Below are 121,896 nucleotides of genomic sequence, written 5' to 3'. Positions count from 1 at the left end.
TATTTATATGTATTAGTTGGGAAACCAAAAATGGATTACAAAAGGACAACAAAATTTAACCCTCAAAATATAGCTATGGATGAAGAAACATAAATGAGGATTAAACATAGAGATAAGAAACTTTAGAAACTAAAGAAATCTGAATCTTTATAAGAATTACAATTTCTTTTTATATAATTGTTGTGTGTCTTACACGAATCCAGATGGTTATAAGCTCCTACTGATATTTCTCTATGTCAGAATGAGGGTAGGTTTCATCTTCCTATCACATTTTTACTTTTCAAGAAAAACTTATCAACACTTTTATTTTTATATTATCTAATAATAAATTAAGAAGATCAAATATTATCTTATCTATAATCATATTCGTATTCAATTAATACGTAAATTATTTTTTGATATAGAATGTTAATTGTTAGTATTAAGTGGAAGGAGTTAATTAAATCTACAACTTTTTCTTATAAACTTTTCAAAACTATCTCCAAATTATTAGTAGGAGAATTCAACCAACAACCTTCTTTCACCCCATTTTAATTATTTAATACACTTAGAGTTAGAGTTAAATAGTAGCTTCAAATATGTAATATATCATAGATACTTTATGTTATGCTTATATTTTGTAAAAAAAAAACAATAGCATTTTAGTATAATGTGGGATATTAAATATTAATAACACGGGGACCATAAATTGACAGGTACATATGCAATCAAATACTACAAATAGTGTCCTATGTTAATACTACCAAAAACAAGCAAAACAAGTGGCTAATATTCATGATTGCATATTGTCTTGATGATACCCATAACAAAAACGTGGCACCCTCTTTTATGTAATCGATTGAACCCTTTGAAATGCAACACAAACACTTTTTAAAGCACAATATTGCTACATTTTCTTTATCGTGTGTATATATATATATATATATATATATATATATATATATATATATATATATATATATATATATATATATATATATATATATATATATATATATATATATATATATATATATATATATATATATCAGTACAAATATAACCATTACCTTTTCTTTTTTAATTAATTTGCTTAAGTTTATATGTTAAAATGTCTGTTACTAAATAATATGAATAAACAAGTTTATCATATTACTAATCATTTGATCAAGCCTTTTAGTTGAAGGATAATAATATGAAAGAGATTCATATTAGGGATTTATCTTTTAAGAAGAGATTGTAGTAGTTAAATTTAAGTTGAAATTTCATCTTAAATAGAAATGGATAAGAAAATAAATATATAGAAATAAAAGAAAAATAAATATATTATTTTAAAGTTTTTTTTTGTTAAAGGTGGTATTTTAAATCTACTATATCAATTTGTTTATATCTCATTATCAGCTTTAAATCTTGTCATGTGTCGTCTCCTTTCAGAATAAAAAAACTAAGAAAATGCTTTGTAGTTAAATTATGAATATTTTTGTAAAGGCTTATGCTAATCCAGATTAAACTAATAAAACAAACTGTAGGCTTAATTTAAAGTATATGCAGCAGCATCAATTTGAAATATTATTCGGTGTAAATTAAATGAAATACAAATTGCTATTTTGGAAGGTTTTATGAAATGTAAGTTGGAAAGGAGATTTTAAATTTAACTTAATTTTACAATAAACAATAAATATTCTAATAACGAGTACGAATAAATAAAAATTTCAATACAATAAATTTTAACTCATAAGTTAGAAAGTAAATTTTAAACTTAATTTAACTTTATAAAATTGATTACATTTATTTATATATTTTAAATTAAATTTATTTATATCAATATATAAAATTATAATAAAATAAAAATATAAAAATCGATTTATATATAATTTTGTTTTATATATATATATATATATATATATATATATTGGAGACCATGCAGGACCACTTACAAGTGGCGTTTAGGATTTTGGCTTCACTTGCACATTATTCTTCCTTAGCTGGCAACTCCTTTGTTTTCAATTAATTTTTCCGTAAAGTTTGTTTAGAACAATAATGTAAACTCATTATTTATATCTTCACATTATTTTCTCAATTTCACAAAAAAATGAGTTATAAAATGTAGCAATCTCTATTTGCATAAAATAAATCAGTTTTGAAATATCTTTTTTATATATGTAAATTTCATTTATAAGACTATTTTTAATTCTATTTTAAACATATTTTAATTAAATTGAACTTTTTAAGAAATAATCATACTTAAAATATCATTGAATATTGCCTATAAATATCTCTCTCAACTTTAATCAACGACTCCTTCCATACTAATGGCATATGGAAACTAAAACTGCATAAATTGACCAATGTCTTCGAGAGGAGTCCCACGCACTATAAACCATTTGTAAAAGCAATTTTTTTTCATAATGTTTTGCAATAATTATTTTTATGTGGTCCAATTATTCTATGCATAAAATCTCATTTTCAATGTGTGTATACGATAAAGTATATATAGGGACTTAAGGCTAATATCTTGTTATTTTTTAATATTTATAATTAATATTTAATATTTTTTTAAAAATATGAATATCCAAAATTTGGCACCCACACTCCTTTAATTCCTCATCCATCTTTTTTAATGTTGAATTACGATAGATTGACAATTTATTATTCAATATAAGTACTTTACTACTATTTTTTTTAATGTTGATTAATTAATTTTTATATAATTATTATATTATCTTTATATTTTGATATTTTATTACTAAGTAGTTATGTGAATATATAAAAATTAATGGTTTTCAAAAATGATTTTGCTTGTGGTGTCAAGTGCCACATATACTTTTGAGCATGGTTATTACTTTATGTCTATTTCTTGGTTGTTTTAATTTTTTTTATTTCAGAATTTGAAGTGCCATGTCCTACCATTACCACGACAAAGACTGTATAGCAAAGGAAAGTAACTAACCTTGAACATATGGCTACCTTTTTCTTATAGACATAATTTTTTTGAGTTTTGAGATGTTTTGTCAGCCTGTCAATTATAAATATTATATTGAAGAAGACGTTAAAACTAAAAAGAAAAAACTCTAAGTTATAATTCATTCGTTAGATTTGGGATGATACCGGGTCGGATCAGACACAGATAGTGTCTATTTACTGTTCAATCTAAAACAAAAAAATTTATCTGCTATCCGTCTATTATCTGTGTACATATTCATTTAAAAATTACCTTACAACCCACGAATACATATGAATATTTAAAAAAAATATATTTTATACACTTTTAAAACAAAATTAGAAAAAAATATATAAAATAAAATAAATTTTAATTTTAATTAAATTTAATATGATAAAATATAAATAATTTTAATTTTAATTAATTTAATAAAATATAAATTAAAGTTTTATTTTTATTTTTTGCGGGTAGCAAATACCACAGGTACAGGTAGTATAATATTCTTACTCGACCCATTTATAAATCGTTACCTATTACCTACATATAATAAATACTTGCAGATCTATTGTGAATTTTATCTGAAAATACTCATGGACATAAGTATTTTTGTTATCTAGCTAGGATTCATGTATAATGTATATTTCGAGTTTGTATAATAAAAAGAGTACTTAAGTTAATTATTATAAACATCATATTTTTTTTATTAGCAATAATTAATATATAAATAAAAGAATGAGACATTAGGATGTTTCCACTCATGTACAATACAAATAAAAAAGAAAGATGAGAAATTGAAACCTATGAATATTAAATCTTTTCAACATATGAAATTCACAAACAACACCAAACTCCCATAAGATAAAACACAAATGAGATAATTTTATGATTTTTACAAACTCAATATTATAAAAAAAATTCTACGTTCTATATTTAACATATAATAAATTTGTAAAAATATAAGGTCCAACAAACTTCCGTAAATTATAATTATCTTCTTTACAGTAAGTTTACTAGAAAACCTTAATAATAAAACAACATATAATATAAATAATGGTAATAAAAGATTAGAATGAAGGATAATAACATATGAAATCTTTGTTTTTATCTCTCTCTGAAATTAATGTAAAACAAATTATACATATATTTTTGGATATAGATACTAATTAATATGAAAAATTTACCTTTCATATTTTGTTTCTTAATCTTATCCTAGCTTTTATATCTCAATCAGTTGTGTTATCTGATAGTGACATATTTTACTATGAATTCAGTATTGAATTAGAGAAAATATCAATTCTTTCTCATCCTTTTTACCTTGTAAATCCTAGTTTTCATTTAGTTTAAGAAATGGTTTCATCTTAAGCTTTAATTAGATAAATTGATCATTAACCCCTTTATTTATACAAGTTAATTAGTTGGAAGAAGTCTCTGCATCAAATGAAGAGTGCTGGAACCAGAGAAAACAAGAAAACAACAAAAATAGCAAAAATATGAAGAACCAGAATCTGGAAAAAAGTTAGCTGGAGCGCCCTTTTTCCATGGGCGCTGGAGCGGGCTCTGCACCAGGACTGGAGCTAGCTGGAGCGCCCCCTACAAAAGGGCGCTGGAGCGCCCTTTTTCCTGTTTTCGCGCGCTGGAGCGCGGTCTCAAGCGCGCCTGCTGCTGATTTGGCAGATTGGGTTTATTTAACCCCAAATTAGAAGGGCTTTGATATCTTTGGCATCCCAGACACAAATTCTCTCAATTGGAGCGTCCAGAGGCGAGCTAGGAGCTGTGGGAACAGCCCTTCTTCATCCTTGGGTCCTCCTCCTTCTTCCATTTCCACCATTGTTGTAAGCTCAAGCTCTCCATTCATGGAGAGCTAGTTTCATTCTTGTTGGGGATTGATGTAACCACGGATCTTTTATGTAATTACAGTTGTTTTGAATGATTATATGCCTCTTTCATTGATTGTTAGTGTTTAATTCCTCTACTTAAAGCTTGTATGAGTAATTCAACCATATCATGATTTTAGGGTTTGCTTGATATTGGGAAATATTGGGTGAATCTAGAACTGGATTAAATACCTAAAGGAAATTGTATCTAGGGATAGAACTAGGACCTTTGGTTGTCTTGAATCTCAATTCTTAAAGCGGATGAACTTGTTAGGTTTTCCAAGGGATTGGAGTTTAAGAAGTAAGTCTAGGCTCTCTCTACCAAGGGATTGGGTTTGAGTAAATTAGAAGATTGACATTGGCTAATTAATGAAGAGGAAGTGATTTTCTATACATAAGAGTGAAGTAGGTGAAATCAACCCCCAACAATATCATTCCATATCATTTCTAATCTTTCCATTTCTAAGTGTTTGCGTTATCAAAGATCACTTTTACCATTTACTTTTTATCTTTACTTTAATTGCATGAAAACCACAAAAACATGAAATCATTCTTTAGTCTAAATTAGTTAGATATTATACGATTGTCTAGGACACGAGTCTCTTGGGAAACGATATCTGGTCTTACCGGTTTTATTACTTGAACGATTTGGTACACTTGCCAAAGTCTCAACAAGTTTTTGGCGCCGTTGCCGGGGACCCGTGTTAAACTAGACTTTTGTGTGATTTTTAACCGATTTAGGCTTTATCTTTTTGTGTATAATTTTCTATTTTGTTGTAATTATTATCTTTATTTTTGGGCTGACTTGTGGCACGAGTTTGGTTGTTTTCTAGCGTATGCAGGGAAACATCCGTACAAGGAGGACTGTATCATCTGAACCACTCCTTGTGGATCCTGAGATCGAGAAAACAGCTCGTAGAAACAATAGTGACACCAGGAGACAACAAGCTCTAAGTCAACAAGGTGCCCCTCAATCCTCATTTCCTTTCAACAATCAAGAAATAGAATCTTTTGATTCTTCTTCTGTGAACGGGATGGCTGGCGCAGGACCACCTCCAAGGAGAACCATAGGGGACTCAATAACCTACACAAGCCCGAGGAATTTCTCAAGCATTGTGAGGCCCACTATGAGTGACAAGCTGGCAGAAATGAAGCCTGCTCTACTCCAGCTCATCAGTTCAAACCAATTCTCTGGCCTGGACAATGAAGACCCTCATGCGCACTTGGTCACCTTTTATGAGTTGTGTGGCACTATGGGTGTACAAGGGGAGGATGAAGAAGCATTGTACATGAGACTCTTCCCATTCTCACTGAATGGCAAAACAAAGGCTTGGCTCCAGTCACAGCCTAATCAAAGTCTTACGAGCTGGGAGGATGTAGAATACAAATTTCTAGCACGCTTCTTTCCACCATCAAAGAGCACAGAGGTGAAGGCTACCATTGCTACCTTCGTACAAGGTGTAGATGAACCACTTTGTGAAACCTGGGAAAGATTTAAATCCTTACTGAGAAAGTGTCCCAGCCATGGATTCAGTCTAGAAATGCAAGTGCAAACTTTCTGTAATGGTTTGCAACCTCATACTAAGATGATACTAGACGCATCTTTTGGTGGTTCAGTACTATTTAAAACTGCTGATGAAGCCATTGCGGTGATTGAAAATATGGCTTCCACTGACATGCGGAGCCAACATGGGAGAAATCCAGCACAGAGGAGAGGAGTGTATGAATTGAGTGCCCAGGATGCTTTACTTGCACAAAATAAGATTCTGGCCCAACAGATGGAACTCCTAACTCAACATATGGCCAAACTACCTCAGCAGTTGCAAGCAATGCAAGCTCAACCTCAACCACATCATCAAGTAATGAGATGTGATTTCTGTGGAGATAACCACCCCAACGGCCATTGTCAAAGTCCTAGTACATCCCAACCTGAAGAAGTCAATTATATGGGAAATCAAGGACGGCAACACTTCTTCAACAATCATTTCCCTAATCCTTCCAATCAAGGGTGGAGACAATATCAAGAAGCTTCTAGCAGTAAAAATCCGTATCAACCTGCTCAGCATTATCAACCTCAAAATGATCGGACTTCAAAGCTAGAAGATACTTTGCAAATGTTTATGCAGCAGTCCATCCAAAACCAGAAAAACACTGATGCATCCATAAAGAACCTGGAAGTGCAAGTTGGTCAATTGGCTAAGCAATTAGCAAACCAACAGGGTGGACATTTTACTGCAAATACTCAAGCCAACCCGAAGGAGGAGTGTAATGTAATATTCACAAGAAGTGGGAAAGAGGTTGGAAGAAAAGAAGAAGAAGAAGAAAAGCCAGAAGAAGAAGATCAGAAAGAAAATGAAGAAGAAGAAGACATGGTTGGAAGAGAAGAAGAGAATAAAAAGAAAGAAAAAGAGAAAAATCAAAAAGAGAAAGAAATAGTGAAACACCTCCCTTACCCAAAAATCCCATCTACTAAAGGGAAGGAGAAACAGTTGGCTCGGTTCAAGCAAATATTCGATCAACTTGAGATCACCATGCCATTGACCGAAGCACTGCAACAAATTCCTGCTTATGCGAAATACATGAAGCAAATCCTCAGCAAGAAGAAATATTTAGATGAGGAAACAATTGAAGTACAGGGAAATTGTAGTGCCATCATGCAGAAGACTCTTCCTCCAAAATTTAAAGATCTAGGGAGTTTCACCATTCCATGCACTATTGGAAACCACGAGATAGGTAGAGCTCTCGTTGACTTAGGGGCTAGTATCAATCTGATACCCCTATCTATGCTTAAGAAGATTGGTGGTCTTGAAGTCAAGCCTACGAGAATGATGTTGCAGTTGGCGGATAGATCCATCAAGTATCCGTATGGTGTCGTGGAAGATGTGGTGGTCAAAATAGATAAACTCCAATTCCCGGTGGATTTTGTAGTTATGGACATAGAAGAAGATGTCGAGATACCACTCATACTTGGAAGACCTTTCATGAAGACAGCTAAGGTTGTCATTCATGTAGAAGAAGGAACAGTGAAATTGAAAAACCAAGATGAGGAAGTAACTTTCAACGTCTTTGGAGTTGAGCAGCAAAATCATGAAAAAGAGACTAGTATTGAAGCCACTGATGAAATTTTATCAATTACTAGTCTAACAGAGCAAGCTGCCAAGTTGGTCAAGAGGAGCTTCAGCTGTTTATCCCCAAGAGTAAAGGGAGAGGAAGAAGAAAAAGAAGAAGAACTAGTCCACCAAAATTCTGTGATAGCAAGCGATGAGCCCAAACCTGGAAAACTAGTGAGATTCAAGAATAAGTTATGGGTCATCAAGAACATAAAGATAAATGGAGTGCTTGAGATAGAGGCTCCATATTCTAGGAGAGTCAAGTTGGTGACTAGGAAATTGCGGAGAGGATGTTGGTGTCATGACAAGAAGAAGCATTCCAACATCAAAAATCAAACTTGAGCTTAATGGTGTCAAGCTAATGACGTTAAACAAGCGCTTACTGGGAGGCAACCCAGCTTTCTAACCCTTTCTCTTTGTGTGATTTTGTTATTTGAGTGTATTTTTATTGTTTGAATTTGCTTTTGAATGTTTTGATTTGATTTGGTTATTTTGGAGCATGTTAATTTCAATCGTAGTTTTTGTGTTGTTAATGGTTAACTTGTGTAATGTTGAGTTTTATTGTGTATTGTTGTGTTTTAGAATTGTTCAATCTGTTTTTATGTGTTCTAGTGTGATTGAGTATGTTCTGAATGGTTATGTTGAGTTTAGGTATGTTTAAAGTGTTAAATTTGAAGCCTTGAGTTGTAGAATTAGAAAGCTTTGGAAGTGTGCACCTAAATTGGCATTCTTGCACTCAATTTCAATCCTTATGGATTTGATCAAGTTTGTATAGTGAAAACATGTTAATCTGGGCTGAATTGAGCTTCAAGAAGTGCCAAATTCCAAAAATCGTAGGTGTAGTTGTGAAATTCTGCAAATCTGCAATCTGGTATGGCGCTCCAGCGCCCTCTGCTCAGGGGCGCTCCAGCGCGCTCAGCACGAATCCAGTTTTCTGGCATTCTGACCCATAGCTAGCTCCAGCGCCCTCTGTTTAGGGGCGCTCCAGCTAGCTCCAACCAGACCAGATTTTTCAGCAACTCTATTTTTCTCTTCTGCTTCAAATTTTTCATGCTCCAGGCTGTGTTTTGTGATTTTTCTTGCATATTTAGTGTGCGTTTGACCTTGTGAACTCATGATCATGTGATCTAATGATTGTTTGTTCCAAATACATACATTGTGAGCTCACATTTGCAAACTTTATTTTCAATCTTTTGTGCAGAAATGACTTCTTCATCCATCTCCAAGAGAATAAAAACAAACGCCGCCACAAAGTAGAGATGTCAACAGAGGAATATGCGACCCAAGTAGCATGGCTTGGGGACCAACCCAATTTATTGGGGGAGGTGGTGCAGAAAATGAAGGAGTCTGACAATGAGCTACAAATCATGAGTCACAGGACCTTTTATTTTGCTTTCTTTTACTTTGGTTGCTAGTTAGCTTTTGTTTTTCAATTTTAGTTAAGTTGTTTTAGTTATCTGGCTTGTTAGACTTATGCTGATTCATAATGCTTATGGTTTGATATGAAATGATGCTTGAGATGGGTCAATTTAGTTCAAATTGTATTGCTTCCTTCATGAAAAAGTCTGAGAATGCTGTATGCTTAACTGAGATCATTATTCATGGCAGTTGCTTGATGTTATTGTGGAACCTCGAGTTGACCTTGTGAGATGTTGTGCCTTAGAATTTTCTTGTGAATGCTATCATATTTGATCACAATTGACTTTGCCTGAGTTTTTCTGATATGAACCATTTTCTTGTTAGTTGCACATGATCAAGGTCATCTTGCTCTCCTACTTCTTCCACATTTTGCCAAAAGAAACCAATTCAAAACCTTTCGACCTTGATTGATAAATGACTCTTTTTGAACCTTAAAGCCCAAATGAAATTTCCCTATTTTCCTTACCTTGAGCTAAATGGAGAAATCATCTGTACTGTAGGAGAATGGTTTAAGTTTGGGGGAGTTGTTATGAAAGGATGAATTGAGAAAAATTTAAAAGATACAAGTAACAAAAAGGAAGAAAGAAAAAGAGAGAAGGAAAAGTACTGAATGAAAAACAGTTGGGTGTAAGTTCGACATTGGTGGTAATCTAAGTGAAGCAAAAGAGAACTTTTATTCATGATTGTAATTGTTTGATCTCTTAGCTCAAGGTGCTTTGTTATCCAGAAAAACCATGTTCCTTCTTAGCCCAGCCACAATACAAGCCAATGAAAGTCCTTGTGATGTTGACTTACTTGTGAATGTGTTTAATTTGGTTGAAACAAATGGCAAAGTTGATTTGTGTGACAATTTGATAGTAGAGTGATAGACACACATCCTTATACACCAGTGCATTAGAGTGAAACACCATCTTAAGTGAGGATTGGTTCTACATAATTTAGTAAAGCATCCTGCCATGACTGTTGATCTCTTATAAACTATGGCATTTGATTGATTGATTGTGTTGTGAGCATCATAGTGGAAAACTAACATGATACACATTTCTAGTTGTTTCAAGTTAAGCAATGTATTATGAATCCAACTGTAATCTTTGAAATATGTTTTGTTTGACAGTCAGATACCTTTTGCTTGAGGACAAGCAAGGTTCTAAGTTTGGGGGAGTTGATAGTGGCATATTTTACTATGAATTCAGTATTGAATTAGAGAAAATATCAACTCTTTCTCATCCTTTTTACCTTGTAAATCCTAGTTTTCATTTAGTTTAAGAAGTGGTTTCATCTTAAGCTTTAATTAGATAAATTGATCATTAACCCCTTTATTTATACAAGTTAATTAGTTGGAAGAAGTCTCTGCATCAAATGAAGAGTGCTGGAACCAGAGAAAACAAGAAAACAGCAAAAATAGCAAAAATATGAAGAACCAGAATCTAGAAAAAAGTTAGCTGGAGCGCCCTTTTTCCATGGGCGCTGGAGCGGGCTCTGCACCAGGACTGGAGCTAGCTGGAGCGCCCCCTACAAAAGGGCGCTGGAGCGCCCTTTTTCCTGTTTTCGCGCGCTGGAGCGCGGTCTCAAGCGCGCCTGCTGCTGATTTGGCAGATTGGGTTTATTTAACCCCAAATTAGAAGGGCTTTGATATCTTTGGCATCCCAGACACAAATTCTCTCAATTGGAGCGTCCAGAGGCGAGCTAGGAGTTGTGGGAACAACCCTTCTTCATCCTTGGGTCCTCCTCCTTCTTCCATTTCCACCATTGTTGTAAGCTCAAGCTCTCCATTCATGGAGAGCTAGTTTCATTCTTGTTGGGGATTGATGTAACCACGGATCTTTTATGTAATTACAGTTGTTTTGAATGATTATATGCCTCTTTCATTGATTGTTAGTGTTTAATTCCTCTACTTAAAGCTTGTATGAGTAATTCAACCATATCATGATTTTAGGGTTTGCTTGATATTGGGAAATATTGGGTGAATCTAGAACTGGATTAAATACCTAAAGGAAATTGTATCTAGGGATAGAACTAGGACCTTTGGTTGTCTTGAATCTCAATTCTTAAAGCGGATGAACTTGTTAGGTTTTCCAAGGGATTGGAGTTTAAGAAGTAAGTCTAGGCTCTCTCTACCAAGGGATTGGGTTTGAGTAAATTAGAAGATTGACATTGGCTAATTAATGAAGAGGAAGTGATTTTCTATACATAAGAGTGAAGTAGGTGAAATCAACCCCCAACAATATCATTCCATATCATTTCTAATCTTTCCATTTCTAAGTGTTTGCGTTATCAAAGATAACTTTTACCATTTACTTTTTATCTTTACTTTAATTGCATGAAAACCACAAAAACATGAAATCATTCTTTAGTCTAAATTAGTTAGATATTATACGATTGTCTAGGACACGAATCTCTTGGGAAACGATATCCGGTCTTACCGATTTTATTACTTGAACGATTTGGTACACTTGCCAAAGTCTCAACATTATCCCATCAACCTAGTAAATGTAGTAAATGTTGAGATAACAGTTTCAATCATCAACCAATTTACATCTTCATCTCGTATACAATACGAAACATGCTTATGTGTGGATTTTTGAACTTTTTCTCCTTTTAAAAATACACTATGACACACATGACAAATGAGTAAAAAAGTACCACAATTTTATATGGTATCTCTCCATATTAAGAGGTGTCCCATTTCGTGACTCTCCCTCTTTTTTTCTTCTATGTTTAGTCTTATTAGTAAGATAAAGATAAAATAGTATGGACTGGCCCCAGCAGAAAAATTAAATAACAGTATATTATTTAAAGTGTAATAATAAAGAATTAGCGTCCGATGCTAATTAAAGTATTATCGGCCAATTCACACAAAATTACTAACATATACATTTGTATTGATTTTAATATAATAATATTGATTTTGCATACTTTGGAATGCCTTAAAAAAAAGAACAAGATTTATTTATTTATAGGGTTTAGCCTTACGTGTAATGATCACTCTAGCCAAAAACAATGACTTATCGTAAAATACATAATATGAATATTCCAAGCCACTATAGGTGCTGGTTCAATTGAATTTTCTTTACCTTTACTCTAACCACACATCAAAATACAAGATATATGTACGTATATATAAACCATCTCAGGAAAGCTTCTGAAGCAGATTTGATCTAAGACATGAAACTTCTCAATGGAAATGGGAAGCATGCACCAGGAAAACTTCTCAAGAGTGTTGTTATCCTTCTTCCCTTCACCCTATTCATCCTCATGATACCGTTTCCTCTTAGGAAAAACTCTAGCTTTTTATCTCCTAATGACTCTAGCTTTTTACCTTCTAATAACTCTAGCTTTTCCTCTCCTAAAAACTCTAGCTTTTCCTCGCCTAATAAGGTGTATGTTAATAGAAGCAGCTATGATTTGAACGTGACAGAGATGAAACGATGCAACGTGTTTTCTGGGGAGTGGGTTCCGTACAGTAAAGGACCTTATTATGATAACGAGACCTGTAATTTGATACTGGATCAGCAAAACTGCATGAAGTTTGGGAGACCTGATAGAGAGTTTCTCAAATGGAGGTGGAAACCTGATGAATGTGAGCTTCCACTCTTCGATGCAACCCTTTTCTTAGAGATTGTCAGAGGAAAGTCCATGGCCTTTGTCGGAGACTCCGTCGGAAGAAATCAAATGAATTCTTTGTTGTGCCTCCTAAGTCCTGTAAGTAAGAACACTCATCAATCAATGCCACAGTGTAACTTTCTACTTGAAGAAGCTGAATTTTTCTATCCTTAAATTATACTTTTTTACTGTGTGACCATGCATGAAAGCTATTTCCTAACAAACAAGAAAAGTACTGGTTGCTTTTGGGAACAAACACCGAAGAAAGAGGCTTTGTGTCTCCTTTGGGCAAAGTACTATTTTACTCTCTTTCACTTGTTGTATAACGCACGTATAGCAAATGTGTTGATGAGTTCCGTACATATTTTCATTACTCAAAAACATGCATATCTGAAAGAAAGTCCTCGTCCTGGTCGGAAAATATGATTTCATGACTTTCTTTCAGGTGGCTCGTCCTGAGGATATTTCCAGTAGATATGATACAAATCCCATGTATTTCAGAAGGTGGTTCTACGCAGATTACAATTTTACAGTTGTAACACTCTGGTCCCCGTTTTTGGTGAGAACCAACGATGTCCACAGCAGCCTCATCACGAATCTGTATCTAGATAGGGCAGACGAATCGTGGAATGAAGTGAAAAACTTCGATTTTGTCATTATCTCAGCTGGGCAATGGTTCTTTCGGCCAGCATTGTTCTATGAAAAAGGACAGCTTGTAGGGTGCCACAAGTGTGAGCAAAGCAACATCACAGACCTGAGTCACTACTACGGATACAGAAAAGCGTTCCGAACAGCACTCAGAAGTATACTGAACCTTGAAGGGTTCAAGGGGGTGACATTTTTGAGAACATTCTCGCCTGCACACTTCGAGAATGCTGAGTGGAACAAAGGAGGGAGTTGTGAGAGGACAAAGCCTTATGGGAAGGAGGAAATGAAGTTTGATGGTTACATTTTTGAGACATACAAGGTTCAGGTGGAGGAGTTTAGAGCAGCGAAAAAGCTAGGAAGGAAGAGGGGTTTGAAGTTTTTGATGCTGAACACGACTGAAATCATGTTGCGTAGGCCTGATGGACATCCCAACATCCATGTCTGGGGACATGAAATGAAGAACACGCACAGTGATTGTGTTCACTGGTGCTTGCCTGGCCCTATTGACACATGGAATGAGCTTTTATTCTATAAGTTGAAAACTCTGAAATCTTTTATTTCTTCGTTACACGGATTTGTCAAGGATACATCACATTAGTTCATTCTAAATCTAACTCAATTTTATAGAACACAATTTAAGTAATATTTGTAGGTATTATGAAATCATATTATCTCTTTAGTCAATCGGTAACTTTCAATTCTTAATACAAAGTGTGATTTTTTTTTTTCTGGAATAACACTGTTTCACTTTTTTATTATATAAGATAGCATTATAATTATCCCGATGACACATTCTATGACGCAATTTAGTTTCTGGAGATCCGAATTCAAATCATGTTTATATTTATGGTTGGATTTTGTATAATTAAATGGTTGGAATGCATTCTTTTTTTGAATTATTAAAGGGTAGGAGATGGAAAATAAATTATTTGAGAAATGGAAAATGTACAAGTGTAATGTAATTTATTATGATGATAATTTATTGAATCTATAGTTATTAAAATTATAGTTTAAAAATAAATGAAAAAATAATAGGGAGAAAAATTATTGTTTAATAAAAAAAAACTCATTAGTTTGAAATGATTTAAGATTATTTATTTGAATTAAAGTTGACAAATATATATTTATATAATTAAAGTATAACTAACAATTAATTTCTAAAATAACCAATACTTTTTTTTACCTACACATCTATTAATAATTTTTACTAACAATTCTAAAAAAACAAAAATAAAAGTAAAATAATTTTTACTTTTCTGAATATTATAAAGTCAATTTATTTCAAAGAATAATTTAACTTTTTTAAAATATACATTTACTTTGTTGAACTTCATTATTATTAACTTGATTTTTTTCAACAAAAATTTACTAAATTAACATTCTTATTTTCTTTTTCTTTTTACCTCATTGTATTTTAATAAAAAATATTTTTTGGTTTTATTGTTCACTATTTTCTAATTCTGTTAAGTATGTGTTGTTATTGTTTTGATATTTTTTTAAGATGCAATGCCATTTACTTGCTGCTCAGTTTTAATTCAGCATTTAAAACTGAGCAGGCCGAAATCAAGTTTCGCAAAAGTGCTCCAACACCAAAGCTCATTGGTCCCTTACAAGTTCGTAGGTTAACAAATACTTCAATTAGAGCATAGATATAACTTAAATTAATTATAGCATTTTATCTATTTTAAATAAACATAGAATTTTTATATTTTTTACGTAAAACTTAAATTTATCTTATTAAATTTAATAATAGCATATTATTATATTTTATCTCATTTAATTTAATGATAGTATATAGCTTACCATTTTCTAGAACATAGAATTTTCTGTATTTCTATTAATTTCACCTTCTTTATGTTGTTTTTGCACCGCTATATAATTGGGCTGAAGGCCCATACAAAAACAATAACCTACCGCTGTCCCGGCACGCTTATAAGTCCTCTCCTTTCAGAGAAATTAGGGTTTCTGCTCTGCTGCTACAATGGTATCGTTTTCTTTCTTTATTATCTGTAGACCTGTTACGAAATTGATTCTGATTGTGTTTGGATTTTGTATCATTGTAGGGTAAGGGAACAGGGAGTTTCGGTAAAAGGAGGAACAAGACCCACACCCTTTGTGTTAGATGCGGTCGTCGCAGCTTCCACCTCCAGAAGAGTCGGTGTGCTGCGTGTGCTTTCCCAGCAGCGCGCACTAGAAAATGTAACTCTTTTACTTTTATCAAATTAGGGTTTGTTTAAGGATTCGGTTTTCGCTGATCGATGGTTTCAGATAACTGGAGCGTGAAGGCTATTAGGAGAAAGACCACTGGAACTGGAAGGATGAGGTACCTGCGTCACGTGCCTCGCAGATTCAAGAGCGGCTTCAGAGAGGGTATAATCGGTTGATTATTTGAGTGTATAAATTTGGGCATTGGTTTAGGGTTTTGGCTAACGTGGTGATTTTGAATCAGGTACCGAGGCTGCACCCAGGAAGAGAGGAGCGGCTACCACTGCCTAAGCTTTCCAAGGTAGCATTTTTTCTGGATCATTGAATTGTAGGAGTTAATGGTTCTGTGTTGTGCAAAACCCTGTGGGACATTTATTTTTCTTTCTGTCGATTTGATCTCATTTGATTTATATGGATTTTGTATTTCGACTTGAGCATGATAAGGAATTTTGGTTTGATGGTTTTTTACTTTACGTCTTTATTTTAGTTTTCAACTCGGGCCCTTATTTTTGGTGTTGTGGTTGTTGGCAATGAATTATAACCAACTAGTTTACCTTAATCATATTATTAAGGTAGTTTGGATTGCTGCCTTGGCTTAGATTTTTCTACCATAGGAGAATTTGAGTTTGGAATGTGCTACTACTTGATGATTTATCAAAAGAAGATAGGAGAATATGCTACTCTGCGGTAGATAACATGTAATGTTAGGAGATAGTCAAGATGTTTCTCCTATAAAATTGTATCAGTGGTACATAATTTCTTGAAATTAGATGATAGAAGTTTAAGAAGGGATCACTTCGTGTCTTTTCTGTTTTCCGTCTCAAATATCTGACAATACAATGTATAGGGCCAAACTAGGTTTAGGTATAAGGGATTTTACTACCATTGCCGAATAAGTTTTTTATTCTAATGTTGTGATGATGTTTTCAATTTCGTTTTCCCATTTTACATATTCACTTTGATCTCATTTAAAAAACAACAACATAGGGTTATTTCGTCAAATGAATGGATGCATCTTATTCTGAAGGGTGCTCTAAATCTACCTATTGAGACGATATTTAGTCTCACAATATGGCCCTAAAAACACTAAAATTATTGGATTAATACAATTAGGTCATATCTGGTCCTGATTGTAAAACCGCCGCCACGAGAAAACACTTGCCTAAAATGGTTTAGATATTATTTTCAACATATATTATATATTGGAATTTCAAATTCATTTTTACTGTATTGTAATAGCCCAGAATATCTTGCCAACTAACATTACTCATGTTACAAATAAATAAATATGAAATTTGAATGTATCCCCTTCTTGAGTGCGTAACAGTTCCGTATATTTTCCCCTACACCCCTTATTAAAAAGAATTCCCATTTTGCCTTTTCGAAGTTGTAGAATCTGGAAGTAAAAAATCACTTCCGATTTTGTAAAATTCAGATGCCATTAAAGTCATGTTTTGAGAGCTTTCAATTAAAAAAAATTACAACTCACATGACACTAAAATTGAGAGCTAATTAAATGTGAAAAAAAAGACTGAATAAACTGACCTGAAAATAAAGACCAAAATATATGTAAGTCAATTAAAATAATATTGATAGATCATACAAAATATTGTGAAGTTTTAAAGTGAAAGCTGTATATTTAAATTCTAAAAAGTAAGTATAATGGTTAACTGAGTTATCGATTCTCACCCTTCAAAAGAAGATGAAATATTTAGAGTAATAAATTAGATGAAGGGACGAATGCAAAATATCCCATGGATAGCTCAATAAGCAACGGCTCATATGTGTTCAAAATACTCAATTATATCAATATCATTTTTTCAATTATAAATAATTTATATCAATATTATATTAAGAAAATTCTAATAATAAAAGGGACACTTACAATCAACCACTTAATTTTATCATTACTCAAACTTAAAATCACTACTTAAACTGGAACAGCTCCAATCAAGTTTTAACACGCGGCTTAAACAAATAAGATATTTTTGTATTATGCTGAATAATAGATATAGATAATGATAGATAGCTATCAATTCCATTTTAAAAAAGTACCCAACTTATCGTTACAGAATATTTAAATCTTCATTCCAGTCAGTAATCTTTTAGTAAAGTCGTTTTTTATGATACTTTATAAAGTAAATATTAAATTTATAATGAAAAAGTTTAGAATCGATTCTTTGAATATGTGAACTTATTCTTTTAAACAATGTAAAGTAAATGAGACAAGATGTACAATGCGAATAGGAAATGTCAAATTATAAGAATAAAACAACCTGCAAGCAGGCCGACACATGTAGCCGACAATAATAAGTTTATTACATCAAATTATTATTTTACTCACAATTTAGCAACTGCTCTAATATTTATTTGAGATATTACAATATTGTTAAAGTTAAATTGTGGTTAGTTGGAATATTTTGATGTTTGAATGAAAAACATTTGTTGAGTGAAGTCAACTTTGCATGAAGAAATTACTAGGTGTTTAAGATATATGTAGTTTTGATTATCGACTAATTTAACATGTAACTAAATATTATTAACTTTTAATAACTTTAAAATATTAATTTATTATATCAAAATTGGTGACAACATGTAGTGAGATTACCTAAATACTTTTGTTTAAATAAATTTCATAGAAATCATGATCAGCTCTCAAGATATAAAAAAATTATAGATAATTTTATCTCTTAGGAACTAATTTGTATTACTATCACCTGTATAATGATTTTAGTTGACATGACCTTAATGAATAAAAAATAATGTAGTATTTAATGTTAAAATTTTAAGTGTATCACATTGAATATAAAGGAAAAAATAAAATATTATATAAGATTAAAGATTTATTAATTTATTGTCTTAAGGTTTTTGATAGAAAATTGTGTTAATTCTTTATACGATTGAGTTCATGTTTCATTGATGTTCTATTTTCTTAATAAATTTCTTTTTCAGTAGACCTACTATTTTAAATATTGATGATTTGTCCTGAACTAAAAACAAAATAACTATATTTTTCTTTAACTAAACTTCATAATAACTATAGTGTTATCTGGATGTTGATAATCCAAGTGGAAGAGTTTTTATTCTTCTATGAATTTAAGGTTAATACATTATAATGATGTGATTATTTTTTCATAAGTAAAAAAAAATATTTGTTTAATAGTGTAACATCATCTTGGAAGTGTCAAATACTTTTTGAGGATAAATATCATCTCAAACACTCTTTCAAGAGTGAAGGTTTGACACTATTTGACAATTTTTATAGAGATAAAACGGTCTTGATTATAATTAACTTTTATATTTTTAAAATAGAAAGTAAATAATGAGAAAAGGATAGTGAGAATAGTATTAAATAGATGTAAAATAAAAAAAATTTAGTGTCACAGTATCATTCTCTTTTTTGTTATAAATAGAGAATATATATTCCATACAAAGAATATTAATCTCACACATAATTTTTGACTGTATTCAATAAAACTCAACCAAAAACAATAATAACCAATTAAATAATAAAAAACAAATCTTTTGTAAATAAAAAAATTTACACAACAAAACAAGGATTTTACAAACTACACTTTAATGAACTAGAAGTCAAACATTTTAATAGCTATCAACTAATTTAAGCACGTAGGAATGTCTTTTCCATGTGCAACATTTTACTCTATATTTCGTTGTTCATGCAAACTTTATTTCTTTCTTAAATGAATATTTTCATACTTCTCAATATTTTCACTGTCCATTTAATTGTTTCAAAGAAAACAACTCCATGCACATTCACCAGGGACAATTAATTATTACTCACATTATATTAAAAATTCTGCGATTAAAATGAAATTAGCACAATTTATTTATATAAGGCATAAATCGTTGAAATCTTATGAATAAAGCAAAAAAGAACAATAACAAACTTTACCACAGAATATAAATAAGTTTTTTTAAGTAATAATAGTTTTATTTCCTTTATTTTCTCTTTAGACATTTTGAAAAGTTGGCAAAAGAGCTTCTAAGTCTAATTAGCCATCTTTTTACAATATTTTAGCTCAACAAACGGTAAACTTAGCTTTGAAGAATTTTGTGCTTTGTTAAGAGTATTTCCCTTCTTGCAGTTTTATTTATTTATTAATTAATTTATTTTTCATAGAAATGATGACCTTGTGATCCAACCAACAACCACCACACAATATAATAGAGGAAAAATATATTTTAACACAGATTTTTTTATAATATTTTGCTTTGCTTCTTCACTTATTATAGTTTATATTTAATATTTAAGAACAACCATAACTCAATAACAGCCAATAACTGCAACATTCCATGCCACTACTCTCCAACTATATATAATAAATTCATTTTTCTAATCATCATTCTTTTACAGGAAACAACTGCTCATTGTAATTAATTTTAATTATTTTTCGATGAGAAATCTTAATGAAAAAGCTACAATAGTACTGAAAGGGGAAATTTATAATTACTAATAAATTTATGGTTTAATCATTCACTAAGTCTCTATTTTCGCATGGAATCTCAATTTGGTCCCTTTCTTTCTGGAAATATCAATTGGATCCCAAATTTATGAAAATTGTAACAATTGGATCCTTTCCGTTAAATTCTCTTCAACGGTGTTAGTGTTTGTCTGATGTGGCACGCTGTAGTCAGTTTCTTAACTGACGTGGCTGAGTGAAGTCACTTGACGGAGAGCTTAAAACCCTTTCACTGCGCCTCAACCCAATCCTAAAACCTTATCTCTTTCTCTTCTTCTTCTTCATCCTTTTCTTATTCATCTCATTCTCTCAATTTCAATGGATTCTTCTGAGTCTTCTTTTCCCCAAACCTCTGTTTTTCTTTCTGACCAATCGCCGTCTCTTGACACCGCATCAGACTCCGACAACGACGGCTTTGTTAGTGGTGAGGAGGGGGATTTCGAGCCGGAGTCCACCAGGCCCGTTCTTGTTAAAACTTCTGCGCCGGTTGAGGAGCCTCAGCTTGATGGGCCTCTCCATGAGGCCCACAGGCCCATTGCTAAGGTCACTGAGGACGATGATGGTTCGGTTGAGGACGCGGACGACGTTGCTGAGGGTGATGCGGACGGTGTCGTTTGGCAGAATAGCGGTGAGAGGGAGGAATCGAGGGAGGAATCGAGGGAGGATGTGAAGGACGGGGATTTTAGCGATAGTAACGAGGTGTTTGTGGAGGCTAATACAGTTTGAGCTGCTTCTTACAGCTGCTACATTGGTAGCTGCAGTATTTACTGCTATAGCAGGTGTATTTGGAATGAACTTTGAAACCACAGTTTTTGACTATCCATCTGGATTCAATTTGGTTTTGGTAATTACTGGTATTGCTTGTATAGCATTGTATTTCGCTCTCCTATTTTATTTTAGGTACAAGAAAGTGCTTGCAGCTTAAACTTAAATACCAATAAATTTTATTCATTCCCCTTTATTCATTTTTTAACTGTTATTACAAAACAAAATGAAAATGTCATTATTTCTTCAAAATTTTAATTCCAGAACGTAATGATTTTTTCAGAAGTCTGATTCTATGAGTGATTTGTAAGCTCTAACAACATTTTTTTCCCTGAATCACTTCGCAGTTCAAATTCTGGAAGAGAGTTTTAATATTTCTTGGGATTAACTTTTAAAAAGTGATTTGTAAACCCTTTCTGGTTAAATGAGGATAGTTTTTGAATAATAGTTAAAAAAAAGGGGTAGCATCATTAAGAAAAATGAGGTAACGAAGGAGGGTGACGTGGAAGGGGAGATTGAGAACCATGTAGAGGAGAAGGGTGATGATGAGGTGGAGCGTGGTCATCATGGTGACAGGGAGATTGATGATTTGGTTTCGGATGAGAAAATTGGGAGCTCTGGCGAGAAGGTTGAGACAGCGTGCCACATCAGACAAACACTAACGCTGTTAGAGAGAATTTAACGGAAAGGATCTAATTGTTACAATTTTCATAAATTTGGAACCCAATTGATATTTCCAGAAAGAAAGGGACCAAATTGAGATTCCATGCGAAAATATGGACTTAGTGAATCTACTGATTAGTTTATGATTATAGATAAAAACTTTTTGAGACACTTTGAAATTTTTAAGCCATCAAAAGGGACATGGTGTTTTGTGGTGATGACAAGAGGTATTATTCCTCAGAACCAACATAGTGAAAAAATCTAAGCACAAGAGGGATTAAATGTCTTCACCAAAATAGTAAAGAATCTTACAAAATACTGAAAACAAAAACTTACAACTGTTAAATGAAACTTTATAATATATGGTAATAAGAGAAGAGGTTACAAGTTCTAACATAATCTAAAGTTGATTAAAAGTCACAAAATTTGCTAGTTTTATCTTTTATTTGTATCAAATTATTTTATACTTTCTGATGAATTTTGCTAATGACAGAATGCTTATACTTCTTGAAACGATAAAACTAATGATTGAATAAAGGAAAAAAAAATGCTATTAGCACTTTCTAACATATTTTATTATTGTTTAAAGTTTATTAAAATGTAAATCATAAAAAGAAACTTATTAAAATAAAAAGGGAATGTCAAATTTTGTCATAGGTCTAAGAAATTTGACCATTTCAATGTGTTAGTGGTGGTGGGATTTCCCTTCAAAAAATAAAGTGACAGCATACAACATCAGAAGCACTTTGGTCCCTCGAATTCAAAAAAGTAATACAAAATAAAATCATATGGTTTAATTATTGCTTTTTCTGAATTTTCAATTGGGACACGACCTTTTCCCATTAGCAGTGCATGTGAGGTCAGTGAAGGAGTGACATAGAGAGTGTGTGAAATGGAGCCTATTCTGAAAGTCGTCTCCACGTTCTCCTTTGCACTAATTGTGGGGTGTGCTGTGTCTGTTTCTGTGTTCCACTATTCTCATATTCCACAAAATCAGCTTTTTCGTATGAAGTTCTGAACCTTCCGTTTCTTGCCCATGGCCAACTGTACATGAAATTTTCGAACACCCTCTCTTCAGATATCGCTGAAGGTTGCATTTTTAGGTCATTGGTGATTTTTGGAGATCTGGGTATGCTGTATTTTGCTCTCTCAAGTGGGTTAGACCAGTGACCAACCTGGGTCATAATGTTGGAAGATGCTCCTTGATTTGCGAAAAGGTTTTGTTTCTCGAGCTGGACTTCTTTTTCCCCACTGTGAATTTGCTTTTTGTCAGCTGTTGTACCTCACTAAAGTATTAGCTTTCTTGAAAGTTGTTTGTGGGTATTGACTTTTTGCTCTTTGCCAAAGTTAAGTGTTTTTTTTAAGGGATTGGGTCATGGTGGTTGTGTTTTTTTTTTCTCTGAAGAAATTCGAGCATTGCTTGTAGAAGGGTTGATCTGAAAATTGAAATTTTTTGTTGATGCTTGATCTAGGGTGCTGTGTCGAGTTTGTTTCTGGAAAGCATAGGAATTTGGAGTGATGGTGGTTTGAGAAAGTATCAGAGGAATGGTGATGGAAGTGTTTAACTAGTACATTTTGCTTTTGAGGCAAGATTTGTGCAGTGATGGCTTCAACCAACCCTTCTCCAAATGCTTCCCCTGTTGCAGTGCCTCCTGTTCTTGGTGGTATTTTATCACCACCACCTTCTTCATCTTCTCCAACCAATTCCTCCAACCCCCCATCATCTCTCAATTCTTCCCAGCCCAATCAAACACCCAATTCCCCTGCTCCTTCATCTCCCTCTGACCCTTCAGCTCCACCTCCTTCACCTCCTCAGGCAGTGCCTGTAACCCCTCCTCCTTCCATTTCACTCTCTCCTCCACCATCTTCTCCACCACCACCAACTCTGCCCCCTCCTTCACCACCAGATTCTCCACCGCCATTACCACCAGCATCTCCAACGCCACCAGTTGTAACATCTCCCCCCTCACCACCAGCCACCACCACTGCCCCTCCTCCAGCTGAGCTTCCACCTTCCCCTCCAGTTTTGTCTCCACCATCTTCACCAACTGTTTCCCCTCCTCCCCAATCTCCTCCCGCTACAATTCCCCCTCCTTCTCAACCAATTTCACCATCTCCTCCTCCTCCTGCCAATGTTCCAAGGCCACCATCCACTGGTACTCCTCCACAGAAAGAAAGTCCTCCCAAAACTACTCCTTCACATGCACCTCCTCCATCAGTTTCTCAATCTCCTCCTAAGCCTCCTTCTTCTGATGTTCCCCCTCCATCCACATTGCCATCAACTCCTTCAGTCCCTTCAGGATCTTCACCTCCAGCTTCTTTGCCTGACCCCCCAACCAATGAAACCGCCGTTGGGGGTCCACCGGTACCACTGCCGTCTCTTCCAACTGAGAAACCCACTGCTAGACCAACTAATGATGGTTCTAACGATATAGCTACAAACAACACGCCTTCACATTCAGGTGGGTTAAGTGCTGGAGGATCCGTCGCCATTGGAATTGTAGTTGGTTTTATTGTCCTCAGTTTTCTTGTTATGGCCGTGTGGTTTGTACAGAAGAAGAAGAAGAAGAGGGAAAAAGGATCAAGAGGTGGTTATGCTGCTCCTTCTCCATTTACCTCATCCCACAATTCAGGTATTGCATTATGTATTGCCAACTATTAGGGCTTAGGGAATATAATCTTGTTGGTTCTTGCATGTTGTTTGTTGTTAACGTTGATAATTTTTTATTAAGATAAATACGAAAGGATTTATCGATATTTCCTAGAGCCTTATACTCGAATTAGATGATCCAGATATAATGGATTCTGGTTCCTGGATACTTCATTTATGAATTAGAGAAGTCCTACAATTCTGGTTCTTAAAATATTCATCATAGACTCAAACCCAGAAGTTCGATGTCAATGTATCAATCTTCATTACCACTTAATACCAATTTCTCTTAATTTAATATTGAGTTCATTTACGTATTACACTATGGCTTGCCATCTTCGGGAAATGCGACAAATTGATACTTGAAAATGGGTGGTTTTAGTTTATAAAGGTGTAAATGCATCTTTAGCTATATGACCAAGAACTGGTATTCAAATCAATGACATTAACAATGTCTTTATTTTTCATTAATTGAACCCTAAACTCAGTTGCAAGATGCTAGAATTGGTTTGTGACTACAGACTGACAGTTTCGGAAGTTTGAAGCCTTTTATTGGTTCAAACTTCCTTGCTGGCGGTGCAACTTTGGTTTCTACATTATTTCTTTTAACTGATCAAGATAAATTAAGCAGGATGTTTGTTGTTGGACTTTGTTCTGAAAATTTTTGGAATCGTAGTTGCATTATGTTTAAATGGCATGACACCATAGAGTTGTATTTGTTTGTAGTAACATCTTAATTGGGCTACAATGTTATGTATTAAATCATTGGTATTCTCTTCTAGGTACCTTATTCTTGAGGCCACAGTCTCCAGCCAACTTTGTAGCAGGTAGTGGATCTGGTAGTGATTTTGTGTATTCTCCATCAGAAGCAGGTGGAGTAAGTAGCTCGAGATCATGGTTCACGTATGAAGAACTTATCCAAGCTACAGATGGATTTTCGGCACAAAATTTGCTGGGAGAAGGTGGATTTGGTTGTGTCTATAAAGGTTTACTCGTAGATGGAAGAGAAGTAGCTGTGAAACAGCTCAAAATAGGTGGTGGGCAAGGGGAACGTGAATTCAGGGCAGAAGTTGAGATAATCAGCCGTGTGCATCATCGTCATCTGGTTTCCTTGGTTGGTTACTGTATATCTGAACATCAGAGATTGCTTGTATATGACTATGTTCCCAACAATACTCTTCATTACCATCTCCATGGTAAGATAAATACATATTGATTGCACGGTTAGATGAGAGTTTGACACCCATTTTTAGAGACGGGTGTAGAAAATAAGGTGTGAAAAATTAGAGTTGTTTCTTAAATTTGTATGACATAGACAGCACACACATAGTTCACTATTTAAGGAAAAAAGGTTCTTTGATTATAATATTATAAATGAATTTCAATATTAGCAATATCTAGATATATGTCATATGTACAATATCGGCTATTTTGTAAGCCCCTTCCATAAAACATGGAACATCATTTCTGTTGACATGTTTCAAAATATTACCTAAATGAACTCATCCAAATAGACCATGTTCAATTACTTGCTCAATCAAAATGATTTACTACATTGACCTTAGTTAGCACCCCTACCTTACGTATGTTTTTTATTTTTGAAATTTGTTGAAATATTTAAAACAGATCAATGCTACTTTTTTTTTTTTTTTTTAAATTTCCATGTCATATCTATGCTGCATCCCTCCATGACAAAAACATATGGATACAGCCCACTTCTGTAGGATATGTAGTTAAGGTCAAACACAGGTTGTCTCATACAGGTGTCACCATGTCGGTCCTGTTGCACAAGTATGTGGCAATGATACAGTGTTTCCATGCCTTGTGGAGTGTATTTGTTTGTTATCCCTTTTGATGGGCTATGAAATAAGTATCATTTATTTATGTAATGACAAACTATTTAAATCCTTTTTTTTATATTATTTTTTATTTGTTTAGTAGCGAACTTAAAAATATTGAAAAATATTGGATAATACATCTATCTATTTACTGTGGTAGTAGAAACACGTAATATGTTGTTCTTCCTTGAATTTATTATTATCATCATTGTGGTTGCACCTGAATTTATAATCCAATTAGGTTGTTGAGTAAGTTCCCATCATCATGTTGTCTGTAGTTCACCTAAAATTTGATCTAAAACTTGACCAGTAAATTTATTCATTTTTTCAGGCGAAAATAGACCAGTTCTGGATTGGCCTACCAGAATCAAGGTTGCTGCTGGTGCAGCTCGAGGAATAGCTTACCTGCATGAAGACTGTAAGTTTCTTCTTTTTTTCAGTATTCCCATGTATACAGTTATCATCCGTTGAAGACAAGGTGTTTCCATGGTACTACATGCTCCTTAGATGCTTGGAGTATTTATTTTAAAATAAGGACATTGAGTTCTTTAGAAATTTTGCAACCACTTAAGATGCTAGCATCAGACATGGTTGCATTATTGTTGATTGCACATTCATAATTACTTATGTGCTTTCCCCTTTATCTTTCTGATTTTCGTAGCATAATAAATTGTTTAACCTCCTTAATTCAATTTAATTACTTTATCAGGTCATCCACGCATTATTCATCGAGATATTAAGTCATCAAACATCCTTCTTGATCTCAACTATGAAGCTCGAGTAAGCTTTTTTAACCTGTACATCTGATGGGAGAGTACATTTTGAAATTTTTTGATGAAGTCATTGAAGTAAATTGATTCACACTTAAATGTCAGCTTGTGCTGCTGCATCAGCATCTCAGACTATTTTCTTTATTGGGACATTTTGATCATCAGGTTTCGGACTTTGGGCTTGCAAAACTGGCATTAGATTCAAATACACATGTGACAACACGAGTAATGGGAACCTTTGGGTAGGTTATATTGTTGCTCAAGTCACATAATTTAGCGTTTATTATTGGAATCCTTTCTTATTATTAGCCATTAAATTTTACTATGTAGTTTGACTATCTGCATTTCTTATCTGACGAAATTTAAATTCCAATGGAAACGTTTTCATAGTATTTTTTTTTCTCTCTCGGACTGTATTTTGTGTGGATATTATTTATTGATCTTTGATCTATTATACCTTTGTTTTAAGGCTGTTTATGGCATATAAATCTTTTAGAGTGTTTTGGATATTGGTGAAGTATGAAGTGTTCCTATCGTGAGTTTACATACCTGAGAGGAATAATGGTCTGAATTGACAGGTACATGGCACCAGAATATGCAACAAGTGGGAAACTAACGGAAAAGTCTGATGTATATTCCTACGGTGTTGTGCTTTTGGAGTTAATTACGGGTAGGAAGCCTGTAGATGCATCTCAACCAATCGGTGATGAGAGTCTGGTTGAATGGGTGAGTCACATTATTCTTTTGATTATTATTATGCATAGCTTTTTTAAAATTTCTGGTTCCATCGTTTGAAATTTCTGAAAACCAGAAGTAAAACGAAACCATAGTAAAAATTTTACAATTATCAATGAAAACATAAACCTGAAAATGTGAACAGAGCAAACCAAGCAAGCTCAATTTTTCCTTGCTTTCTTTGCGCAGTGATGAATTATTAGAGGAACTTGTGCTTACCTTATTTTAAATCACATGCATTTTGTAAAGATTATAAAAGAAAACAGGACAAGGGAATGGATTACCTATAAACTGTTCATTTTAATAATTAAGAAACTTGTTTCTAGGCTCGGCCTTTGTTGAGTGAAGCACTTGAGAAGGAGGACTTTGAAATCTTGGTGGATCCAAGACTGGGAAAGAACTACGACAGAAATGAAATGTTCAGGATGATCGAGGCTGCTGCAGCCTGCGTACGCCACTCGTCGGTGAAGAGGCCACGGATGAGTCAGGTAAGTTTATCGTGTGTATAGAGCATGCAATGCAGGTGAGCATGAAGATGTATATTTGTTGTGAAGATGCTAAGTGTGCATTGGTGGTTGGCAGGTGGTGAGAGCTTTAGATTCCTTAGACGAGTTTACGGATCTGAATAATGGAATGAAACCGGGGCAGAGTTCGGTGTTTGATTCTGCACAGCAATCTGCACAGATCAGAATGTTTAGAAGGATGGCTTTTGGGAGCCAAGATAGTTCAAGTTTCTTCAATGAGTCTCAGAGTAGCTGGAGGAGTAGAGATCAGCACTCAGCAACCATGTTTTCCCAAAACAAAACTGGGTCTTGTAATGTTTGAGTCTCATGACTCACTCACTGTTAAGGGATTGCACAAATTTTGATTGATGCACATGACACAACACAGTTTTACTGGTGGGACATCATGTATAATGGTGTAAATCTCGTTTTTACTATTTTTGTTCTCATTTTCCTAACATCATGTTGCTTTCTAAGGCCCTTTCCATTCTTTGTAAATTAGGTTATTTGTTGCGTAAAGCAATGTATTTATTTATGTAAAATACTGTGTATGAGTTCTAACACTTCCCAATCTAACACCGCATGAAATCACACTTTGCGCAGCTCTTTTTGTACTTTATACTTTTCCGTTGAATTGAACATCAACGTTCAAGAAGTGAACAGACACATACAAGATTTGTTACCAAACACCAGGGAAAAATCACGTTCATAGAAAAGATTACATACCACACTCTATTTAAAATTTTAAAACATTGGATTTGGAAGTTTTTCTATTTTTATGTATTTTTTTTTAATTTTTTTTATCTCTATTGAGACTTGGATTTTAAACTCGGGGAGATGGATCCAATAAACATTGTCTTTCATTATAGTTTTCACAAAGTTGTCTGTCACCCTTTATTTTACCATTCTGCATGTTGAAATGCCAAATATCCCCAACTCACTGAGCTTGCGTAATAATTTATTTTTGAAAAATAGTATGTATAGCATTGTTAAGCTGCGTTTGTTTTTAATTTGAGAGGAAAGAATGGTGGAAGTGAGATTATTTGGATTAGGAGAAAGATGATAAGTAATGAAAGAGCTTTTGTTTTTAATTTGAGTAGATTTGAGAGGAAAGAAGGGTAGAAGTGAGATTATTTGGATTAGGAAAAAGATGATAAGTAATGAAAAAATTTGAGAATAAAATTTATGATTTTTTTTTTAACAATATGATGAGTTAGATAGATTAAAAAAATGTTTTAATTGTTAAAATTAAAAGATTACATTTTACCCAACAATGACGTCACTAACATGTGAACTTATATGGGTGAAACAATTCCTTCAAGAGCTTAACTTCTGTGACATCCAGAGTATGAAGATGTATTGTGATAACCAAGCTGCTATTCACATTGCATCAAATCCAGTGTTTCACGAGAGGACTAAGCATATAGAAATTGATTGTCATTTTGTTCGGGAAAAGTTATTGTCAAAAGAAATATGTACCGAATTTGTTGGATCAAATGACCAACTCGCAGATGTGTTGACTAAGTCATTAAGGGAACCTCAGATCGAGTTTATTTGTTCCAAGCTTGGTACATACAATCTGTATGCTCCAGCTTGAGGGGGAGTGTTAGAATAATTACTGAGTCTACTTGTTAGTGTAGTCAGTAGGACTAAAATAGGGGATAGTGTATTGGGTTATCTCTAATCATTATACCTAGGAGTCTAGGACAGTGACTTGACCTTCTATCTCTCTATTGTATCAACTCTTTATCTATATAAATAACAAAACATGAGAAATGTCTTTCAAGCCCTCAAGAACATATTTTTATCTGAAGTGCAATTATTATAAAAACATGTACTCTCATGTGCTTTCTTGCCTGTCAAATAAAAATCAAATTCTAAAATCTTTTGGTTTAGTTATGCAAAATTGGCATCAGCCGAACGTGATTTGGCTTTTACTTTTAAAGATTTCTCTTCAACACTAGCCAATAAAACATTTTGCTTCAGCCAACTTTGACTCACTATAAATTTAATTTTGGCATTTTCTGATAGCATCTCTCGCAGAACCTTCTCAAGTTGTTTGAATCACAAATTTCTAGACACCTGTTAGATTTCTTGAAACAAGAAATGAGAAAACACACTAGGCCGCACCAAACACACAGAAACACTGAAACAGCCTTGTATTATTATTCTTGTAAGTAAAGAATACAATTCGAACTCTTCCAACAGAACTGTCTCCCTTCACACAGGAATACTATTGTCCTGTCACTGAGATACAATCAACACAACATATCTCCCCTAGACATCCCTTTCCCTACTTAAAGACACCTCCAATTCTGAACAGAACACCCCACCAGGACAGTTATCCAACCACCTGCTTCCTAATTGTCCTAACAGACCACCAACCGTTATGTTTTATTTTTAACTCTTTTCCTCCTATCATAAACCCTCCAAATCCTATCAACACCAACGAGACGTAATAGAAGAATACAGATACAGACTATCCACTAATAAAGATCATACAGGAGTCATGCATTTTTATTTAAGGGAGAAGGTGATTCAAATTAAACTCACGTTGAAAAACTTACATCAAGAACACGCTCTTTCTCAACACCCAAGTCCTTTCTCAGATTCTCTTCTAGCTTCTCTGCCTTACATAGAGCAATTAAATGAGCAGCTTTTTCTTGTTAGCAAAATGATGAAGATGAAGTTTTGATGATGTCCAAATCAAGTCAAGAAGAAATCAAGATTCAAGATGTTATGAAGACTTGTATTGCTATGGAAAGCTTTTGTAATACTCTTAGAAATATGTATAGGACTTAGATTAGAAAAAGAAAGTGTTTTGTAAAATTACTGTAGCAAAATACTGTAGCACATTACTGTACCAATGTACTGTAGCAATGTACTGTAGCAAAACACTGTAGCTAATCGATTAATAGAGGGTGTTAATCGATTAACGCTAATCAATTAACAGAGGGTGTTAATCGATTAACACAGTGACCGTTTGAAAAACTAGCCGTTTTTAGAGCCGTTGGACTATCCGTTGGAGTGTTAATCGATTAACCACTGTAGCTAATCGATTAACACAGTAAGAAAGGCTGAAAAACGAAAAATGGAAGAGTCTTTGGATGAGTCTATAAATAGACTCTCATTTCCTCTCAAGAAGAAATCCAAAAAGACACAGAAACTCTTCCCTTGTGCTCAAATACTCAGAAATTCTTGAGACTTGTGTGTTCTTGTTCGGCTTGTGAAACTCGTGTCTGTGGAGCTGGTGAAGTGCTGCTACGGTGACAGAGGAAATAGCCGGTTCATCCTTGGTGTGTCTAAGGAGGTGTTCGGAAGAGATTCATCCTTCGTGAAGTATTCGGAGGAGGTGTTCATCCTTTGTGAAGACTCAAAGGAGGTGTAGTTTCATCTCTTGTGGTATCAAGAGAGGTGGTTTCTAAACTCTTACAAATTGTTTCTTTGTGATTGTAATTTGTAATTGTTTTGTGATTAGTGAATTGTTTATCTTGCTTTGAGATAAACGACTGGACGTAGGATTGGTAAGATCCGAACCAGGATAAAATCATCTGTGCAATTTTCTCTCAACCTTACTCTTGCTTTATTTGTCTTTGTTAATTGCGTAGTAAGTTTAATTGAGTAGAAATTAAAAGGCACACGTTAGTATTAAAAACCCTCTTGGTTTGTTATTCCACGCTAACCATTCCGCTGCAGCCGCTCCTGACAATTGGTATCAGAACTTGCTTTGATAGTCATTCAAATGGCGGGATCACATCAAACCTTTGTAGAGGGTGCTTCTATCAATAGACCACCACTATTCACAGGTGAAAATTACGCATTCTGGAAGGTAAGAATGCAAATTTTTATGGAATCTATTGATATAGATATTTGGGATGCTGTTGTATCTGGTCCTTTTGTTCCAATTAACAATATGCAGGAACCAAAGCCCCGTGACCAATGGACTGCTCAAGATAAGAAAAAATTTGGTAATGATGTAAAAGCTCGTAATATTATTTCATCTGCTCTAACTGTTGACGAGTTTTACAGGATTTCTATTTGTAAAACTGCACAAGATATGTGGGAAGTACTTAGAGTAACCCATGAAGGTACAGATGATGTAAAGAGAGCCAGAAAGAATATCTTAATTCAGGAATACGAGATGTTCAGAATGAAGCAAGGGGAAACAATAGTTGATGTTCAAAAACGCTTCACCAACATTGTTAATCATCTCATTGGACTGGGTAAGTCATTTGATACTGATGAACTTAACATTAAAATCTTGAAATCTTTAGACAGGTCTTGGCAACCAAAAGTGACTGCAATTTCTGAGTCACAAAATCTGAACACCATGACTATGGCGGCACTTTTTGGAAAGTTGAGGGAACATGAACTTGACCTCGGAAGACTAGATGAAGAAGAAGCAAAAGCAAAAACTAAGAAAAAGAGTCTAGCCTTGAAATCTGAGGTTGAAAGAAGCAAAGGTAAATCGGAAGATGAAGACTCAGACGAAGAAGAAGAATTGAGACTCATGATAAAAAGGCTCAACAGGTTCATGAAGTCTAAAGGCAAAGGAAAATTTAGATACGAAAAGAAAGATAATCCAGTATCTTCCTCAAATTACCGATGCTATGGTTGCGGAGAAAAGGGGCATCTAAAAGCAGACTGCCCAAATCAAAAGAAAGGTGAAGAAAAGAAATTCTTCAAGAAAAAGAGAGCGTACATCGCATGGGAAGACGACAATGAGACCATTTCAGATTCAAGCTACTCAGATGAAGAAGCAAACATCTGTTTAGTGGTAAATGACGACGCTGGAAGCCAAGTAAGTACATCTAGCGATTCTGATAATTCTAGTCAAATTAGTGAAGATGAATTGCATGAAATTTATGCTGCTTTAATAGTAGAATCTGAAAAACTAGATAAAGCCCATCAAAAATTGAAAAAGGATTTCAAAAATTTAAAGTTAAACTTTGAAAATATTCTTGAAGAAAATAAGAATTTAAAATTAAATTTTGAAAATATTTTTGAAGAAAATAAAGATTTGAAAAATAAAGTTTTATTTTTTGAAAAGGGTAAATTTACTAGTAGTGATAAATGTGCATCTTGTGTTAATCATAAGAAACTACTAGATGAAACAACCTTAGGAGAATGTAGTAAAAATAATGAAAATAAGGTTGTTAAAAATAAGTATGTTCCTAGAATTAAAAATAAACACAATCATAGAACCCATAGAACTTGGGTAGAAAAAGGAACAACGTATAGGAACACAAACTTTGTATCATGCTTTTATTGTATGAAAAAGGGTCATACATCTAACAAATGTAAAATTAAGCATTATGGTGTTCCAAGTGGTAGATATATTTGGGTTGTAAAATGATTTCAAATTTTCAAACTAACCCAAAGGACCCATACAAAATAGTTGGGTACCTATTGTTTAAAATTTAGAATTTCTTTAAAACAATATTTAAGAAAATTTTTAAAAATTGTTTTTGTTTTAAATATTTGAAAAAGAAGAATTAAGAAATTTTTATTTCAAAGAATATGAAACAATTTTTTAATATAAAGCATATATAGTTTTCAAACGGAAAACAATTGAAATAAAAGAATGTGTGCATGTTGTCTTTGATGAAATTGTAGACCTTGAGGCAAAACCTCTTGAGTCATTTGAATTACATGCAGACAATGATGAAGATTTGTAGAAGACAACAAATGAAGTGAAGAATGATGACAATCCTCAAGATGAAGATCTAAACAAAATGTGGAAATAACCTAGAGGATTCTCATTACGAAATTGAAGGCATATCTAAAGGGGTACTTTATGATTCTATGCTTTTTGTAGTGTGTGTGCTATATATTTAACTTCTTTGTATGCTTGCCTCTTTAAATTCAATAAAATGTATGTTGTTTTGCCTTAATATCTCTATGCATACATACTTTTATTAAGGAGGAGTATATTTTCTAACAAATTTAGGGGGAGCAATTATACATCACTTTTTAATAATGATCAAAAAGGAGGAGAAATATTTAAAGCCTTAAACTTATTTCTAAGTACACTAACAATTGTTTCTTCCTTAAGTTGTGTTTTAAATACAGATTATTACCAAAAGCTTTAAATCAAGAAAGTTTTGATCATCATCAAAAAGGGAGAGATTGTTAGCAAAATGATGAAGATGAAGTTTTGATGATGTCCAAATCAAGTCAAGAAGAAATCAAGATTCAAGATGTTATGAAGACTTGTATTGCTATGGAAAGCTTTTGTAATACTCTTAGAAATATGTATAGGACTTAGATTAGAAAAAGAAAGTGTTTTGTAAAATTACTGTAGCAAAATACTGTAGCACATTACTGTACCAATGTACTGTAGCAAAACACTGTAGCTAATCGATTAACAGAGGGTGTTAATCGATTAACGCTAATCGATTAACAGAGGGTGTTAATCGATTAACACAGTGACCGTTTGAAAAACTAGCCGTTTTTAGAGCCGTTGGACTATCCGTTGGAGTGTTAATCGATTAACCACTGTAGCTAATCGATTAACACAGTAAGAAAGGCTGAAAACGAAAAATGGAAGAGTCTTTGGATGAGTCTATAAATAGACTCTCATTTCCTCTCAAGAAGAAATCCAAAAAGACACAGAAACTCTTCCCTTGTGCTCAAATACTCAGAAATTCTTGAGACTTGTGTGTTCTTGTTCGGCTTGTGAAACTCGTGTCTGTGGAGCTGGTGAAGTGCTGCTACGGTGACAGAGGAAATAGCCGGTTCATCCTTGGTGTGTCTAAGGAGGTGTTCGGAAGAGAATCATCCTTCGTGAAGTATTCGGAGGAGGTGTTCATCCTTTGTGAAGACTCAAAGGAGGTGTAGTTTCATCTCTTGTGGTATCAAGAGAGGTGGTTTCTAAACTCTTACAAATTGTTTCTTTGTGATTGTAATTTGTAATTGTTTTGTGATTAGTGAATTGTTTATCTTGCTTTGAGATAAACGACTGGACGTAGGATTGGTAAGATCCGAACCAGGATAAAATCATCTGTGCAATTTTCTCTCAACCTTACTCTTGCTTTATTTGTCTTTGTTAATTGCGTAGTAAGTTTAATTGAGTAGAAATTAAAAGGCACACGTTAGTATTAAAAACCCTCTTGGTTTGTTATTCCACGCTAACCATTCCGCTGCAGCCGCTCCTGACATTTCTCATTCTAGAGCATCCTTAACTTCTACTAAATCTTGACATTTGTTCAGTATACTTAGCAGTCCACTCTTATTTCTCAATCAAAGGAAGTCCCATATTGAATTGGTACTCATAAAGCTGGCCCAGAAAAACTTCTAATCAGGTCAAACCACAAAAATATAATTGGTAACAAATAATAAAACAGTTAGATAGCACAGCTACACAAACTTAAGTAGCTTATGATTGCCCCTATTCACTTAAGCTCCCCTTTTAATTATTTTATTTTCATTTTAACATCGCCCTAAATATCTTGTAGTGATCCTAAAGCCAAACACTGTCTATCATAGTATAACAACATCTAGAGATTGGACAACCCAGGGTCAATGAAAATAAAAGAATAACACCTGAAGCCACCAAAATAGAGAGATAATTTATTTTGAAATAAAAGTGCACAGATTCAAACAACATATAAGCTAAAACTTAAGAGTTATACCAAATATAGAAGGCTGACCCTAGTTTTAGTGACAAGACATCTTAGCAATGCATATAAAATAACTGCCCAGTGCCAAACTTCAGTAAAATAGAACTAAAGGATTGAAATGCTTCTCTTTTCTAGTTACTTTCACAGCCACATTCACTCAACCAAAACATTACATCTCAATGAGAATCTCCAAATACTCCATACCAATAATAAATTAATTATAATAACGCTAAATATCCCAATGTTATAACAAAGAATTGATAAATAAGGACATAAATATAAAGCAAAGCCAAGAACACTTGAAAAAAACAATAAAACCAAATTGAAATCCCCAAACTCTCAAAGGTCAAGGCAAATAAACGCCTCAAGAGTCTAGGGTGGGTCATGCACTCGAGAGAAGCCAAATGAGACATTTCCTTGTTACTCCAAATAATGTGAATTTGAAATTTAATTTTGAAAATTCAGCATTCCTCCCAATCTAAAAATCACCTCGGTTCAAGGACAAAATATAATAATTACCTTTATCGCCAATAGAAATATTTTAATTATTTAGCAACGTTTCTTTAAGAAAAATTGGAGTACACAGTGGAAGGTGTAATTTCCATATTGAAATTGTTATCCAAGAAATAGGCAGAGTAGGCTGCAGAACCAAATGGAGCACAGTCTGTTACTTTCTACTCGTCACCCGCACAGTGCTAATTCCACTAAGTGTATGAGACACACCCTTTCCTCACCTACTATTTTAAAGAACATTTCATTTCAACATTTATATATATATATATATATATATATATATATAATATTGCTCAGGATGCATCATATATTGCTTAGAATGCTCCTGTATGCCGTTTTTGTCTGATCTAAAATTATTCATTACCACATGAAATTAATGTAGATCAACTCCCAAAATGGTTAAGCAAATATTCCACAGATTTAGCTAAAATGGGTCACCAATGACAACTTGTTACACAAATATTATCATTTTTTAACGTATAATTTTAATAATTGAATTCAAAATGTTATTGCACAAAGGACATAGTTTCACGATTTAAAAGGCATTTATATTGAAGTTAACATATATTCATATCATATTTGTACATGGAGCTATAACCGAACCAGGCTCCCACAAAAATTGCTTCAGAGTTCAATAACTAAAGTGTACAAAATGGCTACACATGGAGTTCAAAATATAATTAAAGACACTTACATGCAACAGACTGAAATGGACCAGAAATCGAAAGAGAAACCATAACACAAAGTTGCAAGAGTCCAAACGGGTAATCCAACTCCAATAAGTCTGAATGGGTTTACACTGCAAAATATTATAATTATATAATGACTAAACATTTGTCTAAGTCAATGATAGAAATTATAAACCACACAAACAATAGTCAGTTTGCACAATAGAGATCAGAAATTTTCATCATTAGATGATTACGTCTAACAAAATTAGGAATCCTGAATTTAGTGAAAAATAGGTGTAAAGCATGGGTAGCTTAACTAAACGAGTGTTATTAAATATATGCTGCAAAACATTATAGCCATACTAACTAATTTAAAAGGATAAAAAGTCAAACTAAAGACACATTTTGAGCTTCCTAAATGGAACATGTATACGTTGGTGAAACATGTCTTTCAACACGGCTTTGTCCTCCGAAATAAATAAAGTAAATTAAAAACGCAATGGCAAGAATAAATAACAAGGAGTATTATATATTAACACGGGAAGTATGTAAGGCCAAGCTGTATATGACTTCAACACCCAAACTGAGACAATATCTCTGAGGCCGGAACTCGTGACAAGAATCACAATCCCAACCTGCGAAAATCTCGAAACCAATAGCGGTCCAGTGAGAAACAGCCTATCATAAACATCTCGTTAACATTAGTGTTTTCGATTTCAGAGTTTCTAAACAAAAAATAAAAACCCTAACTCAGATTTTTTTTAATAAAAATACCTTGAAGCAGCGAAGAAACAATGAGAGCCAACCAATATGGAAGTTAGGACACGAAAGGGAACGAAAACGGAAGTGGAATAAAACTGAATATTTTGAAAGCAAGAGATGAAAACGAACAAATGGAAATGATAGGCAACAAATGTGAACATACGAGAGAGAATCAGAAGCAAACAAATGGAGTAAATGCAAAATTACAGAGAGAAAGAAAATAAACAATGCCTATGGAAAGAGCAATCTTACCTTGAAACATTGAAGTAGCGAAGATCGCAGCGAAAAACGAAGGATGCAGCAGTGGACAAAATAACAAAAAGATGCCACAGTATCAAAACATACTCCAAATATTATATAATTTCTATTTTTTTAATATAGTGTCATTTTATTAAAACTGCCATTTACCAATTTTATTAAAATTGGCATTAATCAATTGATAGTAAAATCAAACGTCAGAAAGAAAAGAAATTCACGCACGTATTGTATAGTGGAATTCACGTGTCAAGAGGGAGACTCGACACTCAGATGACGAACGTCAGGTGTCAAGCGACGAGAATTTGAAAATCAGTTAGTGGAAAACAGGTGTCGACGGAAGGGGATGTTCGTTTTGACGTGTGAAGCAAAACTTGGGTTTCAGAAAATCTACTCCATTTTCTGCATGCACCCTCTTTTCAAATTTCTGAAGAATCTCATTCTATCCTCCTTCTCTCTACATCCTCTTCATCTTCTCTCTGAGAAAACACTCACTTTCTCTCCTCCGATCACTATTCCGGCACCGTAGAAGCACTTCCGGCGTCAAGAGCTTCCAGATAAACCTTTCGGTTTGTGAAGCTGGGCTGGTAAGTATTTCTCTTCGATCTGTCGTTCGTTCTCTTAAAACATGCAAACCCAGTTCTGGGTTCGTGTGTTGATCTCCATTCTTAAAATGAGTGGTTCTGACAGTGTCGGGTTGTCACTTGGTGTAGTTTGAATTGTTGAGCATTGACGGTAGAAGAACCTGTAGTAGTGAAATTGTATTTCTGCGTCTGGGAACGTATGGTCACGCTTAGAGGTAAGTGAAGCTTATTTAATTTAATTTGTATGTTGTTGTACTGTATGAATATTCGTTAGTTGACTCAATGTTTTGATGCATGATGATTGATATGATTGGATTGTATGAACGTTCGTTTATTTAATGAGTGGAAATGAAATATGACTGAGTTATGTTATAATATATGAATTATATGAAACTTATATGATATGAATTGTATGAAGTATGAAAGTTGATTTTGATATGAGTGTATAAAGTTATGAAACTATATGTTAAGAAATGAGTTTGAAAAGAAATGATTCTGGTATGAAATTTCTCATATAAAAAAGTGTACGTTCGTTACTGAACAGTCATTGACCGTTCGGTTTTCCTGGTGAACCTAGTTGAAACGGGATTCTTTCATTTGGAGAGAATCATAGTTGAGGACGAGCGTCCTCGGGTGGTAATACTATGCTTGAGCGTTCGGTCAAGCATAGTTGTATCTGGGTATCCTGGGATAAACTCAATTTATATACATATAATGGTATATTTTCCGTTGTTCGTAAACACTACTTCGATAGTATCTTATTATATTTATCAAGCCTTTTATTATAAGTTTAGTAGTACTCGGTCTTACACCTAGCGCTCGTACTGAGTAGTGCTCGGTTTTACACCAATCGCTCGTACTGAGTAGTGCTCGGTCTTACACCAAGCGCTTGTACTGAGTAGTGCTCGGTCTTACACCAAGTGCTCGTACCCGTTTCTTGTATAATCTATCTTGAGGAAAATAATGTCTGTCTAACTTCAATAGAATTTTCTTCTCTACCGTGCTCGGTCATTTACTGGCATTCGGATTTCTTGATGTAAAATCAAATAAGTTAAATATTCATAAGCGTTCGGTTTCTTCATGAGAATTCTTCTAAGTATTATTATTGGAATATTTTGAAGTGTCAGTATCGATTGGTTCCAGCATAGAGTCGTAGCCTTTGGCGAGGTCTTTTCAGCGTTCGGTCAGAGTTATCAAGAGTTCATCCTGATGTTCCGTGAGTACTCATCCTCAAGTAGAGGGGAGTAGGTCATGTGTGGGAATGACAGGAGGTCCTAGTCCTTAGGGGTACTTTGGACAGATAGGATTAACCTCGGGTGGCAGCTGATGAGTATTCCAGTTACTACATTATCCAGGTGCACGAACATCGTAGCTACACGGATTCATACAGTCCGGACAGTCAGTCTAGTAATAGGTTTTGTGTGATATGCATGATGAAGTGTATCTTGTGCGTTGGATTGATTGAAATATATGTTTAAGTATGAATTAAATTATATAAGCTTATCTTGTGTTTTCTTGTGTTGTCTGGTTTTGTACGTCCGTCCTTGTCGTTGCAATGATCATCCGTGTGGGTGTGAGCAGGAGGAGACGAGTTGCTAGAAGGGGCGCTGGGAGAAGAAAATTTGATAGAAGTAGAAGTGAAAGCCGAACCGTAGGAACGTTCGGTTAGTAGTTTAGTTTTATGGTGAGGTGATCGTTCGGTCACCTCCTCTTTTGTTTTTATCTGACCGTGCGGTATTTCCTTTTGTAAACCGTTCGGTCTTGTTTCCACTTATCCTGTTCAGTTTTAATTAAAGCCTTTATGTAAGGCCGTTCGGCCTTGAACGTTCGTCTTCTTAATGTAAAACCTGAACTGAAATACTATTAAATGTAATGATTCTATGATATAGTTAAATGTTGTATTTTTGGGATGTTACAATTGACATTAAAAATTAATTTTCTGATAGTGACCTATGTAGCATTTGCCAACGAAATAACAAACTATTATAAAAATAAGTTGAGAAATAAGTTCTTCAAATTTTTAATATTCAGGAATTTCGATGAAACTGTTACCGAGTCTAACCCTTGAACAGGTAAAACCATTTACAGTCAATTCAATACTTAATTTAGGCATTTTTTTTCTCTTGATTTCGCAAATCACTCCTCAATTTTAGAAACTCAATTGATACTTTAAAGAGAGTACTTTGCTGCATTCAGCCATCAACCACATGGAAGAAGGATTTTATTCGGTAACTCATTTTTTCTTTCTGATTTTCTAATGAAAATGATTGCATCATGTGCTGTCTATGGTTTCTTACCTCTTTGAATGAAAGAAATTTCACTCTTTAGAAATAGATATCCCTTCAACCCTACCACACAAGAAACGATTCATGTGCAGGATCACCCTGTCCCTAGCCACTGGTTTGTTATTGTGTTTTGAATTCGTCAGAGGAAAATAACTTTTCTTTATTGATGTTAGTTGGAAGTATGATGTGGCTTGACCAATTAGGATTTTAGATTTCTAACTCAGGATTATGCATTCATCTTGAGAGACCCTTTTCCTTTCAAAAGCATTAGATTAATTTTGTACTAACTAAACTTCATGTATGGCAATATCCCTCGCAAGATATGTGAATTGAAATGTTCTTATGACCAAAGCCGAATGCATTACTCATTTTGCAATTGACGACACTTTGACTAAACCCTCCATCAATAACCTTAAAACTGTTTGAGGTGGTGAACATGAAATTTGATTAAGAAACGTGATATTAATTAGATTTCATTTTGGGTACAGGAAATATGTAATAATGGATATAGGCCAAAGAGGACCATTACTGAATCAAATTGATAGAGAAGAAGATGGTGGGTTGAAGTGTAAACAGGACTGAAATTCAAAGAGGGTTTTCAAGAATTAAAGTTCATATTGATGGAAGGAAAAGGCATTCCTCCTAACGATATCAGATCTTCCCATCATTCCCACCAACATGTCGATGTCATCAGAACGACGCAAGGTACAACTAATTTTTATTTCTTCTCGCACTCACATTTCCTTTTATCTATCTAAATGCTCAATTTATTAATTTTTTACACAGTTATTAATGTTTTTACTTAATTAATCATGGAATAAACTTTAAGATCAAACCGTCTAAATCTTGCACGAATATAAAAAATCTCAATGAATCGGGGTCCTATAAAATTTTTAGTGGCGCACTATACAGTGATATTTTTTTTGTGAATAGTTTTATATTACTATTTTATATAACACTCTCATCCTTATCACTATTAAATAATTTATTAGTACAAATTAAAAATACAATTTTCTTATATAAAAGCGTTTAATATAATTTAGACTTTTCTAAATGACAACCATAGCATCATCTTTTAGAAAAAATAAGTTATAATTAAGAAAATAAAAACAATTGAGTTTGTATATAACATGTATAGTAAATACTTTAAACGAGTAATAACTAATTTAATATGATTTATAAATAGGTTGGAGTGATTATAAATAAATTACAATATCTGTACCCACATGTCTAATGTTTTTAAAAAATTAAAATAAAATTTAATTTACATTATATTTTTTATTTTCTTATAATTTAATTTATTTTTTATTTTTTAAATATATAATTTTTTTAAGTATCTCCCGTATGTATGAATATATGTGGATTTTAAAACATTCATAGATATGTTTTCAATAAATCTTTCGTAGGCACCTTTAGATCTTTCAGTGTATTCGATCCAAATGTTGTCATCCTAATTGTATACATATAATATATCATTTAATATTTTTAATCATCGGAAAGGGACGGGGAAATGGTAACAGGGTTGGTGGTTCAATTAACGATAAAGAAAAACTATAGGATCAATATTATTAGAAGGTATGCAGCTTTGTTATGATTTAATTTTCTTTAGTGGTGATAAAGCATACCAACTCGGCCCGTTTCAACCTCGAGCTGACCTTGGTCCTGCAAAAACAGGTTGAGTATCGACCAATGAAGACCAGGTGGCTTAGCTGCTGGGTTGTTTTTGGGTTTGTCCGACCTGTTTTTGAGTTCGATCGAACTGTTTTTGAGTTCGATCGAGTTCTTTTCGAGCTCGACCAAATTTTTTTCGAACTCGATCGAGCGGTTACTGAGCTCAGTAGTGATGTTTTAGAACTTGACAGTGATATTTCAGATCTCGGTTGAAATGTTTCAAAACTTTGTCGAACTGTTTCAAAGCTCAATCAAAATGTATCAAAGTTCAGTCGAGCTATGGTTAGGATGTCAGGTTGGTTTGTTGACTGTTGGGCTGTCAAGTTAAAGACTTTGGCCCAATTTGCGCTTTTTTCTTTTTTGTCGAACTGTCAGACTAACGAGGATTTGTCATCCCTAATTTTCTTATATAAAAGTATATAAAATTGTTTAGTATAATTTAGATTTTTCTAAATGATAACCTTTAGGAAAACAAAAATACACACTCAAGTTTAGATATGGCATATATACATATAAGATGACATTTATTATTGGTGGTTTAATTAACCATAAAAAGGTTTTGAGATCAACAATATTAAGAGGAATGTAACTTTGTTATAGATTTATTGTGTTTATTTTGTTTATCATCTTCTCGTGACGTAGAATAAAAAGTAAAAATAAAAATCTACTGAACAAAACCAAAAGCATAAAATTTAAAAAGTTTAATTAAATATTTTCGCTCAGAAAATATATATATATATATATATATATATATATATATATATAATATTTTAATAAAGTAATATATATTTCAACGATTATTTTGACATAATGTATTATAGATCGATTAAAAAAATGAATTATTCTTTAAAAACTCTTTATTTAAAAATACTTAAAGACCCGTGTCATATCACTTTTAATATATTATTTTCGTATTTATTATTTAATAAAAAGAATTTTCGACAAACATTTAGAGTTTGTACTTAAAAGATGTATTTTGTATTTTTTTTTCCTTTATTTAAATATATAAGCACTCTTAAATGAACTAACATTCACCAAAACAATGAACTAGGTAATGAAGCAGAGTTTGGTAATACTGTCATGACTACTCCGCAAAGAAATTTAGATGAGTTTATATCCAACTTAACAAGGGAAGAAGACGACCTTAAGCAACAACTACAATATTTGAAGTCAAAAGGCAAGAAGCGCAAGCGAATTGTTGATGAGTGGTTTGACAAACTACAGAATATGAAACAAAGATGTATATATATGAAAAACTCACTGAATGAGTCTGGTCGGCCTAATTTCAATGTGCAAGGAGAAATAAGAGATTTGATTAAAGGAATGCAAAATCATAAGAAATGCAAGCCTATGGTGCTGTCAAATGAATTTGTTGGTAAGAAATTCGAAGGGAATGTGAAGAAGATGTGGAAGCTTTTGCGAGATGATCAAGTTTTCATTATTGGCATATATGGAATGGGAGGGGTCGGAAAAACATTCCTAGCAACTTATATCCAATGTGAGATAATAAGAAGCAAAATTTTTGAGGATGTCTTAAGGGTAACGGTCTCTCATGATTTCAACATCTTCAAATTGCAACAACAAATTGCAGAAAAAATAAAGGTAAACCTCTGCAAAAGTGATAATGAGACTAGTAGAGCAATAATTTTAGAATCAGAGTTGGAGAAAAGAAAAAACACAGTAATTATTTTGGATGATATTTGGGAATATGTTGATCTAGAAAAAGTGGGAATTCCACTTGGAGTTGGAGTAAAGGGTATTAAAGTAATCATGACAAGTCGCTTGAGACATGTGTGTCAACAAATGAAGTGCTTATCAGATAATAGGATAGAAGTGGGGGCTTTCAATGCTGATGATGAATATGGAGAAGCTTGGGAGTTGTTTTGGCTAGGACTTCAAAACTTTGGGACACGTCCCAAACTTTCTCCTGAAGTGCGAAATATTGCAAAATGTGTTGTAAGTAAATGCGATGGTTTACCACTTGCAATAAGTGTGATGGCTCGAATCATGATAGGGAATACTAGCATCCATGAGTGGAAATATGTCCTGGATGAATTTGATGAATGGTTAATGAAAGCGGAGATGAAGAAAGAAGTGATAACTGTACTAAGACGTAGCTATGACAATTTAGCTGAAAAGAAGGTGAAAAAATGTTTCTTATACAGTGCATTGCTACCTAAGTCTTTTGTTAGGGAAGATTTGATTATGATGCTGGTGGATATGGGACTCTTAAATGGAAGGAGGAGTTTGAAGAAAATATTTAACAAGGGAAATAACATAGTGAAGAAACTCATAAATCATTCATTATTGTTGGAGCATAATTCAACTTTAAGAATGCAAGGTCTGGTGAAGAAAATGGCCTGGAATATCTTGAAGGAGAGTGATGCTAACACGATGCTAAAATGTAATGAATATATGAAAAGCATATCTGAACTGGAATGGCCAACTGATTTGGAAACCGTTTCTCTTGCTAACAATACTATAGAAGAGATTCCATATGGCACATCTTTTAATTGTCCACGCTTATCCACTTTGCTTTTATTTGACAATTCAATTGGACATATTCCGGAGGATTTTTTCACATACATGAATGCTCTAAAAACACTTGGTTTATCAGAAAAGCATAACCTAACAAGTTTGCCTCGTTCTTTATCGAACGTGAGGTCTCTCACTTCTTTGATGCTCTATGAATGTTCAGAATTAAATGATATACCTCCATTGGGAGAGCTACAATCATTGTTGAGGTTGCAGATTTCAGGTTGTTCTATAGAAGCATTACCGGAAGGTTTGGAAAATTTAATAAACTTGAAATGGCTAGATTTGTCCAATAATGTCAATTTGGAATTGGTACCAGGAAGTTTTCTCTCTAGTTTGACCAACATTCAATACCTGAATCTCTGGCTTTGTTCAGGAGGTATAGAAGTAGAAGATGTAGAGGGGATGACTATGCTGGAATGTTTTGCAGGAACATTTGTCGATCAGGATAATCTCAACCGTTATGTGCGAGAAATCCTGGATAGTGCTAATGGACCTCAAACTTATTTAATCCATTATCTGGATTGGAAGCAAAATGGGCGTAAGAGGCCTCTTTGGGGTTGTGAATCTCTACTTTCCACTTTTATGTGTCGAATTATGTCCTTCAGAGATTGCAACGAATTGTCACATGTCCTTCCCAGAAACCTTCTAAAATTATTACTGGACTGCAATGATCATTGGGTATGCGTATGTGATGCTCTGTCATCAAATGATAGTTTTTCTTTGGAGGAAATTTGCATTCGGGATTGGACAAAACTGACAAGCATGTTTTGTTCATCTTGTTCCTTATGCACCCGTATCCGAAACCTTCAATCTTTAAAGCTTTATTATTTGGAAAGTTTAACCACCATTTTCAAGGAGTTGCCTCCGAGAGGCATGTTCTCTCATCTCAAAACCTTGGATGTCTACGAATGTCATAGAATAAAGATTTTGTTGCCATCAAGGTTAGTGCGACACGTTCAAAATCTGGAATCTGTAACTGTATCACACTGCGATTCAATGGAACAAATATTTGCACTGCCTTATGATGATACCGCTGAAGATGGAGATGAAGATGAAGATGAAGATGAAGATGATGAAGGTGAACATGATGATAATAACAAAATTAGACTCCGTAAGTTGAACTGTTTGAAAGTAATAGGTTTACCACAACTAAAGACTGTGTGCGAGGGGGTTTTAATTTGTAAATCTGGATTAGAACCAATCATCATTGATTGTCCCAAATTATGTGAGCCCAGGATAGAATAGATGGCTTCATGATTGTCCCAAATTATGTGAACTCGAAATACGCATTATGAATTTGTTTTGATGCATTTAAATAGAATAGTTGAAGTGATAAGTTTTTCCAAATCATTCCTCATCTCAGAAGTTCCATTTAAATAGGAAAATGACAACTGTAATATGTTTTCCTTTTTTTCTGTTATGTTTGGTGAGATTGTTGTCATCAAGGTTGTATCAAAGAAATATCTCCAAAAAGTTAGGAAACAAAACCAGACAACATGCTCCAGAAATTCAGTTTATATAAAATGCAGTTTTAGATTATTTATACACCAAAAAAAGAGACTGTTTCTTATTAAAAGCTGAAACTATAGCAGCAAAACATCAATAGAAAAAAGTGAAAGATGAGATTTTAATACCATTCTAGAGCACATTAAAAAAAGTTGTCTCCTTATGGTTTTAGAGGCCAAGAATAAGAAAAGGGTGTGGGGAAAGGTGTGAACGCAGGTAGATAGCATGCAAGAAGGAAGAGAGTTGTTATGAGCATGACACATCGGTGAAGGGTTGTATATCCTGTACTCTTTAGATGGGGGAAAAAGACATCAATATTTCTCTAATCTGTTTGTGATTGTGCTAGTGTTTATTAAACTGGTGTATCATGTTTAACAAGAGGAGGTAAATTTTCAATTAAAAAAGGTCATTCAAAGTTAGCAACAAATGTGATTATGCATAGTCAAACGGCATTTAGATTAGTTTCATAGTATATCTAATAGCAAACTATATTTTAAAAGTATGAGCATTTTGTAGGAAATCACTTTTCAAGGGTAACCTTTATTTTTCTAAATCTTAGCCTTATGGGAAATTGTGAGGGTTGGATGCCTGAATATTATATGGATCCTATTTATTTAGAATTTAAGCTTCAACGTGTTTGGTTTGGAGATAGTGAGGAACTCCCTGTTTGTTTCCAAGAGACCTTGGGCATTGTTTTTAACTCACACTGTCTTGGAATGGCCCTCCTTCTTTGCTGAAGATACAATAGAAATTACAAAAATTGAAGAATTTGTTATGTTTGTCAAATTCTTGTTTCTTATGTAGTAATATCCAAAACCTCAGATCTTTTATTCTTAACGGTTTAAACAGTTTAACGGTTAGGAAGATGTTGATTTAGCCCATTATTTGTCATCGGAGTGTGTTCTTTCATCTCATGAAATTTTGTATCATCAAATGCTATAAAATAGAAACGTCCCTAGCACCAGGGTTAGTGCCACTATTACGTTGCTGACGTTGATCAAACACATTTGCCGTCCATAACTACGGTGACTACAAAGAGATTGTTTTTTAGTGCAGTTTTTTTCCTTTTTTTCATTTGAGAGTTATTTTCTCTACAAAGAGTTTTTTAAACCTTTAGCGTTAGAGTTGCCACAACTAATTTGTAAAAAAAAATGTAAAAAGTTTTAATATTTTATTAGTGATTATTATTTTGTGAAAGTTTTAAATATTTTTTTATTTATAATTACTCACCTACTTTGATAATTTGTTAATTTAATTAATTTTTTTTATAATAATATATATATAATTGTAAATTATACAAAAATTAATCAAAAATTTATTTTATTAATGATTTAAGATAATGTATATTCAATAATAATTACAATGTAAAAATAAAAACAAAAGTACATAATGTTTAAAAAGTATTGTAAAATTGACTAAAAAATCTAATATGACTTTCAAACTAATATACGTCGAACTCGTTGAGTTTATTGAGGTTTCTAATACTTGTACTATTTGGTACGCACTTCCAACTGTGTTGTTTCTGTGAACTCCACTAATTTTTTTTTTTAGCATCAACTAATGCAAGCCTGCAATAAAGCCAGGAAACAAGTAATCAAAAGCCACAATATTTACAGAATGCTTAGGAAAATATGTTATTTATAACTGAGATAATAATTAGTATGATATGAAAGGTGAATGAAACAAACAAAGAAAGTTAACACCAACACAAGCAAATGTAATGGAGTGCCGCATGTGGCATCATTCATCTAAACTTTTGCACATAAGTTCAATACTCTCACAAGCAAAAGGGCTTCTATTCAATTATCATTCATCATTGGTGTTTGAGTTTGAGCAAAAGGTCTAGACTTCTTTGGCTCTCGGTAATATTGACCAAGAACTGGTTTAGCTGCCTCAGTCTATAATAGAGCAAAGACAAATTCCAAAGAGTGTGCGGTTAGTATAAATTTACCATTCCTTTAATTCATCAAAAGAAGTGCAGTAGAGGGACACTCACTCCTCCTATTAAGTGATAGTGTGGTATTTGAGGGAAAAGGTAATGAATGACATGGTTCCAATGTCATGGTGAATGTTATTGATCCATCCATAGTCACGATCAATAGTTGTAAGGCCACCCCTAAGGTAGCTCCATTCCTGTTCAGCTGACCCTGAAATACCACACTAGGTTGAAATGGTTTTTAATTTAACTTATAAGTAAGAAAAAGAAAGTCATAGACAAAATGAGTTTGATAACAGGGTAAAGCAAAATTAAGACATGCGTAATGTTCAATGAAAACAGGATAATACTCGGGTCAGGAATGGAGACTCCATTAGTTTCACACCACTTTAATATTAGGTCCTCGAAGACAATATTTGGAGTCAATGCCATATGATACAGTTTCTTTTTGGTTTTTGGGCATATAGTATTACCCTCATCAAACCAACCTTGTATCCACATCCTTTCATATGTTTCTCCTGAAGCAATGACAACAGGGTCATACATCAATCTTAAAGATATTGGGCATGCATATTCCTCAACAGGTGTAAGTTTATCCAACTCATTGGCATGAGTTCTATGCTCATCAAGGTTTGTTGGGAAACAGCGGTATTTGTTCCCTCCTCTGCTAACCCAAAATGGGCACTATGCGGAAACATAAAAATAAAAGTGTATGCGTAAGAAAAAATAACACCGAAAATTTTAACGTGGAAAATCCTCTCTGAAAAACCACGGGACCTTGTCCAGAAAATTATTTCCACTATGAAAGTAGGATTACAGTATTTCTCTCACTCTCTGAGGATCTCTCAATAAATCTCACCCTCTCGGATGGTATACAAAAAAACTCTCTTTTGCACACTCATAGTTTCTACTACACAGTGTCTTTCACCTCTCGGTGATGTTTCTCTCTTCACGGTAGTACCCGTGGCTTTCTCTCTTTCTCCTCTTGAATTCTTTCTTCACCGTTTGATTCTTGGTGAGTTGTGTTTTGCTGCACATTTTGCATTTATTTTATAATGAATGAAGTAAGAAAGGACAAGAAACATGGTTGGTGCATTGAAGCAATTTATGGAGCTTTAGGGAAGGTGGAAGACATTCTTCCTCAATATATGGTATATGAAAACATTGACCCTTCTTTTCAGCATGTGGATGAGTCCCATTTTTGTTTTTATCCAACAAAACTCCCCCATAAAACTCAAAATGGGTATTCCATCCTTCATTCCATCATTGCATCATGTCTTTAGTTGGAAGGTACCACGACACCAGCACCTTGACAACAATCTTCAACCTTCTTGGTTGGTATTGACTTAGTCATCATGTCAGACCAATTTAAGTCTGTATGGATTTTCTCTATCTTCAATTTCTTCTCATCCAACGCTTCTCGTATCCAATGATATCGGACATCGATATGCTTCGAGCGTGAATGGAACATGGGGTTCTTGGTTAGATGAATGGTACTTTGATTATCACAATTCACCACATAATCATCTTGATCATGTCCTAATTCACTTAGGAAATTCTTCATCCATAGCATCTCTTTAGAGGCTTCAGTCACCGCTACATACTCTGCTTCAGCAGTAGACAATGTCACACATTTTTGTAGCTTTGACTGCCAAGAAACAGCTCCCCCTGCAAAAGTAATCAGGTAACCTGATGTTGACTTCCTTGAATCAACATCTCCAGCCATGTCTGAGTGTGAATATCCGATTAGCTTTAGATCTCCATTGCCAAAACACAAGCTTCTTTTGACAGATCCTCTTAGATACCTTAGTATCCACTTAACAGCTTCCCAATGCTCCTTTCCTGGATTTGACATGAATCTGCTCACAACTCCTACATCATAGCCAATATCTGGCCTTGTACAAACCATTGCATATATAAGGCTACCCACGACAGAAGAGTGCTTTTTGTACATTGCATTACTACCTAATTTCATGTTTAAAGATAATGTGATAAAGAAGCTTCTTGATATAGGACTATTAAATGGAAAGAAGAGTTTTGAGGAAATATTTGACGAAGGAAATGTCATGGTAGATAAGCTTGTAAACCATTCTTTATTGATGAGGAATAATTTGGTACTATCAATGCATGATTTAGTGAGAAAAATGGCGTTGAATATATTGAAGGAGAGTGTCAGTAACATGATAAAATGTAATGGAAATATGAAAAAAATACATGATACATGGGAGTGGACAATTGATTTGGAAGTAGTTTCTCTTGCTAAAAACATGATAGAAAAAATTCCAAAGGGCACATTTCCAATTTGTCAAATTCCATAGGCTACATCTCCAATTTGTCCACGCCTGTCAACCTTGTTTTTATTTGAAAATTGCATTAATATAGTTTGAAATATCAATTTATCTAGATGTCATGTCTAACATAAGTTTAAAATGAAAAAATTCTAGGAATATTGAGATCACGTACTTATCATCAAAACCAATGAAAGTCATGCACATGTTAGAAAATTTTACATGAAACTCCCTAAACCGTTAGGTTTTCGAAGCGTAAGGTGTCATGATGTTATGAAAAGGATTTGCTTTAACTTGTACTAATATTCAGACACCACATACGTGGAGCAGAAATACAATGGCTGAGAGACATTTAGTTTGATGAATATTTGCAGTGTAAGCTACTCCAAGGAAAACTCTGACATGGTGCTTCTTCGGCAATACCAACTTTCAATAGTTTATATTTACCCAAATCAACACAAGTTAAATGTCGAAAATGAAAATACATCGTAACAATGAAGGGACTGCCATCATCGTTTTCCCAAAAACACCCGAATATCATCAACTTACAAATTGCTTGGATCCAATGTTGTTCCTTTCTGCAATTGTTTCAATCATGTACCAAGCATCGTTATCAGGAAGTCCCAGTCCAGCCTTCATCACGCAGGAAAAAGAGGGTCGGTATTAAAAGCACCAAAAGACTTTAATGAAATTACAAAAGGTAACAAGGAAATTCGAGCACATGAATAGCCAAAACAATACCATGTGGATGTCAACACAACAAGCTGAGCTGTCACCAAAGATGCATAGTTGGCAGACCTGACAAAAAATGCAAATCCATAAACACCTACTTTAACAACACTTCTACAAGTTAATATATCATATAAATCTTAAATTTAGATAATTTATTTATTAAGTCCTTTTAAAACCTGTCAAATAATAATAATATCATAAATATAAGGAGAGTTAGTACATTATAAAAGAAGACTTATGAGCCATGTTACAGGGGTCCAACGAATTAATGTTTTGTCTATGACATGGATACTTTAAGACTTATGAGCCATGCTAATAGGGTCCAACGAATTATTGTTTTGTTTATCATCACATGGATACTTTACGACTTCCAAACGCGTATCAGGAAATTTCCACGAAACTTTCTCTCCCTGAACCGCGTCCAACCCTTGAACAGTCTATAAATTCTATACCTAACGTTAGATGGATCTTTCACTTTTTTTCTATGTTTTTTAAATTACTACTAAATTTTGAAACAGAATTTGATACAATATAATAGAGAGTAATTGCATTCAGTAATCAACCAGCTGGAAGAAGGGCTTTATTCGGTAATTCCTTTCTTTCTCTCTGAATTTTCAATGAAAATTATTGCTTCATGTTCTTTTATTGTAATAGTTTTGCTTTGCCTTATTTATCTAATTTTGCATTTCATGATAGTTGGATACTGACTTAGTTGTAAATCAAAGTTAACGGGTGCTGTAAATGATTACTTAAACGCTTCTTACCTTTTTGAATGAAATTTAAACTAATTTAACTCCTTAGAAAGAGATATCCCTTCTACCCTACAGCACAAGAAACGATTCATCATGTGCAGGAAATTGTTTTAATGTTTTGAACTTCGAAAGCATGCTTGAAATCTGAATTGAAATATCATGGCTGATTTTGCAGTTGAGTTTTCTTTGACACTTTCATCAACCCTTTGAGGTGGTGAGCATGAAATTTGATTAAGAAACGATGAAATGAATATTAATTAGATTTCGTTTTATGGATCCAGGAAATATAGTAATAATGGGTAGGCCGAAAGATGAGTACTACTGGAATCAAGTTGATAGAGAAGAAGATGGTAGGCTGAAGTGTAAGCGCTGTGAATTCAAATTCAAAGGAGGAGTTTCAAGAATTAAAGCACATATTGATCGATTAGAAGGAAAAGGCATTCGTATATGCTCCACATCTCCCAAAGATATCACATCTTCAGATCATTCCCATCAAGATATCAATGTCATCACTGCATCTCCCAAAGATATCACATCTTCAGATCATTCCCATCAAGATATCAATGTCATCACTGCATCACAAGGTACAACTATTTTTTATTTCTCACTCACACCTATATCCTATTTAAATGTTCGATGTTTTTTTATAATTTTTGCAAAGCTTATTAATCTTTTTACTTAATTAATCCAAGGTATAAACTTTAAGATGAAGAAGTCTAAATCCTGCAGCAATATAAAAAATCTCAAAGAGGAGAAAAACGTAAATAAAAAAAAAACAAATAAATCTCTAAACATTACAACATATTAAAACTGGGTCTCATAAAATTTTTAGTGTCTCATTATACCGTCATATTTTTTGTAAATACTGATTAACTAAAACAAGATTATATTATTTTTACTACTTTTATATAACACTATTTTTTCTTTATCTTATATTAGCTATTTCATCCCATTTTTTTTATCCTGTTCAATATTAAAATTTTATTATTAAAAATTAAAATACTTTTTTTCTTATATAGAAGAGTTTAATATAATTTAGACTTTTCTAAAATATAACCATATCAAACATCTTTTAAGAAAAAAAATGCACTCAAGTTTTTATATAGTTTAAATATAGTTTAAGTGGATGAAAGGTTGAGAAAATAGCTCATTGTTAATGATTCAATTAACGATGAAAGAACTATAGGATCAGCGTCACTAAAAAGGTATATGCATTTTTATTACAGATTTATCATGTTGAGTTCCTTCTCTGCACTCTTGTGTTTGTAATTTTTAAGGTGATACAACATATTTTGCTTTATATTTTTCATTATTGACTTTGTTACTAATAGTGTATATCCCTAACTTTTTTTACGGATATCTATTTAAAAGATTTTATGGATATTTTAAAATTCGCAAATACAAATATTAAAAAGTATATTTTTATATATTTTAAAATAAAATTATAAAAAAATATATAAATTTTAATTTTAATTAAATTAAATTAAATTAAATATAAATTAATTTTATTTTAAATAAAATAAAATAAAATAAAATATAAATTAATTATTATTTTTATTTTTTATGGTAACAAGTACATGGAATCATTCTTTTAATTCTTCGTTTTTTTCATATAATTTTTTTAATTATTTTATTTTCAATTTACAATTAGCTAAAATGTAAGGACTTTATTTTTCTATGCTGTAGAAATGGATAATAATAACAACGCCTTTTTAGATGAAAAAGATTGTCATTTCATATATATATATATGGTTAGTTAATAAAAAATTAGTTGATCTATAATATCATATCACATATACATAGGTTTCTGTAAACTAATTTTCTTTTTATTTTAGATTCAATCGAAAATGAAATTATTTGAAAACTTAAAAAATAATCTCAGATTAGATAATGTAATATTTACATTTAATTCATTTATAAACGGATATTAAAATATTTGTTAACAAATATTAAAATATTTATTATTTGTAACTCGTTGGTATCAATTATTTTTGTCGCAAATTTTATCTATGAATAGCTGGAAGGATTTTTTGTATTGTAGATATATCTTGTGAAACTTTCCTTAATATTAAATATATTGTACTTTTATTCTTGAGTTTAGTTGAAGTTTAAAAAAAATGATAGATTTTCTTTTTGTCTACATTGAAGTGGTTGAAAGTGGTTTAGAAATGGTTGGGGGTGCAACTACATTATCAGCTGCTTTATTTGAAGGTACACATTCTAGTTACCATTCCATTTTGTTATTTTTCTTATTTTTCACATAGCTGTTTTTATCTTTTATTTAGGTGATGCCAACATAAATGTATTTTGTATTTTAATTCTCAATTGTTAATTTTATTTTTACCCAATGAAGATTTTACGTTTCATCATTATTATGTATTTTAAATTAACCACATTTTTTTTTATTTTTTACTGTGAGCATGATATATCTATGAGGGCTAATTAAGTTTTCAATTACTTAAAAAGTTTAAATTTCTATTTTAGTTCCTGTAATTATTTTTACCATTTCTATACTCTCGTTTATATTTTCTTTTTCATCAATATTAGTCTTTCTCATGGACTACTTTTGTTTATTTTAAAAAACAATTGTCTAAAATTAATTAGTAAAGAAAAATCTGTTGACTAAAAGAATTAAATATAATAATTTGAACTAAATATTTTAGCTTAAAATATATATATTATTTTGATAAAGTGATATATATTTCAACAATTATTTTGATGTAATATATTATAAATCGAAGAATTTCTTTTAAAGACTCCTTATTTAAATAGATTTCACTTCTAATATATTATTTTCTTAATTAATACTAACTAAAAGGAAAAGTCAACAAAGTATTGTTTAATGAGATTTTGTAATATGTATTCTTTCTCCTTTGTTTGAATATATCAACACTCTTAAATGAACTAAGATTCACCAGAACAATTAAACAGGTAACGAAGAGGAATATAGTAATGGTGTTTTAACTACTTTGCAAAGTAAATTAGATGAGTTGAGGTCCGATCTAATATGTGAAGAAGAGGACATTCAGGGACAATTACAATTGCTGGAGTTACGTGGCCAGAAGCGCAAAAAAAAGGTTGATCATTGGTTGGAAGAAATACAAAACATGAAACAAAGAGCTATTGATATGAAAGACTCACTGAATGAGTTTGGGTGCTCTAACTTTCATGTACCACAAGGAGAAATGTATTCGGCTGAAGAATCACAAAAGAAAATACAACATTTGACTGAAGATATTCAATATCATAAGAAATGGAAGCCTCTGGTGTTGACTCATGAATATTTTGGTAGGAAATTTGAGAAAAATGTTGAGAAGTTGTGGAAGCTTACGAGAGATGATCGAGTTTTCATCATTGGCATATATGGAATGGGTGGAGTGGGAAAAACTTTCCTAGCCGCTTACATGCAGAATGAGATAAAAAGAAACAAAATTTTCGAGGATGTCTTATGGGTTACTGTTTCCCATGATTTTACCATTGTCAAATTGCAACAGCGTATTGCAGAAATAATAAAGGTAAGGCTTTGCAGTGACGATGAAACGGAAAGATCAATGATTCTGGCGTCAGAGTTGGAAAAAAGAAAAAACATATTATTTATTTTAGATGATGTTTGGAAGTATATTGATCTAGAAAAGGTAGGAATTCCTCGAGTAAATGGTATTAAATTGATCATCACAAGTCGGTTGAGACATGTCTGTCAACAAATGGATTGTCTCTCTGTTAATATAATAGAAGTGAGTCCTAGTGATTATAATGATTATTATCTTGATGATGATTATCTTGATGATGATTATCTTGATGATGATGATCTTGATGATGATCTTGATGAAATTGATTCAGATTGGAAGTTATTTTTGCTGAAACTTGGACACTATGAGACACCTTTAACACTTTCCCCTCAAGTGCGGAATATCGCAAAATCTGTTGTACGGAAGTGTGGTGGTCTACCGCTCGGAATCAGTGTGATGGCTCGAACTATGAAAGGGATAACTAGCATCCATTGGTGGAGACATGTGCTAAATAAACTTGACAATTTGGAAATGGGAGTGATGCAGGAAGAAGTTTTAACTGTATTAAAACGTAGTTATGATAATTTAAGTGAAGAGGATGTGCAAAAATCTTTTTTGTACATTGCATTGCTACCTAATTTCATGTATAAAGATGATGTGATAAAGAAGCTTTTTGACATAGGACTATTAAAAGTAAATAAGAGTTTGGAGGAAATATTTGATGAAGGAAATGTCACGGTGGATAAGCTCTTAAACCATTCTTTATTGATGGAGAATGATTTGGCCCTATCAATGCATGATTTAGTGAGAAAAATGGCTTTGAATATCTTGAAGGAGAGTGGCAGTAAGATGATGATAAAATGTAATGGAGATATGAAAAAAATACCTGATACATGGGAATGGACAATTGATTTGGAAGTAGTTTCTCTAGCTACAAACAAGATAAACGAAATTCCACAGGACACATCTCCAATTTGTCCAGGCCTGTCGACCTTGTTTTCATTTGAAAATTTCATTACACATATTCCAGAGTGTTTTTTCACTCACATGAATACTCTAACCATTCTTGATTTATCAGGAAATTCTTTCTTAAGACCTTTGCCTCGCTCGCTATCTAATTTGAGGTCTCTCACTTCTTTAATGATCAATAAATGTTCAGGATTGACAGATATACCTCCATTAGGAGAGTTACAATCATTGTTAAGGTTAGAGATTTCAAATTGTTTAATCGAAGTACTACCAGAAGGTTTGGAAAATCTAGTAAACTTGAGATGGTTAGATCTATCCAATAATGCTTATTTGGAATTGGTACCAAGAAGTTTTCCGTCTAATTTGACCAATATTCAATACCTGAACCTCTGGCATTGTTCAGGAGGTATAGAAGTAGAAGATGTAAAGGAGATGACTATGCTTGAATGTTTTAAAGGAACATTTGCCAATGAGAATATTCTTAACCGTTATGTACGAGAAATCTTGAATAGTGCTAATGGACCTCAAACTTATTTAATCGATCATCTGGTGGATTGGAAGCATAATTGGCGTGAGAGGCCTCCTTGGAGTTGGGAATCTTATTTTCTCACATTTGACTATCGAACTATGTCCTTTAAGGATTGCAAAAAAATGCCACATTTCCTTCCGGAAAACCTTATAAAATTATTACTGGAGTACAATGATCATTGGGTATACTTATGTGATATTCTATTATCAAATGATATTTCTCATTTGGAGGAAATTTGCATTCATGATTCGACAAATCTAACGAGTTTGTTTTGTTCATCTTCATCTTGTTGTTTGTGCATCAATATCAGAAACCTTCGAACTTTGAAGCTTTCTTGTTTGCAAAGTTTAACTACCATTTTCAAGGAGTTGCCTCCGAGAGGCATGTTCTCTCATCTCAAAACCTTGGATGTCTACAAATGCCATAGAATAAAGATTTTGTTGCCATCAAGGTTAGTGCGACACCTTCAAAATCTGGAATCTGTAACTTTATCACACTGCGATTCAATGGAACAAATATTTGCACTGGCTTATGATGATAGTGATAAAAATGATGAAAATGATGATGATGGAGATAGGGATGGAGATGAAGATGAAGATAATGAAGGTGAACATGATGATAATAACAAAATTAGACTTCCTAAGTTGAACTGTTTGGAAGTAAAATATTTACCACAACTAAAAACTGTGTGCGAAGGGGTTTTAATTTGTAACTCTGGTTTAAAACCATTCATCATTGATTGTCCCAAATTATGTGAGCCCAGGATAGAATAGATGGCTTCATGATTGTCCCAAATTATGTGAACTCGAAATTTGCACTATGAATTTGTTTTTATGCATTTAAATAGAAGGTTGAAGTGATAAGTTTTTCCAAATCATTCCTCATTTCAGAGGTTCCATTTATATAGGAAAATGACAACTGCAATATGTTTTCCTTTTCTTCTGTTATGTTTGGTGAGATTGTTATCATCAAGGTTGTATCAAAGAAACATCTCCAAAAAGTTAGGAAACAAAACCAGACAACATGCTCCAGAAATTCAGTTGATATAAAATGCAGTTTTAGATTATTTATACATCAAAAAAATAGACTTTTTCTTATTAAAAGCTGAAACTATAGCAGCAAAATATCAATAGAAAAAAGTGAAAGATGAGATTTTAATACCATTCTAGAGCACATTAAAAAAGTTGTCTCCTTATGGTTTTAGAGGCCAAGAATAAGAAAAGGGTGTGGGGAAAGGTGTGAACGCAGGTAGATAGCATGCAAGAAGCAAGAGAGTTGTTATGAGCATGACACATTGGTTAAGGGTTGTATATCCTGTACTCTTTAGATGGGGAAAAAGACATCAATATTCCTCTAATCTGTTTTTGTGATTGTGCAAGTGTTCATTAAACTGGTGTATCATGTTTAACAAGAGGAGGTAAATTTTCAATTAAAAAAAGTCATTCAAAGTTACCTCACTTAGCTTTTGCTCACTATTCACTTTTGATTATGCATAGTCAAACGATATTTAGATTAGTTTCACAAAATATCTAACAGCAAACTATATTTTGAAAGTCTGAGTATTTTGTAGGAAACCACTTTTGACGGCTAACATTTTGTTTTTCTGGATCTTAGCCTTATGGGAAATTGTGAGGTTTGGATGCCTGAATATTATATGGATCCTATTTATTTAGAATTTAACCTTCAACGTGTTTGGTTTGGAGATAGTGAGGAACTCCCCAATTTGTTTCCATGAGACCTTTAGGCATTGTTTGTAACTCACAAGGAGAATACTTATGAGATAAACTGTGATGGAATGGCCCTCCTTCTCTGCTGAATATACAAACCAAATTACAAAAATTAAAGAGTTTGTTATGTTTGTCAAATTCTTGTTTCTTATGTAATAATATCCAAAACCTCCGATATTTTATTCTTAACCGTTTAAAAAGTTTAACGGTAAGGAAGATGTTGATTTAGTACATTATTTGTCATCAGAGTGTGTTTTTTCATCTCATGAAATTTTGTATCATCAAATGCTATAAAATAGAAACGTCCCTAGCACCAGGGTTAGTGCCACTATTACGTTGCTGACGTTGATCAAACACATTTGCCGTCCATAACTACGGTGACTACAAAGAGATTGTTTTTTAGTGCAGTTTTTTTCCTTTTTTTCATTTGAGAGTTATTTTCTCTACAAAGAGTTTTTTAAACCTTTAGCGTTAGAGTTGCCACAACTAATTTGTAAAAAAAAATGTAAAAAGTTTTAATATTTTATTAGTGATTATTATTTTGTGAAAGTTTTAAATATTTTTTTATTTATAATTACTCACCTACTTTGATAATTTGTTAATTTAATTAATTTTTTTTATAATAATATATATATAATTGTAAAGTATACAAAAATTAATCAAAAATTTATTTTATTAATGATTTAAGATAATGTATATTCAATAATAATTACAATGTAAAAATAAAAACAAAAATACATAATAATGTTTAAAAAGTATTGTAAAATTGACTAAAAAATCTAATATGACTTTCAAACTAATATACGTTGAACTCGTTGAGTTTATTGAGGTTTCTAATACTTGTCCTATTTGGTACGCACTTCCAACTGTGTTGTGTCTGTGAACTCCACTAATTTTTTTTTTTAGCATCAACTAATGCAAGCCTGCAATAAAGCCAGGAAACAAGTAATCAAAAGCCACAATATTTACAGAATGCTTAGGAAAATATGTTATTTATAACTGAGATAATAATTAGTATGATATGAAAGGTGAATGAAACAAACAAAGAAAGTTAACACCAACACAAGCAAATGTAATGGAGTGCCACATGTGGCATCATTCATCTAAACTTTTGCACATAAGTTCAATACTCTCACAAGCAAAAGGGCTTCTATTCAATTATCATTCATCATTGGTGTTTGAGTTTGAGCAAAAGGTCTAGACTTCTTTGGCTCTCGGTAATATTGACCAAGAACTGGTTTAGCTGCCTCAGTCTATAATAGAGCAAAGACAAATTCCAAAGAGTGTGCGGTTAGTATTAATTTACCATTCCTTTAATTCATCAAAAGAAGTGCAGTAGAGGGACACTCACTCCTCCTATTAAGTGATAGTGTGGTATTTGAGGGAAAAGGTAATGAATGACATGGTTCCAATGTCATGGTGAATGTTATTGATCCATCCATAGTCACGATCAATAGTTGTAAGGCCACCCCTAAGGTAGCTCCATTCCTGTTCAGCTGACCCTGAAATACCACACTAGGTTGAAATGGTTTTTAATTTAACTTATGAGTAAGAAAAAGAAAGTCATAGACAAAATGAGTTTGATAACAGGGTAAAGCAAAATTAAGACATGCGTAATGTTCAATGAAAACAGGATAATACTCGGGTCAGGAATGGAGACTCCATTAGTTTCACACCACTTTAATATTAGGTCCTCGAAGACAATATTTGGAGTCAATCGCATATGATCCAGTTTCTTTTTGGTTTTTGGGCATATAGTATTACCCTCATCAAACCAACTATGTATCCACGTCCTTTCATATGTTTCTCCTGAAGCAATGACAACAGGGTCATACATCAACCTTAAAGATATTGGGCATGCATATTCCTCAACAGGTGTAAGTTTATCCAATTCATTGACATGAGTTCTATGCTGATCAAGGTTTATTGGGAAACAATGGTATTTGTTCCCTCCTCTGCCAACCCAAAATGAACACTACGTGGAAGCGTAAAAATAAAAGTGTATGTGTAGGAAAAAATAACACCGAAAATTTTAATGTGGAAAATTCTTTCGGAAAAATCACGGGACCTTGCCCAAAAAATTATTTCCACTATAAAAAGTAGGATTACAGTGTTTATCTCACTCTCTGAGGATCTCTCAATAAATCTCACCCTCTCGGATGGTATACAAAAAAAACTCTCTTTTGCACACTCATAGTGTCTACTACACGGTGTCTTTCACCTCTCAGTGATGTTTCTCTCTTCACGGTAGTACCCGTGGCTTTCTCTCTTTCTCCTCTTGAATTCTTTCTTCACCGTTTGATTCTTGGTGAGTTGTGTTTTGCTGCACATTTTGTATTCATTTTATAATGAATGAAGTAAGAAAGGACAAGAAACATGGTTGGTGCATTGGAGCAATTTATGGAGCTTTAGGGAAGGTGGAAGACATTCTTCCTCAATATATGGTATATGAAAACATTGACCCTTCTTTTCAGTATGTGGATGAGTCCCATTTTTGTTTTTTATCCAACAAAACTCCCCCATAAAACTCAAAATGGGTATTGCATCCTTCATTCCATCATTACATCTTGTCTTTAGTTGGAAGGTACCACGACACCAGCACCTTGACAACAATCTTCAACCTTCTTGGTTGGTATTGACTTAGTCATCATGTCAGACCAATTTAAGTCTGTATGGATTTTCTCAATCTTCAATTTCTTCTTATCCAACGCTTCTCGTATCCAATGATATCGGACGTTGATATGCTTCGAGCGTGAATGGAACATGGGGTTCTTGGTTAGATGAATGGTACTTTGATTATCACAATTCACCACATAATCATCTTGATCATGTCCTAATTCACTTAGGAAATTCTTCATCCATAGCATCTCTTTAGAGGCTTCAGTCACCGCTACATACTCTGCTTCAGCAGTAGACAATGTCACACATTTTTGTAGCTTTGACTGCCAAGAAACAGCTCCCCCTGCAAAAGTAATCAGGTAACCTGATGTTGACTTCCTTGAATCGACATCTCCAACCATGTCTAAGTCTGAATATCTGATTAGCTTTAGATCTCCATTGCCAAAACACAAGCTTCTTTTGACAGACCCTCTTAGATACCTTAGTACCATTCATCTAACCAAGAACCCCATGTTTCATTCACGTTCGAAGCATATCGACGTGCGGTATCACTGGATACGAGAAGCGCTGGATGAGAAGAAATTGAAGATAGAGAAAATCCATACAGACTTGAATTGGTATGACATTATGACTAAGTCAATACCAACCAAGAAGGTTGAAGATTGTTGCCAAGGTGCTAGTATATTGGTTCCTTCTGACTAAGTAAGAAAGATAAAAAGGTCCATTTAATATTTATGGGGGAGATTTGTTGAATAAACAAATACAATAGACCCACCACTTGCTGAACAAAGTGAGAAATAATGCACCAAAAGATAGTGCACCGAAAGTTGGAGAAAATGTCTCCCATTTCCTCTTGTTTCACGAAACATGAGTGCACCTCACCAACCATGTTCCTTGTTTTCTTCTTCTTTAGTCTACTATAAAACAGAGGTCATCCATGGAGAAGATACACCAACAAAAGAAGAAGAGAAACCTACCGTGAAGAAAAGAGAGCCACGGTGAAGGAGAAAATAGAGAGTTTTTGTGTGTGAGAGAAATACCGAGAGGTGTAGACACAGTGCAATAGAAGATACTGTGAGTGTGAAAGTGAGAGTTTTGTATAACATCCGAGAGGGTGAGATTTACTATGAGATCCTCAGAGAGTGAGAGAAACATTGTAATCCTACTTTTATAGTGGATATATTTTTCTGGACTAGGTCCCGTGGTTTTTCCCGAGAGGGTTTTTCACGTTAAAATTTCCGGTGTTATTTTTCTTACGCATACACTTCTATTTCTACACTTCCGCACAGTGCCCATTTTGGGGTTCACAGAGGAGGGAACAAATATCGTTGTTTCCCAACATGGTGGCACCCAGTTTTTGAAGCAAGCAATGCCTTCTTCCACCACTTGAGGCATTTAGAAGCTGCAAATTGTCACGTGTGGTTGCTTGGCTTCCTCTTCCACTTGGTAAATCCCAAACCTAGAGTAATATGGATGGGTTTGTTGCCTGAATGGGTCAGAAAGAAGGCCCAAAGAAGAAGGGTGTTCTTTGTTGGCTTCAGGTTCCACATTCTGGCTGTTATAGTAGACGCTGTCTAGGTTCAGAGTCATTTCTTCTCTTTCGCGACGAGATAGAAGTGAAAACCTGAGAGTTTTAATGAACTGGAGCTCTTACCAGAAGATGGGAGAGCAGCAGAGCAGACACAAGAGGTTGGACTGGAGGTTGAACTGGAGCCAGGTAGTAGAGGGAGCAGGCAGACGAAGTCGCGGATGCGGAATTTTGATAATGATGAACTGTTTTGACTTGGAAAAAGTTATAGAATTTTGATTTGGAGGGAAGTTGAGTGACTTGAAAATCTTAGGGAACTAAAAATAATTAAGAGAAAGAAAAAAAAAGAAAAGTAAATTATAATTATGTAAAATATAAATGTTCCGATGTAGGATCAAGTCTGCATAATTTCTTTCAAATGTCATTCGGTCCACGCTCTCCTTGTTCTCTCCGTCTTGTCAAGCTTTGTTCAATCTCTTGTGCACCAATCGGAGGTGTACATATTAAAGGTGTTCCGATGTCAAAGTCACTGATAATCCCATCAATAAGGTTAAGTGCTGTAATAAATATGTAATTAATGAACATGTCTACTTTTACCTTTTACCTATATTTATAGTTTTGGTTATAAGCTTTAGATTAACGAAGCCTTAATTACGGCCCAACCACAGCCCAATCATCCTTAATCAGTATTTTACCTTAATTATATTCGGAAGCAACTGCCACTGTCGAACGGCCTTATCGTTACTCATGCACCGATCGTCTAGGCAGTTCGGGCATCCCATTACAAAATCTCTTAAAAAGAATTAAGAAATTTACTATTACTAATTTTTAAATAATTTACTGAAATATTAATTAGATGTTTTTTATAATTTCAGTAAAATAATCTTTATTAAATATCATTTTTTTAGTTTCAACATTCCTCTCTGAGTTGATGACTTTTCCATCGTTTCATTTTACCACAATTGAAGATAGTCTATACAGAAATCCTATTCCGTGGGTATGAGATTAATGGAGATTCCTGATTGCCCCAGACTAGAAGAGGTTCCCCATAAAACAACTGAAAATAGTATAAAGTTAATTATTATGCCGCTACAAACTATGTATAAATCAAAATATTCTCTTACAAAACTTAGAATATGAATATTAATCAAATTTATTCGTTACTCTTTTTATCTTAACTAAAATTAATTTGTACACTAAAATTAATCTATTGTTGAGTATTTTTTGACTTATCAATATCGATATCTTTCTAAGACGAGTTAATACAGAGTACACCATGGGTGGAGCATATTGAGGGTCAGATGCTACATGTCAAAAGTCGAGTATTACCTACCAAAGGTTAAGAGTTATTTGTCGAGGGTCAAAAGCTACCTGCCGAAAATTATGTGCTTATGTCGATGACCGAGTGTTCACTATCAAAAGATTAAGCGTTGCCTGCTGATGCAATGTGTCGCTTGCCGAAACTTATATGTTACCTACCGAGGCTTGTATGTTGCTTATTGAGGCATATAGGTTGCCTACTGAGGCTTGCATGTTGTTTACTAAGGCATATAAGCTGCCTATCGAGGATTATATGTCGTTTACGCAGGTCTATATAATGTCCATCGAGGTTTGTATATTGCTTGCTACGACCTATATGCTACCTATCAAGAGTTATACGTTATTTGTCGAAGTCTATGTGTTGCCTATCAGGACTAAGTGTCGCTTGTCAAAGGTTACGTTTCGCCTACTAAAACTATTTGCGCCTACCAGAGCCAATGGTGAACTACCTAACCACAAGTCGGCCTATTTAATTGCTTCTACCCGGCCACAAGTCGACCTGTATGATTACTTCTACCCGATCACAAGTCGACCTGTATGACCACCACTATCCAACCACAAGTTGGCCCATCCTACTACCTCTCGAACTACCAATGCTAATGGCATATTACTATGTAACTTAATAAAACCTAGATCAAATAATTGGCTTATGAGGTAAATAGCCCATTGGGCCCACCCAGACCCATATAGGTAAAGGCCCATAATTGTTATAATTACTCTACAAATAGTACAATCGTCGAGATAAATAATTTACGTTCATTATTACAATATTAATTGTTATCTGACATACTCGACTAACTTAGGCGTCAGAGTGTCTTTTGAAAATATACCACCTCTTGGTCTTGAAGAGACGTGGACCTAAAACATCTCACTTTGAAGAGTAAAGAGTATTTTCTAGAAAGAATTTGAAGAGTCTTCACATGATATACTCGATCTTATATGAACATAATCTAATATACATTTTTTAAAATAATTATTTGTGCTTCACTAGACATTCCGTAGATGCAAACCCAATTTGCCACCTGTTAAGTTCACACAATGAGATAGAGAGACACCTTAGTTAAGTTCAAACAATTGTTAGGGTAAACTTAAATAAGGAATTATGTATTAGAGATTTTATTAGTAATGATATGGTTTATTAGTAGTTATATGAGTAAACTTAAATATGGAAATGTTTAATAGGTTTTTGTTAGTAGTAACAAATGAGGGAATATTTAGCCGATTTCATAAATAGTAATATTTTGATGTTTTAGGAAAGAAAATATAAGTAGTTTAATAGGTTATGATTTGGATTACATTATGAACATATAGTTGCTTTATGAAAAGAGCAAAATATAAGGCTGACGAGTCAATATTTTGTTCACTACACTTAGCTTATTGTGCTAAAATTAGTTAGGGAATTATGCTTAATTGTCGAGTATTTTCCTATCTTTCATAATTGTGCTTAATTTGACCGGTAATTCTTATTTTGATTAATTTGAATTATTTATGGTTAAATTATTTACGTTATTAATTCTAAGAAAATTATTGGGTAATAATTTGTCATATTTAGAGGGCATTATGGTCATTTTACTTTTTGAAAGGGGTGCTTCATTATTAGAAAGGGTGACATCTAGCAAAGTAAAAAGATGCTGGAAGCATGCAAGGTACACACATGAAAGGGCTGCTGTCCAGCACGTTCATGGCTTGAGAATGAATGAAGAAGCTGCTGGTTGCCCACGGAAAAGCTTGAGGCAGATTGTTACGCATGGAGAGAAGGTTGTGACGGGAAATGGAGAAGGGAAGCTCACGGTGTTTGGTCCAGCAGCAGCAGCATGGACGTTCCAGCAAGAAGAGCTCACGGCTGCTGCAGAGCGAGAGAGAGTTGGAACGTATGGAGCAGTCACCCAAGGAGGTCTCGCTTGGTTTGCAACCCTGCAGCTTGGAAGAAGCTTTTTGGTCCAGCAATGAAGTTAGAGAAGGCCACGTGGGAGAATAGCTCACGGTTTTCTCCATGGGAATTAATTTTCTTTCTTTGATTAGGTGCAACCCATGAGATACCAACACAAGAAGCACACAACAGCTGCCATGGTAGAAAGGATGACATCTAGAATGTGAATCCATGAGGATTAAAGGAGCATGGTGTGTCCAGCAGCGTGAGAGAAAATAGCGTGACATGAAGAGGAGAGGAAGGCACGGTCCAGCAAGGCATTCAGCAGCTTGGGAGGTGCAGCCACACTCACGGGTGAAGCAAAGCATGCAGCAGTAGGTGGCGCTCAAAACAGCACAGCAGCCTTGTCCACGGGAAGTCCAACAGATTTGATGAGTAGAGCAGAGAATGATGAAGCTATCATGGCTGGATGAAGAAGGAGGCACGGTGAAAGCTTGGCACATGAAACTAGCGTGTTGGAAGTGAGAAAGGGGTCCAGCCACCAGAATGTGAAAGACTTTTTGCTCTATAAAAAATGGATAAGAGGAGTATGGATAGATAGCACTAAATGACCAAAGGTGTGGTGATAGATGACAGCCACGGTTTGCTGCCACATAAATATTCACTCTTGTTTTGCTAAGAAAGAAAGGACAATTTTGGTGTGCACAATTGGAAGCTCCAGCCGCCACTCTTTCATTTTTTTATATGAAGAAGTGGCATGGTCAAGCAAAGAATGAAGGGTCCCCTTTTCACGTCTGCTGTTGGGATGGTGGAGAATTGATTGAAGTAAATTTGCTAAGGGACAAAACTCTTCATGAAGAAGTGGGCCGGCCTAGTAGCACCATGTTTATTTCTTGTATTTAATTCATGACATGGAAGCATTTGGAAATTGGAAGAGAATGGGACGGTCCAGAGGGAGAAAAAAAAATGTTTGGAGACAAATTCATGGAGGACCCCATTTTAGCATTTTCATTTCAAGTGATGTGCACATACACGGACAAAGAGGACTGAAAAATATAAGAAGGCAGCTTTGGACAACAAAAACAGAGGAGGGGTGCCGTGAAGAGCTACAGCAGGGGCTGGAAAAATCCAGCAAGGGGCTGGACAGTAAAGGGGCTGAAATAGCAGATGAAATCACACTACAGCATGGAGTGTTACGGTTAAGATGTTGAGCAGTGTACACCATAGGTTCCAATTTTATTTGCTGTAATCAATTTCAGTTTGATTTAATTTTCTGAATTTCCAAATCTGTTACTGTTTTATTTTGATTCTGTAATTTAATTTCTACTGTTGTATTTTAATGGTGCTGTAATTTAATTTCTGTTGTAATTAAATGTGTGAATTATGTTTTCTACAAATTAATTTCTTTTGTCTTTGCTGTTAATTATTTCACTTTGAATTATTTACTGTAATTTGGTTTTCTATATTTTGGTGCAGTAATTCTGTTTCTGTTTTTATATTTTACAATTTACTGTTTTTCGTATTTTACTGTTTTACTGTATTTCTGTATTTCGTTTTTACTGTTTCTGTATTACTGTTATTTAGATTCTATAATTCTGTAATTATTGTTTTGCTATTATTAATTACAGTTGTAATTTTATTTTCTAAAATTTACTGATTTATTGTTTTACTGTTTTGACTGTTTTCTGTATTTTTGTTTTCTGTATTTTCAATTATGGTACTGCAGTTTTTCTATTTCAGATTTACTGTTTTTGTTGTAAAAATGTATTGCTGTAATTTATTTTCTAATTCTACTATTTTCTGTATTTACTATGTACTGTATTTTAGTTTTTCTGTATTTTCATTTTCTGTATTTTAGTTTTCTGTTCTGTTTTACTTTGCTGTATTTTCGTTTTACTGTAGCAAATCGTTTTTACTGTTTTAATTTTGTTTTACTATTTTAATTTCGTTTTTACCATTTTCACTATTTTAAATTTTATAGTTTTGTTTTTACTGATGTTTTTACTTCTGTGTTTAATGTTTCACGTTTTATTAACGTTTAATGTTCCCACGTTAATTTTATATCTTTTACCGTTTGATTTTTAATGTTTTGAATTTTACTTTATCGTTTTCACATTTACTGTTTTAAAGTTAATTTTCAATTTAATTTCATTTTACTGCATAAAAACCAAAAACATTCACAACCCCCCTTCGTGTTGAATCTGAGACTGAACCAAAATTGGTCCTTGAGAGACGACCTAGGAGTCAAATCTTAGCTATACTGCATTCTTATTGCACATCAAATTTGTATGACCGCGACAGTCGTACCAAAGGCCTATAACAAGAAAATACAAGGAAGTGAATAAGTTTTTTCACATAAAAAGTGTATTTTGCTAACAACAATCACATTTAACAAAGGTGATGCAAACATATGGATACAATCAATTTCCAAGGGGAGTAGCTAAAATCCAATATCTAAACTCTAGCTACACTATTGAATGCCTAAAACAATCAATAAATGATTTCATATGTTCCATCAAAACATTCATAAAAACATACACAAAAAAGATAGAGAAATTCAATCACCTCTCATAAGTGTTAGCAAAACACACTCTTTATGTTAAAAAACTTATTCACTTCTTTGTATTCTTGTAGTTGTTTCGTATCGACTAAACACTAAAATTTACAGACCTTACATTAGGCTTTTTCACCAAGCCATAATATTTGCAACTATTACAAAATATAACGCTTTATTGAACCAAATCATAACACGTCATGATACTTTTTCTCCTAAAACATCAAAATATTATTACTCATAAAATCGGCTAAATATTCTCTCATTTTAGGTTACCCATGTTACTACTTATAAAATTTGCTAAATATTCTCTCATTTCATATGTTTCACCTCATTGTATAGGCTATCTAGATATCTTACTAACCTCTCCAACCTACTCGACTATCTAGCTGACCTTTCCACATTATTCGGTTGTCTTGCCGAGTTATCCTTGATACTCAACAAGCTTGGCGAGTTCACCACTTTACTCGGATGTGTTACTGACTTTTTCAATTTCATGTTTTTGACCTTCGAGCTATGTGTCATTATCAACAATCTCATTTCTTCTTCAACTTATTTTGCTAGGTTATTTGTCCTTTCTCTTTCATTCTTAGATTGACTATCTTTTGGAAAATGTTCGACCTTACCACAACTAAAACACTTGCTTGAGTAAGAGTCCTTTGCATAATAATCATGTTTACCACACTTGAAGCACTCAACATTTGTGTTGGCTGAACGAACTCCTTTCCAAGGACCTCGTCCTTGTCCTTGGCCATGCATATTTTGTAGACCAAATTTCTCTTTGTCAACTTCATGATTTCTTCGGCCTCTTCCTTGTCCTCAACCATGCTGGTTTTATTGGCCGAATTGCTCTCTACCACCACAGCCTTAGTTGTTAGTATAAGATGCCTTCTTCTCCTTAAAGGTCACCTTTGCTTGAAATACTTGATCGAGTGGCTCCCACTTCTTCCTTCTCCACTGATTGTGCGCCTCCAAGGACCCGACAATTTGTTCAACAAATAGCAAAGGCAAATTCTTTAGTGGCATCAACTATATTCTCAAAGTCATCAGTCAAGATCTTTTCTACAACCGATTGGCGGGCATTGACTCTTGGTTTCAACCAAGCTAATTTGCCACAGTCTTAACCCGAGTTATGTACTTGGCTACACCCTTCGCCTCCTTCATCCTCAAGCTCTCAAACTCCCCTCTCAGAGTTTGAAGACGAACATGTTTTACTCGGTTATCCCTTTTATATGTCTCGTATAATATCTTCCATGTTTCTTTTGAAGATTTAGCATTTATCTTCTCAAAGTCGGACTCATTCACACCTTGAAACAACACGTTGATGAATCATTATTTTCCTCACTTCACTTAGTTTATTGTACTAGAATTAATTAGGGAATTGTGTTTAATTGTCCAGTATTTTCCTGTTTTTATTGATTGTGCTTAATTTGATCAGAAATTCTTATTTTACTTAATTTGAATTATCTGAGACTAATTATTTACATTATTGAGTGCAGGGAAAATTCTGTAAATACTTCAGGACATTTGGAAGAATATTCAGTACACACTCTCACTAGTAAAAAAACAAGATTTTAACTCACGCATTCAACATCCACTTCTCTCTTGATCAAACTCAGCCGAACACTGAACATTACCATAAAACCATACCCAAAGAAAATTAACTTTATCACCACATGCAACTTCATAACTCTAAACATCTCAACCAACCCAAACTCTTCTGATCATTCTCGATACCCTCTTTAGCAACTTATACTACAACCATTCTTTATCATCTATTCTAAAACCTTTCTCCATCCACTGTGCTCTTAATTCTCTGACCTTATACTTTCTTACCAAACTAACATTCTGGTGTACTCCTTCCTTCAACATTTGAAATCTCTCATCTCAGCCAATGATCAAACATTTATTCTATACGAACCACTAATCTTGAAACATTCTTTTAAACTTAACTATGCATTATCCAATTGCGATTAATACTTAACCATTCCATTTGGTTATTCAACTCACAGTCCTATAATACTCAAATTCTCCTCACACACCTTATGTTCCCTTAACTTGGAGATCCGGCTTCTATTACACCCTCCTTAAATCCGTTCTATGTTTTACACACTGCTCCTCAAACCCTTTTCTTCTAACCTCTGACGTTATTGATACACTGAACTAAACTGATCTCTCAAACTTTGTCACACCCATGCTTACTCAAAGCTCATCTTATTCTAACCTTCAAACCCAACTCTTCTTCTACTTCGTATCAAAATAATGATTTCCCGTAGTCCACTTATTTCTTTCTTAACTTAAGCTTCAAACCATCTATCAATTCCCTTATTCAGATTCCACCCAACACTGATATACTATACCCAACTCATTTCTCAAATCGTGTTATAACCATGCTTATCCAAAAATTCTCTAAATCTAACCTCTGAACTTCTTGCGAACGTATGATATAAGATTCTTGTGACTTTGTTTTCTTGAAATTTCCTTCACCCATAACTTTACTTCCAAACTGTAATATCTTCACTAGCCCTCCGAAGCTTAACTTTTAGTCTTCTAACTTCTATCTTCGAGGCAAGAACTTGTCTCAAAGGCTTAAACCAATTCCAGTAAAAGTATACAACTCAAGTTGTCCTTAAATATGCATTCCTCAACTACTATAGAGCACATCACACCATCACAAAAACAAGAACCACACAGGAAATTACTACAGGAAACAACACTGAAACTCTAACTCTTTCTTACCTCAAACCTTCAGAATTAAGAAAGGAAAATCATCTACGATGAAAGTCATGAGTGTGCACCCCCATTACTCTTATCAAGACGTTTTCTGTTCTTAAAACTTCTAGTCAGATACACACCTCACAATCTAGACTTGAAAGAAATGGTAAATCATACCATCTACACCCAAGTCTTCACAGAGAAGACACGACAAACCCACCACACAAAGGTCATCCTAAGGACGAACTGCTCTGATACCATTAATGTAACATCCCGATTATATAATAATCAATATTATATAATAATGGACATTATCATTCAAATATAGAGAACAGTCGGAGTATGACGTGTAATTAAATGTGAAATTACAGTCATCCAGAAATAAAATGAGCGAAAATTTAAACTTGAACATTTGAAAGGATTAAACACTACGAGTGTTTAATCAAGAAATTCTAAGAAGACTATCCTGCAATATCAGCAACCTCTAACTCTTGCTCCAAGGGAAATCTCTTCGACAACGTCTGCTCCCATCCAAGTGGATGATCATCGCCAAAGAAACATACCCAAACAGCACATAACAAAAACAATGCAAGGGTGAGCTGGATATAAAAAGCATGTTATACATATAGCATAGATAATTCATATAATCATACTTAGATTCGTATAAAAGAACAATTAGAGCATATTCATTAAACCACAATTCACCCACTTACACGACATGCAAAAGTCATTCAAACATGGTAGACTAACATCACAATACCTCCCCGACTTGTTACTTTATAGACCTACTCGTCCGGACTAGAATGTATGTAGAGCTGGGGCGGGTTGTGCACTTGTGATGGCCTCTACTGCTTTGCAAAGCCATTGCCGAGGGGTTTCACCCGACCATACACAAGGTTAGTCCGTTACCGCGGAATAGACCTCCAGTGATAGCGCCTACCCTGGGACCTCCCTCTACTCCCACCACACGCGTCAATCCTCTCTAAGTGAGAATGAAAGACCGTTGGAGTGTAGGGATAACCCCCCATATGGAAGCCTCTTACATTCATTCAATACACCAACTGATCCCACCGAGAGATCTAAATTTCCGATTCAATCCCACCATTTTAAATCTCATGATATTTCTTTTGGAACCATGTACCTCATAAACCACTTATAACCATACCCCAATTATGAATAATCAGATACCACCATATTATCCCAACAATTCCAACATATTTCATACATTCACATAATTCATGTCATAAATAATATTCCAAACATTGGTACACATAATTCAATCCAAAAGCAAAGGAACTTAAAATTCAACATTATACAGAACACTATTCATCCGAACACTATTCACATACTTCCCACATAAATCATATCATATCATGCATTCCAAACATTCCTCATACATGACAATCTGTTAAGCAAACAACAATAATCAATCCAATACACCTTACCTGACAATAACAATCCTAAAAGAACCACTAAACAACACAAAACCCCGTAACTCATACTTAGACAAATAAAATGGCTTTGAAACCATCACCAACAGTTTCGGAAGGGTTCAAAACCTCCAAAACGACTCAAGAAACGTCCAAAACGGACACCCGGAACCCCAAAAACTATCAAACACAAATTCTGCAGCTTGCTGCTGCGTTTAGGCGCGCTGGAGCGCGACCAAAGGGCGCTGGAGCGCGACCTGCACCAGTTTAAGCGCGCTGGAGAGCGTCCCGAGGGCGCTGGAGCGCCGTATCAGTTGACAGCAACTACGAAAATTGGACTTTTAAGCACCTAGGGTCTGTTCTAATGACTAAAAGGGTTCCATAAACCTTGGTATTGATAGAAAACCACATTTATAAGTTAAACCAACATCCATTTGATCACTAGATCCAAGACTAGGTGTATCAAACCACTTTAAACTCCAAATTCACTTCTACAAGTTGCCCAATTTCATTTCTATCCTTTAAAACCCTCAAACCAGTTTGCAACCTACATCAACAAGTCTAATTGCACTTGCTAGTACTCTCCAAAACCATAGAATACTTCCAGTATTCCTACTTCTCATTTTCACCCCTTAGAACCCCTAAAATGGGCTAAAAACTCAACCTATGAAGCCATTTTCCCTTTTAGAATAGATTTTATCAATTTAACCATCTAGACAAGTCCTAATAGGTGTGATAACATATTCTCAACCCTCCAAAACAATGCAGACCTCTTACCTCACCATTTCACTACTCCACTTCCTCTTTTTGACTAAAACCATGCACATAAACCCTCACAAGGCCTCTACTCCAATGTAGATTAAATCTTAATGTTTTAAGAGTTCCAACAAGTCTAATATAACTCAAAAACAGTCCTTAAACTGCCACTGTTATTAAACCATCATTCCCTCTAAAATTCACCTCTCAAAACCCCTCCAATTCCACTCTAAAACATCAATTTTCACAACTTAGGTGTCCAAATTCAATTCTACTACTTTGCAACTATTTTGATCAATTTAGTGACTCAAATAAGTCACAATACAGTGGCTAAAACTGTCCCAACAACCCAATTTCGTTTTAGGCCACAAATACCCAATTTCAGCAACTAGATTCAACCAATTCAATTTACAAACCTCACTCTACAATTTCATACATCAAACCCATCAAGAATTTAACATACCTACAATTAAAGCAAACAATTGAACACAATATCAAGCTCCCCTTACCTGGTTTTCTCCAAGCACTATGTCCAGCACCCGCAACCCCATATCCCGGACTAGCACCTTCACCTCTTCCAGCTTCTTCCATCACCATAACCACCCCCTTTTGCTCCATCTCCGCCAAACCGGCCACCCCGCCACTGAACCAGCCACCGCAACCCAACCTTCGATCCTCCTCTCAGCTCTTCTAAAATCGGTACTGCTTCCCATGGTGTTCTTTGGATGGCTGGAAAATGGAGGAAGGAAGGTGATAGGTGAAAAGTTTACTTGTTTTTGTTGCTTATATTGTGGGGCTTTTGAGTAAGTTTTAGTGTTAATTCTCATGAAAAGTGTATAATTGTTGATATAAGTATAATTTTGATTGTTTAAATGTTTTTGATGCTTTTGTTGTTTATTTTGATGAAAAATAAGGATTGGATATCATAAAAGACTTGGACCAGGCTTAATGGACGCAATTTACCGAGAGGTTTGCGCCCGGGCGTGAAAAAAAGGACTCTGGGCGCGATTTTACCGAGAAGGTCGCGCCCGGGCGTGAGAAAAAGGGCGCCCGGGCGCCAATTTACAGAGAGGGTCGCGCCCGGGCGCGAGATAGAAAGGGGCGCCCGGGCGCCACTTAGAAGAGAAGGGACGCTCGTCCAGCATGCAGAGGACGCTCGTCCAGCGCGTAGAGGACGTTCGGCAGAGGACGCTCGTCCAGAGTGAGGACGCTCGTCCAGCATGCAGAGGACGCTCGTCCAGCAGCATGGGACGCTCGTCCAGCAGCGCACGCTCGTCCAGAAATGGGACGTTCGTCTGCAGGAGGGCGCTCGTCCAGCACGCTCGTCCGCGCACTCGTCCAGAAGTTGGGACGCTCGTTCAGATAGTGGACGCTCGTCCAGTCGTCCAAGACGTTCGCCAAAGTGCACGCTCGCCCAATGTACACGCTCGTCCAAGTGGACGCTCGTCCAGCAGGGGACGCTCGTCCAGCATGGGACGCTCGTCCAGCATGGGACGCTCGTCCAGGAGAGGACGCTCGTTCGTCCAGCTGAAGCACTTGGACGCTCGTCCATAAAATGACTAAGAGAGGACGCTCGTCCAGAAGTCGGACGTTCGTCCAGGAAATTGGACGTTCGTCCAGAAGTTGGACGTTCGTCTAGGAAATTGGACGTTCGTCCAGAAGTTGGACGCTCGTCCAGGAAATTGGACGCTCGTTCAGAAATTCACCCGTGACTCAATTATTGGATCTTCTTATATCAGAATCCAGTGGCCATTTGGAGAAGGGGGATCTGGAACGGGGAGAAGACCAGGGACGCTGCTGCAGCTGCTCCAAGGGGCTTCCATGGTGGAAAAACTCCAATTTCCACCATCCAATCCATCATTTCTTTCTTCTATGTTGTATATGTGTAACTAAAACCCCATTTCACTGGGGTTGAAAGTAAATTTCTGAACTCTTTGTAATTTCTCTATTAATGCATGATCTTGTATGAATTTTGTGTTCTATCCTTATTTTTCATGCTTTTGATGGAAATCTGAGCTATTTGAACGGTTAAATCATTGGAAAATGTATGAGACCGCGGACCTAGGATAGAACTGCTAAAAGATTTCGAGTCCTAGACATAGGAGGGAATTTTTAGTCATCTGTGACATTGTGTTTAAGGCAAATCTGATAATTGAATTAGCTAAGGAATTAGCAATTTAGTTTGAATGATTAAGAACTGTCTCTGAGGAATCAGGACTGCATGCGCCTAGGATGTCGATGCTTAATTTTGAGAAATTGTGTTAGTAGAAAATTACCGGAGTGATGAACTTGAATTTCAACCCCAGTGAACTTTAATTCATCTGTTTTTACCACTTTAATTTCATCTGTATGCAAATCTTACTTGTGTTATAAAATTAATCGCTAAATTAGTAAACTTTAAACAATTAGTGAAACATAACAAATCTCTTGGGAAACGATATTCCGGACTTACCGGTTTATTACTTGTACGATTCGGTACGCTTGCCGAAGTCCCAACAAGTTTTTGGCGCCGTTGCCGGGGATTTGTTTTTGTTTTCGTTGATTGTTTGTTGTTTATCTGGTTTAGTTGATTTTAGCTATCTGTTGTTTAAGTGTGTATTGTGATTATATTTGAATTCTTGTACATATTTGTTATCATCTGTAGAGATTGTGTATTTTTGGATTGTTTTCTTTTAGTTTGTGTTTTGTATGAGAAGCAGAGAAGAGGTTGAAAATCTACTTTTCGATCCGGAAATTGAAAGAACTGCTCGAAGAAACAACAGCAGATGAAGGAGACAAAGTAGAGAATCCAGAGAAGCCTCTGCTATTTCTGAAGAAATTCTGGACTTTTCATCTGGGCAAGAAAAAGAAGAAATGGAAGATAATCGCACTGGAGAAGGTTCTGGGCAAGGAAGACGTACTCTTGCAGATTATAACACTTTCTCAGGACCTCTGCACTTCAACAGTATTGCAAGACCAGTGGTGAATGCTGCTAACATGGAGATGAAGCCAGCTCTTATTCATCTGGTGCAGAATAATCAGTTTCATGGATTATCTCACGAGAATCCATACACTCACTTGGCTACTTTCATGGAGATCTGTAACACAGTGAGGATTCACCAGGTTCCAGATGAAGCAATCCGACTCAGCTTATTTCCATTCTCATTGGCTGGTAATGCAAAAATGTGGCTGAATTCTTTTCCAGAGAATAGTCTGACAGTCTGGGATGATGTGGTTGCCAAATTCCTGAACAAGTTCTTCCCTCAGTCCAAAGTCAATAAGGGAAAGCAGGAGATCTCTTCTTTCCAACAAGATGCTGATGAAACTCTAGGTCAAGCATGGGATAGATTCAAAGGCCTACTGAGAAAAACCCCTACTCATGGATTTGATGAGCCTACAATGTTAAATCTGTTTCTTGGAGGGCTGAAATCCCAAACAAAGTTAATGTTAGATGCATCAGCTGGAGGTAGTATTAGATGGAAGACGCCTAAAGAAGCACATGAACTGATTGAAAACATGGCTGCAAATGATAATGAAGTTCAGAGTGAGAGAGCTCAATTTCAACAAAAAGGTGTTCTTCAACTTCAAACTCAAGATGCTTTACTAGCTCAGAACAAGATTATGACTCAGCAACTTGAGACATTAATGAAGAAGTTATCTCAGCTACCTAAAGAACTGCAAAATGTTTCTCAATTTCAACATCAGATGGTTCAGAGTTGTCAATTGTGCGGAGGAGATCATAATAATGGTCAATGTGTAGTGCAAAGCATGTCTCATGAAGAAGTACACTATATGGGAAATCAAGGTCTTCAGCCAAACTATGATCAACGTCAAAGTTTTAATCAAGGATGGAGACCTCATCCGAGTATGGGACAAGCTGTTCCTTTCAACAGACCACCTCCACAGAACTTTCAACAACAACCTTCTCTGACAGAAAGAACTTCAAAACTGGAAGAAACTCTTCAGCAGTTTATGCAGGTATCAATTTCCAACCATAAAAGTACAGAAGCCTCACTTAGGAATTTGGAGATTCAGGTGGGTCAATTAGCTAAAAAGTTGGAAGAAAAACCAGAGAAGGACTTTGGGGCAAACACTGAAGTAAATCCAAAGGCAGACTGCAATGTTATTACTACAAGATCAGGAAGAATTCTGGAAGAAAGAGGGATTGAGAAAAAAGTGAGTGAAGAAAAAGATGAGATGAGTAAACAGGGAGATAAAGAAAAAGGGAGAGAGGGAGAGAAAAAGAAAGAACATGTGTACGAGAAACCTCTTCCATATCCAATGGTTGTCTCTAGAAAGGATAAGGAAAGACAGTTCCAGAGTTTCATTGATATTTTCAAGAAATTGGAAATCAAGATGCCTTTCTCAGAAGCACTGAAACAAATACCTGCTTATTCAAGATTCATGAAAGATTTGCTCACTAAGAAGAAGAAGAAGTATATTGAGGAAGAAACTATAGAAGTACAGGGCCAATGCAGTGCTATCATTCAGAAGTTACTTCCTCCAAAGTTTAAAGATCCAGGTAGTTTTACAATTCCATGCACCATTGGTGAACTGGCTATTGGGAATGCGTTAATTGATCTTGGAGCCAGCATCAATCTTATGCCTCTGTCAATGTTTAAGAAGATTGGAGAATTAGAGTTGAAGCCCACACGCATGACTCTACAATTGGCAGACAGGTCGATCAAATATCCGCAGGGAGTAGTAGAAGATGTTCTGGTAAAGGTAGATAAATTCTTATTTCCGGTGGATTTTGTTGTCATGGAAATGAAAGAAGATACAGAAATTCCTCTGATTCTGGGAAGGCCATTCATGAAGACTGCTCGAGTGTTGATTGATGTTGATGAGGGAAAGCTCAAAGTGAGAGTTGAGGATGAAGAAGTAAATTTCAATGTCTTTGAAGCAATGTCTCACCCAAATGATGAAGATACATGCTTTCTAATTGATGAACTTGAAGAAGTCTGCATGATTGCACAGAAGACGAAGCATATATCCTCAGCTCTTAATCTGGATGTTTTAAAGGAGATTCCATCTGAGGAAGAAGAGAAAAGAGAACAGAAGTTGCACTTGAAGTTGCTACCTTCACTTCTGAATGATGTCAAACCCTTGGATTAACCACGGAGTGCTTCTTAGTGTCAAGCTAACGACGTTAAACAAGCGCTTACTGGGAGGCAACCCAGCTTTCTAACTCTATCTATTTATGTTTTCAGTTTTTTTGGTTGTGTGGATTGAATCTGAATATGTCTGGTTGTGTGGATTGATTTATGTTTCTGATTTGATTTGATTGTGAATTGTGTGTTTGAAAGTTTGAATTTGAATTTGGAATTCTATCCATGATAACTGGCACGATTGTGAGATTGTTATTGCAGAATCTGAGTTTTAGAACTTGTGTTATGATTATATTTGATTTATTCTTGAATCTGATTGTTGGTGACCCAGAAGTTGAATATCTGAGTGTACTGAGAAAGCTTTGAGAGCAAGTGAGAAGTTGTTATTGCTATGAATTTGGTTTTTGCATAATTCTTATTAACACAGATACATTCTGGTTTAGAAATGAGAAAGGCAGTTTTGTTTGATGAAATTAGCTACTTGGCCAGATGACTACCCATATGTGAATATTAGTCCTTTGTATCCTGTTTGAGCCTTATATATATTTTTTGTGAACCCTCAGCATATTACAGAACAATCTACCTTATCCAACACTCTAGAAGAAGAGAACATGAAACATAATTGTCAAGAGATGGGTAGAAATTAAGTTTGGGGGAAAGCATAATCAGTTGAGTCTTAAACTGATGAAAAAAAAAAGTATCAAAGTTAGAGAAAAATTCAAAAAAAAAAATGTGTTATGGATGAATGAAGAGGTAGTTGATGAATAAAGTTTCAATGTTGTTATGTTCTTGTTCTCCTCTTCATTAGTGTTGTTTTGTTTCCCTGTAAAACCATGTTTCTTCTAGCCAAGCCAAGTTATAACCTGAGAAAGTCCTTTTGATTTAAATCAGAATGTTTGAAGTGTATATGAGATGACTTGCAAAAGTTGATGAAGTAGTTGATGACAATTTGAGTATGAATTGGAGTTGTAAACACTTGCAGGTTGAGATAAACACAAATTGAGCATTGTGGTTGTATTCTTTTTCTGGTTGTCTTATCATTTTGGATTCAAGAACTTGTCAATATAGAAGTATAACATTTGATCTGAATATTTGGAGGTGTAGGTACAATCCTCACTGTTGTATCAGATATTATGTGATGGAATATTAACTGCTTTGTTGGGTTCGATTGTGTTGTTATTGTCTATTTTCATGAGGACACGAAAATATATAAGTTTGGGGGAGTTTGATAGGTGAAAAGTTTACTTGTTTTTGTTGCTTATATTGTGGGGCTTTTGAGTAAGTTTTAGTGTTAATTCTCATGAAAAGTGTATAATTGTTGATATAAGTATAATTTTGATTGTTTAAATGTTTTTGATGCTTTTGTTGTTTATTTTGATGAAAAATAAGGATTGGATATCATAAAAGACATGGACCAGGCTTAATGGACGCAATTTACCGAGAGGTTCGCGCCCGGGCGTGAAAAAAAGGACTCTGGGCGCGATTTTACCGAGAAGGTCGCGCCCGGGCGTGAGAAAAAGGGCGCCCGGGCGCCAATTTACAGAGAGGGTCGCGCCCGGGCGCGAGATAGAAAGGGGCGCCCGGGCGCCACTTAGAAGAGAAGGGACGCTCGTCCAGCATGCAGAGGACGCTCGCCCAGCGCGTAGAGGACGTTCGGCAGAGGACGCTCGTCCAGAGTGAGGACGCTCGTCCAGCATGCAGAGGACGCTCGTCCAGCAGCATGGGACGCTCGTCCAGCAGCGCACGCTCGTCCAGAAATGGGACGTTCGTCTGCAGGAGGGCGCTCGTCCAGCACGCTCGTCCGCGCACTCGTCCAGAAGTTGGGACGCTCGTTCAGATAGTGGACGCTCGTCCAGTCGTCCAAGACGTTCGCCAAAGTGCACGCTCGCCCAATGTACACGCTCGTCCAAGTGGACGCTCGTCCAGTAGGGGACGCTCGTCCAGCATGGGACGCTCGTCCAGGAGAGGACGCTCGTTCGTCCAGCTGAAGCACTTGGACGCTCGTCCATAAAATGACTAAGAGAGGACGCTCGTCCAGAAGTCGGACGTTCGTCCAGGAAATTGGACGTTCGTCCAGAAGTTGGACGTTCGTCCAGGAAATTGGACGTTCGTCCAGAAGTTGGACGCTCGTCCAGGAAATTGGACGCTCGTTCAGAAATTCACCCGTGACTCAATTATTGGATCTTCTTATATCAGAATCCAGTGGCCATTTGGAGAAGGGGGATCTGGAACGGGGAGAAGACCAGGGACGCTGCTGCAGCTGCTCCAAGGGGCTTCCATGGTGGAAAAACTCCAATTTCCACCATCCAATCCATCATTTCTTTCTTCTATGTTGTATATGTGTAACTAAAACCCCATTTCACTGGGGTTGAAAGTAAATTTCTGAACTCTTTGTAATTTCTCTATTAATGCATGATCTTGTATGAATTTTGTGTTCTATCCTTATTTTTCATGCTTTTGATGGAAATCTGAGCTATTTGAACGGTTAAATCATTGGAAAATGTATGAGACCGCGGACCTAGGATAGAACTGCTAAAAGATTTCGAGTCCTAGACATAGGAGGGAATTTTTAGTCATCTGTGACATTGTGTTTAAGGCAAATCTGATAATTGAATTAGCTAAGGAATTAGCAATTTAGTTTGAATGATTAAGAACTGTCTCTGAGGAATCAGGACTGCATGCGCCTAGGATGTCGATGCTTAATTTTGAGAAATTGTGTTAGTAGAAAATTACCGGAGTGATGAACTTGAATTTCAACCCCAGTGAACTTTAATTCATCTGTTTTTACCACTTTAATTTCATCTGTATGCAAATCTTACTTGTGTTATAAAATTAATCGCTAAATTAGTAAACTTTAAACAATTAGTGAAACATAACAAATCTCTTGGGAAACGATATTCCGGACTTACCGGTTTATTACTTGTACGATTCGGTACGCTTGCCGAAGTCCCAACAGAAGGCTCCCTTCCTCTGGCTGCTTTCTCGCTCCCTCGCCCATGCCAAAATGAAGACACCCACTTTTCTCAGCTTCCTCCCTGCCGCTTCAATAATGCAGCCCAAATAGATGAAAAAGTGGTGCCCACCATGCCCAAAATTCACGGGTCTTACATTCTCCCCAACAACAAAAATTTTCGTCCTCGAAAATTAAGCTTATCGGAACAATCCTAGGTAGGTTTCTCCCATATTATCCTTACTTGTTGCACTTGAACTGACAAATCCTTTCTGGCTTGCATACTCTCAACCTCAAACACTGACCTTAGGTGATCTTCATGTCCCTCTCAAGTCTTAGAATAGACCAGTATGCCATCTATAAATACTACCACAAACTTGTCCAAGAAGGGTCTAAAAATTCAATTCACATAGTCCATGAAAATGGCTGGAGCATTAGTTACGCCAAACGGCATAACCACATACTCGTAGTGACCATATCTAGACCTGAACGCCGTTTTCTGCACATCATCCGCTTTCACTAAGATTTGATGATAGCCAAACTTCAGATCAATCTTAGAGAATACTGTAGCTCCGTGTAGTTGATCCATCAAATCATCTATTCTCAGCAACGGATACTTATTCTTGATCGTCTGTTAACATAACCTTACTTCTAGATTGCCACTATAACTCAAGACCACAACTCAAATAGTCTCCTTCGCCCATTGACCCACTCTTCTCATTCAAAAGCCATTAACACTTTCTCACTTTAAAGTTGACCCTGTAGCTTGCAACCAAAAGCTCACTTATTTTCCCTGCCTGACACAAGTTTCTTTCACACCTAAACTCACTTCTGGCTCTTGAAGATTACCAAACACTCCCGAATCATGCTCATATAACAACACCAATATTGTTTCAAAGAACTCGTCCCTCACAAACCACCAATCCAGAATTTTGAAAGTTCTTCATGCATACCTGTTACTGATAATAACATGCTCACCATCATCCGCTGTGCTACTCTGATCCTTGTACTTCCTTACTCACCAATTTACTTAAAAGAACACTTCCTTCATGACAACTGTAACCAACAAAAGATCACCCTCGAAGAACCTGTTTCAGGACTTCTATATAACCTTACAAAACAATGAAAACTCTTCCCTTGCATAATAGCATTGTCATTCCATTTCCTCAACACTGTTTTCTTCTCCACAAAGCGACCATGCCCGAAATCACTCGTGATTGTTAAGACTTATACTAGACTATGCCAACATGTCCTCTATTTCTCTTCTGCGATTCTTCAACCTTGTAGTTCTCCCTATGATTATACTGAGTCCAAATATTATTGCTCTAACTCAACCTTCATCTTCCTCTTGCACTGCACGACTTAAACAGGAACCACTCAAAAATTTCGAACATTGGTATTGCCTAAGACCCCACTCCAAAGTGAATTCCACTTCTCCAAGTTATAAAATCCCATACTTGTTGCAGAAAACCAACCAAAACTTTTACACCATAAAGATTTATCTTCTCTTTTTCACATATCCCTGCTAACCTCTTTTGATTCTCACACACCTTTTTCTTCACTTCTAATTTGATCCACAATTGATATATATAACCGGTGACTTTTATTCTTGAAATACGAAGCTTCTATTAAAGACTATAAAGCACTAGAGAACTTGTTTGAAACAACAAACCTCCCTTGAATCACACCTCAAACTTACGAAAGAACAACATTATCTCTTCTTCATTTGCAATTTACAGACATCTTGAATTCTCATAACACTTGCTTCCATCTTTCGCTCAACTATACTTGATGCACCACCTTCGTTTTCCTTCCCTGTCAAGAAACCACTCCATATAAACTTCAAACTTGAGTCCTTAGATTAACTCCACAAACGCCACATCACTCGTAAACCTTCTTGCACTCATCCCGTCCCGATTAACTTAAAACTTTCTTCTTCAAGAATTGCCCTCTTCAACTCGGAATCGTCAAAATACAAACCCCATCTTTAATCTTCCCAACCTCAAGATACTCTTAACCAACACCACTAATCTTCTGACCTTATCTGAACTTACCAACTCACTGCCTTCTGAAATCCATCATTCAACATCCACTTCTCTCTTGATCAAACTCAGCCGAACACTGAACATTACCATAAAACCATACCCAAAGAAAATTAACTTTATCACCACATGCAACTTCATAACTCTAAACATCTCAACCAACCCAAACTCTTCTGATCATTCTCGATACCCTCTTTAGCAACTTATACTACAACCATTCTTTATCATCTATTCTAAAACCTTTCTCCATCCACTGTGCTCTTAATTCTCTGACCTTATACTTTCTTACCAAACTAACATTCTGGTGTACTCCTTCCTTCAACATTTGAAATCTCTCATCTCAGCCAATGATCAAACATTTATTCTATACGAACCACTAATCTTGAAACATTCTTTTAAACTTAACTATGCATTATCCAATTGCGATTAATACTTAACCATTCCATTTGGTTATTCAACTCACAGTCCTATAATACTCAAATTCTCCTCACACACCTTATGTTCCCTTAACTTGGAGATCCGGCTTCTATTACACCCTCCTTAAATCCGTTCTATGTTTTACACACTGCTCCTCAAACCCTTTTCTTCTAACCTTTGACGTTATTGATACACTGAACTAAACTGATCTCTCAAACTTTGTCACACCCATGCTTACTCAAAGCTCATCTTATTCTAACCTTCAAACCCAACTCTTCTTCTACTTCGTATCAAAATAATGATTTCCCGTAGTCCACTTATTTCTTTCTTAACTTAAGCTTCAAACCATCTATCAATTCCCTTATTCAGATTCCACCCAACACTGATATACTATACCCAACTCATTTCTCAAATCGTGTTATAACCATGCTTATCCAAAAATTCTCTAAATCTAACCTCTGAACTTCTTGCGAACGTATGATATAAGATTCTTGTGACTTTGTTTTCTTGAAATTTCCTTCACCCATAACTTTACTTCCAAACTGTAATATCTTCACTAGCCCTCCGAAGCTTAACTTTTAGTCTTCTAACTTCTATCTTCGAGGCAAGAACTTGTCTCAAAGGCTTAAACCAATTCCAGTAAAAGTATACAACTCAAGTTGTCCTTAAATATGCATTCCTCAACTACTATAGAGCACATCACACCATCACAAAAACAAGAACCACACAGGAAATTACTACAGGAAACAACACTGAAACTCTAACTCTTTCTTACCTCAAACCTTCAGAATTAAGAAAGGAAAATCATCTACGATGAAAGTCATGAGTGTGCACCCCCATTACTCTTATCAAGACGTTTTCTGTTCTTAAAACTTCTAGTCAGATACACACCTCACAATCTAGACTTGAAAGAAATGGTAAATCATACCATCTACACCCAAGTCTTCACAGAGAAGACACGACAAACCCACCACACAAAGGTCATCCTAAGGACGAACTGCTCTGATACCATTAATGTAACATCCCGATTATATAATAATCAATATTATATAATAATGGACATTATCATTCAAATATAGAGAACAGTCGGAGTATGACGTGTAATTAAATGTGAAATTACAGTCATCCAGAAATAAAATGAGCGAAAATTTAAACTTGAACATTTGAAAGGATTAAACACTACGAGTGTTTAATCAAGAAATTCTAAGAAGACTATCCTGCAATATCAGCAACCTCTAACTCTTGCTCCAAGGGAAATCTCTTCGACAACGTCTGCTCCCATCCAAGTGGATGATCATCGCCAAAGAAACATACCCAAACAGCACATAACAAAAACAATGCAAGGGTGAGCTGGATATAAAAAGCATGTTATACATATAGCATAGATAATTCATATAATCATACTTAGATTCGTATAAAAGAACAATTAGAGCATATTCATTAAACCACAATTCACCCACTTACACGACATGCAAAAGTCATTCAAACATGGTAGACTAACATCACAATACCTCCCCGACTTGTTACTTTATAGACCTACTCGTCCGGACTAGAATGTATGTAGAGCTGGGGCGGGTTGTGCACTTGTGATGGCCTCTACTGCTTTGCAAAGCCATTGCCGAGGGGTTTCACCCGACCATACACAAGGTTAGTCCGTTACCGCGGAATAGACCTCCAGTGATAGCGCCTACCCTGGGACCTCCCTCTACTCCCACCACACGCGTCAATCCTCTCTAAGTGAGAATGAAAGACCGTTGGAGTGTAGGGATAACCCCCCATATGGAAGCCTCTTACATTCATTCAATACACCAACTGATCCCACCGAGAGATCTAAATTTCCGATTCAATCCCACCATTTTAAATCTCATGATATTTCTTTTGGAACCATGTACCTCATAAACCACTTATAACCATACCCCAATTATGAATAATCAGATACCACCATATTATCCCAACAATTCCAACATATTTCATACATTCACATAATTCATGTCATAAATAATATTCCAAACATTGGTACACATAATTCAATCCAAAAGCAAAGGAACTTAAAATTCAACATTATACAGAACACTATTCATCCGAACACTATTCACATACTTCCCACATAAATCATATCATATCATGCATTCCAAACATTCCTCATACATGACAATCTGTTAAGCAAACAACAATAATCAATCCAATACACCTTACCTGACAATAACAATCCTAAAAGAACCACTAAACAACACAAAACCCCGTAACTCATACTTAGACAAATAAAATGGCTTTGAAACCATCACCAACAGTTTCGGAAGGGTTCAAAACCTCCAAAACGACTCAAGAAACGTCCAAAACGGACACCCGGAACCCCAAAAACTATCAAACACAAATTCTGCAGCTTGCTGCTGCGTTTAGGCGCGCTGGAGCGCGACCAAAGGGCGCTGGAGCGCGACCTGCACCAGTTTAAGCGCGCTGGAGAGCGTCCCGAGGGCGCTGGAGCGCCGTATCAGTTGACAGCAACTACGAAAATTGGACTTTTAAGCACCTAGGGTCTGTTCTAATGACTAAAAGGGTTCCATAAACCTTGGTATTGATAGAAAACCACATTTATAAGTTAAACCAACATCCATTTGATCACTAGATCCAAGACTAGGTGTATCAAACCACTTTAAACTCCAAATTCACTTCTACAAGTTGCCCAATTTCATTTCTATCCTTTAAAACCCTCAAACCAGTTTGCAACCTACATCAACAAGTCTAATTGCACTTGCTAGTACTCTCCAAAACCATAGAATACTTCCAGTATTCCTACTTCTCATTTTCACCCCTTAGAACCCCTAAAATGGGCTAAAAACTCAACCTATGAAGCCATTTTCCCTTTTAGAATAGATTTTATCAATTTAACCATCTAGACAAGTCCTAATAGGTGTGATAACATATTCTCAACCCTCCAAAACAATGCAGACCTCTTACCTCACCATTTCACTACTCCACTTCCTCTTTTTGACTAAAACCATGCACATAAACCCTCACAAGGCCTCTACTCCAATGTAGATTAAATCTTAATGTTTTAAGAGTTCCAACAAGTCTAATATAACTCAAAAACAGTCCTTAAACTGCCACTGTTATTAAACCATCATTCCCTCTAAAATTCACCTCTCAAAACCCCTCCAATTCCACTCTAAAACATCAATTTTCACAACTTAGGTGTCCAAATTCAATTCTACTACTTTGCAACTATTTTGATCAATTTAGTGACTCAAATAAGTCACAATACAGTGGCTAAAACTGTCCCAACAACCCAATTTCGTTTTAGGCCACAAATACCCAATTTCAGCAGCTAGATTCAACCAATTCAATTTACAAACCTCACTCTACAATTTCATACATCAAACCCATCAAGAATTTAACATACCTACAATTAAAGCAAACAATTGAACACAATATCAAGCTCCCCTTACCTGGTTTTCTCCAAGCACTATGTCCAGCACCCGCAACCCCATATCCCGGACTAGCACCTTCACCTCTTCCAGCTTCTTCCATCACCATAACCACCCCCTTTTGCTCCATCTCCGCCAAACCGGCCACCCCGCCACTGAACCAGCCACCGCAACCCAACCTCCGATCCTCCTCTCAGCTCTTCTAAAATCGGTACTGCTTCCCATGGTGTTCTTTGGATGGCTGGAAAATGGAGGAAGGAAGGTGATAGGTGAAAAGTTTACTTGTTTTTGTTGCTTATATTGTGGGGCTTTTGATAAAGTTGGTGAAAAACGTGAGTAACTTTGTAGAGATGGATAAGGTGATGCAGAACTGGACAAAGTTGTTGCAGGTCATGACAATAAGGGTGACGAACCTGGAGATGGAAATAGTGAAGTTAAAGCACGAAAAAATGTTGAAACTCGAGGAGCAGTGATATCATCACGGTGCCATTATCACAATGAAGTAGCCACTGACCAATCAAATTTATTGTGATTATGGTAGATCATGGTGGCAACAAGATTATTGGGGAGACGAATAAAACAAAAAAACAAATAATCAAATGTTAAAAGCAAGTTGGTCAAGATTAAGAAGAGATAAGACAATGAAAACGATATCGATAAATTATATAATTAGATCGGTGAAAGCAACTGAGAAGTCAATCAAGAAGAGCATTGTGAGACATTTTTTGTAACTCACAATGAGAATGCTTATGTGCTATCATCCAATGACCCCCATTCTGTGGTGAAGATTGACATTAGAAATTGGAAAACAAAACTTATGTCTACTATGTCATCGAGTACACTTTTTTAACCGGTACCTCATGGGAGTACATTTTGAAAATTTGTGATTAAGTCAGTTAAGTAATTTGATGAAAATGGACCACTCAGATTTTGACACGTGTGCGCGTGTCTAAATGTTGTCAAAAATGGTTGTTCAAGTATCATTTTCCGATTCGGAAAATGTTTCTTGAACAACCATTTTTGACAACATTTAGACACGCGCACACGTGTCAAAATCTGAGTGGTCTAGTTGGAAAAATTAAATGAAAATGGACCACTCAGATTTTGACACGTGTGCGCGTGTCTAAATGTTGTCAAAAATGGTTGTTCAAGTATCATTTTCCATTTGATTCATACTTAAATGTCAGCTGCATCAGCATCTTAAAATATTTTCTTTATTGTGACATTTTTATTGTATGATTTGATCATCGTTTTCAGACTTTGGGCTTGCAAAATAGGCATTAGATTCAAATACACATGTGACAACACGAGTAATGGCAACCTTTGTCTAAATTGTAGCTAAGTCACATAATTTAGCGACTGTTTGTGGAATCTTTTTCTTATTGTAGCTAAGTCACATATTGTAGCTAAAGTCATATAAAAGTCTAAAAAAATATATATTGAAAAAAAATGAAACAGACAACTCACACTGCTTCGTATCGAAATTTTTACGTTACCCAACTTTCGGTTTTGGAAATAAATTCCCCCTCAGTCTGTCTGTTACAGAGCCGCACCACAGTGACAATTTTTCTTTAACAAACCTAACACATGAGAGGAAGGAGGCATTTAACCTAAAAGGATGGAGGATGCAAGAGGCAAGAAAAACAAGAGTGAATTTACTGAAAAGAAATGTATTACCTATGTATTTTCCTGAAAAAAATTATCCACAAAAACTCTTTGAAACTTTTATTGCAATATTCTTGGATGTGTTTTAGAATTGTTTTTTTCCAACAAATATCTAATATATATTTTTTGTAATAAATTATTATTTACAAATAATTAGTATTATTACCGGTTGCATTAATGTTTCTGTAAATAAAGATATATGTGAGCTCCTAATTTCGTTCGTATTGATTATAATAGATTTTTTTTTATTTTATTTTCATCTTATTTTATTTTATGTTATTTTCTTTATTTTTATTTTTAATTTATATTTTAATTTTACCTTCTTATTTATTTTTATTATTATTATTATTATTATTATTATTATATATATATATATATATTAGTTATTTAATTTTAATTGAAAACGAAAAAAGAAGAAAAAGAAAAAAAAAAGAAGAAAAAACAAGGTCAACCCCTTCCTCTAACATAAAACAGCCGTATGCATTCAGAAAAAGGAAGAAAGCAGCGTTTGACAAAAGCAATGCTTAAAATGGACATTTACAATGGCAGTAACAAAAGGCAGAGACCCTCTTTCTATAATTCTCTACTGAGGACCAGCAGTATACATCAAAAAAGAGAAGGTTTTTTTTCTGAAAGGGAGCTTCTGCCAGATACAGTGAACATGAAGAAAAGAAAGAAACAAAAGGGAAATCCCACGCCAGAAGATATCCCAGAGCTCGCAGGATGCAGGGCAGAGAGGAGTTTGGGGGTTTGGCTTTTGAAAAGAGTTTTCATCATAGTCATTAAAGGGAAAAGGGAAATCTGGCGCCAGAGGAGATCTCAGGGTACAACAGAAAGCAGGGGTTTTGGTTTTGAAAAGGGGGGAGAATGGCCTTTGCCTTCATCTCATTGTAAGCTTTGGGGCCCAGAAGGAAAAATCGAAGAGAGCAAAGAGGGAAGAAAAAAACCAAACCCAAAGGAGAAGTTTCTTAAAGCTGTGAAGAATTCATCTGTGGTTGCCTTCCACCTATCGGGTTCCAGAGGACCACAGCCAAATACAACTTTGAGACTCCCAGGATCTCTAACACCTCACCGTCACAGAACAGGAGAGAGCTCAGGACCATATCCAGCCACTAGCTCCGGAGACAACTAAGAAGGAGAACATTACTGGAGGGTAGAAGGGAGACTAAAACCAAAAGAAAACATTTCCTGGAAGCGGCAAAGGTAAGTCTTCGTATGCCTAGACTCTTCGGTTTTGCTCTTGTATGTGCCTCCTTTATGCGTATGATGTTTGATTAAATGTTCATAGTCATGTTGGTTTTCTTTGTGGCATTGTCTTTGGATCAAACTGCATTTTAAATGTGATTTCGTTACTGCGAGACTCATCGAGTATTTATAAGAAAAAGCACATACTCCCCAACATCAAAGGCTCAATACCCTTAGCATCCAGAAAACATGTAATAAAAAGCAAACAGCAAATAGCACTGTTAGAAAACGGAATAAACATACCGAGTCACAGCTTCATGCCAATACACTCAAAGCATTCACCTCCTCAGAATTTCTTTACATCACAGAAACCTACCATCCCCCAACCTTCATCCTCATTCACTCATTTTCCTAACCTCTGCCTCCACCACGTTTTCTATCACAATCTTCATTCACACTTCCTCACATTACCTTCTTCTTCTAATCCGATCAGGATTTGGAATCCTCTCCAAGCAGGTACGTGATTAACACGGGCCTCAACAAAAATATTACAAACCTAACCCATTCCATTCATTCACCTCTACCTCACGGCCAACGACCATCGTCAATCTTCATCCCTTTGTCGCACTGACCCCTCTGCTCATCACCCTCGTCTTCTTCCTTACCTCACGAGCCTTCATCTCCAACAGGGGCCTTCATCTCCAACACCCGTGATCAGCCCCTCTCGGATTTCCACCCTTTCCGTTCTAGAATTCGTCAAATTCATCCCCATTTTTCTCACTGGATCATCCATCAACCATTCCAAGAGCCAAACCCAATCAAAGCAATAAGCACAGAAACAGAAAATAGATAAAGGAGAATAGGAGAGCCCATCGGTGCCACCGACGCCAAGATCGGAAGAAGCAGTGGCGTGGTGGCTGGGTCGCGACAGAGAGCTTGGGCCGCAGCTGGCTGCGGCCGTTTCTGGCTGAGACAGAGTGGCGCGCGTGCGTGACGGGGTGGAGATACCTCCGTTGGGTACTTTGGAAGAAGACCCTAGGTCTCTGTTTTGAGTTGAGATTGTGGAACGAAGGAGACCCCCAAGGAATGTTGGCTGAAGAATGGAAGGGCCTTGGGCCTCTTTTTTTTCTTTTTTCGACCCAGCTCTCTGTAATAAACCAAAAAATATATAAAAAACGAATTTCTTCCCTACGCACCCCCGTTTCTCACCCGCGCACCCCCATACCACCCTGGGCCAATGCTGGGTCAGGCCCAAGAAAACAAAAAACTCCTTTCTCCTTCGCGCGGCCCTGTTTCTCACTTCCACACCCTCTTTTCGTTTGGGTTTAGGCCCAATCTGTAAATCAAATAAAAAAAATATAGTTTAGACACCCCATTTTTTCATTTGAACACCCCCCTGTTTTTTTTTTTATTGGCTTTTTTTTTATCTTATTCTATTTGATTCTTTTTATTTATTTTTATTTTTGTTCTTATTTTTATTGTTGTTATTTTACTTATTTATTCTAAATATCTATTTATTTTAAAATATATATTTAATAACATATAAAAAATAAAAAATATTTATATTTACAAAAAAAAATGTTCTAAAGGTTTAAGCACACGTGTGATCGCTCGTGTCGTCCTTGTGCTAAAAATTTTTTCTTCTTTCTTAAATAAAATTTACAAAAATACGTTTAAAGGTTTAAACACACGTGTGACCGCTCGCGTCGTCCTTGTGCTAAAAACCTTTTCTTCTTTCTTATAAAAATTATAAAAAAATACGTTTAAAGGTTTAAGCACACGTGTGACCGCTCGCGTCGTCCTTGTGCTAAAAAACCTTTTCTTCTTTCTTATAAAAATTACAAAAAAAATACGTTTAAAGGTTTAAGCACACGTGTGACCGCTCGCGTCGTCCTTGTGCTAAAAAACCTTTCTTCTTCCTTATAAAAAGTTACAAAAATACTATTAAAAGTTAAGACACACGTGTGACCGCTCGCGTCATCCTTGTGCTAACAACCTTTTCTTCTTTCTTAAATAAAATTACAAAAAATACGTTTTGAAGGTTAAGGCACACGTGTGACCGCTCGCGTCGTCCTTTTGCTAAAAACATTTTCTTCTTTCTTAAATAAAATTACAAAAATATTTTAAAGGTTGAGCACACGTGTGATCGGATGCATCGTCCTTGTGCAGAATACCTTTTCCGTTTATTTTATAAAAATATCAAAAATATAAAATCTTCAGAAACTAAAAACATTAACAATTTCGAGGCAACAAATAAAGTTTCCACATCTTCTTGACATTATCTTCAAATTCCTTACCAACAAATTCATCTGACAGCACGAGAGGCTTGGATTTCTTATGATTTTGCATTCTTTTCATCATATGTCTTATTTCTCCTTCTTGCACATTAAAGTTAGGCTGACCAGACTTATTCATTGAGATTTTTATATTCATAGCTCTTTGTTTCATATCATGTAGTTTGTTAAACCACTCATCAACAACTCGCTTGCACTTCTTGTCTTTTGACTTTAGATGTTGTAATTGTCGCTTAAGGTCATCTTCTTCCCTTATTAAATTGGATATAAACTCCTATAAATTTCTTTGCAGAGTAGTCATGACAGCCTTATCAGACTCTGCTTCGTTATTACATCTTTTAAGTAAAAACTCTAATAAAATAACAAAATGAAATGATAAATAAGTAAAATTAGTACATTCTAATAAAGTGGTGTTGATTTCAGAGTTAACTACACCATCAACTATTTCTATACTACCTTCCACCACTTCAATACAACAAGAGATGTAGACAAAAAGAAAATTTATTTGTATCTTAAGCTTCAACTAATATAAAAAAAAATTAACTATAATAAAGCTAATAATTAAGGTAAACATCACAATATTTATATCTATTCATGGTTGAAAAATACAAATAATTAAACTAAATTTCACAATACGTATATCACAAGACATATAACAAAGTTGCATTCTTTCCAATAATCTAAATAGTGTTGATCTTATATCTCTTTTATCATTAATTAACCCACTAATAATATCAGTTGTTTCTCCTCCTATTGCAATCCTTTTAACATAGTTTGAAATGATTAAAAACATTAAATATCATATGTATAAATATATATATATATATATATATATATAAATATATATTTATATATATATATATATATATATATATATAAATATATATACTTATATATATAAACTTGAGTGTTTATTATTTTTTATTATAAGTTTTTTTTTCTAAAAGGTTATCTTTCTTATGGTTTTTTTTAGAAAAGTCTAAATTATATTAAATAAAAAAAATTAATTTATGAAAAAAATGATAAAAAAATAATAAATTTGTAGCAAAGTTGCATACCTTCTAATAATTATGATTTTATATCTTTTTTATCATTAAGTAAACAATGAAAATAGAATTAATCATTTTTCTATCTTTTTTTTTTCCTAAAAAAAATCATGTATTTAATATGATTATTTTTTAGAAAAGTTTAAATTATATTAAACATTTTTATATAAGAAAATTAATCCATGAAAAGAAACTAATAATGATAAAAAAACAATAAATATGTAATAAGTTGCATACCTCCTAATAATGTTGTTGATCCTATAACTATTTCAGGATTAATTGAGCCACCAACAATATTAGTCATTTCTCCACTTGTTATTCTTTCAATACAACAAAATATCATTAAAAACATTAAATGTCACATGTATATATGCTATATATAAACTCGAGTTTTTATCTTTATTTTCTTATAATTATAATTTTTTTTCTTTAAAGATATCATACAAGAAAATTGTATTTAAATGTGATAAGGATAAAAATGTGATAAAGTAGTTAATATAAAGAAAAAATAATGTTATATAAAATAGTAACATAAAAACTATTCACAAAAATTATCTCTGGATATTATTACACTACAAATTTTATAGGACCCAAGATTTATTATGATGAAATGTTTAGAGGGTTTTTTTTTTTTTTACAATTTCTCCTCTTTGTAAAAATTGTAAAATAGGACCCATGATATAAACTTCTTCATCTAAAAGTTTATTCCTTGGAATAATTAAGTGAAAACATTAATAACCTTGTAAAAAAATGACAATTTTAGATATACACAAAAAAAGAGTACAAGAGAAAAATAAAAAATAGTTGTACCTTGTGATGTAGTAGCAATGACATTCCTATGCTGCTGGGAATGAATTGAATATGTGGTATTATTAGGAGGAGTGGGCATATACGAATGCCTTTTTCTTCTATTCCATATGAGCTTTAAATCTTGAAATTCCTCCTTTGAATTTCAGTCCACAGTGCTTGCACTTCAACCCACTATCTTCTTCTCTATCAACTTGATTCCATAATACCTATTTTTTCGCCTACCTATAATTAATATATTTCCTGTACCCACAAAATCAAATCTAACTAATAATCATTTCATCGATAGCTGGAGAATGAGACCACGTTTCTTAATCAAATTTCATGCTTATCACCTCAAACAGGTCTAATTAAGGCTACAGATAGAGGGTTTACTGAAAGTGTTATCAATTGCAAAATCAGTAATGCGTTCTGCTTTGGCCGTAATAACATGTTTCAGTTCACATTTCAAGCTTGCTTTCAACATTCAAAATCCCAATGCAAGGGGATATTACCATACAAGAAGCATGGTTACTACAAAATTAATCTACCAATGATAATGCTTTTAAAAGAAAAAAGGCTTTTAAAAATAATGCATAATCCTTAGTTAGAAAATCAATTATGTAAAATTCTAATTGCTCAAACCACATGATACTTCCAATTAATATCAATAACGAAAAACTATTTTCCATACAGAAGGACGAAGAAAGAAAAAGTAAAGAGGATTCTTAATCAAATTTACAAATATAATTAAACTAAGATATAAAATAAATTAAAAATACCTAAAATAAAAATCATTCAACATAAAAGTATACTCATAATATTAAATCCCAATATTAAATTCAAGGTGGGACCCATACCAACATAGGAAAGGGGACCCACATGTCACACCAAACTATGCATTTATATATTTTTGATGACCTGCGCATAATGCTAACTGAAATTCAAGTGATCATACAATTGATTCTACTCCAATGTACTAATAAAAACGTGGTCCCACTAGTTTTAATGAATGACATTTTTAACAAATGCATGGGATACTTTTACAAAAGCAACGGCCATTGGAACACCTGAATTATAGCAATATCCTAGACATATATAACACTAAAATAAAAAAACCTCAATGCAGAGGACATCGGGACATTAAACTAATAATAATATCAAAGCAATGAAATTTCCTCGTTTGCCAAACACACGAACAAAAGGGTTCAATCTCTTTATAGATTCATCCATGCACGTCTTTCAATGAATGCCCATGCAAATGCATCATGCCTCACCATGCAAAAAGGTAAACCCAGTGGTTCAACATCTCATTATTCATGCAAAGAGAGTAAAATGGGCACACACAAGGAATCAATTGGCCTTGCAGTAATGCATATCTTGATATAAACCAATCGCATGCACTTAATGCCATGAGATATGTAACCTTGCCTTATACCATCCAATAAACTGATCATATCATGTAAATAAAACAGTAAACCCACATATGAGAAATGTAGAAAAAGTTTACATGCAAATGGGCCAGGCTGCCCCTAAAGCATATCCCACAATCGAAATGGTATCCAATTTTTGCATATCCAAAAAGGACCCACCGTCACGCCCGCTTACAAGCTAAATATTTTGTCCATCACACGTTCATTTCTACATAACCTTCAAAACCAAACCAAATGAGATAACCTGCTCCCTTTGTCATTGTTTTTGTTCTTAACCAATTATGATATTCCCATTGGCACTTCTATAAAAGTAAAACAATATAAAAAATGTAACTCCCAAATATTCAAAACCTACATAACACAAATGTATAAAGAGTCTCTGCTTTCCCGCTTATGTATAAGATCAAGATCCGAAGATTTTCCCATTATAATAATGTCTAGACTGTCTCCCGCACTAGATTTAATAGCTGCTATCTCCTCTGATTGTGAATCAGGTTTCTACTTTCCGTCAATATTGGGCTTAACTCTTTCTCCACCAAAGTTGAAACAAAAAACCGAATGGTACTGGAAATCTTTCTCTACCTTAACTCTATTCGACCAAAGATAGACTTAGATGAAAAACCAAATACAATCTAATCACAAATGATAAGAAAAACCAAATAAAATCAAAGTAAAAAAGAGAAAACCCAATAGAATCACTGAATTTGTGTGAAGCACAAACACGATACAGCATGAGAGGGCGAGAGAGAGCCCGAGAGAAAGCAAGGGGAAGAGAGCCAAAATAGAGTGAGAGATTTGGAACCCTAACCAGAACAAGAAGCTGTAGAGTGAGTGAGCGGAGAGTAGCGGACTGGACTGAGAGTGAGAAACGGTTACTAAATTTTAAAAAGAAATATATATTTTATTTTAAAAAACACAGGTAATAATGTTTAGTAATTTTACTGTATATCTTCATTCACAGAAACATCTAATACTATTATTAATGCAACGGGTAATAATATTAATTATTTGTAAATAATAATTTATTACAAAAAATATATATTAGATATTTGTTGCAAAAAAACAATTCTAAAACATTTTCAAGAATATTGCAATAAAAGTTTCAAAGAGTTTTTATGGATAATTTTTTTCAGAAAAATACATATGTAATACATTTCTTTTTAACAAATTCATCCTTTTTTTTCCTGCTATGCTCTCGCTTCTCTCTTGCATCCTCCATCCTTTTAGGTTAAATGCCTCTTCCTCTCATTCGTTAGGTTTGTTAAAGAAAAAGTGTAACTGTGGTGCGGCTCTGTACGAGACAGAGTGATGGGAATGTATTTCCAAAAACGAAAGTTGGATAATGTAAAAATTTCGATACAAAGCAGTGGGAGTTGTCAGTTTATTTTTTTCAATATATATTTTTTTTGGACTTTTATGTGACTTTAGCTACAATATACCCTTTACTCATGTTGTCAGGTGTATTTGAATCTAATGCCTATTTTGCAAGCTCAAAGTCTGAAAACTGATAATCAAATCATACAATAAAAATATCACAATAAAGAAAATATTTTAAAATGCAGGTGACATTTATGTATGAATCAAATTACTTAACTAACTTAATCACAAATTTTCAAAATGTATTCCCATAAGAGGTACCGGTTAAAAAAGTGTACTCAATGACAAGGGAGACATAAGTTTTTTTCCAATTTCTAAATCTTCACCCGAGAATGAGGGTCATTGGATGATAGCACATAAGCATTCCCATTGTGAGTTGCAAACAATGTCTCACAATAATGCTCTTCTTGATCGACTTCTCAGTTGCTTACATCGACCTCCTAATTGCCTTTCGATTTCATTTTCATTATATATGAACTCTTCTTAATTTTGACCAACTTGCTTTTAACATTTGCTTATTTGTTTTTTTGTTTTGTTCGTCTCCCCAATAATCTTGTTGCCACGATAATCTACCATAATTACAATAAATTTGATTGGTCAGTGGCTACTTCACTATGATGATGGCGTTGCTCCTCGAGTTTCAACATTTTCTCGTACTTTAACTTTGTTATTTCCATCTCCAGGTTCGTCACTCTCCTTATCATGACCTGCAACATCTTTGCCCAGTTCTACACCACCTTATCCATCTCTGCAAAGTTACTCACGTTTTTCACCAACTTTGCCAAGTTGATCTCAAGTTCCTCTAAATTATCTTTCATGATTTATTGAGTTTACCTCGGTATCCGTTGAAGACCCAACGGATATGCCACTTCTCGTGGGCTCCGTTCGAAAACTCAACACACAACGACAATGCAGAATGAACAAAAGCAACAACAAAACACACATCACACCATAATAGAAGATAGCAAACACCAAATGCATAAACCATGTATCATTTATCATGCATACAAGTAGAGGAAACAATCACTAACATATTGGAGAGCAAACACACGAACAACCACCACCACAAACCAACGGTAGAAATGGAGAATAGTGTTAACCGAAGAAGTGAAAGAGAAAATGAAAGTGTTGGAAGGGGGGCGGGCTTGCAACTGAGTGAAAGAGTGAAAGTGAAATGGAATCAGAGTTTTAGAAAATAAAAAGTAAAATAAGTAAAGTGAAAGAGTGAAAATGAAATGGAATTATGGTTTTAGAAAATAGAAAGTAAAATAAGTAAAATAAAAGTAAAAAATAAAAGATTGGAATTTAAGAAAAAATCAGATAGGTTTAAGGAGAAGATGATATGGTGGAGGGAATAACTCTCCTAATTGGATCTTACGGACCAATTAGTTAATCCAACCCAAATTTTTCAGTCCAACCCAAAATTGCCGGCCAACCCAAACCAAAGACTCCTCAGTCAGAATGGAGCTGACAACGCCGAACGCCGGCCGCCGACGACCCCATGGCAGGATCCACCAGCCTTCCATTGGCGCCACCCGTGCATCTAATAATAGCCAACACCGAACCCAGAATCGCGAAATCAAATTCAAGAAACAGAAAGGAGGAAAACCACCCCTAATCACGATCATCAGAACCATCCCTAAAGCCCCAAATTGAATGCGAAACCCCGCTGCCGATCTGTAAAGAAGAATAAGAATTCCAACCCAAATTTGAATTCAGAAAGGAAGCCAAAATTTCACAAACCAAAATCCTAATTCAACCCTAACAGGAAACGCGAATCAAAACGCAGAACAGAAGTCCCAAAACACTGCAATCACCACGGTCTCCCTCCTTGCGCCGCGACCTAGACAGGAGGGAAGGAGACGAAACAAAACGGCCAACGCGCCCTCGCGCCGTTGCCGCGCAAGCACCGCGCTTCCATCGAGCCTCCGCCGCACTTTCGTTGTGTCTTCGCCGCCACAAGCCCACTCCCTTTGCGTGAGCCACCAGAAAACGCTAATGTCATCGGAGTCGCGCTCTCGCCGCCACCGTAGCGCCGTTGCCGCCAGATCTCGCTTCCCTTTGGGACGACGCGGGTGGCTGCAGGGAGAACTGAGTGGGTGAACTTCAAACACGATGCTCCTGTTTGTGCGTGCCTGCAAAATGCAATCAAAGTCTGAAAACACCGAAGCCAGAACCAAACACAATGAGGTATTAAAAACCCGCATGCGTGTGCTCGAGAGAAGAAGACGAAAGCAAGATGGGGAGGGAAGCTCCAAAATGCCTGGACGGCTGCCGGTGTGCGAAGTGGTCTGCGAGAATGGAGAGAGGAAGAGCAAACTGGGCTGCCTGTGTGCAAAGTTGTCTACGAGAATGGGGAGAGGAAGAACAAACTGAGAGTGCCTGTGTTGTGTGTTGTGTGTTGTGTGCTGTGCGAGAACAAATAGCAGATTGAGTGTGTTCTGAGAGAGAAGGGGAAAGGGAGAAGGAAGAGATATGAGACAGTAACGAGATGAGAGAGAAAATATCTCTGTTCACGCACTGCTAAAAAGGAATCTTTGACCAGTTTAACTTTTTTAAATATTCATATCATTTAATTACGGGATAAATTAGGTATTTTTTAAAAATTTGTTGGTGTAAGATGAAGGGCTTGGAGGTGCAGGGTGAAACCCTCAAAGTCTCCTCGCGAGTTCCATGAAGACAGCCCAATGGGACTTGAACCTGGTGATTTTTAGACTAAGAGGAGTGCTGGAATTTTCAAAAATTAAATTACAAATTCACATTATCTGGAGTAACATTGAAATGACTCATTTGGTTTCTCCCGAGTTCATGACCCATCCTAGACTTAGGCGTGTATTTTGCCATGAGTTCTGAGAGTTTGGGATTTCAATTTGGTTGTACTGCTTTTTTTGGCTTTGTCTTATATTTATGTCCTTATCCATTCTTTGTTACTAACATTTATATTGTTCTGTCAAAAAGGGAGGGGGATATTTAGCATTTTTAAGATGTTTTGTCACTAAGACTAGGGTCAGTCTTCTATGTTTGGTATGAATAAGTTTTAGCTTATATGATGTTTGAACCTATCACTTCTATTTCAGAAGAAATTATCTCTTAATTTTGGTGGCTCCAGGTGTTAATCTTTTATTTTCATTCACGCTGGGTTGTCCAATCTCTGAATGTTGTTGTACTCTGTTAAATACTGTTTGGCTTTAGGATGACTACAAGATATTTAGGATGATGTTAAAATGAAAATAAAATAATCAGAAGGGGATCTTAGTGAATTAGGGAAATCATAAGCTAATTAAGCTTGTGTAGCTGTGCAATCTAACTGTTTTATTATTTTTTACCAATTATATTTTTGTGGTTTGACCTGATTAGAAGTTTTTCTGGACCAGAGGTAAATTTCCAATTAAAAAAAGTCATTCAAAGTTAACTCACTTAGCTTTTGCTCACTATTCATTTTTGATTATGCATAGTCAAACGATATTTAGATTAGTTTCACAATATATCTAACAGCAAACTATATTTTGAAAGTCTGAGTATTTTGTAGGAAACCACTTTTGAAGGCTAACATGTTGTTTTTCTGAATCTTAGCCTTATGGGAAATTGTGAGGTTTGGATGCCTGAATATTATATGGATCCTATTTATTTAGAATTTAAGCTTCAACGTGTTTGGTTTGGAGATAGTGAGGAACTATTTGTTTCCAAGAGACCTTGAGGCATTGTTTTTAACTCATACTGGGAATGCTTATGAAATACACTGTCATGGAATGGCCATCCTTCTCTGCTGAAGAGTTTGCTGTGTTTGTCAAATTCTTGTTTCTTATGTAGTAATATCCGAAACCTCCAATCTTTTACTTTTAACGTTTTAAAAAGTTTAATTGTAAGGTAGATGTTGATTTAGCACAATCTTTGTCATCGAGGGGTGTTCTTTCATCTCATGAAATTTTTGTATCATCGAATGTCATAATATAGAAACATCCCTAACACCACGTTGCTGACGCCAGGGTTAGTGCCACTACTTCAAAACCTGGATTCTATAACTGTTTGGAGTTGTTATTTGATCAAGGACATATTTGCAGTCCATAACCATGGTGATGGCAATAGTTTCAACATTACTCTCTCCGAGTTTATCACTTTTCAATTGTTTCATTTTACCACAATTGAAGATTGTGTCTAAAGGAATCCTAGTCAGTGGGTCTGAGATTATTGGAGATTCGTGATTGCCCCAATTTAGAGAGGTTCCCAAAATACAACTCAAAATAGTCTAAAATTAATTATTGTATCACAACCAATGACTACAAACTATTTATAAATCAAAATATTTTCTTACACAACTTAGAATATGAATATGAATCAAGTTTAGTCATTACTCTTTTTATCTTAACTATCAAATTAATATATATAGTATATAATTGAGTATCCTTCGACTTATTAACATTGATATCTTTCTAAAACAAGTTAATATATTATTGTACATTATAGATGTCACTTACCAAAGGCCGGATGATACATGCCAAAGTTATCCATCCTTTTAATTTTGGTGAACTTGTAAGAATGAATAATGGCCTTTTGAACATGGATGTGTATTGCATTGGTGCATGATCACGCATGAGTTTTATCTTGAATTATATTTTCCACGCATCTCATGCATTCATTCATCTTGTTTTGGCTTACTGGTTTTAGGTGAAAAATTACAAGGTTGTGGAAGGGTGGAAATTAATGAGATCTAAAATTGAGAAGCACTTTGATTTTGCCATGTTGAAAAAGAAACTACCAATAAGGTTGAAGAATGAAAATTCTACAATCACACCACCTTATCTATAAAGTGAGAAAATATGAATATCAATCAGCTTTAGACTTTATTACTCATTAAATATTTCTTTTAAATAATAACTTGTGATCCGTTGATATTATCTACTGGACACGCCATAGACGCAAACCCAAATTGCCACCCGTTAAGTTAATACAAATGATACAGATACACCCATTAAGTTCAACAATCACATTTGGCAGAAGAGATACAAACATTTGGATACAATCAATTTTCAAGGGAGGTAGCTAAAATCCAATATCTAAACTCTAGCTACACTATCGAATGCCTAAACTATCAACAAATAGCATATGTTCCATCCAAACATCCATGAAAACGTACACGAAAAAAATAAAAAGCTAGAGAAATTCAATCACCTCTCTCCTACGCACTACCCCTCGTGGTTATAATTATAGAGATCTACATCCAATTGTTAATTAATACAAAATAACTTCCGACATCATCCCTAAAGTTGACGAGGTCAAGACATCAAGAAGCATGTGGAGTTATGTTGTAAAAAAATTCCAAAGCTTCTTCCCTATTGAAGCTTCACCGGGTTGTTGGTAATCTTCGTCATCCTCGTTCTCAACTCCACCGGCATCTTCACCATGGGATTCACTCCTATACTCACCATCATTCTCCTCCGCATCATCTGCCGTTCCGTTCACCTCCTCACTCAAGGTTATATTGTTTGCGAAGGTCCCTGTGGTATCACCACCATAACCATCCCTTGTCTCAACACCTTTAATAGACTGCAATAATGACATGCAATTAACATTAGCTTCGTACTGTTCACCAGAGTAAACGGTCACATAAACAGAAATTCAAAACTTGTTGAGATCCGGATCCTATTACTATCAATTTCCCAATTTTCAATAGTTCAACGATTCATAATGTAATTGTGTTTGTGTGTGCCCAACTTTTAATGTGTATTACGAAATGAGAATTCTTAATGAGAAGTTTAAGTCTGAGTCATACAATATATATGGATGGTCAAAAATTACGAGTTAGAGATCATATAACCACTGAAAAAAATAATGCGCAATTATCTTTAAATCTTAGACTATTCAAAAATGATTTAATGGTCTATATTTTATAGTTCTCTTTCTCACAATGGCAAGAGTTTCCATTTAAAACGTACACCATGCTTACCTGCTCAAGATGTATGCTTCCACCATTCTCATTAGTAATGCCCACCGAAAGTGAATGAGAAACTTTTGAGTCAACAATTTCTGTATCTTTTACACGATCAACCTCTCCTTCACTTTCCTTGCCACCAGCAGACATAGCTCTAGCGGAAGAAGCTCTGGCGGAAGTCGTGGCTCCACTATAAAAATTCAGCTATATTAGTAAGCGGACAAATAGTGATACAGAAAAGCATTTGCTCACAATCAAAAACAAAATGGAAACTGGTTCTAAATCAGAACACTAACGTTCTGGGTCGTCTCAAGTTATATCTTGTTTCACCAGCAGTTTGTGCAGGTGGAGCAGCAGCCTTCTGTCGCCTTCTTTTGCGCTGCCCTGGTATGACACTGTCAGAATGTCCTTCACTGGCATCTCCATCATGCCCACTTACAGTCATTTGAGACGTTTGAACCCGGTTACGCTTCCTGACATTTCTATTGGATGGTCTCTGACTTTCAGAATCCACATTGGCAGAATCCTCAGCATTTCCATTTGTAAACTCAGTTTCATGATTATCCACAGATTCCGCAGGTAATTCAGCAGCTTCCCCAAGTATACCCCTAGCCTCTTTGAGAACAGCTTTCACAGTGTGTGTGCGCTTTACTCTGGTTCTTCCCCCTCCCTTCCTAGGTTGTTGTTGTCCAGCCTTTGAATCTTCTGGTGCCTTACTGTCATCGTTGCTCTGGTTTTCAACTATAGGATCTTGTTCGGCAGCTTCAACCTCTCTGATGTCATTGCCGGATAGTACCCTCTGACCATCAAAAGAATCATTTACAACATCAAAGGACAACTCTGCTTCATTTTCATGGCCAGGAATTCTTCCCGGTGAATCTTCCCTGTTAGTTTTCTCAAAATCTTTTGGAGAACCAGGATCTTCGGTATCAAATTTACTAATTGGGGAGATTTTAAAAATCTTAGAGGTACATTTCCGTAGCCAAGAGATAGTGCCGACAGAAACAGGTGACTTTGGATCTGTTGCAGGAGATTCTCCAATATTTTGTCTTGAAGAAGCTAAATTTTCAATGGAATCTCCCAGAATAATATCACCTGCTAATTTTGGAAGAGAAGGCACCTCTAAGTTCTCAATGTCAACTGAAGATTGTAAATCAGACAGCACAAATTCAGAGATCAATTCCCCACAGTTTTGGCAACCCCGAAGTTTCTCAACAAATTCAATAAAACGTCGCCTTTCCACAATAAATTGTTCCCTCTGATTTTTCAGCTTCCTGTTGAGATCAACAAGTAAATCTATGTCCTCTTGCATTTCCATCCTTTGACTTTCAAGATGTTTTTTATTCTCATCAGTTTCTTGTTTCTCTTTTTCTAACTTACTTCTTTGAAGCTTCATTTCGTCCATTTCTCTATTAGCTACTTCTCTCAAGAAGTTAATGTTGTTTAATTCACTCTCTCTCTTTTCCTCAAACAACGTCTTTCTCTCAATCAAGTCTTTTTCCTTCTGCTCTAACTGATTCTGCACATCAGCTTCAAGTTCCTTTTTCTGCAGTTCAAAATCCAGAAGCATTTGGTTCTTTTGACTTTGTGCTTTTTCAGCTAGGCTTGACTTCTCCAACTCCATTTCAGCAGCGAATGACTCTTTAGCCAACGCAAGAGATTCTAACTCCCTTCGTATATGGTCCTGTGTGGCCTGCTTCTCGTTCTTTAACTTTTCTTCTTCAAGTTGTTGTAGTTTCAGTATTTCTTCCTTCTGTTGAATCACACTTTTCAGCTCTTTCTCAACATCTGCTCTCTTCAGATCTAGCTCATCCCATTCTCTTTCAAAAGTCTCTTTTTGTTGCCTTAAATCTTCAGTTTCCTTTAGAAGTAGCTCTTTCTGGTGTCTGTACTGATCAACTTCATGCTTCAATTGTGACTGCAATCGCAGGTATTCAGACCTCTCTTCCTCAGTTACTTTAAGACGTTCAATCTCTTCATTTATCCTCAGCAACTCTTGTTCATTGTTACTTCTTATTTTCTCAACTTCAGCCATATGTGTGACCAGTTCCTCTCTCTCACTTTCTATTTTCTGTTTCGTGGTCTCCAAGCTACTTTCCTCAGATTTAATAGACTTCTCCCTTTCCTTTAAAGCTTTGACTTTTTGTTCATACTCTTTCTCTTTCTCTTTAAGCTTCTCTGCTTTCTTTTCCAAGGCTTGCTCCCGTTTTCCAACTTTCTCCTCCAAGTGATTGATTTCAGCATCTTTTTTCTCCAGTTCTGCCAATTTATCCTTCAATCCATCTTCGAAGGATTTTCTTTTCTCATTCAACTCCACCTCAAATTCTTGCTTCTTCACATCAAGAATAGCATTGTGTTCATCAAGAAGTTTCTGCAACTCAACCTGCAAAGATGCAAGCTGTATTCAGCAAAGGAAAGAAAAAGTAGAGAACTATTGGGAGAAATCATTTGATAAAAAACATGGCCACTAACCACCAGTAACTTTTGAATGACCAAAAGTTGAAAAAGTCATGGAAAAAATAAATCAATAAAATTCAGCAACTTACATACGACCATTGAACAGTCATTGTCATAATTTCAAAGAGCAAACATTAAGGAAATGAATATGTACATATATATATATATAAGAACATACTTTTTCTTTAGCATTGAGCTTTTCCTCCCATGCAGATAGCTCCTTTTCTTTGAGATCCAAATTTATTCTCAGAGAATCATATTCCTGCATCAGAGAATATGGACCCATAAATTCCAACAACCAGAAAAAGCAGAATAAAGGTAAACAATATCACAAGCAAATACTTACCTTCCCTTTTAAAGCTATATCTGCAAGCCTATTGTTCACGTCTTCTTCTTTACTTCTCAGTGTTATATTAGTCGCATCAATCTTCTTCTGGGCCTCTTCAAGGTCCTTCTCTTTCTGTTGGCATAGTCTATCATTCTCATTAGCCCTTTGCTCTCTTTGGTTTATAATTTGTTGACCCTTGGCCAGCCTCTCTTCACCCTCCTGAAGTTTCTTCTCCCATTCCCACAAGTCTTCTCTCTGCTTAGACAATGTATTCTCATGTGCTTCTTGCCTGTCACAGATAAAAAATAATTATTGCCCCAATAATATTTCAATTGAAAGAGAGCAGAAAAATATTTAAACTAAAAAGACAATGAACAATAATAAGTACTCTGCAATGAAGGATAATCGATCCCTTCGAAGTGCAGATTCTTGAGACTCCAGGTCTTGTGATTTCCTATCAAACTCTGAATTCTTTCTGCTGATTTCTGCAAATTTGGCATCAGCCGAACGTAATTTGGCTTCTACTTCTAAAGATTTCTCTTCAACGCTAGCCACTAAAGCATTTGCTTCAGCCAACTTTGACTCCGCTGTAAATTTAATTTTTGCATTTTCTGATCGCATCTCTCGCAGAGCCTTCTCAAGCTGTTTGAATCGCAAATTTCTGGATATCAGTAAGAAATAATAGAATAATACAGATACAGACTATACACAAATAAAGATCATACAGACGTCTTGCATTTTTAATTAAGGGAGAAGTTGATTGATATGTAAACTCGTATGTTGAAAAACTTACATCAAGAACACACTCTTTCTCTACACCCAAGGCCTTCCTCAGATTCTCTTCTCGCTTCTCTGCCTCAGATAGAGCAATTAAATAAGCAGCTTTTTCTCGTTCCAGAGCATCCTTCACTTCTACTAAATCTTGACTTTGTTCAGTATACTTAGAAGTCCACTCTTTTTTCTCAATCAGAAGAAGTCCCATGTTGAATTGGTACTCATAAAGCTGGTCCAGAAAAACTTCTAATCAGGTCAAACCACAAAATATATTCGGTAGAAAATAATAAAACAGTTAGGTTGCACAGCTACACAAGCTTAAGTAGCTTATGATTTCCCTAACTCACTAAGATCCCCTTCCGATTATTTTATTTTCATTTTAACATCAGCCTAAATATCATGTAGTCATCCTAAAGCCAAACACTATTTATCAGAGTACAACAACATTCAGAGATTGGATTGGACAACCCAGCGTGAATGAAAATAAAAGAATAACACCTGGAGCCACAAAAATTGAGAGATAATTTCTTCTAAAATAGAAGTGTCAGGTTCAAACATCATATAAGCTAAAACTTATTCATACCAAACATAGAAGGCTGACCCTAGTCTTAGTGACAAAACATCTTAAAAATGCTAAATATCCCCCTCCATTTTTGACAGAACAATATAAATGTTAGTAACAAAGAATAGATAAGGACATAAATATAAGACAAGGCCAAAAACAACATAAACAAAGCAGTACAACCAAATTGAAATCCCCAAACTCTCAGAACTCATGGCAAATACACGCCTAAGTCTAGGATGGGTCATGAACTCGAGAACCAAATGAGTCATTTCAATGATACTCCAAATAATGTGATTTTGTAATTTAAAATGCGGGAGAGGCATGTGAACTGAGTTATCGAAAAGAATAATTAAGAACTAAATCCCCTACAGTTAACATCTTCAAATCAGTTCTAAGAACAAAACATACCAAGTTACGGCCCCAGAGCCAAGCTTCAAATGTCAGTACCCAAACCAAGTAAACAAAGAGCATATTTTTCAAGTTTAATGAAGAACCAAGCCAGACATGATCCCAAAAATTAAAATCTTACACAGAAGACACTTACGTAACAATTGTTCAATCTCCACCACAGCAATTACACACAAAATATTCAAATTAAAACCTAAAGCAATCAAAATTACAATCTCAACCAAAAAACAACCATTAACTAAGACTTGAAGGCACACTTCGTCACAGTACCGCAGCAAAAGGAAAAGGAATCCTTCAAAATAAAAACCAAAAGAATATTAAAAAGTTAAAAAAAAAAACAAAAAAAACTAATCAACTAACTAACCTCCTTCTCGAGGCTGGAAACTCTCTCAACCAAAACCTCGCGATCCAAGTTGTTCCCGCCATTCTCAACAACCGCGACGATACCTTTCTCCTTCGCGCTCGCCCCATCTCCCGAATTCGGACCCAAATCCGAACCCGACCCGGTTCTGCCCCGAACCCCACTCTTGTTTGGCGTCAGGGACCAACCTGACCACACCTTCTGCGGCGTAAACATCGTCGAAAAAAAAAACAGCACAGCCGAATTCTTCACTCCACAGCGACGACCTTCGAATTCAACCTCAGCCTTGCTGCACCATCGCGAATCGCGAAAATTCGAAACCGAAAAGAAGAAGAAAGAGAAAGGAAGCCTAACTAAGCGAGCCTCCGGACGCGACCGCAGTTCCCAAATCCCGGCGAATTGAGGATTTGAAGTCCGATAACGTCTATAAAATTCTCAAACGGTTCTCTTCTTTCTCTCTCTACTTCTTTCTCCTTTCTCTCTCCTCTTTTTGCTTTATGCGCTGATCGCTCACGTTCCTTGTTTTTATTTTATTGGTTTAATGTCTGGAGCGTGGCTGAAAGTTCGAAAGTACCCTTGCCTTTGTCAAGATCGCGCCTCCTCGCCAAGGGTAATATCGGGATTCTGCAGCGAGGCCTTTTGGTTTGGAACGTGGGTTCTCGTGTATTTTTTTCGCCTGACGGTATTGCCCTTGCTAGTGGTTGGTAGAATAAGAAAATCTGAAAATATTAGCAAAAGAGACACTTTATTTAATGCAAAAATAAATATAAATTTTTAGTTGACATATATTACCCATGTTTTTTCATTAGAGTTTAAGTTTTAAATTAATAATTTGTAAAATAAATGCAATATTAAGAAAAAAAATAATGTTTTGAGCAACTTAAAAATGATAGAAAATTTATTTGTCTTTTAACCCTTTTAAATTAACACATTATTTATTATCTATCAAAAAGTATTAAAGTTATAAACTTGCATTATATATTTTTATTATTAATAATGAAAATCATTTAAAAGCGTCAAATGGTAGAATATTTTACTTCATTTTAATAATATCACTTGTAAGCAGTGAGAAATAAGATTGAAGTTTCTGGTAATCTTTTAGTGGATAAAACATGTTTTCCAATTTCAATTCGAGTAAACCCTTAAATTAATCTTTGAAATGAGTGTATTAATTAATAATTTTTTATTAAAATGTTCATATGCAGATATAATTAATTTAAAAAATTATATATATAAATTCTTTTACATCAAATATAGAGAAAAAGATACATTTATGAAACAAATATTTGTAAATGATTTATAAGTAAGTAGTAGACCTTTTCGAAACATTATATTAAAAATGTAATTAAAAATAGAGTGGTCATATTTCAAGGACTAATTTAAATATAACTAAAATTTGGTTTTAATCTCTAATAAAAATAAATATATCTAATTTTGAAATATATTATTTGTAGACTTTCATAAAAGAAAAAATACGTTTAAATAATATTTAAGAGACAAAAATAACCAATTAAAAGTTAAATATGTTATATTTATATAGTAGGAGGTTCACTAAAATACAATATCAATAAAATTTTAATATATTAATAAATATATTATTCTTTATTAATTTTAATATCTAACCACATAAAAAATTAATAACATTCTTTATTTAAAATTTTAAAATAATTAATAAATAAGTCTTCACTTTTATATATTATTCTACATTCACATATTCTTATTCAATGTTAAAGATGGATTTAAGCTTGAAATTCTATTATAATAAAAACTTTTAAAAAATAGAAAATAGAAAAAGTTAAAAGACAAACTTTAACCTTTTGCATAGAATAAAAGTATATTGTATTTGATTTTCATTAATTAAAAAATAATAATAATAATAGTAATGAAAAAATAGTATATTGGTCGGGGGTGTTTTGGTAAAAGGAATGGTTTTTGAGCTTGAGAGAAGATGCAGGGTGTGGCAGAGGGGTATTAAGTTGGAAAAGAGAATTAGCCAATTGGCATGGCCTTTCTCCAAGCTGTTAATCATTCTGCTCCACTCACACAACAACCACTCTTTACTTCTCTACTTCGGACTCCCCAAACTCAAAACCATAATATGTCTCTGTTATGTCGTTTTGCGGTTTATTAGAACATTGGGAAACGCAACTCAAAAATAAATAAGGACTTTGGCAAATGCACCGGCAAACACAACAACTCAAACAAAATAGGTAACTATACTATTTTTATGATGTTCTATTACACTCCACTCAATTACACTCTTTAATTATTAGTATAATCTTTTAATTTCTTTTTTAATATAAAGTTCGTTGAATAACATCTTTATATTTAAAAAAATATTTCAGTAAGTAAAAATAAATAAAAAATATTTTAAATTTTGATTTTTAAATAATATAAGACTATAGTAGAAACATCTCTATCATTATATAATAATAAGGTTTTGATTTTGGATTGATGCATGTGTTTGTTAATGTTGTTGCTGTAGGGACCGTTACGGAAAAAGTAGAAAAGGCTACTAACACTTACTAGGAAGGCACCCGTTTGTCTTGTGCATCATTATTACAGGAATAATTAAAATCTGATACTAATTCAAATTTAATTAAACCTTAATTTAAGAAATTAAATGTTCAAGAATTAATTCTGCCCAACTTTAAATGCGCAAAGATACTTCGACTTCATTGGTCTGCAGAAATAATTAGGAGAATTAATGCATTAATTACTCGTATCATTTTTATATCATGTCTTTTGGAAATTTTTCTTTTCTTTTACAATCCAACTTTCTTTATCCAGTTCAAAATTAAATCACGCTAACCAGCGTAAGGAAACTAATTAAAAAAATTAAAAGAGAATATTTTCATTAAAAATTGTATAAGAGTGCATTGCAAAATCGTAGAAGAAAATATATTTATAATTCTTAAAACACTAAACATTTATGTATAATAAATATTAAAGATGTTTATATTTTAAAGACATTTAATATGTTAATGTTTATTTAGTTTATTTTTTCAAAAGTAGCAAGATTAGCTTTAAAAATATTTGTCATAAAAAACATTGTTTTGTTTTTTCTTTTAATGCTTTCATTTCTTTTATATATATATATATATATATATATATATATATATATATATATATATATATATATATATATATATATATATATGGTATATCGTGGTCTCTTATTAAGGAATATGAATCTTAAATTTCCCCGTTTTATCTTCCTACTAATTTCCAGCTTTCACTATTAAGTTAAAGATCACTCTAACCAGTGGTACTAATAAATAAATTAAACGAGAAATATTTTATTAAAACTCTATGAAATTACATTACAAGATCGTAACGGGGTACATTTATATGTTTGAATAAAAAAATTATAATTTAGTTTTTTAGAACAGTCGTTATTTGTCTATAACATTAAATCTTTCTTGTAATATTGCTTTTATTTTTGGTATATTCTCGAAATATTAATGAATTTGTAATTCTGCATCGAAGAAAATATTTGTTCTTATAATATAAAAATTTTCTTATAATAATATCTCATTAATTCTATTAATTATTGTTTCCTATACTGAATATAATTATTTCACTGTAATAACTTGTGCAGCTAATAATTATATTAAGAAATAATATACATATGTATCATCTAAAAAATATTAAAATACATTGGTGTTGGATGTATTTAAGTAAAAAAATTATATTTTTTCAGTAAAAGTTAAATATAATAGTTTACAATAATTTACACATTTTATTATAGTAATTTACATCTCTTCGAAGTTATATTTCTTGAACTATAATTCTGATCCATAAGCATATGAAACATATATATTACGATGAATACAAATTTTATTTTAACTCGTCTTATCATATAAGTATGCAAATAAAAATTAAAGGTGTTTGATGGTAAAGTTATAAGATAATTTGTGATTTTTAAACAAAATTATTTTCAACTATTTTTGTCAATTTCTTTTGTAAAACTTATCGAAATAAAACCCTCTATTTTAGTTAATATTTGATATTATTATGACATATAACATTGTAAAAAAAATACTTTACCAGAAATTGTAAATTAAATTTTGAATAAATTTAATAATATGAAAATATACGATGTTTTGCACTAATTCATTAACAAGACATATATTAGAGTTCGTTTGTTTTTAAACTTTGTTCAGATGAAACAAATTATTCAAACATCTTTACTGCTAAATATTTTCAAGTGTGTTTGTTTAAAATTTCAATCAAAAATAAAATGTGAAAAATATTTTTGAAAAGTTTGTATCAAACAAGAACTAATTAAAATTCTACGTCACTAGAAAATAGAAAGTTAGATAAAGTATTTAACAGTTTTAGTTTCTTCTCATTGTTATTAGAAATAGTCGAGTGATTTCATTTGTACGATTTTTTTAATAATTACTTTTATTTTATATATAATAATAATAAAATAATCAAATTATTATATAATGAGATATGATGAAAATTAGATTGTATTATTATGTTCTCGTTATTAAAGTAATTAAATCGTATGCGGAAATATAGTAAAAGAAATATCACGTCAAGTGTGCTCTTTCCACTACCACACTCTTACCACCTCCTATATTGAACTAAATATAGTAAAAGAAATATAATGTGTAATAGACTTAAATATAAATAAATCTAATTAATTATATCATAGTAAATGATATCATTCATTCATAAAATACTTTTTCTTTAATTGCAGTTTATATTCAATATTTGTTTTTATTTGTAAGGTAATAACCTAGAAAATAAATTATTAGAGTAAATTGGTGTATTAAAATAATGAAATTAACAATTTTATTTTAAAATAATATTATAATATAAATAGAACTTTCTAAAGCTCTGACATCTTTGTAGAACTTCTCTCTATTGAGTTGTCTGATTGACGATCAGGAGGTGCCCAGACGTTCATGGCATAGAGAGCTACACAACTGACCGATTAATTTCTTGATTCTAGTTGCTAAGCTGTTTTCCCCCTTTTCACACCATGTTCTTGAGTCGGGATCATGCAAATTCTTCTGTTGCATGTGAACTGTAGTTTTCATCTTAAGTTCCTAGTTCAATTCAAGCTCTAAGAGTTGTTCTCTATCACCAATTGGTGAGTTGTAGGTTTATGTTGAGTTTCATTGCGGTGCAAGGTACTCTTAGAGTGATTATGTGAGCTGGATAGTTTATCTCTGAGGTAAGGGGAGCTAAACACTTTCTTTAAATTAGTTGTATGACATGTGTATGCTGAATTTTGTGTTATTATGAATTCATCCACACATTTTCCTCGTCAAATATTTCCTTCAAACTCCTCTTTCCATTTAAGAGTCTCATATCAACAAGCATTATAATCCAATCTCCTTTAATAAAAAATTTAGGTAGCAATGCACTAAAAAAGAAACATTTTTTCATGTCCTTTCTTGGTAAATTATCATAGCGACATTTTGGTAAAGTTAACACTTCTTTCTACGTCGCTACGACCATTCCCCATTTGTCAAAATTATTCAGGGCAAATCTTTACTCATAGATGTTAGTTTTCCCACTCACGGTTGAGCCATCACAATTATTGCAAGTGATAAACCATCACATTTACTTACAACACATCTTGTAATATCTCACACTTGAGGGGAAAGTTTCTAATGTGTTCGACCACTTTACTAACATTAAAGAAGAACTCCTTTTTTAGAGTGATATATTTCAACAATCATCCAAAATAAGTATTGTATTTCTTCTTTTTCCCAAATTTGATGGCAAAATTATTTCTCTACTATTCTCATCATCATATCTGCAAAGGCTTACATTTATTTTTTCTGCAATGTGCTTTTGCAATTTGAAGATGTTGAAATCCTGAGAAACAGTTACCCATAAAATGGTTAGGAACAAGATAATAAAAGAAGAAAAAGAAATATAGACACAAGATTTTTAACGTGGTTTAACGTACAAATGTCTAAATATTGTACGCCTACGTCCATACTACATTAGAAAGTATATTTATTTTTGTGTGTCTTTCAAGTTTTACATATAATTGCTTATATAGCTAAATGAAGAACAACATCTCACAATACTTAGAGATTTAGGACTAAATTAGACCTCATAATACTATCAAAGACATCCTCGAAGGTTTTTAACCTTTTTATCTCACTATGGATATATGACGCTAAATCAATTGACCTTTGTCAAATATGTTTCTCATATATTTATTGCATTTTAGAACCATGTTAGTGTCGCTCTCCTTCAAGATATTACAAGCCATATTCTTCATCAAACCTTGCATTCTTAGAATTGAATCATGCTTCACCAATAATGAATGGTTTATGAGTTCATCAACTATGTCATTTCCCTTGTGAAATATTTCCTCCAAACTTCTTTTTCCATTTAAGAGTTCCACATCAATCAACATTATAATGAAATATTCTCTAACAAAATATTTAGGTAGCAATGCATTGTACAAGAAATATTTTTTCACATCCTTTCTAGCTAAATTATCACAACTTCGTCTTAGAACAGTTAACATTTCTTCCTGCATCTCCACTATGATTCCCCATTTGTCAAAATTATTCAGGGTGTATCTCCACCCATAGAGGCTAGTTTTCCTACTCATGGTTAAGGCATCACAATTATTACAAATGATAAACCATCATATTTACTTACAACACATATTGCAATATCTCACACTTGAGAGAGAAGTTTCGAATGTATTTGAAGGGGTCCAACTTGTGGCAAAATCAATTTCAAATAGAATTCCCACCTTTTTTAGATATATTTCCTAATATCATCCAAAATAATTGTTGTATTTCTTCTTTTTCCTAAATTTGATGGCAAAGTTATTACTCTACTATTCACATCACCATATCTGCAAAGGCTTTCCTTTATTTTTTCTGCAATTTAAAAATGTTGAAATCATGAGAAATAGTTACCCATAAAATGGTTAAGAACAAAATAATGAAATAAGAGAAAGAAAAATATACATAAGAATTTAACGTGGTTTAGCGTACAAATGTTTAAACATTGTATGCCTACGTCCACACTACACTAAAAAGTATATTTATTTTGGTGTATCTTTCAAGCTTGACATATGATTACTTATATAGCTAAATAGAAAACTACATCTAACAATACTTAGCAATGTGAGACTAAATTAAATCTCACAATACTATCAAAGACATCCTCGAAGGTAACATCTAACAATTATCTCCTAGGTAGAACTATCATTTGATGACAGAGCATCACATAAGCATACCCATTAATTATTGTAGTTTAGTAATAATTTCATAAGGTCTCTCGAAAGAACATGTGACAACTTTTTACAATCTATAAAAGACACAGTTCGACACTCAAATGTGGAAAGTCGAGATTCACGGCCCCGAAGATGCATCTTATGCCCATTGTGCTTCGAATCAAGATAATCAATTAAATAAGTTTGAGTTCCATTAGCATTGTACAAGATTTCTCGCACATAACGATTAAGATTATCGTGATCAATAAATCTTTCTGCAAAACATTCAAACATTGTCATCCCTTCTCTACATCTTCTACTTCTATACCTCCTAAACAATGTCAGAGATTCAAATGTTGAAAATTTGTCAAACTAGAGAGAAAACATTCACTTACCAATTCTAAATTGATATAATCGGACAAATCTAGCCATTTCAAGTTTATAGAATTTTCAAACTTTTCCGTAATGCTTCAATGGAATAACCTAAAATTCGAAACCTTAACCATGATTGTAGCTCTCCAAGTGGAGATATATCATTTAATTTTGAACATTCATGGAATATCAAAGAAATGAAAAACATCACATTCGATAAAGAACGAGGCAAACATGTTAAGTTATGCTTTTATGATAAACCAAGTGTTGTTAGAGCATTCAAGTATAAGAAAAAAGTTCTAAAATATGTCCAATTGTATTGTCAAATAAGAGCAAGGTGAACAAGCGTGGACAATTAAGAGACTGTCCTTTGGAATTTCTTCTATATTATTATTAGCAAGAGAAACTATTTTCAAAGCAATTGATCATTCCCGTATGTTGGATACGTTTTTCTTATATTCTTTGCATTTTAGCATCGTTATAGTGTCACTCTCCTTCAAGATATTTCAGGCCATTTTCTTCATCAAACCTTACATTCTTAAAATTGAATCATGCTCCAACAATAATGACATGTTTAATGAAATCATCCATACATTTCCCTCGTCAAATATTTCCTCTAAACTCCTCTTTCCATTTAAGAGTCTCATATCAATAATCATCATCATCAAATCTCCTTTAACAAAAAAAATTTAGGTAACAATGCACTAAACAAGAAACATTTTTTCATGTCCTTTTTTGCTAAATTATCATAGCGACATCTTAGTAAAGTTAACACTTCTTCGTATATCGCCACAAAATTCCCCATTTGTCAAAATTATTCAGGGCATATCTTCACTCATAGATGTTAGTTTTCCCACTCACGGTTGAGCCATCACAATTATTGCAAGTGATAAACCATCACATTTACTTGCAACACATCTTGTAATATCACACACTTGAGGGGGAAGTTTCGAATGAGTTCGAAGGTGTCCAAACAACTCTTAATCTTCTTTACATTCATCATCATCATAGAAAACATATATTTCCAAATATCATCTGAAATAAGTACTGTATTTTCCACTTTTTTACATATATTTCCAAATATTATCCAAAATAAGTATTGTATTTCTTCTTTTTCCCAAATGTGATGGCAAAGTTATTGCTTTACTATTCACATCATCATATCTGCAAAAGCTTACCTTTATTTTTTCTACAATGTGCTTTTGCAATTTGAAAATGCTGAAATCATGAGAAATAGTTATCCATAAAATGGTTAGGAACAAGATAATAAAATAAGTGAAAGAAAAATAAACACAAGAATTTAACATGATTTAACGTACAAATGTCTAAATATTGTACGCCTACGTTCATACTATACTAGAAAGTATATTTATTTTGGTGTGTCTTTTAAGCTTTACATAGGATTGTTTATATAGCTAAATGGAGAGCAACATCTCACAATACTTAGTGATGTGGGACTAAATGAAACTCCACAATACTATCAAAGACATCCTCGAAGGTTTTTCATATTTTTATCTCACTATGAACATATGACACTAGAAATATTTTTCTGACTTCCCACAATCCACATATGCAAATAAAAAAATCTCTACTGCCTCGAATAAAGCTCCCACATCTTCTTAACATTTCCTTCAAATTCTCTACCAACATAATATTGAATAAAAGACAAATGCATGAAACAATTTCGTGCATATTTTAGGTTCACATAATTTCGGACAATCAAATTTAAATGGTTCCAATCCAGATTTACAAATTAAAATTCCCTCCCACACCATCTTCAATTATGGTAAACATATCACTTTCAAACAGGTCAGCTTACGAAGTCTAATTTGTTACTATCATCATGTTCACCGACATCATCTTCATTTTCGTTTTCATCTTCATCATCAACCTCTTTCCATTTAAGAGTTTGAGATCAACCAGCATCATAATGAAAGAAAAAATTAGGTAGCAATGCATTGTACAATAAATATTTGTTCACGTCCTTTCTATCTAAATTATCATAGCTATGTCTTAGAATAAAAGAAAAATGCATGAAACAATTTCATAGTGCATATTATAGGTTCACATAATTTTGGACAATCAAATACGAATGATTCCAATCCAAATTTACAAATTAAAGTTCTCTCGCACAACATCTTCTATTGTGGTAAACATATTACTTTCAAACAGGTCAACTTATAAAGTCTACTTTTGTTACTATTATCATGTTTGCCTTCATCATCTTCCTCTTCATTTTCGTCTTCGTCTTTTTCTTCATCCTCATCTTCATCATCATCATTTTTATCGTTATCATCATAAGTCATTGCAATTATCTGTTCCATGAAATCACAACGTCATACGATTAAACTTTTCAGATTTTGAAGGTGTCGCACTAACCTTCATGTAATCAAAATCTCTACTCTATGACGTTAGTAGAAATACAAGATTTTGAGAGGAAAGAACATGCCTCTCGGAGGTTAAATTTTCCAAATAATCAAACTGCAAAGATTGAAAGTTTCAAACATTGGTGCACAAGAAACAAGATGAACAAAACAAGCTCGTTAGTTTTGTCCAATCACCAATGCAATTTACCTCGAAGGTAGAAGTATCGTATGATGACAAAGCATCACATAAGCATACCCAATGATTATTGCAGTCTAGTAATAATTTCAGAAGGTCTCTCAAAAGGACATGTGACAATTTTTTACAATCTCTAAAACACATAGTTCGACACTCAAATGTAGAAAGACAAGGTATATCATTTAATTTTGAACATTCATGGAACATCAAATAAGTGAAAGACATCATGTTTGACAAAGAACGAGACAAACATGTTAAGTTATGCTTTTATGATAAACGAAGTCTTGTTAGAGGATTCATGTATGTGAAAATTTTTTTTGGAATATGGCCTATTATTGAATTGTCAAATAAAAGCATGGTGGACAAGCGTAGACAACTAAGAGACATGTTCTTTGGAGTTTCTTCTATAGTATTGTTAGCAAGAAAAATTGTTTTTAAATCAATTAAGCATTTCCGTATGTCCTATATGTTTATGATATATTCATTGCATTTTAACATAGTGTTAGTGTCACTCTCCTTCAAGATATTTCAGGCCATTTTCTTCCCTAGACCTTGCATTCTTAGAATTGTATCACGCTCTAACAATAATGAATGGTTTATGAGTTCTTCCACTAGGTCATTTCTCTCATCAAATATTTCCTCCAAACTCCTCTTTCCATTTAAGAGTCCCATATAAACAATCATCATAACCAAATCTTCTTTAAGAAAAATTTAGGTAGCAATGCATTGTAAAAGAAACACTTTTTCATGTCCTTTCTAACTAAATTATTAATGAATTTTTGGTATATTCTCGAAATATTAATGAATTTGTAATTCTGCATCGAAGAAAATATTTGTTCTTATAATACAAAATTTTTCTTATAATAATATCTCATTAATTCTATTAATTATTGTTTCCTATACTGAATATAATTATTTCACTGTAATAACTTGTGCAGCTAATAATTATATTAAGAAATAATATACATATGTATCATCTAAAAAATATTAAAATACATTGGTGTTGGATGTATTTAAGTAAAGGAAAATTATATTTTTTCAGTAAAAGTTAAATATAATAGTTTACAATAATTTACACATTTTATTATAATTTACATCTCTTCGAAGTTATATTTCTTGAACTATAATTCTGATCCATAAGCATATGAAACATATATATTACGATGAATACAAATTTTATTTTAACTCGTCTTATCATATACGTATGCAAATAAAAATTAAAGGTGTTTGATGGTAAAGTTATAAGATAATTTGTGATTTTTAAACAAAATTATTTTCAACTATTTTTGTCAATTTCTTTTGTAAAACTTATCGAAATAAAACCCATGATTTTAGTTAATATTTGATATTATTATGACATATAACATTGTAAAAAAAATACTTTACCAGAAATTGTAAATTAAATTTTGAATAAATTTAATAATATGAAAATATACGATGTTTTGCACTAATTCATTAACAAGACATATATTAGAGTTCGTTTTTTTTTAAACTTTGTTCAGATGAAACAAATTATTCAAACATCTTTACTGCTAAATGTTTTCAAGTGTGTTTGTTTAAAATTTCAATCAAAATAAAATGTGAAAAATATTTTTGAAAAGTTTGTAACAAACCAGAACTAATTAAAATTCTACGTCACAAGAAAATAGAAAGTTAGATAAAGTATTTAACAGTTTTAGTTTCTTCTAACTGTTATTAGAAATAGTCGAGTGATTCATTTGTACGATTTTTTTAATAATATTTTATATATAATAATAATAAAATAATCAAATTATTATATAATGAGATATGATTAAAATTAGATTGTATTATTATAATTCTTATTATCAAAGTAATAAAATCGTATGTGGAAATATAGTAAAAGAAATATCACGTCAAATGTGCTCTTTCCGCTACCACACTCTTACCACCTACTATTTTGAACTAAATATAGTAAAAGAAATATCACGTGTAATAGACTTAAATATAAGGTTTAATCATTCACTAAGTTCCTATTTTCGCATGAAATCTCAATTTCGTCCCTTTCTTTCTGAAAATCTCAATTGGGTCCCAATTTTATGAAAATTGCAACAAATCGATCCTTTCCGTTAATTTGGCTGGACGGCGTTAAAAAAATTGATGAGTGAATTCTGAGATGACGAACGAGCGCTCGTCCAGCAGCGAACGAGCGCTCGTCCAGCAGCGAACGCACGCTCGTCCAGCAGCGAACGAGCGCTCGACCACCGAACGAACGGTCGTCCAGTGTGGAACGAACGATTGTCCAGCAGTAAGAGGTCGACGAGCGTCCGTTCTCTGGTGGACAACCGTTCGTTCCACACTGGACGACCGTTCGTTCGGTGGTCGAGCGCTCGTTCGCTGCTGGACGAGCGCTCGTTCGCTGCTGGACGAGCGCTCGTTCGTCATCTCAGAATTCACTCATCAATTTTTTTAACGCCGTTTGACACTATTTAACGGAAAGGATCGATTTGTTGCAATTTTCATAAAATTGGGACCCAATTGAGATTTATAGAAAGAAAGGGACGAAATTGAGATTCCATGCGAAAATAGGGACTTAGTGAATGATTAAACCTAAATATAAATATATCTAATTAATTATATCATATTAAATGATATCATTCATTCATAAAATACTTTTTATTTAATTGCATTTTATTTTCAAAATCTGTTTTTGTTTGTAACGTAAGAACCTAGAAAATAAAGTATTAAGATAGATCGGTGTATTAGAATAATAAAACGAACAATTTTATTTTAAAATAATTTTATAATATAAATAGAACTTTCTAAAGCTCGGTTCATTATCTAAATACAATTAATCTTTCTAAAACACTATTCCTCCGAGTTCTCTGACATCTTTCTAGAATTTCTCTCTATTGAGGTGTCTAATTGACGATGAGGAGGTGCCCAGACGTTCACAGCGTAGAGGGCTACACAACTGACCGATCAATTTCTTGATTCTAGATGGTAAGTTGTTTTCCCCCTTTTCACATCATGTTCTTGAGTCGGGATCATGCAAATTCTTCTGTTGCATGTGTCTTGTAGTTTTCATCTTAAGTTCATAGTTCAATTCAAGCTCTAAGAGCTGTTCTCTATCACCAATTGGTGAGTTGTAGGTTTCTGTTGAGTTTCATTGCGGTGCAAGGTACTGTTGGAGTGATTTTGTAAGCTTGGCAGTTTATCTCTAAGGTAAGGGGAGCTAGACACTTTCTTTAAATTAGTTGTATGACATGTGTATGCTGAATTATGTGTTATTATGTTGTTCGGGTCACATTTTAGGTTTTGAGTAGATGTAATTGTATGTATTATAATGTAAACTGTGAAATTGTGGAATGATGTTTGTGAACTGATTTTGGATGTGATGTACACTGCAATTGAGTATGTTAGATGACTGTAATCTGTTA

General features: G+C 34.3%; 9 protein-coding genes and 1 non-coding gene across 15 annotated transcripts; 5 read left to right on the top strand and 5 right to left on the bottom strand.

Annotated features, from left to right (window-relative positions):
• Window positions 1–12,488: 12,488 nt before the first annotated feature.
• Window positions 12,489–14,305, top strand: LOC108326987 (protein trichome birefringence-like 19). The gene is made up of 2 exons (XM_017560630.2): window positions 12,489–13,025; window positions 13,372–14,305. The coding sequence occupies exons 1-2, from the start codon at window positions 12,489–12,491 to the stop codon at window positions 14,170–14,172; spliced, it is 1,338 nt and encodes a 445-aa protein (XP_017416119.1). The 3' UTR covers window positions 14,173–14,305.
• Window positions 14,306–15,430: 1,125 nt separating this feature from the next.
• LOC108326988 (60S ribosomal protein L37-3) lies at window positions 15,431–16,247 on the top strand. The gene is made up of 4 exons (XM_017560631.2): window positions 15,431–15,558; window positions 15,638–15,773; window positions 15,843–15,944; window positions 16,024–16,247. Exons 1-4 carry the CDS (start codon window positions 15,556–15,558, stop codon window positions 16,068–16,070), a joined length of 288 nt encoding a protein of 95 aa, XP_017416120.1. The 5' UTR covers window positions 15,431–15,555; the 3' UTR covers window positions 16,071–16,247.
• A 6,196-nt stretch (window positions 16,248–22,443) lies between these two features.
• On the top strand, window positions 22,444–28,786 carry LOC108329228 (proline-rich receptor-like protein kinase PERK8). Of its 2 annotated transcripts, none has more exons than XM_052873344.1 (9): window positions 22,444–22,905; window positions 23,161–24,321; window positions 25,121–25,534; window positions 26,508–26,594; window positions 26,886–26,956; window positions 27,052–27,188; window positions 27,525–27,672; window positions 28,008–28,169; window positions 28,264–28,786. In XM_052873344.1, exons 2-9 carry the CDS (start codon window positions 23,292–23,294, stop codon window positions 28,504–28,506), a joined length of 2,292 nt encoding a protein of 763 aa, XP_052729304.1. In that variant the 5' UTR covers window positions 22,444–22,905; window positions 23,161–23,291; the 3' UTR covers window positions 28,507–28,786. The 2 variants fall into 2 exon arrangements, with proteins under 2 accessions (XP_052729304.1, XP_017418834.1); XM_017563345.2 differs by having other exon boundaries at window positions 22,447–22,905; window positions 27,112–27,188.
• A 1,262-nt stretch (window positions 28,787–30,048) lies between these two features.
• LOC128195490 (uncharacterized) lies at window positions 30,049–38,092 on the bottom strand. 5 transcript variants are annotated; one of them, XM_052873342.1, is made up of 5 exons: window positions 38,005–38,074; window positions 37,528–37,625; window positions 37,014–37,118; window positions 30,752–30,814; window positions 30,049–30,620 (listed from the first exon to the last, which is right to left on the bottom strand). In XM_052873342.1, exons 1-5 carry the CDS (start codon window positions 38,012–38,014, stop codon window positions 30,603–30,605), a joined length of 294 nt encoding a protein of 97 aa, XP_052729302.1. In that variant the 5' UTR covers window positions 38,015–38,074; the 3' UTR covers window positions 30,049–30,602. The 5 variants fall into 5 exon arrangements, 2 of the variants coding, with proteins under 2 accessions (XP_052729302.1, XP_052729301.1); XM_052873341.1 differs by lacking the exon at window positions 38,005–38,074 and adding an exon at window positions 37,765–37,992 and having other exon boundaries at window positions 30,049–30,814; window positions 37,528–37,668; XR_008247111.1 differs by lacking the exons at window positions 30,049–30,620; window positions 30,752–30,814; window positions 38,005–38,074 and adding an exon at window positions 37,765–37,992 and having other exon boundaries at window positions 36,843–37,118; window positions 37,528–37,635.
• Window positions 38,093–42,565: 4,473 nt separating this feature from the next.
• On the top strand, window positions 42,566–46,380 carry LOC108327140 (putative disease resistance protein At4g10780). Its single transcript, XM_017560876.1, has 3 exons — window positions 42,566–42,755; window positions 43,599–45,763; window positions 46,321–46,380. Exons 1-3 carry the CDS (start codon window positions 42,566–42,568, stop codon window positions 46,378–46,380), a joined length of 2,415 nt encoding a protein of 804 aa, XP_017416365.1.
• A 2,215-nt stretch (window positions 46,381–48,595) lies between these two features.
• On the bottom strand, window positions 48,596–50,502 carry LOC128195647 (U-box domain-containing protein 12-like). The gene is made up of 3 exons (XM_052873973.1): window positions 50,333–50,502; window positions 48,878–49,143; window positions 48,596–48,738 (listed from the first exon to the last, which is right to left on the bottom strand). The coding sequence occupies exons 1-3, from the start codon at window positions 50,500–50,502 to the stop codon at window positions 48,596–48,598; spliced, it is 579 nt and encodes a 192-aa protein (XP_052729933.1).
• Window positions 50,503–51,945: 1,443 nt separating this feature from the next.
• Window positions 51,946–58,190, top strand: LOC108329444 (probable disease resistance protein At5g43730). The gene is made up of 4 exons (XM_017563645.2): window positions 51,946–52,134; window positions 52,581–52,883; window positions 54,448–54,510; window positions 55,231–58,190. Exons 2-4 carry the CDS (start codon window positions 52,595–52,597, stop codon window positions 58,077–58,079), a joined length of 3,201 nt encoding a protein of 1,066 aa, XP_017419134.1. The 5' UTR covers window positions 51,946–52,134; window positions 52,581–52,594; the 3' UTR covers window positions 58,080–58,190.
• Window positions 58,191–77,087: 18,897 nt separating this feature from the next.
• Window positions 77,088–77,190, bottom strand: LOC128195690 (small nucleolar RNA R71). Its single transcript, XR_008247487.1, has one exon. It is a non-coding gene; the product is annotated as a small nucleolar RNA R71 (small nucleolar RNA).
• Window positions 77,191–98,816: 21,626 nt separating this feature from the next.
• Window positions 98,817–100,376, bottom strand: LOC108327142 (uncharacterized). The gene is made up of 3 exons (XM_052873967.1): window positions 100,293–100,376; window positions 99,796–100,052; window positions 98,817–99,667 (listed from the first exon to the last, which is right to left on the bottom strand). The coding sequence occupies exons 1-3, from the start codon at window positions 100,374–100,376 to the stop codon at window positions 99,376–99,378; spliced, it is 633 nt and encodes a 210-aa protein (XP_052729927.1). The 3' UTR covers window positions 98,817–99,375.
• Window positions 100,377–102,493: 2,117 nt separating this feature from the next.
• On the bottom strand, window positions 102,494–108,853 carry LOC108329050 (protein CROWDED NUCLEI 1). Its single transcript, XM_017563037.2, has 8 exons — window positions 108,358–108,853; window positions 107,040–107,249; window positions 106,635–106,888; window positions 106,265–106,535; window positions 106,097–106,180; window positions 103,758–105,844; window positions 103,477–103,651; window positions 102,494–103,076 (listed from the first exon to the last, which is right to left on the bottom strand). The coding sequence occupies exons 1-8, from the start codon at window positions 108,568–108,570 to the stop codon at window positions 102,831–102,833; spliced, it is 3,540 nt and encodes a 1,179-aa protein (XP_017418526.2). The 5' UTR covers window positions 108,571–108,853; the 3' UTR covers window positions 102,494–102,830.
• Window positions 108,854–121,896: the final 13,043 nt, after the last annotated feature.

The sequence above is a fragment of the Vigna angularis genome, chromosome 2, assembly GCF_016808095.1.
Source record: "Vigna angularis cultivar LongXiaoDou No.4 chromosome 2, ASM1680809v1, whole genome shotgun sequence".
In the NCBI taxonomy this organism is placed as follows: Eukaryota; Viridiplantae; Streptophyta; class Magnoliopsida; order Fabales; family Fabaceae; genus Vigna; species Vigna angularis.
Note: the sequence above shows the minus strand (reverse complement) of the source record. Positions and strands in the feature narration are given on the sequence as shown.

Coding starts and splice junctions, on each gene's coding strand:
- LOC108326987 (XM_017560630.2), top strand. CDS start 12,489: ATGAAACTTCTCAATGGAAATGGGAAGCATGCACCAGGAAAACTTCTC. Junction 13,026..13,371: donor TGTTGTGCCTCCTAAGTCCT/GTAAGTAAGAAC, acceptor ACTTTCTTTCAG/GTGGCTCGTCCTGAGGATAT.
- LOC108326988 (XM_017560631.2), top strand. Junction 15,774..15,842: donor AGCAGCGCGCACTAGAAAAT/GTAACTCTTTTA, acceptor CGATGGTTTCAG/ATAACTGGAGCGTGAAGGCT. Junction 15,945..16,023: donor CAAGAGCGGCTTCAGAGAGG/GTATAATCGGTT, acceptor ATTTTGAATCAG/GTACCGAGGCTGCACCCAGG.
- LOC108329228 (XM_052873344.1), top strand. CDS start 23,292: ATGGCTTCAACCAACCCTTCTCCAAATGCTTCCCCTGTTGCAGTGCCT. Junction 26,595..26,885: donor AGCTTACCTGCATGAAGACT/GTAAGTTTCTTC, acceptor TTACTTTATCAG/GTCATCCACGCATTATTCAT. Junction 28,170..28,263: donor AGAGGCCACGGATGAGTCAG/GTAAGTTTATCG, acceptor GGTGGTTGGCAG/GTGGTGAGAGCTTTAGATTC.
- LOC128195490 (XM_052873341.1), bottom strand. CDS start 37,913: ATGTTCACATTTGTTGCCTATCATTTCCATTTGTTCGTTTTCATCTCT. Junction 37,669..37,764: donor TGTTTCTTCGCTGCTTCAAG/GTATTTTTATTA, acceptor TGTTTATGATAG/GCTGTTTCTCACTGGACCGC. Junction 37,119..37,527: donor TGGCCTTACATACTTCCCGT/GTTAATATATAA, acceptor AATATTTTGCAG/TGTAAACCCATTCAGACTTA.
- LOC108327140 (XM_017560876.1), top strand. CDS start 42,566: ATGAAGACCAGGTGGCTTAGCTGCTGGGTTGTTTTTGGGTTTGTCCGA. Junction 42,756..43,598: donor CAGTGATATTTCAGATCTCG/GTTGAAATGTTT, acceptor ACAATGAACTAG/GTAATGAAGCAGAGTTTGGT. Junction 45,764..46,320: donor TGGACTGCAATGATCATTGG/GTATGCGTATGT, acceptor ATGTGAGCCCAG/GATAGAATAGATGGCTTCAT.
- LOC128195647 (XM_052873973.1), bottom strand. CDS start 50,502: ATGAAATTAGGTAGTAATGCAATGTACAAAAAGCACTCTTCTGTCGTG. Junction 49,144..50,332: donor GCTGTTAAGTGGATACTAAG/GTATCTAAGAGG, acceptor TGATGAGCATAG/AACTCATGCCAATGAGTTGG. Junction 48,739..48,877: donor AGTCTCCATTCCTGACCCGA/GTATTATCCTGT, acceptor GTGGTATTTCAG/GGTCAGCTGAACAGGAATGG.
- LOC108329444 (XM_017563645.2), top strand. CDS start 52,595: ATGGGTAGGCCGAAAGATGAGTACTACTGGAATCAAGTTGATAGAGAA. Junction 52,884..54,447: donor TGTCATCACTGCATCACAAG/GTACAACTATTT, acceptor TCTACATTGAAG/TGGTTGAAAGTGGTTTAGAA. Junction 54,511..55,230: donor ATCAGCTGCTTTATTTGAAG/GTACACATTCTA, acceptor ACAATTAAACAG/GTAACGAAGAGGAATATAGT.
- LOC108327142 (XM_052873967.1), bottom strand. CDS start 100,376: ATGGCAAAATACACGCCTAAGTCTAGGATGGGTCATGAACTCGGGAGA. Junction 100,053..100,292: donor TCAATGTTACTCCAGATAAT/GTGAATTTGTAA, acceptor CCTTTTTAGCAG/TGCGTGAACAGAGATATTTT. Junction 99,668..99,795: donor GCACACCGGCAGCCGTCCAG/GCATTTTGGAGC, acceptor TGCATTTTGCAG/GCACGCACAAACAGGAGCAT.
- LOC108329050 (XM_017563037.2), bottom strand. CDS start 108,570: ATGTTTACGCCGCAGAAGGTGTGGTCAGGTTGGTCCCTGACGCCAAAC. Junction 106,536..106,634: donor CGATTATCCTTCATTGCAGA/GTACTTATTATT, acceptor TATCTGTGACAG/GCAAGAAGCACATGAGAATA. Junction 105,845..106,096: donor AGCTCAATGCTAAAGAAAAA/GTATGTTCTTAT, acceptor GCATCTTTGCAG/GTTGAGTTGCAGAAACTTCT.